We start from the raw sequence: 126,173 nt of genomic DNA on the forward strand, positions 1-126,173 counted from the left end.
AAAGCCTACTCACTGGCACGGATTTATAGCTCTCTTAACGACTGAAGACTTGGTGGGGCCGGCCCGGTGGTGCAGCGGTTAAGTGTGCACGTTCCGCTTCTTGGCGGCCTGGGGTTCACCGGTTCGGACCCGGGTGCAGACATGGCACCACTTGGCAAAAGCCATGCTGTGGTAGGCATCCCATGTATAAAGCAGAGGAAGATGGGCATGGACGTTAGCTCAGGGCCAGTCTTCCTCAGCAAAAAGAGGAGGATTGGCAGTAGTTAGCTCAGGGCTAATCTTCCTCAAAAAAAAAAAGACTGAAGACTTGGAATAACATCTAACGTTATTGAGCATTTATTATATGCCAGGCACTTTTCTAAGCGCTTTACATGTGTTAATTCATTTAATCCATAAAACAACTCTTTGTGGCAAGTACTATTATTGATTGATTCCACTTAAAATAAGAGGAAACCGTGGCACCAGCTAATTTGTCCAAAGTCCTTGGTCTGACCTAAGAAGCCTTCTGATTGAGCTTGCCTCCCTTGTAAAAGGCAGGACAGCCACATGAGAACACGTGTCGAGAATCTCAAAGGCTGATTGCACGTTAGAACCACCAAGTGATGACTGGCCCCTAACCCAGACGGACTCAGGCCGAATCTGGGCGGGGTGGGGGTGTTATTTTTAAAAATGCCCCAGGGGATTCTAACGTGCCACCAGGCTGGGAGCCTTCTACCTAGACTGCTGGTTCTCAAGAATCAAAGTGAAATCTTGAGAAACCGTTGTCACCATCACCATCATCACTTTCTCTTTCAATTGAAGCGAGCAACAAAGTGCGGCCCCGGCAATGGGCAGGGATGAGAGTCGGCATGGAGACCCAGGAGGCGATCGCCTAGAGCTGGAGCCAATGTCTTTAGGAACAAAAAAAGTCACGGCCTCTCCTTCGCCGTAATGTAATCAGGGTGTCTCCATATTTATAACGTTTAGAAGTTCCCCTCCTTAAAACGCACGTTAGCATTTTACTTTTGAATTGTGGGGTCACTTTAACCCATACAAACGACGGTGCTTCTTATCCACTTTTATTGTACCGCTCAAAAAACTTTCAGTGAATGCCTGCAATGACCAAGGCACCATAGGAGACAGAAAAATAGAGATGTGTTCCCCACCCTCAGCAATCTCAGTCTATTAGGAGAGAGAATACGTGAATATAATAATTACAATCAAGTTCCTAAATGTAAACACCAAAAGAGAGCTAGAAATAAAATGCTAAGAAAATTCAAAGCAGAAACAGATGACTTCTCACCAGGGGATCAAGAAAACTTTTAGGGAACAAGTGCCATTTGAACTGGACATGGTGGATAATGAGAGATTTCAAAGACAAAGAACAGAATTAAACTCAGAAAATCATGTGAGTCAATGCTTAGAGGGACCCCTGAGAACAGAGGTGCAGCTCGATTGGCGTTGGGCTAATGAGAGAAGTAGAAGGAAGGGAAGCAGATAAAGTGCCGGGCGTTCAAGACCTGGCCTCTTTGCTCTCAGAGCCATTTCTCACCACTCCTCTGTCTGTTCAGTGACACATGTGTTGCTCTGCATGCAGGCTGCAACTCCCAGCTCCCAAGCCAGCTGGACTCCAGCCGGGTTTGCCAGGAGGCACCGGCAGAAGGGCAGAGGCAGCAAGAAGAGAGAAGCCAGGTCTGTGTATATGCCTTTCTGCTTCAGGCCCAGCTCCAGCAGTAGCTGTTTCCTCCATGGCTCCAACTCCCACTGGACAGGCACGTGGTGCTGACAGCATCTGTTGGTGACCCTGGATTCTGTGCTCGAGTGACTCTGGCTCTATCTCTGTCCAGGCAGATAATGGGGGTGTCTTAGTCAGTCCAGGCTGCTGTAACAAAGTACCATAGACTGGGCAGCCTAGAAATAGCAGAAATCTGTTTTTCACAGTCTGGGAGCTGGAGGTCCAAGGTGAGAGGACGGCAGAGCTGGGTTCTGGTGAGAACCTCTTTCAGGTTGTGGATTGCCCTCTTCTTGCTGCATCTTTGAGACGCAGAAAGAGAGAAATCTGGTCTCATCACCCCCTTAAAGGGCATTTAATCTCAATCATGAGAGCTCCACCCTCACAGCTGAATTACCTCCCAAAGGCCCCACCTCCTAACCCTGCCACACTGGGGAGTGAGGCTTCAACAGACGGCTTTCAGGAGGACACAGACATTTGCAAAGAGAGATTTTTTGCCCTTGCCAATCACTGGGGTGCTTCACCCTTCTAGCCATCACCAGCATAATAAATTCCCTGTATTATATTCCCTGGTATTCTCTGGGTTTAAAACATTTTGAGTAGTTTCTGGTTGGACCAGAAAAACATTTGATTGAATCAAATGATTAGCAAGAAAAAAAATCCTACGAGGTCTTTAAGAACAGGTGGATTACAATCGGAGTTTGGCTTCAAGGCTAATCCTGGAAGCCAGCCTGGCGGCACAGCAGTTAAATTTGCTCATTGCATTTAAGTTTGCTCATTTGGCTTCGGGGGCCCGGGGTTTGCCAGTTTGGATCCTGGGTGCAGACCTACGCACCACTTGTCAAGCCATGCTGTGTCAGGCGTCCCACATATACAGCAGAGGAAGATGGGCACAGACGTTAGCTCAGGGCCAATCTTCCTCAGTAAAAAGAGGAGGATTAGCAGCAGATATTAACTCAGGGCTAATCTTCCTCAAATAAATAAATAAATACATAAATAAATAAATAAGGATAAGTCTATCAGTAGAGACAGTGCTGAACCCAAAACCTCTTCTGACCCTGCTGTCTGACTTTTATGTAGCATCTGATACTGCTGACCACAGCTTCCTACTCATTCTTTTCTTCTTTTCTACCATCCCGTTCTCCGCTTCCTCTGCTCATTCCTTAAAGGTCTGACTCTAGTCTGTCTCCCTGGGCAAATTAATGTGGGCCCATGGCTTTGATATCATTAAATTCAGCTAATATCAAACCTATGTTTCCTACTCTGATAGTTCTTCGGAGCTCCAGATTCAAATTTTCAGCGTCTACCGGACATCCTCAGCTGAGTACACATCTCAGACTCGACGTGTCCCAAATCAAACCTGTGCTTTCTTCCCACCCAACCTGTTCTCCCTCTTGTCCAACTAGCCTTGGTGTCAGTCCGAAAGTAGCAAACTGAGTATTTGTATGTTGGAAATGTCTTCATTTCACCTCCCCTCCTGAATGACAGCTTAACCACGTAGAGGTCAAGGTTGAACGTTATTTTCCCTTTAGTCCTGTGAACTTGTCCCGTTGTTTTTTGGCTTCTACTTTTGGTAGTTCAGATGTTTACTCTTAACCTAACTGTTATTCTTTTAGAGTTGACACGTCTGTTCCCTTTGGTAGCCTTTAGAAGTTTCTCTTGGAATTTGATGTTTTGCAGTTTCTCTAGTAGGAGAGTCTCGGTATGGATTTTTATTTTTGTTTATATATGAGGACTCATTATTTTCCTCCAATCTGGAAAATGTAAGACCTGATTTCTTCAAGTACTGCTTCTTCCCACGTCTCTCTATTCCCTCCTTTTGGAGCACTTTTAGTCATATGTCGGATCTTCTCATTCTTAATTCCACGTCTTCTGTCTGCCATCTCGGTTTTTCCATACCTCTTTGTTACATTTTTTATATCCTCAACTCTAGCTCTCAGCAAATCAAAACCCAACTAGGTTTTTTAAAAATTACAATGTCTATAAACGTTTTCTTTCTAAGATATATGTTGAAAGGGGGCTGTCATGACATTGACATGTAACATGGTCCTAGTCTGCCTCTCCCATGCCTTTTAAATTAATGTTCTCCTTTTCAAACTGCCCAGCAACAATTTCTCCCAATTCTTTTGGGGAACTTTTCTTTTCTCATTCCACCTGTGCAGTTACACGGGGGCTGTTCACCCTCCATGTCCCATCCCTCTGGCTACAGGATTGGCGCATAGCCCCGGCCAGTCCAATCGTAGTTCCTAATCCTGTGACCACAGTAATTGGTTCAGGGATAGGATCATGACCAACGCTTGGCCAATTCTTCACTTTTCTAAGTGGAATGAATGGTGAAAGTTCCTTTCATTCCTGGGCAGGTGTTGGCAAACTTTTTCTTCAAAGAACCAGTTAGCAAATATGTTAAGCTTCGCAGGACAAGAGGCAAAATTAAGGATATGATGTACTTATATAATAAGAGAGAAAACACCTTTCTACAAAAGTTTTATCGACAAAATTCAAAATGGAACAATAATTGAGTACATTTTTCATAATATAGATTTACTAATAAGAATAATAGAATTCTAATTTTGCTGATTCAGAGTTCATTGTTAGTGTTCTCATCATCAAAATCAGTTGCAGATGTTCATATGCTAATGCTGAGATGTTATGGATTTCGTCATTGAAAATGTCTTTCCACCTAGATCAGTACTGCTAAATGCTAATAAAAATCCGTGAGCCTATGATCTTACTGAGAATGTTCATTGCTTGGGAGGCATTTTTACCATGCTATGATTCTGTCGATATTTGCATTGAGCATGCCATCACATTTCAGATGAACCACTTCCAATGGAAGTTTGGGTGAAGGTCATCAACTGCGCCGTTACATGGATTTTGAAATATAGGAATTTCCTTTTCGCCTGCATCGAGGTTTGATAAACATTGCTGGAACAGTAGTTTGAGCTCAAAAAACACATCCACTGAAACTCTTGTGGGAATGGAAACATCCTTTCTTATTTTTAGCTTTGGAGAGCACAGGAAGTGTGTGAACAGCTCCACGTCCCCTGTGACTTAAACAGTAGTTCTTACTGGAATGGCTTCACCACAGTTTACGTTTCACAGGTAAGCGCTGTTTCACCTTCTAATCTTAGGGTGAATTCATTAAGAAACATTATGAGGTCTGCAGCAGAAGTCAATTTCCAAAGCTATTCAATGTTTGATAATTGGGGTTACATGCAGTCCTTTTTGTTCAGAAATATGATCTCAGCCCTGAGCTCAAAACATGGCAGCCAAACGTCACCACTGCCGAGTCATCAACCTGTTAGGGCAATTCAGGACACGCAGTTCCCATTTCTGACACAAATTTCTGAACTGACAAAGGTCAAGCCCAATACAGTGAGTGAAGTCCACCGTCGACACCGTTAGTTCAACAGCCATGATGTAATTCACTATTCCCACCAAGCATCTACTGATGGATCACACAGTGAGGGACCATGCGCTTTAGACGCCTTCCATTTTCACAAGCTTCCTAAACTTGTCCAAGTAAGCTGTTTTTCTACTCCACACATATTTATACCACCATCACATGTAACACATCTTAGCAGATTCCGCCTCAGGTTGTACTGAATTAATAAAATACTAGCTTGTAGAAGCTAATCCTTCACTTGCTTTGAACTTAACACCAGCTTCCCGAATAAACAACAGCTGAGCAGCGGCAGTAATAATCGTATAATTGTTGGCTCATCAAGAGGGAAGGAAAACCATTTGAAATCATTTGTTTTTGTTTTTGTTTTTAATTGACTATTGACGTTGTCCCAATGTCCCAACTTTGTGAGGAATGGTTTCTCACCAAAAGGCTAATGGTTCTAAATAACTTTATTTTCTCTGGACACATTTCTTTAGCTGCTGCAATAAAATATGATTTTACCGACTCAGCGTTGGTAAAGAGTTGTCCTTGCTTAGCTAACAAGCGAGCCATTAGGAAACTTCCTTTGCAGCCTTATTTTCATTTCTGTATAGAAACCCTGCTTGATGAGATGTTCTGTTTTAAATGTTCTCATTTTTCTCAGTGCTGCTGTCCTGTGCATTGGGTGTATTGCTGTGAATGCTTAGTCTGGTAATGTCAACCTTTGTAGTACTCATGTAGCACAGCTATAGTGTCATCGCATGATAAACACCATATTTTGCCATTTAATCCAATAAAATTATCCACATTCTACTGGGCCTGAAAGGCGGACTTCTGATGTCCACTTTTCTCTTCTTTTCTTATTTTGGCATAACGAGTACGCACTAGTAATAAAAAATAGAATGTCATGATCTATTGATATCTGGGGCAATCGAAATGCTGTGGAATTATGACTGTGTCATTATGATTCATAGTGTGTCGGGCAACAATGCCAAGCGCTAAGTCTTACATACGGTCTCTGCTGCCGCTCCTCCACTCTGCCTCTACAGTGCCAAAGCAGCTGAACGGATGAGCCTGTTTACGTCTCAGTAAAACATAAGAGACATGGAGGTGTGAATTGCATATAATTTTCACTCACAAAATATTATTCTGTTTAACATTTTTTTAAACTATTTAAAATGTAAAACCATTCTTGACTCGTAGGCCCTACAAAAGCATGAGGTCAGCAGGCTGTAGCTTGTTGACCCTGTGTGGTCATCCTAGAGCTCCTTGGGACCATGTTTCCCACCTTCGGGGGAGTTCTATCTAGCGCAAGAGAGGCAGTGTGAATGTGTGTGCATGTGTGTGTGTGTGTGTGTGTGTGTGTGAGAGAGAGAGAGAGTTTCTGAGCTCTCCATTCTAGTCCCTAAGCCCCCAGTTTCTATTGTCCTTCCTTTCATTTTGTGAATTATTCTAGTATCCTTCTTTTTGGGGGCAGACTAGGTTGATTTTTGTCATTTGCAACTGCAACTGCCCTAACAGTACAACTGAGTTTATCGTCAACCACCTTAGATTGGGTGAAAACGTGTATTTCTCAAATGCTGAGAGAGACATACCCTTAGTAACATACCCCTGAGGGCTCCATTATACCACCTGATGAAAACCTGACTAAAGGGTTTCGCACAGCCAGTGTGACATTTCTCTTGGTGACTAACTTTCTCATTGCACCTACTACTAAGTAAAAATGTGTATTTTTGCAGCATCTGCTGTTTCTGGCAGCCCTTATAAAGTGATGTAACACATTTTAAAATAGGTATTTCCTTTTTCTCTACTAGCCAAGGCAATTGTCTGCATGCCTTAACATAACATTTTCTGTATGACGTTCCTGTTTCTGAAAGCACAAAAAACAGGAAGAAAACTATTAGAAAAGCTCAGAGTTAACAAACCCAGATGTGAAGGATTTTATTGAAATCAACCAATAATGCTAATTGCTAGTTATAGATGCCCTCAATCTAGCATTAATCTCAAAGTCTTGAAAAAGCACACTTTTTGCAAGTGCACATTTTTTGTTGTAAGAGTCAGCTATCTGAGCAAAATTTCAATAAAGATAACACTGACAACAGTAATAATGACTAGTGTTATTGAGTGTCCCTTGTGTGACAGGCACTGTTTTACATATACTATTTTTTATACGTTTTATATATATTATGTTTTATATATGCTATCTCTAATTCTCACAGCAACCGTGAAAGGTAGGTATTGTTCAACCCATTTTACAGATAGAGGCTCAAGAAGGCCTAGTAATATGTGCAAAGCCATGTTAGCTGTGGGACCAGGACTAGGATCTGGAGTCATTTGACTTCAGATACTAAATCTTGCGCCCTCTCCTCCTCGGCCGCGGTATGGCGGCTGTAGATTCTGTTACAGTCTGCTATCCAGGGCCTTTGTCTCTTTACAGTTATGACATTGGTTTCAGTTCAGCAAATCACAAAGTAAATGACAACCTCCATTTGATAAAATAGTTCAGAAGAATTTCCTTTGGGATATTTTGACAGATAACTTTGAAAAGACTTTGGTGGACATTTTAGTGTTACTTTATTATTTTTTAATGTAAGGATACATTAAGGCAGCAGGAAAGAATACCAAACCAGAAGATTAACATTTCTGTTACATAATTACAAGTTCAAGGAGTTCAGCATTTTATCACTTTATAGTGAGGACAGAAAGTAGGAGTAAGCCTCTTTTTTTTTTTATTGTGGGAAAATATACATAACGTGAAATTTACATTTTAGCCACTTTTAAGTGTGCATTTCAGCGGCATTATGTACATTCATATTGTTGTACAACTATCACCATTATCCATCACCAGAACTTTTCCTCCTCCCTAACAGCCCTATATCCGTTAAATGATAACTCCATTCTCCTCTCCCTTGGCTTCTGGCAACTGCCATTCTACTTTCTATCTCTATGAATTTGTCTATTTTAGGCTCCTCATAGAAGTGAAATCATACAGAATTTGTCTTTTTGTTACTGGATTATTTCACTTAGCATAATGTCCTTAAGGTTCATATATGTTGTAGCCTATGTCAGAATTTCCTTCCCTTTTTAAGGCTGAATAATATTACATTGTATGCACGTACTTCATTTTGTCTACCCATTCATCCATGAATGGACATTTGGGTACTTTATTTTATTTTTATTTAGAAATTCACCAGGGATATCTCTTTTGAAGTTCTTTTCCAGTGAAAATCTCCTTTAAGCAAACCCAGCATTTGGGACAAGCTTCTCCTGGTACATGAAGGGAGAAAGGCCTTCGGCCTTCTTGAGCTGCTCTTTCATCAACGCTTCACCTTGAACATACGTATTAAACTAGGCTTACCTATCTTTAAAACCAATAAACCGACATCTACTTGCATGGAATATTCTGTCCTATTCTCCCTTCCCATTCCATGTTTTACTCTGCTAAAAAGCTTTAGTGTCGTCCCATTAACATTTAAAAATTCCCCCATCTCAGCCTTGAGTTCTGCACATTACCTTATGATGGAGATTTTCTACCATCACAAGATTTCTGCTTTTTCCTTACACTGGTAATTTGAAAGCAATCATAAGGTTGCATATGAAGTATGACAATAAAGTAACTGATTTTTTCACATATGTCTACATGTGGGTTGTCTTTCAAAATTATCACACGCACATGCACACACACACACATAGAATTTTCTCTCCTGAGTGCTCTTTGCACCTAAAAAATGTCATTTTAAGCCTAAAGTACCTTAAGGTCTGCAGAGCATAACTTGGCAGTAGCTGATACTAATCCACAATGAACTGATTACTTCACTCTTGCCTTTCTCACAGTGTCTGAGGAAAGACCCGAGTCGGTGTGAAGGAATTCATTATTGCTCTCCTCCAGCTCCTTGGTGGTTTTAGTCTGGAATACCAGACTGGCCTCAGACTGGACGAGAAAGGACGCTGCCAACATGAGATGATAATTTTGGCTTTTGCTCAACATTATCCCCACTAACGGTAATTTGTTGCACTTAAAATTCAGCATACAATTCCTGAACTGGAAGGGAACTTGCAGAGGAAAGCATGACAACCAAAAGAGTCACAGGACATCGGTCATCGTCGTCCCCCCCACCCCGAGCCCTGTCCCGCCCTCCCCACCATGCGGGCCTTACCAACACCCCAGCACGTTATCCTGCCACTTCTGGATGCAGGAGCCCTTCCCAACTCAGAGCTTCCGGCAGCCACCGCCCCGCATTTCTACAGGAGCAGCACGCATTCGACCCTCTCTGTCAACTTTGAATTCTAGTCCAGGAGTCTCATGAAAATGCGAACACCGGAGGGAAATACTTTGAGTCTTCTTTGCCTAACAGCTCAGGAAGACCTGTCACCCTGCATATGATATGAGTCCTATTTGATTAATCTTTCTCTCCTTGACCTCTACAACCAACTGGAACTTCTATTGTTCTGCTTCTGAAATAACCCTCAAATTTATTTCATGCCCTCTCAGCAGATGCCTTTCCTGTCCGCGGGGGCCGTGGCAGCAGCCTGCTCTGCCAGGTGTTTCTCCTGTGACCATCCCCACTCCAGTTACGGTCAGAAAGCCTGCCTGGGCAATGGGAGCCGCGGCCCAGGGATGCACTGTCACGCCCCACCGTCCATAGACTAACACCAGACTCTTATCCTGAGCAGGCCTCAGAAGACGTTTTAAGGGTGAACAGAGTGCTTCTTAAGGAGGCAACTGGACTCGCTTAGAAAGAGACTTTCATCAGCCAGTTTAGGTGAGGAAGGTGAAGCCAGCAGGGTGTGGACGCCAGGAAGGGAAACAAACTACGTTGCATAGAGATAAACAGGGATCTAGGACAGGGCGGGGGGGGGGGGGGGAACAAGGGAGAGAGAGAGGAAAGGCACGTGTATGGGGAGGAAGGGATGGAAGCCTGCACAGACGGCCATCCCCAGTGGCGAAGCAGACGAAGAACTCAGGTGACCCTGCTAGAATGTACACTGGAATCAGACAATGAAGGAGACAGATGGCGGACGGTGGGAGCCAAGTTTCCCACTGTGGGAGCGAGAGCTTGCAACTAAGCAAGGGAGGAGGCTAGAAGGATCTATGTGGCGATGGATTAGAGTGCAGACCTCAGGATGAATTCATGTTTAGCTTAATTTAGATACAGATCATTACCTGTAAAAATATTTATTGATATGTCTACACACACAGGTTAGTACACACACAGGTTAGTGCACACACACCTATTTTCTTTGCTCTGTCAGCTATGAAGGCCTAGAAATAACACCACCCTAGCAGTACTAGCACATCAAGCCCCCAGAGTTTGGTTTCTAGCACCACTCTCCAGTAAAAGGGACCAGGGCTCCTTGGAGAAACAGCTGACTCTGGGACCGGGGCAGGAAATATATAAGATGAGCCTGGAGCATCTTGTAGTGCCAGAAAGTAAGGACATGTTTAAAAAAGCAACTACAATGATGTGGGTATATCAAAAGGACACAGGAGTCAACTGGAAGAGCTCCCAGTGACTCAAGCTGGAAAGATTTTAGCAATAAAATAAGCAAAGTAGTATTGCGTTATAACTCAAAGTATAAAATAAATATCCATGAGTGCACTGTCAAGTCAGCTCCCACTCCTGGCGACCCTATGCATGAGGGAGGTCCGCAATGTCCTGTCCTCAGCAGCCCCACTCAGCTCCTGTGGACTCGGGCCTACGGCTTCCCGTGTGGGGTCAGCCCGTCTCCTATTCGGTCCTCCTCTTCTCCTGCTGCCTCTACTGTTCCCAGCGTTACTGTCTTTTCCAGAGAGTCCTGCCTTCTCATGATGTGCCCAACGTAGGACGGCCTCAGTTTTATCATCTTTGCCTCCAGCGACAGCTCAGGCCTAATTTGCTCTGGGACCCACGGGTCGCCTTTCTGGCAGTCCAGGCTGTCCGCAGAGCTCTCCTCCAACACCATATTTCCAATGAACCCATTTTTTCCTGCAGCCTTCTTCACTGTCCGGCTTTCGCATGCGTACACAGTAGTTGGGAGCAGAGGGTGTGGACAACCTTGGCCTTGGTGTCTGATGACACTTCCTCACACCCGGTGATCCTCCCTAATTCGTCCATTGCTGCCCTTCCACGTCTCAGCCTCCCCTTGGTTCCATGGCTGCAGCCTCCGTTTAAATCGATGACTGAACCAAGGCAGACAGATTCTTTAACGATTTCAGTGTCTCCACTGTCTACGTTAAAGTTGTGCACTTCTTCCGCAGTGGGATTTCTGTCTTCGTGACGTTCAAATGCAGTCAGTCCTGCTTTGGCACTTTCTTCTTTCACTTTCGTCAGAAGTTGTTTCAAGCCACTGCTGCTTTCTGCCAGTAAGACGGTGTCACCTGCGGACCTTAGACGGTTGGTGTTTCCTCCACCGGTTTTCACTCCTCCTCCGTCTGAGCCCAGCCCAGTTCTTCGTTTGCTTGGTTCTGCGTACAGATTAAACAGATAGGGAGATAAAGTGCACGCTGTCTGACCCCTTGGCCTAAAGGAAAGCATCCCGTCTCTCCATATTCTGTCCTGGCGTGGCTTCTTGCCCACAGCACAGCTCACACATCAGACAGTCAAGTGCCGAGCACGCCCATTTCTCTCAGAGCAGCCACAGCTTCCCATGATCCACGCAGGCAAAGGCTTTGCTGTCGTCTATAAACACAGACTAACCTTCTGGAATTCTCGGGAGCGCTCCGGTAGCCAGCGGATAATCACAGTTGGCTCTCGTGTGCCTCTCCCTTTTCGAAATCCAGCTTGGCCGTTGGGCGTTTCTTGGTCCACACAAGGTAAAGGCCTTCGCTGCAGCTCCATGAGCATCACTCACTTGCACAGGACATCAGAGCGATGGTCCTGTAGGCACTGCCCTCCTTGGTAGCGCCTTTCTTGGGGATTGGCCTGTACATCGAGCGTTTCCAGTCTGCAGGCCATGGTTTCGTTGGCGCATTCTTGTCAGGATTTTGACAGATTTAGTCTCTGTGGCTTGAAGTAACGCTATCAATATCCCGTCTAGGCCTGGTGACGTATTTCTTCCCAGCATTTCCAGGGCAGCTTTCCCTTCACTTTCTAGAATTACGAGTTCTCCCTCATAGGAGTCTTCTTCGGAGGCATCTGTCATCCTTTCGTCTCTTCTGTGTGGACTTTCACATACGGTTTCCACCTTCCCTCTATTTTCTCCTGATCAGAGGGTGTGCTTCCCTGTGGGTCGCTCAGCATTCCTAACCTGGGTTTAAATTTCCCTTTGGCTTCTTGAATCTTCCGGAAGAGACCTCTTGTTCCTTTTGGCTGTTCTCTTCTCTCTCTCTGCAGTGGCCATTAGGCTGGTTCTCTTTATCTCCACGTGACAGTTACTGAAAAACCACGTTCGGGATTCTCACCCTGCTTTTGCACCTTTAACTTTTGTGTCTCCTCCATCCTTAACAAGTTTCAGTGTTTCTTCTGTCAGCCATCTTGATTTAGCTTTCTTTTTGTTTCAAGCACTGTCTTTCTGCATCTTCCTTAGTAATATTTCTGGTTTGAGTCCAGAGTTCTTCTGGTTCTCGGTCAATTAAGTTTAACACCACAAATCTGGTTTTACCTGGACTTTGAATTCACCAAGCATGCTGTTTACGTTAGTTCTGGCTCCAGGATTCGTTCAGTGTTCAATTAAGTTTAACACCACAAATCTGGTTTTACATGGACTTTGAATTCACCAAGCATGCTGTTTACGTTAGTTCTGGCTCCAGGATTCGTTCAGTGTTCTTCTTCAGCTTTACTCTGAGGTTTGATGTTAACAGTCGTGGTCAGGACCGCAGTCTGCTCCTGGACTTGTTTTGGCAGAAGGAACACAGCTTCCCCGTGCAGACAGTTGTCTGTTGCATTGCTTGAAGCGTGTATACGCGATGGACAGAATGTTGGCTTCACGGAAATCCACGAGCCAGTCTCCTGCTTCCCTTCTGAGCCCTAGTCCAAATTTTCCAAAGAATTCTGCTTTATTTCCTCCTTTTGCATTCCCAGTCACCTACAATTACCAGCACGTCTTGATTTGCTGTGTGACCGGTTTCTTCTTGGACACGGCAGGAAAACTGTTTCACCGTCTTCAGCGTCTGCAGCTGGAGCACAGACCTGGGTGACGGCTACGCTAACAGATGCTCCCAGAAGTCTGACTGACCTTCCCCGGTGAGACCTTGTGTCGCGGCCCCTGACCGCCTGTGCTGCCTCTGGCCCCAGGACCAGAACTGCTCCGTCTCTTCCGAGCCTGTCATTTCCGGGGTGGAACGCTCTGCAGTCGTCTGACTGAAAGTGCCCCATTCTCGTCCGTTTTAGCTTGCTGACGCCAAGCGCTGCGATGTTCACACGTCCCATTTCTTGCTGTACAGTTCCCAGCTCACCTTGGTTCATGCTTCTCACGCTCCATGTCCCAGTTGCGTGTGCAGCACGGCCTCGGCTTTCCTTTCTCTTCAGCCGCTGCACGTCCTTCCGGCCTTAGTCTGCTTGTGTCACCAGCAACAGTGCTATCTGTACTTGTTCTCTGCTCCTCCCCGGTAATTGAGTGCCTTCTGGCCCGGGGGTCTCATCTGCCAGCACTAGCTCATATTTCATTTTGGATTGTCTCATCATAGGGTTTTCAAGGTAAAAACGTTTAAAAGAAAGAGGAAAAAAAGGAAAATATAGCAGTCATTTACCATTGCCTTCTGCTGCACAGGGTGTGGTCCAAACCACAAGCACCCAGGTCCACAGTGTCATAAACACCAAATGCCCCAGAGATCTAGGCCCCCCAAAGGGCCTATGAGTCCATGCTGATATAAATAAATGATTGAATAATAAGTAAATGGGGGAGAAGATATGCATACTCCGTAATGGACAATCCCTTGAGGGCCAATATTAGGCACTCGAGGAGGTGCGGCGTAACCCCACTCCTTACATGTGGGCTGTGCAGAGCGACTTTCCTCACAGGGGACAGAAGGGAAAAGGGAAGGAAAAGGAACTGTACAGTGGAGAAAGCAGACAACACGACCTCAGCCAGGTGACCAAGGTCAACACCAACGGTCACAAACCATGTTGACAATATGAAGCCACGATATGAAGTGATATAGATCCTATATGAATGCAAGTTGTTAATAACAGGAGGAAATGGGTGTGGGTATACGCCAAGTCTCTGTATTATCATCTCATTTTTGTGTGAATCTGAAATTGTTCTAAAAAATAGAGTCTATTTTTAAAAAGACTCCTAGGAATGGGAATGTTAGATACGCAACTTCAAGTAATTTATGTTGATGTGATATTAAACCCTCCCGTCTCCCCAAACCTGAGGTCTGGCCTAGTGCACTCGCTTATTCTGGTGTGATACTGGGGTGGGAAACAGAGCAGGAGGGCGGAGACCCCCATCCCTCTCTCTCCTGAGACCCACGGAAGGGCTAATATCCTCTAGGAAGGGGCACCCGTGCAGGCATTACTGCCAGCAGGAGACCAGCAGAGCCCCCAGCAGAGGTGGCTCGGCCCAGAGCAGCAGCTTCATGCAGGCAACTCAGGAGCAGACCTGAGCCCACCCTCTGTCCCAGACTCCTCAGAGGAGGGTGTGTCAGTCCAGGTCTACTCAGGAAAACCATCCTAAGTATTTCAACAGACGGAATTTAACATCAAAGTTTGATTGCAGAGCTGTTGGAAGGGTTAAGAAGAGCAAAAAGGAGAAGAGCGATCTTGGAGGAACAAGGGAGAAAGGAGAGATGCCCAGAGGTCAAAAGCAGCGAATGCCTGTGGGGGGTCAGCTTTGGGGCAGCCCAGAAGAGAGGTCTCGATTCTGGGGGATGGATCTCTGAAAAGATGCTGCCTCGCTCTGAGCTGCTGGGGTCTAGAATCACCCACCCTCGCTGTGGCTACGGCCAGAGCTGACAAATGTCAGTAACCCCTAGCAACAGCCATGCTGGATGAGCCAGAAGCAGAAGGTCTCCTCCACCAGGAGTTTCTATTGGCAGAACTTCCTGGGGAACCTGGAAGACGCAGTGTATACATTCCTTGCCCAGCGGAATAACACAGAGACCAGAAGTGCGGATGGAGGCAGAGACATCTGGTAAATAGCCAGCAGAGAAAGTGACCCTTTCCGAGGGTATGATTGACTCTTGGTTTGTACTACCTCTCGAGACCTTCAGAATCTTTCCTTTCCAACATTATTTATACCTTTTCTTCTTGTTCTGTGCTTCTCTAGCCTAACAAAGATCCCACTGTGCCCTATGGGATCCCTTCCCTCCCAGTGCTCTGCCTTGGCTGTTTCCTGAGGGACGTCCCACCCAATGTGTGTGAGTAAAACTCTCACACGTGCTTTCAAATTCAGCTCACCTTCTGCTCTGCAGAGCCCTCCTCTCGCTTTGCTCACCTGGAAGCAGAGGTGTGCTGGTTAAAAAAAAAAGCCCTGATTTGTAGCAATTGCTCATTTCCATGGTATAAATGCTCCCACGGGAGTTGCTAACACTCAGCTTTGGTGAGCCTGTACCAGCTGACCTGGCACCCCACACTCCTGGAAGCAATGTCTCTCTTGTGAATTTCCTCAGTCATCCATCTGAGCCTGTCCCACAGCACCCACCACTTTCTACCATGAATTATAGTTGTTTCTTCACAGGTCTTCACTCTCCAACAGAAAAGTGTCCTCATGCAGGGAAAAGGAGTGGTTTGAAAGCCCTACCCCACACTCACAGCTATGTGGACACGGACCAAATACTCCAGCTTCAGTTTATTGTCTGTTACAGACAGCAGCAACAGCAGCAAGCTATTTCACAGGGCTGTTACAAAATTAAATAACACATGAAAGCATCTGCCTAACAGTCTCTGGCATGTGGTAGAAATGTAATAAGTCTTAGTTTTCTACCCTTCTTAGGCTTTTAATACTTTAGGAGAGGAGCCATAGTATGATTCATTTTTTAATTACCCCAAGTGTCAAGGACACTAGCCTCTAACTAGGAAAATGCTTGGTAACTTATCCATTGAAAGGATGAAGCAGTCGACAGCAAGGGCAAGGCAGGGGTGTGGACGTGAGCCCAGAACCCTTTGGGAAAGTGGGGATGGGCTGGTTGGAAGAAGGGAAGAGAATAGGGAGGACTGGAGCACAGGGAAGGGACCTGAGGAGCCTGGAGGGCCTCTTTGGCACCTCCTTCCCCTCAGGCCTTCTCGCCTCCACTGGGTGCACGCTTACTATTGCTTACTCCCCAAGTTTCACTTTGGCTCAGCTGGACATCAGGGTCTTAGGTCACCAACAGCCTTCTGGGGTGGTAATAAGGACAGAACAGTGACTTTGCAGCTGCTGATGGCATTGCCTTATACTTAATCCAGTGGGGCAGGAGGAGTTGGCAATAGAGCATGGTGGCAGAAAAAGCACTCAACTAGGAATGCTGGGTTTTAAGGAGTTTTGTACAGAAACAGCATGTATTTCACAATTTCTGTCTGTCTGAGTTGACAGATACCTATCAGCCAAATCCCATCTACAACCTAATGTGCTTGCAATCTGCTTACAGCTTCCATCTGATTTTGCTGGCAGAACAAGCGTCAATAAAACGTTTTCTCACATTCCTGCTCCTCACCTTTCGTCTAAGAATCATGGAATTGTGGAATCGGAGGAGCTCAGAGCCCTACCTGCTTTGGACGCTTCTCTGCAAACATCATAGGTCTAACCCAAACTCAAAACGTTAATGATCAGGAAGCTAAGACAGACAGAAAGCCATTTGTTCCAAGCTGGTGTGCTCTGGATGCCTGGCTGCTGTGGGAACTCAGGCCTCCGGCTCCCACATCAGGTTCTCTCTGCCTCCAAAGGAAGTGTCACCTGGCAGCCCCCGGTGTCCTTCAGAGTCAGAGAGCCGGGCTTTTGAAAGAAGCCCCTCGGCCTGTGGGCAGAGGGGACAGACAGCAGACAGCTCTCCCCTCACTGGGTGGCGCTCAGCTTGCTTCCTCCCAGTGATTCTCCGCCTGTTAATGGGGAGACCTGGGATGGAGGACGGTTGCATTAGAATTACAGAACCACAGCATTTGTGCTGTGTAGTTTGACAGATGTAACATATTACTGTTTTGATTTATTGCTAGTTTACTTTTCTTGGAGGTTTCTAATAAGGCTAAAGGAAGGTATTTGATCTTGAAGTATAGCAAAAGGGCCTGGCCTTCAAGAGGTCAGAGACACTGCTGGCTGCTCTGATTTCCCTCTGTAGCTGAAGATTAGCGATTTTAGCCTGCAGCTCCCGGTCACTTTCTGGGGTCTCCCTTGACTTGGCATCACATAGATCTGTGTGTATCATCATTTCTCCTCTATAGGGACCAGCTTTCTGTGGTTCTGATGATGAGCTTCTGGTATCTGTGCATGCTTTGACATACCTCCTTGCTTGTAACAGGCATCAATAAATGCTTACCGAAGAAGTAAATTTAGGTACTATATATGCAGTGAGTACACTAACACAATTCATCTCCATAACTATGTTAAAATATGTACACTCGACAACAAGATTGGAATGAAACAAACATGACGACATGTTCAGGGTTTTTCTCCAGGCAGAGACAAAGCACGATTTCATCCTTTTCCTAGTTTGTCCTAATTTTATAGCACTGGCATTACTTTTTTGTAACAATAATAATAATAATAATAATAAACTCTTTATTTTTTAAAGAAAGACATCCCAGTCGATCACAGCAGAGAAAAAACTGCACCCGGTTTCTACTTCAGCAGCGTTTAGGGGATTAATCCTCTTCGCTGCCTACTGTAACTAAAGAAGCCAACAAAACAGCGCAGAGACCAGCCAACTTTGTGAGGGACGAGTTCAAAGAACTTCAAACACAGGGCCCAATTTAGCATAAACATTTCTTCCCACCGCAGCGCGCTGGCGCCCACCACGCCACCCGCCGGGCAGGGTCCGGAGATCGGCGCCCGCCGCCCCGCCCTCAGGCCGGCCACGCTCCTCCGCCTGCAGCCCCGACGGCTCCGGCAAAACACGCGGGGAGCGCATGCGCCGCGCCGCCGCCCTCCCAGCCACATTCTTCGAAAACCTAGCGAGCGAGCAGCGGCAATTGCGCCTGCGGGGAGAGGAGGCGGGGGGCGGGGCGTGGGGAGGCGAGGGAGGAGGCGGGGCAGGGGCGGGACCGCGCGTGCGCGGTAGTCCGGCCGGCAGGAAACCGGCGGCGGGGGCGGGGCGGGGCGTGCGGCGGGGGCGGGGCTCTCCGGGGCCGCCGCCGCCGCCGCGCTTTGTGCAGCAGGCGGGCCCCCGCGCGGCAGGGCCCTGGACCGGCGCGGCCCCCGGGGATGGTGAGCAAGGCGCTGCTGCGCCTCGTGTCTGCCGTCAGCCGCAGGAGGATGAAGCTGCTGCTGAGCGTCGCGCTGCTCGCCTACGTCGCCTGTGAGTGCGCGCCGCGGCCGGTGGGCGAGCCCCATTCATTCCGGGCGCCGCGCGGGCCGGGGGCGGCGGGCGGTGTGCGGCCCGGTCTCCCTCCCTCCCCGGCGGGACCTGCGCTGCCCGCTCCCACCCTCTTCCGGGTTGCGGACCCCTCTCCCGCTTCCACTCTCGCGGCAGAGCAGCCGGCCAACTTGGTGGCAGCCCCTCGCCCGCTTAGGCCCGTGCGCGGTGACCGCCGTCCTCGGCCGACCCCGCGCCACGGCCCCCGCCCGCTGCCCGGTCCCCCGCCCCGACGCCGGCACTGCTGTCCACGTCGCCCGGGAGCCGGAGAGGGTCCGGCCGGCGATTCGGAGCGTGCGGCGCGGGGACACCCTGGGGACAGCCGGGCCGCGCGCCGCGTTGGTTAAGTAGGATAAAAATACTGTTGTCCTTGGCAGAGCCCGGCTCCCACTGTGTGCTCCGCGGGAAAATTACTCAGCGTTTAACTCCTGGGGAGCCGAGTGCTGCCGGCCCGCCACCGCGCCCGGGCGTCCTGCGCGGGGTCCCCGGGGCGCGGCGGGTGGGCGCTCCCGGCCGGGCGGCCCGGCCCAGCCCCGAGGCGCAGCGCGGAGACCCGGGCGGCGCTGGCGCGTGCCGTTCTCGTTTCTGTCATTCCTCACCGCTGCTGCCCGAGACGGGGCAGGAGGGGCGATTTGCAGGCGGGTGGTGGTCCCTGGGTCTTCTTAGAGGCAGAAACCGTCCTTTTTCTTTTTAAGATCCATTCGATGGGAATGTATTTTAATTGCTGCTATTAATACCTTACCAAGTACCAAAGTGGACCAGAAATAGCTCCCAGTGTGAGTTCCGTTTGAATCCTAGCCACCAGACAGACACATACTGAACTGAGATGAAACCACCTGCTCACGAGTTGAGTTACCAAGATCTGCTTCCCGAGGTGAGCGTGGACTCAGGAAAGTGACTTCAGCGGAGTTTTAGGAAGACGTGTGGTTAAGAGCCAGCCTGTCTGGTCCAGCCCAGCTCTTCCAGGAGGTGGAACGAGGAAGCTCCAGCAGGGCTGCTGGTTGCTAGGCGAGCTTTCAGGCCAGAATGGGTGTTAGATGTGAGTCCTTTGCCTGGAGGAAGAGCTAGTCTGAAGTGTGTGTGGTCAGTCTGGAGCAAGAAAGCTGAGACCCGAGGAAAGACCACTTAAAATTGCATAATTATTGTTATGACAATGATAATAATTATACCTGAATTTGTTGAGAGCTTAACATATATGGGTAGGCATGAGCCTTTCTCATTTTATCATCTCAGCAATCCTAGGAAATAGGAAATATGATTATTCCCATTTTTTGAGGTGAGGAAATTAAGGCCAAGAGAAATTAGGAAAATGTACAGATGTTCACACAGATTATAAGCTATAGAGAGCCATGTTTTGAATCCAGAAAAGGCCAGGGTGCTGGGGGCTAGAAGCCAGGTCTGCTGCAGGTTCAGTGTTGATTATGGGGGCTTCTACAGGTAGACAGAGGGGCTTTGACTTAATAAGGTAGGGGATCTAGGGAGCCATGGAAAGTTTTTCACCATTCATTCAATCAGGAAATCCTATGGAGTCCTTACTGTTGTCTGTCGCTGTTTTTGGTGCCAGGGGACACCAGGGAGTGCAGACGCCTGTGCTGTGCCCCGTGGAGTCAGGCAGCGGTTCTGGAGCTGGAGTGTGCATCCGCCTCACCCGGAGGGTTTTCGGCACAGTGCTGCCTCCCACCTCAGGTTTCAGATCCGCAGGTCTGGGTGTGCCTGACAATTTGTATTTCTGGTAGCTTCACCTGGGAAGTGTGGCTGCGGTATGGGGACCCCACTGGCCCACAAGGGGAGGTGGCCATGAATTGGATTAATCACTCAAAGGCAGGTTACGTTACAGGCTGTTATGAAGGAAACGAATGTGTGAGAGCTTATGACAGGGACTCCTGGGTTAGAGCAATCAGGGACGTTTGTTTCCACGAGGAATTGAGGCTTAAGCTGAGAATTGGCGGATAGAAAGGAGTTAATAGGGAGACATAGGAGGGAATGTGTTGCAGAAGGAACAGCACGTGCAGAGGTCCTGTGGCAGCCCAGAGCACGGAGTATTCTAGGAATGCAAAGGAGGCTAGTGTTGGAGTGGGAAAACGAAGTACAGTGATGAGGCTGCTGGGGTACTTAGGGGCGAGCAGGCAGGCCTGGGAGTGGCCTTGGGCCATCTTCTGAAGTGGAGATTTCAGCTGGGGGGGGTCTAAGACTAGGGTGGAAGCAGTGTTCCTAATGAGCAGGGATGGTAAATCAGAGACACTTTGCAGGAAAAACGTTACAGGGCTCCTGACTGACGGTGTGCAAGGACTCTGAAAGTGTAAGTCAACAGTGATGCCTATGATTTCTTTTGCTCTTCTTTATTAATAGTCTTGTCCTCCCTATGAGTAAAATCTCACCTCTGTTTGCAGAAACTGTCCATGCTGCCAGATTACACACCCTCACTGTTAGCCAACCACCTTCTAGAAATGCTCTCCCTGTTCCTCTCAGGTTCCTCTAGTCTTTCTCATTCCACCTCCGTACACCTTTCTCAGTCTTTTTTGCCTCCCTGGCCGAGAGTCTCCCTTCTTGCTGTCACATAAGCCTTCTGTACCCCGCCTAGGGGAGTGAGCATATGCCGGCTTGCATTGCACTTGATTTCTTTTCCGTGCATATGTTTTCATCTCAATAAAATTCACAATCCTTGAAGACAGGGACTGTGTCTGTGGTGTTTCAGCGCTTGTAGCACTTGCTTAGATCAGTTCTATTAGTTCATTGGAAGAGCTCAGAGGTCTGATTGTTTGAAAATCATGCCAACCTACTAGGCGGTTCCCTAGGCAGAGATGCAGCTCCAATTACCTTTAGTGTTTTTTAATATGCACAAAGTTTAAAAAGTCAAATAGCCTCTGCAGGGTTTGTTAGGCAGAATAGAATCCCCTGCCTCTCTTTCCGCTGCCCAGAGGCAAGTGCTTAACTTCTCTTAGCTGATTATTTCAGTATTTGGGTATATTTGTTTTTGTGCCGTAGAATCGTATGCGTCTCGGTTGTTCATTTATGGATATTAGCTAGTGACCTTATTCTTTGAGAAAAGATTGTTTATTCTCTTTCCTCTCCTCTGAACCCATGCTCCCCACCCCCGTGTAGATGTGGTGTCATTTTGAGGAGCTCAACATTTAGTATTTATGTGTGTGAGTAAAGTGCTCTCCGTAGTGAGCCATGCTGGATGTTACTTTTTGTTTTCCCTGGAACTAATTGGCTTGTTTTCTTTTTTAATATACTTTGCTATGTACTGTTACTGATTCAACTCCAGACGCTTTGTCATTGTCTGTGTCTTCCTGCTGAGATTCTGGGAAGCATCAGGACCTTTGTTGGGACACAGAGGAAGAAGGGCCCCCAGAGCCTTTGGACCTTGTGCCTCCAGCCTCAGCACCGCCGCGCCCCCTCCCCCGCCATTGGCCTGGAGCTGCCCATCACAGATCTGTTCCCATGACTTCCTCGTAACTTCACTTGGATGTGCATGGGAGAATTGTGAGACTTTGTCCATAAGTGTCTTTCTGTCTTCACGCTTAATTGATAGATTGATAATGGAGAATTCTAGAAAAAGCTTCCTTCAGAATTTTCAGGCATTGTTCCATTCCCTTCTGGCATCTAGTGTTGATGGGAGTGGCTGGCCAGTCTCTTTCTGTGGGGCTGGGGTTCTCCTTCTGAAAGCTTGCAGATCTTTTTGCCCATGGTAATCATCGTTCCCCACACATTTCTAGCTCTCTGCCCCTGGCCTCGCCTCACTCTTGGTGGCCTTGTGTGATCACTGTGCCTGGGAGCTGCGTGGGGTGCCCGGCTCACTTCGGGTCCCAGGGTTTGGTTGTGAACACGTTTTTCCCCTCTGGTTTGATGACCAGCAGCATTCACGATGGTGGCGCTCAGTGCAGAGCCCCTGCCCCAGGCCGCAGAGTGGCATGAGCTTGAAGAGGCCTCTTTGGGTTAAGCCTCTGAGGGTCTCGGGTGGCTTGGGGCCGCAGCTTGACAAAGCCTGCCCTGACTGTCCCCAGTGTTCAGGAGCCCACCACTGCCGTGGCGCGTCTGTAGCCGCGTGCTGGCCACTTTTGAGCTGTGTGATCCAGAAACTCTTATTCTTTGGTTCTGGGAATATTCTTGAATTATTCTTTGGTTATTTCCTCCCCTCCATTTTCTCCTTCTGGAATTACTATTATGCTGAAATAGAATTGCCTTGTCCAGTCCTTTTATTTCCTATTCTGACATTTTAAGGTTTTGCTGTACCTTTTGAAAACTTAAAAACTTCTTCATCTTTGTATTCTGACTCTTCTAGTGATTTTTAAAAATTTTTAAATTTTTGCTATCATTTTTCATTTTTAAGAGTTCTCTTTTGCTCTTGGCGTTTTAAACTGAGAAAATGTGGTCCTGGTGCAGGCCTCTTCTCTTGGCGGTGCTGTCTGTCCGGTGTTCCTTTCCCCGGTCGCTGCGCCCCAGTGCTCTGTGCGGGTGGGTGAGGGTGGCCACTGGGGCCAGGCCTGCGCTGGGTGCATTGCTCGCCACAGTGGCCTGGACCCCCGCCCGCCCGCAGCACTATCAGTCCCCAGCTGGGGTGCTGCGGCTCTCCCAGGACCCTGCTGGCGGGGAGCCCCGCTGCCTGATGTCTGGGGCCCAGTGGGGACAGGGCTGCCGGGCTGAGCAGTACCTTGCGCGTCGTCCCACTTGGCTGGGGACTCCCCAGTCCCAGACCCCTGTCCTACCCTCTGCAGAGATGGAGCTGCCCGTCTTGTGCCCTGGCGGGGAGTGCAGCTGGCAGTCGTGCTGCTGTTTGGACAGATTGGAAAGGCAAACCTCCTCCCTTGTCCCTCGATTTCCAGGCGCTCCAGCATGCCCATTGTCCACCCTACCCGGCTTCAGCCCGGCCTTTCCCAGTGCTCTCCTCAGGTTCGCTTAGTTCCTCTGTCCTCGTCCATCTTCTTTTCACCTTCCAGCAGCGTTTGATTTCCCTTTTCCCTGTCCATGTAGGGTTATACCTTAAGAGCGAAAAAGAAATCTCTTTTCAGACATTCTAGTGGAGACCAGAGTTGTGACATCTAGTAATGTTTATTTAATTTTTGATGCATGATGGATTTTGTTTTAATGACATTTTATTTCTGGTACCTTTCTTTATTGATATGGTGGACAAGTAACCTGTTATTAGTTTCAGGTGTCCAACATAGTGATTCTATATTTGTATATATTGTGAATGATCACCACAATAAATGTCACCATATATAGTTACAAAAAATTTTTTGTGTGGTACCTTTCTTTCTTGTCCCCATTATTCCACTGAAAAGAGACTAAATTAAACCCTGAAAACCATATAAAAGCATGTTTTATAAGTGTTAGCTTTGCCTGTTTGATAACAGACTTCTCTGATTTGGGCCTTGGGTTGGGGTAGCATTATCCTGAATCTAATCAGCCCCACATGACTGATGATGGCCTCATAAATTCACTCATTAAACATTCGCTGGCCTGCGGCCGGGGAGGGGACACAGCGACTCAGATGCCCTCCCGATGCCAGCTGACTCCGGGGAGAAAAGATAGGGAAGATCCGATAGCATGGGTGGTGTTTCCAGATGAGCCTGAGCTGGGAATCAGAGGGCGCAGGGTGGGTGCAGGCCCCCAGGCCCCTGCCTGGGCGTCGGGCATAGGAGCCCGCCTCTTCCTCCCTCCCTCCCTGGAGTTGGGAGGCAACCTGGAAATTGTGCTGAACCCTCAAAAAAGTGTTAGGAATTTCACACCTATTTTCTGTTCTTCCTGTTGAAAGAATCACTCAGTGAACACCCAAATAACCCTCCACCTGCAGTCACCAGTTCTTTTTCTCCACATTTGCTCTTTCTCTGTGTTTTTAATATCTTGTTTATGTTGAAATATTTGAAAGTTGCAGACATAATATTTAAACTTTAAATGCTTTAATATGTGTCTCAAGAGTGAAGGCATTCTTCTAATAATCTCATCACCATTCTCATACTCTAAAAATGAACATAAATACCATTTATTGTGCAGTCCGCATTTGAATTTGCCCCAGTTGTACCATAAATGTGTTTTACAGCCTTTTGTGGGTTTTTTTTTTAATCTGGGATCCAGTCAGAGGTTACATGTTGCATTTGCCTGTTATGTCTCTAACTTGTTTTCGTTTCTCATGACATTTACCTTTTAACAAAGCCCAGGCCTCTTGTCCTGTCACATGTCCCACATTCTGGGTTTATCTGATTGTTTCCTTATGATTAAACTCGGTCAAGCATTTCTTACACTAATGCTTGTTGGTTTGCCTTGCACCGGGGGTGTCCCACTGTCGCCGGTGTTGGGTTGAAGCCTGGAGGCCTGCCGTGCATCCCTCCTCTCACAGATGCGTTTTCTGGTACAACACCTGGTCACGTTGCGTCCTTCTCTTCTGTCTGTCAGATCTCCCCTGTGTCCCTTGTAAGGACACTTATCACTGGTTTTAGGGTCCAAGTGGATAATCTCAGATGATCTTTTGCTCTCAAGGTCCTTAATTACATCTGCAAAGACCCTTTTTCCAAGTAAGGTCATATTTGCTTTCTAGGAATTAGGATGTGGACATATTTTTGGGGGACCACCAACCAACTCACACGCCCCACCCCTTTGTTTAAATCACTGTGGACTCACAGATTCTTTTAGTCTTCGAGCACTTTCTTGATCCCCAGGTGCTCCAGGTCATCTTGTTCTTTCCCTGCCCCAAACCTGCAATCGGCTGTTTCTCCCCGGAGCCCTGCTTCTTTTCGGTGGAGCACGTTTAGGAGTGAGGGTCTGAGCACTGGCCTGCCCGTTGCTGTTGAAGTGTCACTGCTTCTGCCTCTTTCACCAGACAGAACCTGGAAATGTACGTATTTTTTCCAGTCATGAGTTTATGCCGACCGATACCCCCAAGTTGAATCTTAACAGGTTTCTTGCATACCTTTCCCCATTCCATAGTCCTGATTCCTATTTCCCCACAATGAAAATCTTGTTTCTAACATCAGTAAAAACCCCATTTGCTCTGTACTGCTACCATACAAACAGTTTCAGAATTACTACGTCACTGCCACCACCAACAACAAACTTAAGAAGACTCAGAATTTCTTCGTAGCTCTTTTGGTCCTGAGACTATAGCCCACTAAGAATGTGCACTTCGAGTGTTGTGTTCAAAAGCCGCTTAAAGGAATTTTTTTCCTATGCCTCCTACAAGGTAGGTTCATGTTCTTCTTTTTGTGTTCAATTTTAGGATTTGCTTTTTTCTTTCTGATTGTTAGAGTATGTAAACCATTTACATGGTTGAAAGTCAAATTATATAAAAAGTTATATTCAGAGGCTGGAAACTGCAACAAGTTTCCAGCCTCTCTACCGTGTTCCCATTTTTATTAGCCTGTTTTATCCATCCTACATTTCTTTTTGCAGGTACAGGCATTAGTCTGTGTGTATACATGCACAGTTATTCATTTTTACCGAAAAGGTAACGTACGGTATAGACTCTTTGCCTCTTTTTTTCTTTCCTGCTCAGCATTTCCCAGAAAGCCCTCCGTGTCAGGGAGCAGATCACCTTCATTCTGTTTCTCAGCTGCGTGGTACTCCTGTGTGTGCGCTCTGCGGCTGATCTGATCCATCTCCTATGGGCGGCATTTAAGTGATTTCAGATATTTTGCTGTTACGAATACTCGGCAGGGCGTGGGCCTGTGCACATGCTCCCGTCAGCGATGGGGGAGCAGCTGTTTCCTCTCAGCCTCCCCAAGAGTGTGCTGACAAATGTTTGAATTTTTCACCAATCTGAAAAATGGTATCTCCTTGTTTTAATTTGCATTTCTCGAATTATGAGTGTCATTAAGCATCTTTTCCAGTGTTTAAGGCCTATTAACCTATCTTTTCCTGAGAACTGTTCAGGTTTTTGGCTATTTTTCTGTTGAGTTTTCAGTTGTCTTTTCCCCTCATTTTTAAGAACTCCTTATATATTGGGGATGTTACCTGGTCTTTATGAAGTAAACTGCAACTGTTTTCTCATGCCTGGTGTGGTATAGGAAAAAATATATCTGCTGTTTGTCCCTGTTCCTGGCACCGAGCTCTTCCTGAGTGATAGGAGTCTTTTATTTTTCCTAATGCTCCCCTTTTGAGCACACCTGAGTTTATGCCAATACCGTGACTCAGGGAGGGACCCGTAGGTAGCTCAGGATGGCACTCGTCACCAGAAAGACCAGCCATGTGCTTAGAGGGTTGGCACTTCAGCCCCTCCCACCAACCTCCAGGAGGAGGACTGAGTTCTCTAAAAACTCTTGAAAATGAGATGTGAGCTTCCCAGTTGGTGAACATGAGGGGGTGCTGGGAGAGTGGTGCACCCGAAGAGGTGTGGAAGCTCCAGTCCCTCCCCCGTGTGTTGCCCTGTGCATCTATTCCATTTCTCTCTTCCTGAATTGTATCCTTTATGACCAACTGGTAATTGTAAGTAAACTGTTTTCCTGAGTTCTGTGAGCCAGTCTAGCAGATTATTGAACCCAAGGAGGGGATCCTGGGAACCCCTAATTTAGAGCCAGTTTGTCACAAATCTGGGTGGCCTCTGGGACTTGACATCAGCGTCTGAGGTGGGGAGCAGTCTTGTGGGACCCTGCTCTTAACCTGTGGGGTCTGATGCTAACACCAGGTCGTTAGTGTCAGGATTGGATTATTGGACACCTAGTTGTGTCCAGAGAGTGGGAGAATTGGTTGTTTGTGTGGAAAAACCCCACGCATTTGGTGTCAGAATTGTTCTGAGGGTAGAAACAAGTTATAAGACCTGCGGATCTTTATTTTCAACAGTTTTCCTGTTTCCCCATGTAGTTCTTAAGGAACTGGTCAAGGTGTTCAGTGAGACATGAGACCAGGGGCTGTGAAGGAATGCGGACGCCCTCAGGGCCCGGGCAGTGGGGTTTAGAGGATGGCCAGTGGAATTGGAGGCAGGGGCCCGCCCTGACCTTAGGCATGGAGGGGACAGGGCTCAAGGAGCGGAAGTCCTTTGGGTCCATGAGGGCAGAACCTGACGTCTGACCCGACACGGACTTTGTTCAGTGAGATGAGTGAACATTTGATGAGAGTTCATGAGGTGGTAGGGATTCTGGTGAACATGCCCTAAACAGTCAAACCTTAGGGCAGGGCCAGATAGAATCAGTTTTGCGTTTTGGGGTGTCCTCTCTACACTGAATATTACACTCTGCTCTGTGCATCTCCCTACCTTTTGGAGATAATGCTGGTGGATTTTAGCCCTGGTGTGTGTGACCGCTGTGTAGGCCAAGAGATCAGGAGCGTGTCTGTTGTGAAGTTGAAGGACTTTGATGAATCTCATAGGCAAGGCCAGTTTCCAGCTTCCCCACGTGTGCTGAACCCACGTTAATGCCTGCTTCAAGTGCTTTTCTTGTAGCTGTTCAGAGTTTCTGAGGGATAGACGAGGGGCGGGTGATTCAGGGTTGCCTCTCTTCTGGAAGGGGTGGTTTCACTTGCCCTCCTTCCGCTCATCCCATAACTTGGGACAAGTTGTCTCACCTTGCTGTTTCATCTTTTTCCACTTAGAGAATGGATATGCCTTGTAGATAATCCCTTTTAAAGGATACTATGAGGAATTGAAACAGTTTCTTTAAAGGAATATAGCTATAGTTGAGGAGACACCTGGGAAAAAAATACTATTTCCAGGTGTGGGTGTCATAGTGTAACCTGATGGAGGGACGGTCCTCAGGTGGGAGGGGCAGTGACAGCGGGCAAGCGGGTGCTTCTCCCAGGGTGGGCCAAGGTTTTCCCTGTCTGCCTTTCATTTAGAAGGGCAAGGAGTGAATTTCAAGTTAACCCATCAGTTTCTTTTACTTTCTGGTTAAGCTTTTTATTGCTCTAACCAAAATAAGTGAAGTAAAGTGACACAGGGAACACCTGAACCCCTTCATAGTAGTCATTTTCAGGAGTCTGAGTGTTCTGGAAAATGAACACAATTTTGTTAGAGTGGTGAGATTTTGCAATTTATTCTTAGTATCTTTGAACTTTTTTATGGTATTTTCAGAAATTGAAAACAAAACACGCTGTTTCTAAGTTGGAATTCAGTTGGCATACATAACGTAGGTGACCTGGCTTTTGTTTATTTATTTGTTTTTAAAGATATGAGCAGACAGTGTGTTGTATCAGCAACAGAACACTGAAGGTGTGGGACAGCTCAGTCGTAATCAAGTGAGAGAATCCTATTAATCTGACACTCGTCATGGGGCCAGCGACAGTTCTTGTGGAAATGGTCATCAGCTGTGAGTGATATGGGGTCCTCATCAGCAGTGGTTTGCCGCAAAACTTGTGTGTAGCCAAATCAGGGTCTTAGTTCTGTTCCTCCTCTTAGTTTCTTTTGATGATGTAGTATCGAATTTAATTTTAAATGTCCTGCTCCTCTTAGTCCCAGTACATCTTAATTATTTAAAGAAAAAATTTCTATCCTGGGTGCTTAATATAATGAAAGCCTTCCCACCCCCCTACCTCCCACCGCCCAGGCTTTCTGGGTCCTCCTTAGGCTTCCACTTGCGCCCCGGCCCCCCTCCCCCACCAAGAGTGACCTACTTGGATCATCCTACTGTCTTGCAGCAAAGCGTGAGGGGGAGATGGTCTCTCCATTTTATAGATGGGGAAACTGAGGCACAGAGTGATTACACGACCTGCCCCAGCTCTTAGTGTGGCTACAGTGGTATTCGGTGGTGGTGTAGAGGAGCCTGGAGGAACCCCAAGGCTGCACCAACCCATTGTTTAGCTTGGGTGTAGGCTTTTCGTGAAACGTGTCCTGAAAGAAAGGGCACCCTTTGAGGCAGGCTTGATGGGGTGCTGCACGGTGGCGGGACCAGAGGTATCGGGGCATCGCCCTTGTCTTCTTGGTGGGTGGTCAGGCTGCCTTCGGTCCTCCCATTTGGCCCTGTAGTAGGGGCCCTCTCCCCTTTCCCTAGACTCCAGCATGGCTAATGAGGAGACAGTGGGCTGGGCCCGGGTGGCTGGTTGTCAGCTTGTCTGCACTGAAGCCCCCATAGCCCCAGGCCCCTCCACTTCCCCCCAGCACATACCCCCTCTGCACTGCCACCCTCACTCCCAGTCCCCCCCACGTCCCCTTTCCTTCCGCTGTCCTGGACTTTGCCATCACTGATAAACGCTGTGGGTAGAAGGCTGATGTTTTTGCAGTGTGTTAGGGTGACCTACAGACACAGCCATTCCCCATGGTTCCGTGTCTGTGGATGGCCACGCCACTGGTGGGACATCAGCGCAAAGCGCCCAGTGGCCCTTGTCACGTGGGGTGTCACACCTTCCTGCACATTGGCTGTGGCATGCCCGTGGACGGGGTCCTTCTGTCTCGGTGAGCGCACTGTCCCTGCCAGCTGGCCCTGTGGTTTGGAGGTGGCCCTCCTGGATTGTCTCCTCCTTTCCCTCTCCACCCCTTTAAAAGCAAGGTGAAAAGGCCAGCTTAAAACCATCATTATTAAAATTACAAAAGAATTTGGAAACAGGAAAATGTGCTCAATGTAGAAAAAGTAGAGAATGAAGTGCAAAGAAGATAAAATCAGAATCCTCATAATTTTAGCATATTAAAATGTCTTCTTGTACAAAAATAGTGATATGTCTTCATTTAGTGGGATCTTTTGTTTTGCCCCTCAGTAAGTTTTATAATTTCTCTGATGTAGGTTTCATACATTTTTTGTAAATTTTATTTCTATCAAGTTTCTCTTTAGCATTCTAAGTAAAGATCCAATAGCAAGTATATTATAACAAAACAACTTTACAACAGCAAGCCGCAAAATTAACCCCAAAGCTGTGCTCCATTTTTGAAAAATTTTCCCTTTGCCTTTTGCCCTAATCCTTATATGTACACATTTTTTCCCCATCTTGTTCTTAATCATAATGTTCTACGTTCTAAAAGAAGTTAGTATAACTTGACATGTGTCCTATCCTTGCATTCTGGGTTTGGTTACACGATAGCTCCTCCCTCCGCTGGAAGTTGTAGTGGGGAGTCTGAATTTGCTTTTTCTTCCTAGCTAGTTTTATTTAAGCCCTTTTTTTTTCCTGGCTTTCTTTGCTGTAAGCATTCTAAAAATAGATCCATCAACCGTTATCATCAGTGGTGTTCATTCGAAGCTGGTTGGAAAGGAAGTGTTTGCAGCAGAGCTGTCGCTGTCAGCAGTTTTCAGCAGATTCATCGTCGACTTGGCAGCAGATGTGTATCGAGTGGCCTGCTCCGTGCGTGGGGCTGGAGATGTGCCTCCTTCTCCTGACTTGTGCTTCCGCTGGGAAGTGGTTGGTCCAGGGCAGAGCACAGGGTCAGTTTCGGTGTGCATCCTGAGGAGGCAGGGCTGGGCGGCTCTCAGCCCTCTCTCCAGGCAGCCCTCCCGGCTGAGGCTGGGGTCTCTGGGAAAGGAGTCCCCCGTGTTGCTCTCCTTTTCTTTAATGAATCTGTACCGTCTTTCCATCAGAAAACTAAGGAGATGCATTTGTTTGGTAGCCTGGCGGAGGTCTATTTCATTTCCTGTTGTTTGAGAGAAAATATTGCCACTTTCCTTAGGTTGAGCCTCCATCTGTTTAAGTGGAAAAAAACAAAAGAAATAATGTGGCTACTTTTTCTCTGTATCACACCAACCATCTACTGTGTTTGTGAAGTTGGAGGGGAGCAAGGAGAGCCAGCTTCTTGTCGTTTGTGTTTGTGTCTAGTCATTCGAAGAGTAAAATGCACTTTTGCTTTCTGCAGATCAGGAGTGGTCGACAGCTTGCTTTCTCTCTTTCTACCTGCTTCTCCAAATTGATGCTGTTGTCTAGTATTTCAAGGGGTTTTTGAATGTTTACTTATTGAATAGTAATACTGTGCACCACATCCTTGAGAGTATGTTTGAGTGGAACATGTTTACAAATTTATTGGCGTCCTGCTGTGAAGAGGCGAGAGTGACTTTCTTAGGTCAAGGTTTGCTGACAGAATATATCTTAGTTTCCATTGTAAGAAGTAGTCACATCATTGTTACGGGTAAGGGAAGTTCTACAAATAGCTTTCTTTCGATACGTTGTTGCCTCTGAGTCCTGAGTTGAGTTGAAGAACCTGGAACCTAAGGTATTTGGTGGTTAAGAGTAGCTTACAGTTTGGACAGTAAGGTGCAAGGGGTATTGATATTTCCCTCTCTTTCTGAGGCTTGGTCTCAATTCCTAATTTTAACATCCAAACAACGTGGAAGGATTGGAAGACCCTCTCCCCGCTCTGCGCTTCCAGCTAACCCTCTATGGCTTCCCCTGGGTTACTGGTTGACACTTTAGTACTGTATGAATCATCTAGATAGTTTCCTTTGCATTCTGTGTTCATAAAATATATTTAGGTGCTTTTAAAACGTAAGCGGTTTTATACCGTTGATTTTTCTGTGATTCGCTTTTTTGCCTAATATATGGAGATAGTCTCTCAGTGCAGATGTCTACTGAGTTCATCTAAATGCCTGCTTAGCACTCGTGGCAGGTGGATATCCTAGGATGTCCTCACTTAAGTCAAAGGAAGGCTTTGCATGGCTGAGGGCTTCCAATGGGAGAATTCTGTTCCTTCAAACTGTTGTTCTTACAGCTTTCTTGACTGAGTGAAGCACCTTAAGGATGTAACTCAATATTTAGAATTTTTTCCAGTTTTATTGAGATATAATTGACATGCATCACTGTATAAGTTTGAGGTATACAGCATAATGGTTTGACTTAGATACATTGTGAAATGATTACTACAATAAGTTTAGTTACCATCCGTCATCTCATATAGATACAATAGAAAGAGAAAGCAAAAAAAGAAAAAGAAAGTTTTTTTCCTTGTGATGAGAATTCTTAGGATTTACTCTTAACAACCTTCATGTATGTCACAGAGCAGCGTTAGTACAGTCGCAGTGCTGTACACCACATCCTTAGGACTTATTTATCGTGTAACTGGATGTTTGTAACTTTCAACCACCTTCCGCCAATCCCCCCACCCCCTCTTGCCTTGGGTAACCACAGGCTGGATCTCTTTTTCTGGGATTTTTTTAGATTCCATATGTAAGAGAGATCATACAGTATTTGTCTTTCCTTTCTCTGACATTTCACTTAGCATAATGCTCTCAAGGTCCGTCCATGTTATCGCAAATGGCAAGATTTGCTCATTTTTTTATGGCTGAAGAGTATTCCATTGTGTATGTATATATACCACATGTTCTTTATCCATTTGTCCATCGATGGACATCAGCTTGTTCCCATATCTTGGCTATTTATCGTACATGATGCTGCAGTGACCATGGGGGTGCAGACATCTTTTGAGTTAGTGTTTTTGTTCGCTTTGGATATATACCAGAAGTGGAATTGCTGGATTGCATAATAGTTCTATTTTAATTTTCTGAGGATCCTCCATGCTGTCTTCCATAGTGGCTGCACCAATTTACATTCCCACCAACAGTGCACAAGGGTGGAATTTTAAAGCTTTACCTTAAAGACTGTCTTGGGTTCTCAAGGTCAGTTGTGTTAGTTTTATTTTCATCTTCATTCTGGTACAGTATTTATCTGGCACAGTAATGTCCAGGATAAATAGGACAGGGACCCTGACCTCAGTGTGGAGGCAGACACAGAAGCAGTGTAAGGCTCTGCAGGGGTACCAGGAAGGGGTCGGAGAGGGCATCTGAGAGATGGCAAGGCACACGCGGGGTTTGGAAAGATGACAGAACAGAGCCTGCCACTGGGGGAGGTGGAGGGGCAGGGCCTTTGTGAAAAGGGGAAGAGCAGGGCCAGGGGTTGAAGTCCGAGCAAGTGCAGTGGACTCGGACAGAGGGGTTTAGTGTTGCAGTGTGGGAGACTGTGAGTAGTGGGAGATGAGGCTGGGGGCTGTCGGCTGTGGTCCCTCAGGTGTCCTGCCCAGCAGCATGGCAGGGGGATTGGCCTGTGTTTGGAGAGAGCCTGGTGCACTCCTGCGCCTGGTGCCTGGGGGAGCCGAGGAGGGAGCGCTGGATACCCGTAGGAGGAGGGAGAGTCGGATGCCGTGGTTATGCCAGGGCTTTGCTGTGCAGAGCAAATGTCCTGCAGAGTTGCTGCTCCTAAGTGTGTCCGGTCAAGCTCATGGGGACCCAGTGCTGAACAAGTGTTATCTCAGCGCTACTGCGCTTTGCATGAGAGACGAGATCTCTGATCAGGCGCTGGTGATTCTATAATCGGGAGCCACACAGATGATATCAGAAACCCAAAGTCATTCCAGGAGTTAGCAAGGCTGGGGAGGGCTGGGTGTGCTCAGGACTATGCTGCCCGGCTTGCTGTGGCTGCTGGAGGAATGGAAACAGGTAGATTGGGGGTGGGCTGGGGGTGAGGGCCAGCAGAACACATCCTGTGGGACTGGCATTTAGGGTGGGGGAGGTGGGCCCATGGAACCCCCTACATGGAGCATTGTGGAAAGACATTCAAGGACTTCCATATGTATATTTATATATGCTTTTTTACCTCATCCTTTTAAATTTTCTGCTTCTGTGTTATAATGAACATAATGCAGTGCTACATATACATACATGTGGGGTATATGCTCAAGATTTTTTTTTTTTTTTTTTGCTGGGGAAGATTCTCCCTGAGCTAACGCTTTTGTCAGTCTTCCTCTGTTTTGTCTGTGGGTCGCCATCACAGTGTAGCTGCTGATGAGTGGTGTAGGTCTGTGCCCAGGAACCAACCAGGGCCGCCGAAGTGGAGAGTGCCGAACATAACCACTAGACCACAGGGTCAGTCCCTCAAGACTTTTTGATAATTACAGTGGGCCGTCAAAATAGTTTGGAGAGGTTGGAAATCTTAAGCAGGAAAATGACAGGAACAACAGCTTTCAGGATAAGTCACCTGGTGAGAAGGGAGAAGCGCCACGTGGAGATGGCAGAAACAGGAGGACAGTGACAGAGGTTGTCCAGTCAATGCAGTGGCAGAGCCTGACAGGGGGCTGGCCCAGGGATGGAGGGGACACTGAAGGAAGAATCGTAAGGGTCTGCCAGCTGCCTGGGAAGGAAGGGAGGGGGACATCTGGAATGGTGCCCGGAGTAGCGGGGGTGTCTGGAGAGGGCTCACCTCCACATCGTTTCACTGGTATCTTCACAAAACACGTGTCTTAGGGCTCTGAGCTTGGGAGGACAAAGGTGTGCTGTCTGCTGCAGAGGTCCCCGGGCTGTGGCTGGATCCACGTCACCGGGAGCACTTGTTAAAACCACGTGGCTGGGCCACACCCCAGAGTTTCTGACTGGGGAGCCTGGTCGGGCCTGAGGATCTGCATTTCCGGTCAGCTCCCGGGTGCCGGAGCCGCCCCTGCCCTGCGGAGACACTTCCTGTAGCTCTGGTCTGCACAGCCTCCAGAGGGTCCCTGTGGAAGGAGTCTCTCCCCTCCAGGCTTTGGAAGCAGAATGGCAGATATCCTTGAGGTCGTGGCTGAGTCGGTGGTTTGGATCCCAGGCTTTTCTGCCTCCCCAGCTAGGGGGATTTTAATAGGCCGCCCTAAACCGTGCAGCCGTGGCGCTGCCCTGCCTGCACTGGGCAGAACGCACCAGCGTCTCACAGACTGTGTCAAAATGAGGTATTTCCAGCCGGCTTCCTGTGAGTCGTAGAAATGAAAATAACACAAAATTATAGAAAGCTCTTACCTCGTGTCCCCAGCCTTGCTTCTGTGAATAAATATACGTGCGTGTAGTTTGCAATGTGTATAGTTTTAAAAAGCAAAAAATTGATTCTCCTACATGTTTTCAAAGTTGCCCTTCTTGCTTAGTAGTGACATTTTTACAGGTAGACTCTTTAAAGGACCAGATGTGGTCTGCAAAGCCCACAGTTTCTTGGATTTTTAACCATTCTTTATAAAAAGGAACGTCTTGGGGCAAAAATGTTTGCCAGGGAATGTGGTGCGGTTTTATGAGGTAAGCCTGTGGGGAGGTATGAGTCACTTGGCCCGTGCTTCATGGCTGAAGCTGGGGACGGCCACTGGGACACAGGGAGCTGAAAGCACGGCTGTCGCGCCTGCTTCTACTTCTCTCCTCGGGGAGGGCCCGGAGCAGGGCGGCGTGGCAGGGCAGGGCGTCTGCTGAGGCTGCTCGGGGCCCCAGGTAGCCCTTTGATCTGGGACGATTTTCATCCTGTTCAACCACTTAGGGTGGACGCAGGCCAGGAGGCTGGGCAGGATTTGGGGTTTGGGGTTCGCTCCTTCGGGTTAGGGGGTGCCAGGGGGCCCCTTTCAGGGCCCGCTGCTCTCTGGTGTGTTATTGCTGCCTGGCCCTTAGCAGCTCATTCTTTAGTGGGAACTGGAGGCTGGGGTGCTCCCTCACTTCTGTGCATCCCCTTTCTTATTTGAAGAATTAAAAATAGTAATATCTGCTAACTTGAACCTTCTGATCCATTTAAACAAATCTTTTGGTGCTTTTCTTGTCACAAGAATCATTCATATTCTTACCTGCTTTGAAAACATTTCAGTTATATACTCTCAGACTTTACCCAAGGTGAGTCAAATATTTGCTCTCTTCCAGGCCTAGAATTGTCGGGTCGTGGGTGGTGAGCATGGGGCACTTTTCCCAGGTGCGTTTCGTATTTTGTTCAGATGGAGGGAGGCAGCATGGGTGACCGGGGTGGTGGGATTTCCCCAGGACTTCAGCCTTGATCCCCACTTTCCCCCAGGTGACATTCTGTGCAAAGCTGTCCTTGACAGAGGAAGGGTGCTCTACACTTGCAGGGAACGTGCTGGGTGGGAAGGAGTTGCCTCTGGCCCCGTATCCTGGGCGATTCAGGCTGCCCTGGGAATATGGGGACATCGGGAGATAAAGGGGTGGGGCCATACCCGTCTGTATTCTCTGGTTCGGGTTCTGTTTTCTGCTTAACCAACTGCTTCAAAACTCTGGTATAGAGCAGCAACCGTTTATTATGCTTACGGGTTCTGTGGGTCGGCAGTTTGAATGGGGATGGCTGTTCTCTGTTTCGTGGCGTCTGGGACTTCAGTTGGATGAGTCACAGCTAAGGCTGGAGGATCCACTTCCAGATAGTTTCCTCATGGGCAAGTCTGTCCCCTGAGGAAGGCTCGGCCAGGACCGGCTGTCAGAGGCCCTGTGGTGGCCTGTTTAGGCTCGGGGTGGCCACACTTCTTCCACAGGCCCAGGGCTCCAGGAGTCAGCGTCCCAGCAAACGAGGTGGAAATGCACCCTGTTAATGACCAGCTCCATAGTCACAGTGTCACTTCTGCTCTTCCCTGTGTTCACAGCAGTCACAAGTCCGCTGGATTCAGATTCGAGGGAAGGACACAGACACCCCGCCTCCTGATGGGAGGCCAAAGAATTTTCTGACCAGGTTTAAAAGTGCTCCCAGGGAGGGTCCCCTTTCTGTAAAACGCACAATGACACTGTACAGCTTCTCAGCGAGCACTTGGCAGGAAAACCGAGTCATAGCTCAGTGGAGGCGTTTTGTTGCGATTAACGCTTAGAAAATCTCGAGAAGAACAGTAAACAGAGTCACAGCAGAACGCGTGCAGCTGCGTCATACTTTAGCATTCCTGGAACTTTCTCTGCAAATAATAGTCATTTTAGATGAGCTCAGGGTGCCTGTGTTTGTACAGGGTTTCTGTTTTGAATACCTCTCTAAATTAAAGTGTTCTTGACCTCAGAAGTGGAAGGCGGAATTGCCCTTCACTCCGAAATGTGGAGTGTCTTCAGCATTCTGAGGGCTTTGTCCGCCCCGCCCCCAAGGGTGTTCTGAGGTTAATGTTGCTCAGTTCTGGTCTGAGCTCATGTCACACACAGCCTCTGAGGGTAGGGGATTCCCTTAGAGGACAAGATTGGGAAAAACAAGATGCCTTTTTTGCATGGAGATGGGCATGACTCTGGAGCCCTGGGCAGGCCGCACACGCCTTGGAATGAGGCTCACACTTGGAAGTCTTGGCCCAGGTGTGGCTGTGTGACCTTGAGCAAGTCACATGCTACTCCTTTTGGCTCTGGTCTTGGGCTGTGAAGGGGAGGTAGTAACATGACCTTGTGGTTAGAACAGCAGAGCCTGGAAGGCCCGCGTGGGGTAAATGTTAGAGCACTGATGTTGCTGCACTCCCTATCCTGAGATCCCCCAGGGCTTGGCCTCCACCTGGCTGGATGCAGAGGTCAGCGCTGGTTTAATGAGCCTTCGCCCTGCTAGCCTCACGGGTCCCCACCTGCACCTCCAGCGTGCATAGCCAGGGTGCACAGAGGCTTCTGGCCTCCGTTTCTACTCTCCTGTTAGACGTCTTTTTCCTGGGTCACCGGAGGATGCCTCGAAGTGAGCGTGTGCATATCCCAGACCATTATCCCCTCTGCCAGCTGCCCTCCATCTCTGGTGTTCTTGTCTTGTGACTTCACCTGTGTCACAACCCCGCCTGGCCTCTCCCACCTCACCCTGATACACCACCTGGCCTGAGACCCTCCCGAGGCCTGCCTCTGCCTTCTTCTCTCTCCCCACCTTCTCCCTTGCCCATGTGCTGCTCACCTGCCTGCTTCCTGCGATGCTGAAACACAAGCTGCCCTTCATCACACTGAGTGGTGGCTGATTCCCTAGCAGCCAGAACCCGGCTGTCTTGGGATACTACAAAAGGTGAAACAGTGGCGTCTGTATTTGGCTCATTAACAGAATCCCCTGGGAGCTTGTTAAGAACACAGCGGTCCTGGCCCATCCCTCCCTTTCAGCCTCACTTGCGGTCCAGGGGCCTCTGCTGGCCTTGCCCCCTCCCCTACCCTCCAGGGGCCTCTCCCTCAGAGCCTGGCAGACATTCCCCGCCCATCCACGGGGCTCACTGTCCTGCCTCTTCCTCTCCGCGCCGAGGGCTGGGGCGGCTGCAGCCTTTGCTTCTCTGCTGTGTGTTATATGTGGGTGGCTGTTGGCTCTTTGGCACTTGAGGACAAGAACTCCCTGGGCTGCGATTGCGCCGCCTCATTCTGCTGTCTCTTAGAGCTGGGATGGCAAACTATGACCCAGAGGCCAAATCCAGCCCACTCTTGAGCTAAGGAAGTTTTAATTATTTTTAAATAGTTGAAAAAAGTAAAAAAAAGAATGGAATTTCATGACATGAAGTTCAGCTCTCAGCGTCCTTGAACAGAGTTGTGTGGGAGCACAGCTGTGCTCTTACAGGTCACCTATGACCATGTCAGCCTGCAGTGGCGGCGTCGAGTAGCTGCTCCAGAGGTTGAATGGCCTACAAGGCCTGAACTGTGTCCTCTGTGTCCCGTTGCAGAGAAGAGGTGCCGACTCCTGCCTGAGAGCGGCGACTCCCAGTCATTTGGGAGAGATTCCATTGTGCATTCTTTCAGCAGGTGTCTGTGAGCACATGTTACGTGCGTGTATCTCAATGCCATAAATGACAGCAGTGAACCAAACAGAAAATCTTTGTCCGCTTGGAGCTTACGTTTTCTTGGAGGGAATTAGACAGAAAACAGACTCGTAGATAAGTAGATATATTAGCTAGTGATAAATGCTGTTTTCAGACAAAGAAAGCAGGCTGAGTGTGGGGGGGAAGGAAGAGGACTGGGGGTGGGGGTGCTGTTCCAGAGAGATTGGTTAGAAGATCTCTTTGAAAGGTAGCTTTTGAGGTAGCTACCTGGTCTTTTGAGACCTGGATGAACAGAGAGAGGGAGGCAGATGAAGAGGTTGTTTGGAGGAAGTGCAAAGGCCCTGAGGCAGGAACAGACTTGGCAAATTGGAGAAATTACATGGGACAGGTATGTCTTGATCCTGGACTATAAGGACAGAGAGGTGGGCAATAGGTGAGATGTGGCTGTGACAGTCTTGAGGTCCCTTAGCGTGGAGGCTCTCCACCTTCCCCAGCGGCCAGGTTCACCTGGGGCACTTGACAAGTGTGATGCCCCATCCCTGCACAGAGGTTCGGCTTCAGGAGGTCTGAAGTGCAGACCGTTTGGGGCCTTGCAGGCCCTGGGAAGCTGGATTTTATCCGTGGAGACTGGAGAATGCAGATATCCCTCACACCCCACTCACCCCAACCCCATTTTCAGTCACTGTTAGGTCCTGCAGAGCCTTTAGTCTACAGGGCACCAGGCATAGGAGCCTTTGCTACCCTGCCTCACGTGTTGCTTGGCTGTGGCAGAGGCTCAGTAAATAGATGTCTGCATTTTAGAAAAGAGACCTGCCTTTACTCTGGTGACTGTGCTCTGCGGGCATGCCACTTCTCCCTCTGCCCTGTCCTGCGGGACTGAGTCTTTGTGATCTGGGTAAGTTCCCAGGGTCTTGCAGGTGCCTGGTGCTCCACTTTCTGCACGAGTTGGGTCAGGCTGTTTGCCCTCTGGTCCCAGGTGGACCCCTCCTGCTTCTTGTCAGCTGGGTCTTGCCTCCTTTGGGACTCCGTCTCTGGCCCTCTTCTCTTGGTCCTCCCTGTATGTCATGCACACATTGCCTACCAGAGGCATGAAGTTTTCTGCACAGTCTTACCTCTCCATGCATCTGTAGACACCAGCTTTGCTGGATGCATGGCTGGTGGATGAGTGAGGAAGGATTTTAGGAAACACGGAAAAAAGGATGCAAATCCTACCTGGCAGTTGACACTGTCTGATCTCGTTAAGCCACGTTGGTGAGCCCACGGCACACCGGCCTGTGGGCTGTCTTGTTGTCCATGCTTGCCTGCAGGCTTTCCTGTTATAGCATGTTACACAGGCGTGTGCCCACATGGAGGGCAGGGTTACTTCATGCTTCTTCCCAGGACTGAGGATGAAAGTCCATGTGCTTTCATGTTAAAATGCTCATCAGAATGTCTGATAAAAACCTGCTAAACTGTATTGCAGCCATTTAATAAAGTGTACAGGTGTGAGGTGGAAATGGTAGTTCTCTCTGATCCAGGATGATAACAGTGCATGGAATAGGGTAACAGGGCTCCTGGTGAAGGATCTGCACTTTCTCTGTGCCCAGCATTCCGGGACTGAATTTATCCCTATTCTAAAACAAATGCGCCTCTTACAACTCCACGCTTTTAAGGATTGTGAATGGTGGTTCTTCACCTGTTTGGGGTCTTGAATTCTTTGGAGGATTTTTGAAAGCTATGGACATACAATTTTATGTGGACTTTCAAGGATTTTTCCCCCTCTGGACTTCCTGAAACTTGTTCGTGACTCCATGGAGACCCACAGACTTCAGATTGAGAAATTGTGTTCTAAAAAGATTTCCCTCAAGTAATAGCTGATTAATATTTATGAAACCAAGTTAGCCTAGTAGAGACTATGACAGAGTGGTTAGCATTTTAATATTTTCTTCATTGGAAAAGGACAGTCATTTTAAATCATACTCTTTAAAATGACTCCATTTTTTGCCCTAAGTGAAAATTTCTCTGTGATTTTATGTGTGTGTGTGTGAGGAAGGTTCATCCTGGCTAACATCCATGCCAATCTTCCCCTGTTTTTTAGTATGTGGGCCACTGGCACAGCATGGCCGCTAACAGAGCAGTGTGGGTCTGTGCCCAGGAACCACACCCAGACCGCTGAAGTAGAGCATGGCAAGCTTAACTGCTAGGCCACAGGGCTGGCCCTTCTCTGTGATTTTCTTGAACTGGGTTTCCCTGCATAGCATGAAGTGTAGACACAGACATAATGAGAATTGTAAAATCGGTGTGCCTCAGTTTGCATACAAAGTATTTTTAAAATTTATGTTAAAAATTAGAATAAATTGTCTTGAGAGCTGTGTGAGGGAATTTGGTTTTACGCCCTTTGTCAGTAACAGTGATTGACTATGTTTTTTCTTTTATACTTGCTTTTCTTAATATTGATTCCTTGTATTATAGGTAATAGATTTAATTTAGTTTTGTTAGTTCCTTTATTTATAGAGTACATCTATTAATAATTCCTAGCTATCCTTTTGAGTAAGGTGGGTCAAATTAACAAGCAGGTTGCAAAATTCTAAAAGCAACGTTGATTTTAAATCCCGTTGGGCTTTTAAACACCATGCCCCGCAGCAGTCCGGGCTTCCCTCCACAGAGCACCAGGAGCAGGGCTCCGCGCCTGCTGGAAATCGCCGCGTTCTCCCCGGATGAGTCTGCGGTGTTGCCGGGCCTTCCTGCTGCCGGAGTGTCTGGTCTGTGCCAGGTGCTGAGTCCTTGTCACTCCCCAAAGTAAAGCAGGTGGAGCTTTTGAGAATTTAAAAGAAAGCCCAAAACACTTGACATAAAAACATTTTAAAGATTAACTGTTGTTAACACTTCTGAAGATAAAAACTACTAAGCACGGGATAAATGTAAGAAAGTGAAGCCGTTCCTTGACCTCCATTCAGCTAATGTTGGTCACTGGGCCCCCTGTGTTTGGTGCTGTAGGTGTGAACGAGAAAACCCCTGGTCTTGCAGGGCAGCCTGCCTGCGGCCGCCGAGAAACAGTAGTGTGTCGCGGGCGCCATGGCAGCACGGAGCCACAGTGTCCCCGGGGCAAGGGTGTTGAGGGGGCTCTCCTGGGGATGGGGTGCTCAGGGGCGGTGTGAGTGCGCTTCTGGCCAGGCGACCCTCTGCAGCAGGTGCTGAAGGATTGGGAGCGTGGAGAGTCCGTGGAGGGGCTGCTGTGGGGGGCTGATTGATGAGGAGGAGGGGCTCCTGAAGCTCTGGGGTGAACCGGAAAGAGCAGCCAGTTGGAGAGGAGGGTGCATTTCCAGCTGTGGAGGGCAGTCGAAGAGGTCTGAGCCACACAAGTAGGTTTGGGCATTATCCGCCTATAACCATTTTGTCCCTTTGTAAGGGCTGGTGAAGCTGTGACTCGGGGCTTCATTCCCCGGGGCAGGTCCCAGGGCCCTCACCCACTTCCCAAGGGAGAGATGCTTAAGCAGGGCCAGTGGGAGAGGAGCGATGACTCAGGAGACCGTGGTGTCTTTACTTCCAAGAAAGACACAGTGTCCAGGAGGGGAGGCGGCAGCCCTCCGTGCTCTGAAGTGGTCTAAGTGATGGTAGAAGGATCGAGGAATCTCTCCAAAATAGACACCCTAAACTGACTCAAGAAGTTAAAAAGGAAAAAGCTGAATAAAATGATAACCATGGAATGATTTGAAAAGGTTGTCAGAAGGCGCTAACCACCCAGAAAGCACCTGAAGGAGTGGATAGTTCTCTCCGTGCTGTTCCATAGTATAGAAAGAGAAGGACGCTTCCTGGTGCATTTTAACAGGCACAGCCTCCTAAAGCCAAAATGAGACAGTGTGTTCATTTGAGACCACAGTAAAGGAAAGTGCCCGTGGGGTCTGGGAGCTCCTGGTTCATCACCCATCTTTGGGGGGCTCTGTTTTAGTGGCTACAACGCCTGGTGTGTGAGCTAAGGACTGACCCAGATGTTCACATATTGTCTAGAAAGAGGCCGAGAGCAGGAGTTTAGCAAGGGTTTAAACATCTTTGTTCTCCTTTGTGAAAAGCAAGCTATGCACATAAATACAAGGACAAATAAACAATTACCTTGGTCGCCATTTAAACTCAATGTTTTGGCATTTTCACACAGTCTTGTCTTTTTTGTGTATTTTTAGCAGCAGGAGTCATACTGCATATACGCGTGTTCATCTGGAGCTGTGGTCACTGCATTATCATGATACAGCGTAGTTCCATAGTCGTATTTATGGCCTTCTGATTTCATTGAATGGCTGCATCGTAATTTATATAGCAGCTCCCAATTGTTGGAGATTTTGGTTTATTCCCGTCTTTTTTTCTTTAATTATAAATAAGACCCTGATTTGTGAAGGCAGCTTTCCTGTATATATGCTTATTTCCTGACGATAGTACTCAAAAGTAAGATCTCATGGTCCAAAGGTATAAACATTCTTTGTTTCTTTAATGAATAATGAGTATAGTAAGGCTTTATTTTAATTTCTCCCATTTCTTGCCACTTTTGTTTAGTCAGTTACTGCTATCTTTTCTATCATAGTTTCCTCCTCTATTTGAAGAGGGATAGGCTTTTATGGAATCAACAACGTCTCCCTTCTTAACGATGGGAATTTCTTGCTGGGGCGAGATTTTGGACACTGAGTCTTAGTCACTACACATTAATGAAACCCCTCCTGTGTACCTGAGGATCACAGTGACAAGGTGCCTGGGAGCAGATCTTAATGTCGGGACTTCCCAAGCTCACAAAATCGCCAGCCTGGGACAAGAGGGCGTTTGTGTTTGTTCCCTGTCTTTCCCCAGCACCTGGAAGCACCTAAGAGTGATATGAACCTCTTAATCTCAAGGTCACGTGTCTGGTGTGCAGTAAGCCCATCACTGAAACATGGTGCTTGCAGATGGAGAAAGGTTTGCTAGAATTGGCCAAAACGAGAAGGCAGGAGGATAGGTTCTCTCAAATTCACCTTAACAAGAGAAGAAAGCAGGGGCCTTTATAGAGCTAAGGGGCTTGGGAGGAGGAGTTTTGGAGAAACAAGGGGGAAATCCATGTTTCTTTCACTCCAGATAAGCCCTTGGGCAGTTGGACTTCTGGGCGTCATGGCAGCTGGGGGCTGGTTACTTGGTGGTCGTAACTTCCTTGAAGGCATTCTTTTTTTTCTGCAAAAGAAACTGATAAATCCTTGTGACCCTTAGTCGCTCCTTAGGTTAAACAAGAAAACAGCAAATTAACAAGATTAACTTCTTTTCGTCTGTGTCTGTGTTGGAACAAGGTTGAGGGGTAGTCAGGTTCTTGTTTAATATTTGCAGTCACCTGCAGGAGCACCTGGCCCTTAGGAGGTGTTTAGCATTTGGAGACTGAGTACCTCAGGGCCAAAGAGGAATGTGCACCAAACCAAACATGAGGACCCTTGCTCACAGCAAAGGCTTCTTTGTGAAGTAACCCTCCGTTCGGTCACTTTAAGTGGCTACTCATGCTCCAGTCTTAGGTTTTTAAAGTCATCCATGGTGCAGTTTCACTGTCGCAGCTGGGCTGATTTATTGAACACCAGCTGTATGCAGGATAACCCACCGTCCAGATGTCTGCGATCAAGGAGGCCGACAGCAGACAAGAAGTGCAAGACCAGGGCAATCTGACTGTACTGAGAAAGCGGGACTCCAGTTGAAGTTAAGCCACGATGTCAGGCCCTGACTGGACTTGTCTGGGTTTTGATTTCGTCAAGATTTAAAGGGAAAGGTTGAGCTGAACCCTAGGCTCTCTTTCAGGCACGAGTTCTTTGATTCTGTGACTGGCTCTTCCTCAAACAAAAGTTGGGGACATAGCTTTCTCAACACACACACAGTTGAACTCCAAACCTCCAAAGAGATCTTCCAAAGTTAGAGGGATATATAGGATCGTGTCTCCCTTACTTTTTGTAAGACTTAATACTTTAAAAGTGTGCCGTTTATTGTCTTCATGAGCTATAATTTAGTTTTCTTTTTTTTCCCTAAAGATTGGCACCTGAGCTAACAACTCTTGCCAATCTTCTTTTTTTTTTCCTGCTTTATCTTCTCAAACCCCGCCCCCTGTACACAGTTGTATATCCTAATTGCAGGTCTTTATAGTTGTGGGATGTGGGACACCACCTCAACATGGCCTGACAAGTGGTGCCATGTCTGCGCCCAGGATCCGAACCCTGGGCTGCCACAGCAGAGCGCGCAAACTTAACCACAGCCACGGAGCCAGACCCCCTATAATTTAGTTTTCCTAATGAACTTTAAAATGTTGGCTAAAAATTAAAATTGTGTTGGTTGGAACCCTTGAATGTCATGAGCTTACATAGTGACTTTTTTTGTTCTTTCCCTTACAGCCGTTTGGGGCAACTTCGTTAATATGAGGTAATTGTTTTTGATAACTTGAATATTGTGTTTGAATTTATCGATACATTTCAGTAGTTAGATGTGCACCATTGATTTTGTGGGTTAATAAGAATATTTTAAAAAGGAAACTGAGCTTTTTGCTATTCACACATCTGGGCTGTGTCTTTTCTCCTAGGAATATTCTTGAAGAATGAGCTGACTTTAACATTTACCCAAGTAAAGCCCAGGTGTAAAGATAAGTCTCGATGCAGCAGTGGCTGACTGCTCTGCGTTGCCCACCTCAGGGGCCCTTCCCTCCTTTTGTGGACAGTAGAGGGGTGACCCTAGCTTTCTCACCACTAAGATGTAAATGGCCTTCTGGGTGGCTTGAGCAGGCACAAAGTAGGGGGTTTCCAAAGCCTTGAGAAGGGCACTGTGTTAGGGAGGCCGTGGTGGCCGGCCCCGGGGAGCAGACCAGTGGATGCTCAGACCAGTGGTCTAACTCTGAGGGGGGCTCGAGGACCCGTCTGGCCTGAGTGTGCATTATTCATGCTGCTTGACAGGGCAGGAGAGACACTTGTAAAAGTAAAATCCTTGTGTTAATGTTCTAAGAAAAAACAATCAGAAAGTAACAAGCATTCCATTGAAGAAACAAATTTGGTTGAGTTAGTCCAGTTTTACCTTTAAAGAAAAGTTTGTTCCACTTTATATTTCTTGGTAGTGGGAATAAAATAAGAACGATCAGGACTGTGGTGCTTGGGTTGGGTGGGAAGTTCAATGCTACACGAGCCACAGGGGAGAGGGTGCTGGGCCCCAGCAGGCTCTTCCCTCGGGGTTGGTCTTGCAAGGCGGGTGGGGCGTGGGGATCTGATTCCTGCCGCCTCCTGACAAAGGCTTCTGTGTCTGGCTCCGTGCGGTGCTCACATCCCTTTTAAAGGAGCTCTGTTTTTTACTTGGAAAAACTGCATTTTGCATTAAATCCCCGGGAAAGCCCAGCAGACAGGCTTGAACTCCTATAGACACACTTCCTGCCTCTAATTTAAAACCCCGGGTTGGGTGTAACGTGAAAGTGAGATTGTTTTAGTTTACTAGAAGCAACCCTCAGGGGGCAGGGAACCTGTGAGGCGGGTTCCAGGAGCCCTCCTCTGCCCAGTTGTCTGGGGGGCCTCCGGAGCACCCCCTTCTGGAGGGAACTGGCACTTGGGAAGGAGAGGGCCTGGCCTGGAGCCTTCGGTTTGTGTGGGGATTTGTCAGAGCTGAATCTTGAAGTCCCAAAGCCTTTCGCCTGGTCTCAGTTTTGTAGCTTTCTTCTCAACAGGTCTATCCAGGAACATGATGAACTGAAAATTGAAAGCAAGATTGAAGAGGTGAGTCTCTTTTCCATATTCTGCTTCTGTTTCTTCTGTTTGTCAACGTCAGTTCCTTTGCTTCTGCTGGTGTCTTTATTGTGGCAGCTTTGTGCTGCTCTGTGATTTTGAAAGCGTGTCTTGAAAAATTATTCCCTTAATTAAAGGAGACTTTCCATTTGTTACACTGTTGATGCATCTCTGTGTCAGCATTTGTCCGTTTTGTAAAGATGTGAGGGGTCAAAACAAATTCTGACCTAAAAGCAAAACGAATTTAAACTTTTGTTTTGAGAGATCGACACCTGAGCTAACAACTGTTTACGATCTTCTTTTGTTTTTCTTCTTTCCAAAGCCCCCCAGTACATAGCTGTAGATTCTAGTTGTAGGTCCTTCTGGTTGTGCTATGTGGACGCCGCCTCAGCATGGCCTGACCAGCGGGGCCATGTCCGCGCCCAGGATCCGACCGGTGAATCCTTGGGCCACCAGAGCGGAGCGCACCAACCCAGCCATTGGGCCACGGGCCGGCCCCTGGATTTAAACTTTTATGTGACTTTTCTAATGAGCCTTTCCAGAATTTCTTAGAGAAAGGGAAGTGATTACCTTTACCAGGGATGGAGGCAAGTGCCAACATCCACTCACCTGAGTAGATGCTGAAAGTGAAGAGGGAAGAGGGCCTCACTCGGATGCTGGGACTGGAGGAGCCTAAAGAGAGTGTGTGCCCGGATGGGGAGCCACACACCTCACCGAAAGCCAGCTCCTCTGAGTGGTGCTACTCCTCCTATTTTAAAACAATTGCTTAGGTTTTCGTTAAATAAATATAGCTGTAGATAGACTGTTGTCACATGGGCTGTGGAGGGGGATGGGGAGGTACGCATTTCGATTTGAAGGCACATGCTAGAGTCATGGGGAGGCCCTTGGATTGCTCTTGTCCTTCTGTCCAAGCTCAGGGGGTCAACACAGCTGGGTGTGTGCAGTCATGTGCTGGAGCTGACAACAGGGAGAAACCTGGGGATCAACTTTGTGGACAGCGTTTAGGAGATTCTTTAGTTCCTGGAAAAAAACCAGTGCTGTTCCTCTGCCTGTTTTTATGAGCCTGAACCACCTTTAACCTTGCTCATAGTAAGATGGGAAAGTAAAAAGGTTAATTTTCTCAAGGATCTAGGCACCTGTGGAGTAAGAGTTATAACATGCTGTTTATCATTCTCTGTTCTAGAATTGTGATTGAAGTGTTATAACGTAATTTCAAATTGGAAGTGAACTGTAGAAGTAATTAAAATGTGTGTTGCATTATTTCATGCCTATTTGGAATATCAGAGCGGGGTGAAAGTGGCAGGAGACTGTGTTTTGCTTTAAAACTGATTTTGGTTATTTTTTTTAGATGGTTGAACCACTAAGAGAGAAAATCAGAGATTTAGAAAAAAGGTATGTATACTTTTTGTTTTGAGTTTAGGAAGATACTTATATAAGATATTGACCTTCTAAGGTCAGTGACTAGGATATAAGTTCATCACAATTGAGTAATTAATTCCATAATGTGAAATATATAGGGTGTGCTTGAGATAAGAACTTTTCCTTGAGAAGGTAAATTTTTACACTAAAATTTGGATGCAGTGTTTTTAAACCTTACTTTGGTTGGTCTTTTTTTTAAAGATTTTATTTTTTTCCTTTTTCTCCCCAAAGCTCCCCAGTACATAGTTGTATATTCTTCGTTGTGGGTCCTTCATAGTTGTGGCATGTGGGACGCTGCCTCAGCGTGGTTTGACGAGCAGTGTCATGTCCGCGCCCAGGATTCGAACCAACGAAACACTGGGCCGCCTGCAGCGGAGCGCGCGAACTTAACCACTCGGCCACGGGGCCAGCCCCACTTTGGTTGGTCTTTTGCCATTAAGAACTACTTTTGATGAAGGCTACAGATTTGCTCCAGAAAAAAATATTTATTTTAATCAATTTATTTTTTCAAGGGCCTTCCTGAAGCCCAGCCACAGATCCTATGTTAAAAGTCCTTCCTCTTACATCCTCTGCCAGTTTGATTTCTACAGACTACAAGGATCTAAATAAATGTCCGCATAAATGTTTTTGTTTTCCCCCATTTGAGTTTAATAGCCCCCTGGTGAGAACATTGCAAGAAGATCTAGGTCTGTTGGAGTCTTCCTTCTCTCCACCCCGTGAGTTTCTCAGTTCCGAGAATTCATTGCATACACCTGGAGGCCGAGCCCTCCTCCCTCTCACATCTGCACGCGCAGCCAGGTGGTTTCCAGCATCTGTTGATTAGTTTAGGAGAATTGTTTCCAAAATGAGAAAGCAGTTTGGAGGGCCTAAAACCTAGACTTTATTTTAGTCAAAAAAAAAAAAAAAAAATCTGTCCACTGGCAATTGTTTTCTTTAGAGAATAATAATATTCATTTATTTGTGAAAAGAAAAGTGAATCATTAGATAACTTCCCTATAAGGCAATGGCTCACACACAGGATCTCTTGAAATATGAGAATTATGTGATTCTCTTTGATACTTTTGAGATGTTCTTTGTGCTTTTTAAATGAGACAGAGAAGCACAAATATGAATATAATGTTAAAGAATTTAGCGGTAGCTCGTTCTTGTCAAATGTATGTAAGTACCATAAGAAGTTAAGGACATGGAGCCTGTGAGACGCCATGTTTGGTCATTTATTTGCCTTTGCACCAAACTGCATCAGGAAGTTTTCAGAATTGAGTCCAGGTAAAGTGGCTGCAAGGGAAGAATTGTATAATATGGTGGAAACTTGCATTTGAATCAGAAGAAGATTCCTCCTCAGCCTCTGTCTTGGTGGCCCCACCCCCACCCGCCCCGGCTGTGGCTCTGTTGGCTCTGTTCCACACGTTCTCTCTCGAAATTGAGTGTTAGGCACTGGAATGTTTCCTTGAGTGTATTTGGAAAGCGTTGTGTCTAGAGTAAAAATTAGGTCTTTAGAAGTTTGAAAAAGAAAAATGAAAACATTCATTAAAGTTTTTTTTTTTCAGATTGGCACCTGAGCTAACAACTGTTGCCAATCTTCTTTTTTTTTTTTCTGCTTTTTTTTTTTCTCCTCAAATGCCCCCAGTACATACTTGTATATTTTCAGTTGTGGGTCCTTCTAGTTGTGGCATGTGGGACGCCGCCTCAACATGGCCTAACGAGCAGTGCCATGTCCTCGCCCAGGATCCGAACCCTGGGCCACCGAAGCAGAGTGCTCGAACTCAACCACTCCGCCGCGGGGCCGGCCCTCCTTAACGTTTATGTAATGTTTTTATTGGGATGAGTTTGAGTGATGTACATTAGTGTTGTATGAGTTTTTTATCAAGTCCAGAGTAAAAGGGAAGAAATGAAGAGCAGTTTTCTTTTTTGATTTTAGTGTTTTCATTAAATGATCAAAGAGAAATAAGGATGGAGAAAATTGATCAAAATGTGTTCATTCACTTTCTTCCTGTCCTCAATAGTTTATATGTAGTCAGGCAAACTATTAATTTTAACTCTTACTAGAGTAGAAGTTGTTAGTACTTTTAATAGATTCAGTTAGTAACATAAGGTTGTTATTTGTGCTTTAAATTATTCTTCCCATGATTTGGCACTGAAATTATACTGCTTGTAACATTTCATTGGATGGCAGCCAGAAATTCTGCCTTCAATATGACTGGCATAATTTGAGAGGTTTTAACTGAGTCTTAAAAAAAATGCCTATGATAGGAAATAACTCACCACAGAGTTTATAAAAAAAAAAAGTCTGTCCACTGGCGATCACTTTCTTTAGAAAATACTAAGATTCATTTAGTTGTGAAAAGTGAATCAATTAGATAATTCCCTGTAGGGCAGTGGCTCACACACAAGATCTATCGAAATATGAGAATTATCTGATTCTCTTTGATACTTGTGTGATGTTCTTTGTGCTTCTTAGATGAGAAGGAGAAGCACAGGTATGAATATAATGTTAGAATTTAGCGGTAGCTCGGTCTTGTCAAACTGAGAGTTGCCTTTGAAACGGGTGGAGGTTAAGCATTTGCCTCCTAGGGCGGCTTTGCTAGTTAGTCATTCTAAAATGGTTCTGTTCTTCAGGTTGGGGAGCAAATCGGGGGACAGAGGAGCTCGAGTTACTGTTTTAGTTAGAAAGTCAAGTGTAGACGTGACTTTGTAGTGGAAATCGATGGAGCTCTGTCTGGTTTTACTTGTCCTGACTGACTGTGTGATGAGAATGATCAAGCAGCCATCTTGACACTGGCAAGATAAGCACATAACTGGAAATGTGCTGTCTTCATGTGCTTGTCACTTGGGGGCAAAGAGATGCCCAAAAGAAGTATTGGTATTTTGCAAAGGTAAAGATAGTATTTATAGAGGGAAAGAAATGGGCACGGTGCCATTCCAGAAGCCTGAGTAAGTGGACTATGTGGGCCTTTTCTCTTCCTTATCACATCCCCATTTCTTAATAGTTTGATTACATGCCATTTGTTTAATTTCATCTTCATATCTTTAAATGTTCTTTGAATAGATAGCAAGTTATAGTGGTCATTTAAATTCTAAGTAAAAGTACTTCTTTCTGGCTATTTTGTTAAACACTAAGGTTAGAGTCTGGGATGGCATAAGGTAATTACTAAAGGATTAATTTGGGGGGTAAGAAAAGACCCATTGTTCGGTTCATACTCATTCTGCCTCCCAGGCTTGCTTCTCTCTCGCGCTCAGAAATGCCGAATGCAGGCTTGCTACGGGCGGGGTCGGCAGGCTTGCTACGGGCGGGGACCTCCCTCTGCCCTGTGTGCTGCTGTGTCCTCAGGGCAGGGCATCGAATAGCTGCTCAGTCATGTTGCTGAATAAATGAATACGTGGATGAGCCTATGTGCCGGGTAGGATTTTAATCCCCTTCAGGCCTTAAAAGAAGCCTGTGCCTCTCCCTTGCCCACTTTGCCCAGTGCTGTGTCAGCCCAGGAGGGCTTGGGAGGGTTGAGCAGCCTGCTGAAGGTGTGGCCCAGCCAGCACCACCTCACACGGTCACCTCACAGTGCCCGAGCTGTCATCCAGGATGGCAAACAGGGAGAAGTGCCTGCTGAGGAGGACCCTGAAGGAACTTTACCTCTGCTCACACTTACAGCTTTGTGTGCCTGAGGTCTCAAAGGAAGGAATGAGGGTTATAACATCATTTTTTTGTTTTTTTTTTGGTAAGGACGATTGGCCCTGAGCTAACATCTGTGCCAGTCTTCCTCTTTTTGGTATGTGGGATGCCCCCACAGCATGGCTGCTGATGAGTGGTGTAGGTCTGTGCCTGGGATCTGAACCCAGGCCGCCGACGCAGAGCACCCTAAAGTTAACCACTAGGCCACGGGCCCAGCCGCCTATCGGATCATTTTTTTAACATCTAATAACTTGATCATACATATGAAATCTGAAACTCGGTTGCTGCATATTGAAGAGAAACAGAGCAAGAAGTCCAGCCAGTGTTTTGTTCTTACATTACTCGTTTTGGTGCTCAGTGTCGGAAGTGGCTTTTTTAGTCCATCCTACACATGTAACTGTGTGTTGGGCAATTATGTTTTTCCTTCAGTTTTATTTCTTTGTAACTATATTTATTGTAAGCAAACCGTTTGCTGTGTTCCTCGTGGTGTAAACAGCATATCAGATTTCATTAACCTTTCAGACAGGTGCTGTTCTAAGCTAATGACGTGGACTAGAGTTTGTCTCGGTGGCTGCATTGCGCTCCCTCGGGATGCACACGCCTTGGTCCTGTGCCGCTGCTCCTTGCTGCTCCCTCTCCCTCCACTTCTTTCCCAGTGCTCAGCTGTGATCCCGTCTCCCTATGACACTCTGTCAGAAACCTCACGGACGGGAGAGGGTGAACCTCCACCGTGAGTGAAGGAAGGGGACGAGTCAGGGTTGGCGGCGACGTTTTCTGCTACAGCCTGGAAGAGAAGGGGGCTCGTGGGCGCCACTGGGAGGGTAGAGAGGGTCGGGCTGCAAGGGAGAGACGTTTCAGTTGTGCCCTGGGGCTGGATGCGGCTCGGGATTGGGGCTGGATGCGGACTCGGGATTGAGGCTGGAGGGTGGAGGTGGGCGCTCGGGGGCGGAGGAAATAGGGCATCTGTGTAGGGTGTGTGCGGCCAGAGCTCAGATTTACTTTGCCGTCCTCCAGCTGAGTAATCGAGGAAGTACTCAGAGTGACACAAAGTGTCACCTTGCAAACAGGGCATCTGCCAGGCTCCCTCGAGGCCTCCAGTCTTGCTCTGACTGAAGACGGAACCTCCCCTGCTTCACAGCCACATAAGCACTTACCATGGTGGCCTGTGCTAAAGACAGTCCCTGCCAGGGCAGCCCCTGGGGGAGGTAGCCCCTGGGGGAGGTGCTGTTGGTACCCCTAACAGAGCAGGAGGCTCTGAGGTGCACAGAGCTCTTGGGGGTCTTACTCCGGGATCACAGAACTAACATGGGGGAAGGCCAGGATGCTCAGCCATCCACTCAGCCTCTCCCACCTGCCTGCCTCTGTTTTGTAGTCTGTGAGGGGGTCTTGGCCTTTTGAGAATCTGGAAGCTCTCAGGAGAGGAATTGGTGTGCGTTGTGAAAGCAGGCCTTCCTGCTCAAGCTCCAGTTTAAGTGTGCTTCCGCTCTTTCACGAGAGGAGAAACACCTGCTTCAGGGCTTCTGTCTGATGACCTGTCATACTCTGTTCAGTTCGGCAACCATTAAGGAAGTGCTTTCTGTATCCCAGCCAGGGACATGGAGGGGATGGAGACAGTGTCCCTGGACCAGCGTCTCTCCAATTAAAATAAAACCTGTAAAGCTGATTTCTCCAAATTTATTTAAAGCACTTTGTTCCTAAGTGAATCACTTTAAGAATGGATCTTTTAAATCTGCCTTTATCAACTCTCATTTGATGTTCCATATGCCGTTTATGCTGCCCTGCTCCTGAAACGTCAGTGTGGGTTGGGGGCGCATGGCACCTTCAGCGGGGGCAAGAGGCCTTGAAAGATGAAGTGAGACTTAAGATCGGTTCAGAGCAGACCCGGAGAGGCAGAGTGCTGATGCCCAGTCATTTTGCCCGGGGGCGCCGGTTGGGAAGGGGATGTGGGAATTGTGAAATTGCCCTGAACAGGGGAATGGGCTTAGTTCATATCTTCTTTTCTTGTTTTTGCAAGGCACTGTCTCTACGTTGGGCCAGTGACTTCAAGCAGTTGCTTTCTTGCTTCCAGGCCCCAATGTAGCATCTTGAGGATGCTCCCCCTCCCTTATTTGCGTTTGGCTTTGCCTGCTGGTCACCTATACATCTTTCAGTTTTTCCTTCTCAGGGATGGAGTCTTAAGTGATGTCCCTAGCTTGATTCTGAACCAGGAGCGGTAGGGTGTTTCTTGAATTCTCGTCAGCCAGTGCTGGCCTGGCTCCTGCAGCTCTCCTGTGGAATGGAGAGAAGAAGCAAGCGAGAGCAGTTCGAAGTCTGGCCTTTGTCTTGGTGGTGGGTGAAGGAAATGCTCACATGAGATGTTTGACTTTTTCTTTCCTAATCTCTTCCTGTTATACAGCCTCACCCAGAAATACCCGCCAGTAAAATTTTTATCAGAAAAGGACCGTAAAAGAATTTTGGTAAGTTTGCACATCTGATTAATATTTGTAGTATCAAGAAACTTGCTTTTTAAATAGGGTATAATTCATCTACCATTAATATCACCCTTATAGAATATACACTTCACTGGTTTATGGTATGTTTACAAAGTTATGCAACAGCGCTACATTCTAATTCCAGAATGTTTTCATCACCCCCGGAAAAGCTCCACACCCCTTAGCAGTCATTGCCCATTCCCCCTCCGCCGGGTCCTGGCAATCACTAAAACCACTTTCCGTCTCTGGATTTGCCTGTTTTGAACATTTCATATGAATGAGATGACACAATATGTAGACTATAGTATTTTGATTTCTTAGACATAGAGTAATGTTTCCAAGGTTCATCCATGCCGTAGCATGAATCAGTACTTCATTCTTTCATGAATAGTACTCCGTTGTATGGATGTACCACATTTTGTTTATCCGTTTCTCAGTTGACGGACAATGGGGTTGTTTCTTCTTTGAGGCTATTGTTGTTAACGCTGCTGTGAACATACGTGTACAAGTTTTTGTGTGGACTCAGGTTTTCGGTTCCTTTGGGTATATACCTAGGAGAGGAATTACTGGGCCGTGTGGTAGTGTGTATAACTTTTTGAGGAAGTGTGCAACTTTCCCAGAGCAGTGATTTTTAAAACCTCTTCTGGTTCACGGACCACTTTGATGAAGACACTGGGGGCTTCTTTGGCTAATGTTCTCCTTGTTAAACATAAGCACGTGTTCACCAGTGAAAGAATCCCATTCAACCATTGCACAGCAAAGCGTGTCCAAAGAGATTGGCACTGTTGCATTTAAAAGTAACAACTTTATTGAGATATAATTTACGTACCATACAATTCACCCTTTAAAGTGTACAATTCAGTAGTGTTTAGTACATTCACAAAGTTGCACAACCATCACCAATTTTTGAACATTTTCATCACCCCACAAAGAAACCCCATACCTATTAGAGGTCACTCTCCATTTTCCCCCAAGCCCTTCCACATCCCAAGCCCTAGGCTGCCACTAACCTGCTTTCTGTCTGTAGAGAGTTGACAGTTCTGGATGTTTCATATAGGTGGAATAATGCCATATTTGCCCTTTTGTGACTGGCTTCTTTCCCTTAGCGTGTTTGCAAGGTTCATTCACCTTGTGGCATGTGTCTGTACTTCTTACTTTTTATTGCCAAGTGATAGTCTGTTGTGTGGATAGACCACATTTTATTTATCTGTTTATCATGTGGGTCATATGGCAGCTCTCTGTTTAACCTTTTGAGGAAACGCCAGACTGTTTGTCATAGCAACCGTCCCCATTGGTGGTGTGTGAGGGTTCTAGTTTCTCCACATCCTCACCAACACTTGTTGTCATCTGTCTTTTTGTTTGTAGCTCCCCTGGTAGGTGTGAAATGGTATCTCAGTGTGGTTTTGATTCGAGTTTCCGTGATGGCTAATGATGTTGAGCATCTTTTCATGTGCTTATTTCCCATTTCTTTATCTTCTGTGGAGAAATGTATATTCAGACGCTAAGCCCATTTTTAATTGGGTTATCTTTCTTTTCATTATTGTGTTATATGAGCTCTTTGCCTATTCTAGATACAAGTTTCCTGTCAGATATATGATTTGCAAATGTTTTCTCCCATTCTGTGGTTTGTCTTTTCACTTTCTTGGTGGTGTTTGAAACATGAAAGTTTTTAACGTTGGTCTATTTTTTTTCTTTAATTCCTTATACTTTGCTATCTTATTTAAGAAATCATTGATTAATCCAAGGTCACAAAGATTTACCATGTTTTTTCCTGAGAGTTTTATAGTTTTAGTTCTTATATTTAGGTCTCTGGTTCATTTTGAGTTAATTTTTGTATGTGGTGTTAGATAAGGGGCTTTCATTTTATACATGTGGCTATCCAGTTGTCCAGCACCATTGGTTGAAAAGACTAATCATGCCCCGTTCAGTTGTCTTGGGACCCTTGTTGAAAATCGACTGACCATAAATGTAAGTATTTATGATTTATTTCTAGACTTGCATTTCTGTTCTATATGTTTATCCATGTGCCAGTACCACACTGTCTTGATTACTGTAGCTTTGTAGGAAGTTTTGGAATTGGGAAGTGTGAGTACTCAAACTTTGTTCTTCTTTTTCCAGATAGCTTAGACTATTCTGGATCCCTTACAGTTCCTTGTGAATTTTAGGATCAGCTTGTCAGTTTCTCCAAAGAAGCCAGCTGAGCTTTTGGTAGAGATGGCATTGAATCTGTAGATTGGTTTGGACAGTATTGCCATCTCAACAATGTTATTTTCCAATCCTTGAACACTGGGTGTCTTTCCATTTATTTAGGTCTTTATTAGTTTCTTTTTGTACTTTTCAGAATATAAGTTTTGCACTTCTTTTGTTAAGTTTATTCTAAAGTGTTTTATCCTTTTTGATGCTCGCATAAATGGAAATGTTTTGTTAGTTTCATTTTAATATTGTGTATTGCAAGTAAGTAGAAATACAAGTGATTTTTGTATTTTCTTATGTCCTGCAAACTTGCTGAACTCATTGGTTAGTTCTGATCGTTTTACGTGGATTCCTAGGATTTTTTATATACTATGATCATGTTATCTGCAATTATAGGTGATTTAACTTCTGCCTTTTCAATATGGATACCTTGTATTTCACTCCCTTGCATAATTGTCCTGGCTGGAACTCTACTACAGTGTTGAATGGAAGTGGGAAGAGCGGACATCCTGGTCCTGTCCCTGGCCTTAGGAGAAACTTTTCAGTCTTTCACTGTTACGTGTACTGGTTGCTGTGGGTTTTCATTGCTGCCTTTTGTCAGGTTGAGAAAGTTCTCTTCTAACCCTGGTGTGCTCAGTTTGCAACCAACCTTGCTTACCTGGGATAAATCCCAGTTGGTTACTGTGCAGAATTCTTTTTTATTTATTGCTGGATTTGATTTTCTAGTATTTTGTTGAGGATTTTCATGTCTATATTCATGAGAGATATTGGTCTGTAACTTTCCTTTCTTATGATGTCTTTTTCTGGTTTTGGTATCAGGGTAATACTGGCCTCATAGGATAAGTGGGGAAGTGTTCCCTCCTATTCTATTTTTGGGGAAGAATTTGTGAAGATTTGGTATTAATTCTTTAAATGTTTGGTGAAATTCACCACAGAAGCCATCTGGGCTTAGGCTTTTCTTCATTAAAATTTTTTTTAATTACTCACTCAATCTTTGTTTTCTTAGTTGATTTTGGTAGTTTGTATCCTCCTAGGAATGGCACTGCTTTGGCTGCACACCCTAAATTTTGGTATGCTATTTCTTCATTGTCATTCTTGTCAAAGTGTTTTCTAATTTCTCTTGTAATTTATTATTTTATTCATTAGTTATTTGGGAGTGTGTTGTTTAATTTCTACATACTTGTGAATTTCTCAGATTTCTTTGTTATTAATGCCTAATTTCATCCCATTGTAGTCAGAGAACATACTTTGTATGCTTCAGATCCTGAGTCTGTTGAGGCTCGTTTTAGGGCCTAGGTTATAGTCTGTCCTGGAGAAGGTTTCACGTGCTCTCGAAAGGAATGCGTAGCATGCTGTTGCTGAGTGGCGTGTTCTGTGTTAGTTGTAGCTGGTTTACAGAATTTTTCAAGTCTTCTGTTTCCTTGTTAACCTTCTGCAGAGTTCTATCCATTATTGAGAGTGGAGTATTGGTATGTCCAATTAGTGTTGCTGAATTCTCTTTTTCTCCCTTCAATTCTTTTAACTTTTGCTTTGTGTATTATGGATCTCTGTTGTTAGGTGCATAAATATTTATAATTGTTATCCGCTTGATGGATTGACCCTTTTATCGTTACAAAATGCCCCTCTTTATCTATTAACATTTTTTGTGTTAAAGTTTATTTTGTCTGATATCATTATAGCCACTCCAGCTTTCTTACTGTTGGTTCTGTGCTGTATTTTATATCTTTTTACATTGAACACGTAGTATCTCTGAGTCTACAGCGTGTCCCTTTTAGACATTGTACAGTTGGATTTTGTTTTGCTTTTTTTCCAGTTTCACAGTCTGCCTTTTGAGAGATTGTTTAATCCATTCACATTTGATGTTGTTACCCAACACAGTTGGCTTTATATGTGTCATTTTACTTTGTGTTGTCTGTATGCCTCGTATCTTCTTCATTCCCTTATTCCTCCATTACCCTTTTCTTTTGCAGTAAGTACATCTTTCCTTGTCTAGCATTAGAATTTCTTTAACAATTTTTTCTGTATTTGAAAAGTTTATTTTGTTTCTGATTGCTCTAGTGCTTACCATGACATCTTGACTTGTGATGTCCTACTTCAGATTTATACTGTGTTCTGGTGAGATGTGGCAGTGGCACTCCTGTATGGTTCTGTTACCTTTCCCTCTTCTTGTGATATTATTTCTGTCCATTTTATGTATCACTTCATATATATTACAAACTCAACAATCCATTGTTACAATTATTACTTTCTATAATTTTATGTCTTTTAAAGATGTTATTTTTTCCTTTTTCTCCCCAAAGCCCCCTAGCACATAGCTGTATATTCTTCGTTGTGGGTCCTTCTAGTTGTGGCATGTGGGACGCTGCCTCAGCGTGGTTTGACGAGCAGTGCCATGTCCGCGCCCAGGATTCGAACCAACAAAACACTGGGCCGCCTGTAGCGGAGCGCGCAAACTTAACCACTCAGCCACGGGGCCAGCCCCTAATTTTATGTCTTTTAAATAAGCTAAGCAAATAAAGGAGAACAAGGATCTATTTATAGAATTTGTACATTAATCTTTTTATTGCAATGTCTGGTTTCCTCCATTTGTTCCTGTGGGTTTCAGTTAACTTTTGGTGTAATTTTCTTACTGCAAAAGAACTTTGCCCCTGCCTACCTTCTTTGTACTATTATTGTCAAATATATTATATTTGTGTATTTTACAGGACCAATAATACAATTATATATGTATTATTTTATACAGTTGACTTTTTTGCTGTATGGTAAAATATGCATAAAAAATTTATTTTGACCATTTTTAAGTGCATAGTTCTGTGGCTTTAAGTATGTTCACATTGTGCTGTACAATTTGGTCTTTAAATCACTTAATAGTAGAAAGGAGAAAATGTGATTATATTGGCTTTTATAATTACCTAATTACTTTATTTATTCCCCCCCTTTTTTCATCTCTGGATTAAGTTACTGTCCAGGATCATTTGCTGTCAGTGTGAGGTTTTTCCTTTAGTATTTCTTGTATGGCTGGTCTGCCAGCAATGAATTCTCTCATTTTTTGTCTATTTTTGCTTTTTATTTTGAAAAGTTATTTTTGCTTGTATATAAGATTCTTTGCTGACGGTTTCTTTCTGCACTTTGAATGTGTTCTCCCACTGCTTTCTTCATTATTTGTGACAAGAAGTTAGCTGTTAATCACATTGGGGTTCTCTTGGACCTGAGAAGTCATTTTATTCTTTTCCTGTTTAGTTTCCTAGAGCTGCAGTAACAATTATCACCAACTCAGTGGCTTAAGACAATAGAAATTGAATGTCTCCCAGTTTGGGGAGCTAGGAGTCTGAAATCAAGGTGTCCACAGGGCCGTGCTGTCTCTGAAGGCTCCAAGGGCAAATCTGTTCCCTGTGTTTCTGGTGTTGCCAGTAATCCTCGAGTTGCTTGCCTTGTAGCCACGTCACTCCAGTCTTTCCCTCCATCATCACGTGGTGTTCTCCACGTGTGTCTGTCCCACTGGACTCAGGGTCCAGCCTACCGCAGTATGGCCTGATCTTAACTAATTACATCTGCAATGGCCCTGTTTCCAAATAAGCTCATGTTCTGAGGTTCCAAGGAGGACGGAAGTTTTGCAGGACAGTTTTCGACCCAGTGCAGCTGCTTTCAGAGCTTTCCCTTCGTCTCTGATGTTCAGCGTGTTTAGCATGATGCATCTGTGTGCAGCTATTCTTGTTGACGTTTGTCCTGCTTGGAGTTTGTTGAGCTTCTTGAATGTGCAGATTAATGTGTTTCATCGGTTTTGGGGAGTTTTTCATTATTTCTTTGACTATTTTTTCTCTTTTCTGGTTCTCCCGTTACATGTACGCTGGTGTGTTTATTAGTGTCTCCTATTTGTCTGAGGCTCTGTTCCTGTATTTTTCTCTCTGGTCTTCAGATTGTCCAAGCCCTCTCAATCTGTCCTCAAGTTTTCTGACTCTTTCTTCTGTCAGATCCAATGAGTTGTGAATCTCTAGTGAAGTTTTCTTTTTGGTTACTATACTTGTCAACCCCAGAATTTTATAATTTTTCTCTTTCTATTCTCTGTTTACTTCTTTAAGCATGGTTTCCTCCAGTTCTTTGAACATATTTGTGATGGCTGCTTTGAAGACTGTTAGATCTGACATCTGGGCCCTCACACAGGCAGAGTTTGTTGCTTGGTTATTCTGTATACGGACACATTCCTGCTTCTTTGCATATCTCAAAATTTTTTGTAGAAAATTGGACATTTTAGGTAGTATATTGTAGCTACTCTGGTTACTGTTCTCCCTTCCCCCAAGACTTGTTTATTTTTGTTTGCTTATTATTTGTTTAGTGACATGTTTCCCCTGGAGTGTGGAGCTCGAGTGGTTGCTTCTCAGAGGCTGCTGCCTTGGGCATGGGCACAGTCACCTGGGATGACGGCTTCTGGGAGGGCCTCTTGTTGACCGTCTCTTTCCCTGATTTCTCTGTTACGCTGTCTGCCTTATCTGGTATCACACCAACTGGTAGGCCCCAGTAATTGCCAGTTGAGTGAACTATTCCTTCGTCAGTGCTTTGTGCTCTAAGTTGCTTCTCAGTCTGATCCAGTTAAATTCTGGCCCTTTTGCAGAGGTCGATTTTGAGGCCAGTCTTTGCAGTTTGTTTAGACCCCAGCCTCCTTTTTATTTCCTACCACCTAAATCTCCATTGTTTTCGAGGTAACCCTTATTCTTGAACTTGCCCACTTGCTTTTTCAAATAAAATCACTTCCTTCGGGGAGAGCTTTGGAGCTCTGTGTTTTTGACTGTCTCTGTTCCCAGGGAAAATCTTTGCACCATGGCCCTGGAGCTGGAGCAGGGAATGACATTCCTGCTTACACGCAGCGAGCTGGGCAGGAACAGGAGCCCCTGATCTGCTTGCCTGGTCTCTCTCAGCTGCGAGCCTCCACCCTCTGAGCGAGCTAGGGTAATGGTGACCAGGGTCCCGTTATCCACAGCCTGCCAGGCTGGGGTAGAGCTTCTGCCCTCTGAGTGGGAACTGGGTGGAGGAAAGAGCTCACGTGTCAGCGATTTAGCCTCTCAAACTCGCAGCTGGAGGGAATGAGAAACGCAGGGCCTGCCCTCCTGGGGCGATACCATATCTTTTGACTGGGAGTCCACGCTTACCAGTCTCACCCACTCTGAGCTGTGAGAGTGGAGGGCGGAAGGAGGGAGTGGGCCGTGGCTCAGATGTCACAGACTCTCACTGTTCTTACTGAATTTTAGTGGATTTTCTTGAATAAATGTTTCTTCATTTGCTGTATATGCTTAGGACAATTTCCAGAGACTTTACATGGTTGGGTTTTTTAAAATTAATTCTTAGCAGTTATGGTGGTTTTGCTGGGGAACAGGTCTGTGGAGCACTTCACACTGCCATTCTATAAGAAATTTTTTATCTGTGACCTTGATATATAAATGGTTAGTACACAAGGTGGTTTTTAATTTTACTTATCATCCAGGTTGTAGGACCATGCATCCAAATATTCTTGGATCAGTATTAAACTTACCCCCACATAATCCCCTTTTCTTCTAGAAGCTATGAAGATCTCTTGCCTTTCTTCATACTTTACATAACTCTCACCCTGAGCAGACTCTAAAGTCTGTTATACTTGTACACCCGTCTTTTTGGGTTACTTCTATTACATCAAAAATGTGTAAGCAGGGGCTGGCCTGGTGGCATAGCGGTTAAGTTCGCACGTTCCGCTTCTCTGTGGCCTGGGGTTCGCCAGTTCGGATCCCGGGTGCGGACATGGTACCGCTTGGCAAGCCATGCTGTAGTAGGCGTCCCACGTATAAAGTAGAGGAAGATGGGCACGGATGTTAGCTCAGGGCCAGTCTTCCTCAGCAAAAAGAGGAGGATTGGCAGTAGTTAGCTCAGGGCTAATCTTCCTCAAAAAAAAAAATGTGTAAGCATTTAAGCATGAATTGAGAAATATATCAGTGTCCTCAGCAGCAGAGAAAAGCTAATTTTTCTAATCTTTCTGCTGCCACATGTCAGAGTGATCAGAAAATCTGATGTTCTACATGAATATATGAGTCCCACACAGTCTGTAAGCGTTATGACTGTTTCCATATGGGATGATCTTCCTGTCGATGCTGAGTGTTACAGAATTTCTATCATTTTACACATAACCACAACAAATGGACTTACTGTTTTTCACCCATCTGCCGTCTCATAGATTAAGCCACGTTTCCAAATCACTTGGTGCTCAAGTCTGGCATATTGTTGCTAAAATTTAAAGCATTTTCAGTAATTGTCAAAGCCTTAGCACAAAGAAGAGGTTTGTTTGAAAAGACCTTCTTTTTGCTGATTTGCTGAGCAGCATGAGCTTGAAGGCTGACCTTGAACTAGACCACTTTGGCTGCCTGGTAGCTCCTACAAGAGCAAGAAGTACGAATACGCTGAGATGAGCTCATAAACTGCAGAGCTGTGTAAGGTCTAGTCCATTTCAGCGTGAGGGGTCTTACGTCTTTTCTTCCCACTATCCTTTGGGTGTTAGCTCCTTGTTGTTCTAGGGGTCTGCTTGGGTTTGGTGATTAGTTTTTCTGAGGAAGCTTCATAAGTGGTAAGCTTCTGCCAGTTTTGTTTTTCTTTGAAATAGTTGCTTAATGGACTGAAATTGGTCAGGAGCAACATTTTATAACCACCTAGCTATGTTACATAAATCCATAAGTATTTATATAGAAAGGAATTATTCAAGAAAAACAATTCAAATCCATTTTAAACAAGGCTCAGGTGCTTCCAACAATTTTATGTCACTAAAACTAGTGAAATGTTGGAGGCAATCATGTGTCATTCACACTGCATTTCTGCGAGCTCTGAGCTGTCACTCAGTTATTTTAGGTGCAGACATAAAGGTAGCATGCCACAGAACATCTTATTTTAAGAAACATTTGCATATAGATATAGAGTTACATTAAAAGGGGTTAAATTTCTTTTAAAAACGTAATTTTTTCTGATTTAAAAACTATGGAAAACTTGGGAAAATGCAATAAAAAGAAGATAAAATCAAATGAAGTCTCACCCCACGAGTTAAGCACTAGTGGTGAGCCAGATTTGAAGTTCAGTTATTTTCCCAGAAAATTCTTTTTTCAAATCATTGTTCAGGTCTGCAGGTAGAATGTAGGAGTGCTAAAGATAAAACACAAGCCAGACAAATCGACAGGTAGTGCAGAGAATATGCGATTAGGAAGACTGCGGGCTTGTTCTGCCGCTACTTGTGATCTGGGGATCTTGGTCAAAAACTCAGTTCCTCTCGGTGTCAGTTTCTTATCTCTAAAGCGAAGGGATTTAGAAGATGGTGCTCTCAATGAAGAGGGAACGTGACTGAAGGTTGCTGAGTATGAGTCTTTGAGCCATTCACATTTTAAACCAGTGTGTGTTTCGTCAGAGCGTGTGTGCGTACGCAGTTGGTGGTTGATGGGGCTGGCCTTGACCCTCCTGCTGCCCCACGTCTGCCCTCCTCACCTGGGGCTGCCTGGCTCTCACTCTGATAAACCCTGGAATTATGTCTTGGGTTTTATTTGAACAGAGGACTTCATGGTAAAGTGTTTTAAAACCATACACCTAGGGGTTTATGTGCTTTTCATTGTAGGTAAAAAGAATTGGTGTTTTTCTCCTGTTGCTTCTTTCAGTTTGGAACAGGAGGGCAAGGGGAGTGAGAATTTGGTGGAGGAGAAGGCAGAGTGGAGAACAGAACAGAGTAGGACCGAGAATATAGTTTCACATCACATGTCTGTTTTCTGAGTTTGTTGTTTTCACTCCTACCTCCCCAAAATGAAATACACTTTAACTAGCCCCCTCCATGTACACCATTTAATTTGAATAAAGTCTTCTTATTAGTTAAAAAAATTTTTTCAGTCATAATTGTCGTTTCACCTTTGTTGTGATTCAAGTCTTGGAAGCTCGCTATTGCTGAGCTGCTGGCCCTCAGAGGCTCCTCGTGGCCCTATCCTTCTGCAGTTTGGCTGGGTCGGCCACACTGCATGGTCTGCACACTCCTGCTCAGGGGTAAACTGGCAGTGGGGCTTCATCACTTGGGGCGTTGATCTGCAGACAGTATCTATTGCTTATTAATTTGTTCTTATAAACGATTTGAAAGATACAAATTTTTCATGAGGTTTTTGAGACCAATTTCAATATCATGTAATTCTTTTGGTAGTTCACAAAATCTCTGCATGTTGCTAATCACTTTTTTTAAAAAGGTAATTCTAAAACTTTGCAGGAGTGGTATTAGAACTGTATAAGTGATGTTCAATATCCCATGCATTCTAAAACAAGAACCTTTTAATAATATGAAATTCTCTATCAAAGAAGACATTTGAAACTTGTAACTGCTATTTCCCTGTATTATTTACTGGGTGGTAGTTTAAATTTTTAGGCTGCTTACAAGTGAACAAATAGTGTGACTTCTTGCTTAGGAGTAAGAGTAAAGATGCTGCTTTAAGCTTTAAAACCTTTACTGTCTTCCTGCCCTGCCCTATTCCTAAGTTCTAAGTTGTGGCTGCACCAAACACACAGCTCCCTGAAGTCGGTCATCACTGTTCTCTTGTGTTTCCTCTGGGGCTGTTTTACGCACTGTCCTGATGCAGATAACTGGAGGAGCGGGGTTCGTAGGTTCCCATCTCACTGACAAGCTCATGATGGATGGCCATGAGGTGACCGTGGTGGACAACTTCTTCACGGGCAGGAAGAGAAATGTGGAGCACTGGATCGGCCATGAGAACTTCGAGCTCATCAACCATGACGTGGTGGAGCCCCTATACATTGAAGGTGAGTGAGACCGCGCCTTGTTACCGTTAGAGCTGCTGGCCCGGCTCTCTGAGCAGCCGGCCCCCAGGGCCAGCCCCCTCGCTTGGCCACACGGAATTTGTGATGTCTTGTTTCTGAAATGGTCTTGCCTTGCTTGCAAAAGCCACTGTCCTAGTTTCTGTGATGGAGAATGGCTATGAAGTGGTGAGTGTTTGGCTTCCTATTACGTGGCACCTGGTCTTGAACTTTGGGTCCTGTTGAAGCAGGGCCTGTGTGGGACACACCATCCCTCTTCCTAACAGCTCTGCCGCCCGCCCCGCTGTGTGAGGTGACTTCCCGCCTCCTGTAGGACGTTAGCTGATGCAGAATGCTGATTGAGTAATGAACTTCCGCAGATGGGAGGTTAAAGCCCGCCAGTAACTTTGCCACTTGAAAGCAATTAGGGTTTGGGTGCTCCCCCAAAAAGATCTGTCCACATCTTAACCCCTGGGACCTGCGAATGTGACCTTCTGTGGAAAGAGTGTCTTTGCAGATGTAATTAAGTTAAGGATCTCCAGATGAGATCCCTCTGGATGAGCTGGGTGGGTCGTAATTCCAATGGCAAGTGTCTTTCTAAGAGAGACTGGAGAAAACGAGACGCGTGGGGAGAGAGGAGAAGGCCGTGTGAAGACCGAGTCAGAGACTGGAGTGATGCAGCCCCACGCCCAGGAATGCCTAATAGAGGCAAAGAAGTATTCTCCTCTAGAGCCTTTGGGGACAGTGTGGCCTGGCCAACACCTTGTTTTCTGACTTTTGGTTTCTAGAACTGTGGGAGGATAAATTTCTGTTGTCTAGTCTACTTAGTTTGTGGTACTGTAGTTACAGCAGCCAGAGGAAACTTAGGTAGACTTTCCCCAGATTGTCCAGGGTGTGCTGACAGCTGCCCCCAGGTGCTGGATTAGTGGGCAGGTTAGCATCCCACAGGCCTCACGTTCGTTCTCATTTAAATCCGATCGTACCTGAGAGGTAAGTGGTATCATCCCCATGTGTAAGTATGGCACACTAGAATCAGGTTGTGGCCTGCCTACAGTTATGTTGGGCTGTTAAGTGGCTGAGCCAGAATTTAGCCTCAAGTAGTTGACTCAAAGCTTGTTTGATCATCCACCCCTCTGCCTGCGGGAGTATTAGTATCTGCTTTTCCCTTATTATCAAATCATGAACATTTTCCCATGTCAGTGAAAAGTGTCTGGAAGCCAGGATAGTTGCTTAGCATATTATAATGTAGATATACTATGGCTTTTTAAATGTTATCCTTATTTAAAGATCTCCAGTGGTTTTTTTGTTTTTGTTTTTGTTTTTTTTGAGGAAGATTGGCCCTGAGCTAACATCTGCTGCCAACCCTCCTCTTTTTTCTGAGGAAGACTGGCCCTGAGCTAACATCCGTGCCCATCTTCCTCTACTGTATATGTGGGACGCCTGCCACAGCATGGCTTGCCCAGCGGTGCCATGTCCACACCTGGGATCTGAACCAGTGAACCCTGGGCCACCACAGCAGAATGTGAGCACTTAACCGCTGTGCCACCAGGCTGGCCCCAGTGTTTTATTGCAAATATCTTTTTCTGAATTTTATTTCCTCAGTAGAGAGTCCAGATATGAATTGTGCCAAATAGTAATATGTCTCCTTCATTGTTTGGTGGTGTCTATTTCACTAATACATTAGTAACATTGAGCGTTATCTTAACGAACAAAAATATTTTGCTAATTTGATAGAAAACCCATGGTGCAATGTACATTTCTTTGGTTACTAAAAAGGTTAGACTTTCTAACATGTTAGTTCACAAAAGAAATCTAAATAGTTTCTTTTACTTTTTTTAAAAATTTGCTTTTAGTATGAGTTCTTCATAATAGGGATGGTAGTCATCTGGCATGTATTTAGCATTCCCCCCTCAATCTGGCTTTTGCTTTTTAATTTCGTTGAAATTTTACAATATCCTTTATCTGTTCACTTTGCCGTTGCTATTGTTTCTTTTATGCTATAACCATCACAGGAGTAGATGAATATTCAGCCATGGTGTTTTTATTTTTTGCTTCACTTTTAAGCATTTAATTATTTAATCTGTCTGGGATTTATTTTGGGGTTAGGCCGTAGTTTTCGTAAGGTGAAACACATGCTCTGGAGAGTAGATAAATTGGTTACCTTTCCGCTCGTGCTTCATCACGGGTTGCTGTGAGGTTATTGAGGTGATGCGTGTGGTGGGGCTCTCGTAGGCAGAGCCACAAGGTGTGCGAATCCAGGTCCTGCTGTGAAAGGGCTCTGCGGCTGGAATCAAGGTTATGAATCAGCTGGCTGTAAGACAGGGAGGTTACCTTGTATTATGTGGGGGGCCCACCTCACCGCTTGAGCCCTTAAAAGCAGCAGCAGAAAGTAGAAGAGCCAGTCAGATTTGGTAGAAAAGATGCTTCGAGGAGACAGGCAGCAGGGAAGTCAGATTCGAAGCGTGAGAAGGACTTGCTCCCCGACTGCTGCCTTTGAAGGGGGCTGTGAGCCAGAGCATGCCTGCGGCCGCTAAAAGCTCCCAGCCAGCAGCCAACAAAGAGACAGGGACCTTAGTGCTACCGCGTCGTGGAACTGAATTCTACCAACAACCGGAACCATCCTCTGAGGGCAGGAAGGCAGCCCTGCTGAGACCTTGATTTCAGCCTGTGAGAGAGAGCAGAGAACCAACTGAGCCACGACGTGCCCGGCCCTCTGGCCTGCAGACCTGTGAGATTATAAGTGGATATTTTTTAAGTCTCTGAATTTGTTAGAGCATCAGTAGAAAACTTCTACAGAGGCTTACCACAGTGGCTGGCCCACAGTAAGTGCTCCCCAATAATAGCTATTACTATTATTACTCTTTCCTCTTTTTTGCACATGGCAATAAGCAACTGAATGAAACCATTGCTTACATAATTTCAGTACTGCTGAGAAACCAAAGCTTGGTGAAAACAGGGTCGGTAAGAAAATTATCTGCTTTGGCTCTGAGCTTTGACGCCAAAGCTATTCTGGGCCATTTCCCTTGCTTCTGGCGGTAGACTCTGCAGAAGACACACACACTGAATGGGGTCACACAATACAGGATTGATGCTTTAGACTTGTCTTTTGCCCAGAGTCGTTAGTTCCCTCAAGTGGTGCTTGTGCTGGGAGAGCATGAAGCGTTTCTCCACCTCGATAGTTTGAAGTCTGTTTTTCACGTCGTCTTCTGGGCCGTTCTTAGCAGTAGCACCGGGTCTTCCACGTACTTGTTAATGCCCCGCCTGCTTCCTGTCCCGCATCTCTGCACTCTTTCTGCCCCTACAATGCCCGCCTGACTCGGCGCTCCTGGTGTGAAGAAGCGTCCTTTGATCCCCTGTGTGGGTACAGCTGTTCTTCTCAGAGGTAGTCATCTCTCTTTCCCCCTTAAATCAGACACAGCGTGAATTTAACCAGATGCACTTATTCTGGTGTGCCCCTCTCCTTTCCTCGGTGTTGCATTGTCACCCAAAGAGGGACATGATTTAGGGCCCCCTGAGGGATGCATCCTTGCCTTGCACTTGCAGGGCCTGTCACATTTCACTTACACTTCATTTTGGTCTTTCCTCTGATTGAAGGCTCCAGCCCGTGCCTGCCCTCAGTGGGTTCCCATGTGGTGTGGTGTGTGGTCTGCAGCAATGAGCAAGTTTGTATGTCCTGTTGATGTGGTAACTTATTTTCCTCCTTTGTCTGGTAAGAGGATACCCAACGTTTGATCCGTAACTACTTTTTAGTACCTTTTTCCTAATAAAAGAAACTTTAGTTGATCTGATATTTACACCCATAGCAGGAATGTTCTTCAGTTTTGAAAAGCATTTTGTGGGGTTTATTTTGGTTTGTTTGTTTTTCTGGGGCTGACACGTTGTATGGATTTTCGTGAGGTAACAATTGCGTCACTTAAAATGGCAGTGTCACAGCAGAGCTTCATTCATTTTTCCTCAGCACAAATTTCCTCCTCTTATTATTTTCAAAGTAGAGCCATTTGGTTTGAGAAGCAAAGACATTGGCTATTTATTCTAATTTCACATTTCCAGTGGGAAATTATTGTCTGGAATAAGAATGTGGTGGAAATGGAAAAGGAGAAAGTGATGGCACTGTCCTCAGGATGAGGACTGAGATCTGGAGAATTCAGGGACTGCCACGTGTTAGTGAGTTATACAAATGATTAAGACAAGAGGAGCTTTGTCATAGGGGTTACGAGAGAGGCCTCTGCATTGTCTGGGTTAGACTGTAGAGAAAGAGTATCATTGCTTTGGAAGGAGTTGTAAGTACTCATTGGAATAACTTAATCTAATTTTATATTGCTTTAAAAGAAGTCTGCATTTTACCAACCAAGACATTTAAGTTTCAGATGTTGAATCTACCCTGCAAAATATTTAGCTCTGGAAGGAGTAAAGTTAATTATCCTTCCAAGTCATCTATTCAGGACACTAGAAAGTTCTGAGAAGCCAGGGTTCAGGGTTAGCAGAGTGCGTTTGGGTTTGTAAGGGACATGCCGGGTCATCACAATGGTGAAGATGGAGCTGTAGTGGGAGTAGCTCCGTGTCCAGCCTGGAGGGCGAGTGCTCGGCCCTGGGACTGCTCTGCCGGAAGCAATGATGTCTAAAGAGAGCCCAAGTGCTCTTGGAGGTGAGGATTGGGGAAGCACAGGACACCAGTGACTGTGGAGGGCTTGTCAGAAGTGATGAGGTGCTGCTGAAGGGAGATGGGAGTACTCCTTCAGTGGGAGGTCCACACACAGGACAAGCACAAGAGGAAGGAGTGACCTCACAGTGGGAGTGTGGACTTAAGCTTTCTGGTTTGTCATGTAAGGAACTTGGAAAGCATCATTCCCGTCCTCACAAGAAGGAAAAAGCTGAACAAACTGAAAATCAACAATTCTTCTTAGCTCCATCAGAGAATTGAGGGCACAGAGCAAATTGCCACCCTGAAAACTAGAGATACAGATGTGCACAGACAGTAACAACTTAAGGGGCAGAAGCAACTGCTGGAGCCTGGTAGGAACTCGTAGCAGGTGATTGACTCACTGCTGGAGGCAGTGTGGACATGCTTGAGAGTTAAAAGCTCCAGGGTTCCAGCTTTGGGGGGTTTGGGGCATGCTTTTGTGAGTTTCACTTCCAGAAGCCCCACTAGGTTCTCACAGTGAAGTTCAGAGAAAAGTCTCTTCGTGTTTCCAGCAGGGGGAGGGTGAAGAAACCATTCTGAAATATGCCCAGAGCATTCTGTTCTCCCTACAAAGGCCTGTCCTTGAGGGAAACTGTTTTCCCAGAGCCTAAGTGACAGGAGGGAGGGAAATACCTGATTCAGGCTCACTAAAAGACTGAGACCTAATCATGGGACTACAGAATGCTTCCTCTCCCCCCGCTGTACCGCACCCGTAGAGATCCTGTGCGGTAGCAGTTACAGCTGGAAGACCTGCAGGGCTCAGGCTCCACCTACGAAGGAGCCTCTAGGGAAGCCTGCAGACTACAGGGGAGGCAGACAAAAGCAAAGACACTAGAGGAAATGTTAGCCCCTGACACCTGCAGCTACAGCAGACGATAAACACAGCCTAACTCCTAGCCGGGTAAGCATATAAGCGTAAACGTCACACTAAAGGCCTGTTTACCGCGATTACTTTACCTGATACATCATGTCTGCCTTTCAACAAAAAATCACCAGGCATGCTGAAGACAGAGAACACAGTCTAAAGAGACAAAGCAAACATCAGAACCAGACCAGATATGGCAGAGTTGTTGGAATTACCAGACTGGCAATGTAAAATGGCTATAATTAATATGCTAAGGACTCTACTGGAAAAAGTGGACTCTATGCAAGAATAGATGGGCAAGGAAAGCAGAGATGGACACTCTAAGAAAGGTTCAAAAGGGAATGCCCAAAATAAAAAACATTATGAGAAATGAAGGATGCCTTTGATGGGCTGGCTCATCAGTGCAGTGGACAAAGCTTAGGAAGGGATCAGTATGCTTGGAGGTACCATCAGTGAAAACTTCATAAACAGGAAAAGAATAAAACAGAATATCCAAGAACTGTGGGACAGTGACAAAAGATGTAACATATGCATAATGAGAATACCAGAAGGAGAAGAAAGAGAGAGAGGGACTGAAGAAATATATAAAGTAATTACAACTGAGAACTTTGGGAAATTAATGACAGGCACCAAACCACAGATCAAGGAAGCTCAGAACACTGAGCAGGATCAGTACCCCCAAAATCTACACGCAGGCTTATCGTACTGTTGTATTCAAATTGCAGAAAACTAAAGATAAACAGATAAAGATAAAAGATAAATTTAAACCTTGAAAGAAGCTGAGAGGGGGAAAAACACACTTTATCAATAGAGGAACAAGGATAAGGATTCCATTGACTTCTCCTCAGAAACCATGCAAACAAGAAGAGAGTAGAGTGAAATGTTTAAAGTGAAAGAAAAAACACACCAACCTAGAATTCTCTATCTGGTAAAATTATCCTTCAAAAGTGAAGGAGAAAGAAAGACTTTCTCAGACAAACAAAAGTCAAGGAATTTGCCCCTGTAAGACGTGCCTTGCAAGAAGTGTTAAAAATTCTTTAGAGAGTAGGAAAATGTCGTCGGTCAGAAACTCAGATCTACGTAAAGAAAAGAAGAATGTTAGAGAAGGAATGTGACAGTAAAATAAAAACATGTTTTTCTTATTCTTAGTCTAACAGATAACAGTTCAAAATAATAATAGCAACAATATTGGGTATTACTTCTTATGAATGAGTGAAATGAATGACAGTGTTAGACAAGAGGAAGAATTGAGAATGCTCTGATATAAGGTACCTCACTACCTGTGAAGTGGCGTAGTGTTATTTGAAAGTGGATGTAGATTTGTTATAAATGAGTATTACAAATTCTAAGACAACCACTAAGGATTTTTAGAAACAGTTCGTATGCTAAAAGAGACGAGAAAATGGGTTCATATACAATGCCCAATTAAAATGAGAGAAGGCAGAAAAAGAGTGGAGACAAATAGAACAAGAGAAATGAATAGAAAATAGTTACGAATATGGTAGTTATTAATCCAAGTATCTTGATAATCACTTTAAATATGAATGGTCTAAATACACTAATTAAAAAACAGACTGTCCTAGTAGTTAAAAAAGACAAGACCCAACTATTTATTTTCTACAAGAAACTCATACTTTATATATAAAAATACAGATTGATTAAAAGTAAAGGGGTGGAGGAAGATATACCATGTTAATAGTAATCAAGAGAAAGCTGGAGTAGATGTATTAATTTCAGACGATCTAGACTTCAGAGCAAGGAAAGTTGTCAGGGACAAAGAGTGACATTGCAAACTGGTGAAGGGTCCGTTCTCCAAGAGCACATAACAGCCCTTAATGTGTATGCTTCTAAGAACAGTGTCAAAAATACATGAGGCAAAAACTGACAGAACTGAAAGGAGGAATAGATACATCCACTATTATAGTTGGGGACTTCAACACCCCTCTGTCAGAAATGGACAGATCCAGCAGGCAGAAAATCAGTGAGGACGTAGTTGAACTCAACAATACCACTGATCAATGGGATATGATTGACATCTGTGGACTCCTTCATCCAAGAATAGCAGGACACATTCTTCTCAAGCTCACATAGAACATTCACCAAGATAGACCATATTCTGGGCCATAAAATACGCCTTAGCAAACTTTGAAGTTTGTTACTAGAACATAAAAAAAGTTGAATGGAAATTACATAGAGTATACTTCCAGACCGCAGTGGAATTAAAACTAGAAATCAGTAACAAAGATAGCTGGGAAACCAGAGAATATTTGGAGAGTAAACAGTGTACTTCTAATTACCACATGGGTCAAAGAAGAAATCTCAAGAGAAATTAAAAAATATTTTGAACCAAATGAAAGAATTAGGTTTCTTGTTTATGTATTTGATCAAGAATGAGATGGAAGAGAATCTTGATTTTCTCTCTTTTCAAAAGACTTGTTTCCTGATGATAAAACAAATATATACATTTTAAAGAAAATTTGGAAAAGTATAAAAAAAAATTATCCTTAATCCTGTCATCCAAAAATAGTCTGTTCATGTTAACATCCAATCATTTCTCTAAATGTGATTTTTAACTTAAAAACATGCTTAATAGGCAATATAGTTATATGGTTCAAACTTTTTAAAAAAGAATTTAAAAGACTGTAAAAAGTCTTCCTCTTGCCTCTGTCTCCTATCTTCTCAGTTCCTAACTCTCCTCAGGAAACTGCTGTTAACAATTTCTTTGTGTTCATCTGTAGTTTCTTTATTATAAATGCACATATATTTAATATAAATAGATATTCATAATTTTCCCTTATTGCAGAGAAAGCAGCATATTCTACATTGCTCTTCATCTTATTTTTTCTGCTTTTTGATGATCTTTGGTGGTCTTTCTATATTATGCATAGAGAGCTATTTTATTATTAATATTTTTGGCAGCTGCTTAGTATTCTTTTACGTGGCTATACCCGATCTCTTTCCAAAGACACATTTTTTCCCTCAACATTATTTGATTAGCATTTCCGTATCGTATGATTATAATATAGTTTCGTTATTCCTGTGTTAGGTATTCAGGGCATTTGCAGCATGGGGCCTTCGTAAACCTTGCTTGAGAAGGCCGCCCTGTGTACACATCTAAGTCATGTTGTCATTATCATGCACACATGTCCAGGCTCTTGGTGCATACAGCCTGTGCTTCCCCAAAAAGCTGTCCCAGTTTACTTGTCCACCATCTGCATAAAAAGGAATCTTGAGACCAGCCTTTCTGTAGAGGACAGAAAAAAGCAGACGTGCGCATTGTGTCATGGGAGCCGCTCCTGGAACCTGTCGTACCTGTGTAGAAGAGTCCAGGAAAGCGAAAGCAGAACGTGGCAGTAGCTAACCCCTGCTGTGTTCTAGGCCCTGTTCTCGTGACTGTGTGTGATTAACAAATTCCGTTCTTTCAGCACTCATGTGAAGTAGGCAGTTATTATCTTTGTTTTATGGGTGAGGAAACCAGTGCACGGAGCCCTCCCTGTTACCGGCCTTTTACCAGGTGCAGAAATCCTGTGCGAGGCCAGGAGGGTGACGCCAGGAGAGGAGAATAGGAGAGGCTGGGCCGTTAGCACCCAGACACTCTGGAGTCGACAGTAAAAGGTGGGATGGAAACGGTGTTTGCCAAGCGCATTGGGTTCATGTTTATGTAGACATTTGAGGAGTGCCACCCTGATTAGAATATTCTTGTTGAATTATAATTTAGGAATTTCTCACCTTCAGTTTATGTTACAAATGTAAGCATAACATGCAGAGGCTGCCTATCTCAGTCTGTTTACCTTGGAGCTGTGGGGAATTCCTCCAGCAAAGCTCAGGCACTGTCGGTGCTCTGGCCGTGGTGTTGTCGTGGTGCTCTCCCGCTGTGGTGGGGTAGACTCTGGAGGGGAGGGGGCTGCCAGCCCGCAGGAAATTGACAAGCAGCCGCACTGAGTGGAGCTTTTGATCCTGGGCTGAGCCAGACCTCTGGCACGTGCACTCTTCCCTTTGCAGTAAGTCAATATTATTTGAGAGGAAATCCAGGCAAAATCCCACTCTTTTTAGTTCCTTGTGCCAAGAGAAATTTGGTCTTTACTCTGGGAAAAGTTCTGTGCCTTGTTCAGTCCTGTTTTCCATCCTGGTACTGGTGTTGGGGATGGAGGTGGGGGTGGGCTGTGTGCTCCATGCCGCAGTCACGTCTTATGCAATCCTTATGCCAGGCCCCTGTCTTGAACTGTAGCAAAAGGGAAACGTGTAGCAAGCGTCTTCGTGATGGGCTTTTACCGTTTACTAAATAGTCACACACGTTCACAGCAAGAACCAGCCCTTTGTTTTATTGTTTTAGTTTTTCCAAAGTTTCAGGGTGCAAGTCTTTAACTGGTGGTCCCATCAGTCTGGTAAGGCTGTCCCTGGCTCCTAGAGGACGTCTGTCACAGCCTATGCTAGGACCTTTGGGAAAAAATCAGGGGGAGATGTAAACACTCATTTGGTTTTTATGTGGATTTCCCCTTTGGTAGGAGGTAAGACGTGATTTCTTTGATGGAGTCTCAGCAGTAATTTGGATTATCCCAAGAGTTCAATTTCGACAGTCTTTTTCTTCTACATTTATGTATCATTTTTGTGGATTTCAGGCACGGTGAAATTCCTGACAGACTGTAGGAAGTTCATTTGTGGTTGGGCCAGTTGGGTTCAGGATTCGCAGCAGGGCCGAGCTCGCCTCAGCTGCCCACCCCTTACCAATGTTCTTCCCAACGTGAAAGTGATGTGTCTGCGTTCTGCTGAATGCTGCTTTGAACCTATTTTAGGAAATTATATGGAAAAAGGAAAACACCTAGTTTGCTTTACTGTTTAATCTTTTACTGTTTCGCCCTTGATCATTAATTTGAGCTCTTTTAGGCTCATTTCTCAAGGGTCCTATTTTTCCAGCTGTGATTATGGCACATGGCCCTCGTAGAGGTGACAGGGTCACTGGGGTCCCTTGGTGGCAACGTCCAGAGGTGTGTATCCAGCAAAAGAACGGAAGTGCCTTCCTTCCTTCTTTCCTCTTCCTCTCTCCACCCCCGACTCAGATTTTTGCGTATCATGCTCACTTTTGGTGAACTTTGAACCCTGGTTGACGGGTTGAGGGGCCCTGTTCCTGGGCTGTGGGGCTCACTTTGCTGCTCTGTTATTAGTATTACTTAGTATTTGCGTGGCAGCTCTCATTGCTGATGAGCTTTGCTTGTTCTGAAGTTCCGCCCTGCTCTCCTCCTCTTAATTCCATGCCAGATTAGTTAGTCCACAGACTCTGGTGCTTATGTCCTTTTTAGGACAGGAAATGGAGTCGTGGTTAATGTTAGAGACAACACGTTCTCATAGGAAAGAGGGCCCATTGAAAACACTGATTTTCATAGCGTTGTTCTTAAAAAGGACGCAGCAGTGTTGCTCCTTAAATAAACATCCTGAAATGATAGCTTTACAGGGCACAGCTCAGCCTCTCCAGGTTGGATGAATGGAGAGCAGCAGTTGGGCTGAACTGTCAAATGATGAAAAAGCAACAACTGATGGAATGGCCTTTTGGATAAGGAGGCCCCGGTCTGTGGCTCACCTCTTCACTCAGCTGACTTTGGGTGAGCACCGTTCGCACACCAGCCCAGGGATATTGGTTTTCCGTCATGGGTTTCCTGGCCTGCCTGGACAGCGTGACAGAGACGGCATGTGTGGCGAAGAGGGCGGGGGCTGCCCTCCCTGCAGAGAGCAGAGCTGTGTGGATGGAGATCTTAAGGAAGGAAAGGATCCTTCTTGTGCTCAGTGAGCTTGTCATCCAGTGAAGAGGACAAGGAGGACGTGCAGGCAGGTGGCGTGAAGTAGCCGTGCAGCCGCGGTCCCCGCAGCCGAGTGAGATGAGTCCTCGGCCCGGGCAGCGGGAAGGCTCCCCACGAACCGGCGTCTGGCCCGAGCCTGGCAGAGGGGGCCTGGCGGGGGCCGGGCGGAGGAGGCAGGGGTACAGGATGTAAGTGTCCACCTCTCCGGCTTTGGTGTCGGGGAATCACGCACTCTCAAGATGCTTGATTTCCTTAGTCTTCAGTGCAGCTGTTGCTTTCTTTCCCTGCATATGCTGTCACCTCGGGAGTAAAAATCGTGCTGAATGATTTGTTCTGTAGGACCACGGCCCGTACACCGTGGTTTCCGCTGTCTTTGGGGAGCATGTGGCGGCCCCATCTGTGTGAGCAGAGATGCCAGAGAGTCAGGAGGAAGCTGGCTGGGGTGCCAGGCCTGCCTGAGTGTGCCCCCCAGGCGGCGCGCAGCCCTGCAGGGCTGTCCAGAGTTCTGCTGCGTTGATTGGCGCATCCTTAGGAGAGCTGCAGGTGTGTGCAAGGCGCTGTAAAACGAGGGCACGCGGTACCGTGAATGGAGCCCATGGTCTGCTGCTTACACCTGCCTCTTGAGCCTTTAAGTAGATGTGCGGGGTGAGCCACGCTCTTCCTGGTCACATCTGTAAGCTGGAAAAGATGGAGCAGACTAAGACTGACAGGATTTTGTGAGAACTATCTTATGACTTACAATTAGCACAATTGAATTTTTCATTGCTGTTTATTTTTACCTATTTATCAGTTCAGCAAAACATGGTTGTCTGAAAGCAGTCACAGGATTTTCCGTTTATGTAGATAGATCCCTTCAATGAATTCGCATATTGACGACTGTAAACAATTTTAAAAGGTTTTGTGTTTTCTTAGTTTTCTTGAAGAAAGATTATTCTTTCAATAGCTTCGGTTCCACTTTTAAATTGACCCAATAGTTTTCCAATGTGGCTTTTAAAAACATATGCATACATACATATGTATATATACAGAGGTCCAGAGTCTCAGGATGCCAGGGGCCCAGGCATCTTTGATTCATAGCTTTACTGGGTAACTCTGATGTAGAGCAAGGATTGATTGAGAATCTTGAATGGTCTTCAGTGGCTCAGGAGCCTAATTTTTAGCCCTTATATTCCCAGGGTTGAGAAGAGGAGGAGAAAAAATATAGAAACCAACACCATTCATTCTGACTTCAGCTTTGATAAAGGGTTTGAACTCTCTTTCACTAATACTCTTTTTCATCTGCTTTCTCCTCTCATCAGCACCTTTCTTTTGTTTTTTTACCATCGTAACCATTTTCAAGTAGTATGGTTCAGTGGTGTCAAGTGTAATCACATTGTTGTAAAATAGATCTCCAGAACTTTTTCATCCTGCAAAACTGAAACTCTGTACTCATTGAACACTAACGCCCCGTTCCTCAGTCCCTGGCGCCCACCATTCTACCTTCTGTCTTTATGAATTTGACTACTCTAGGGACCTCGTGTAAGTGGAATCATACAGTATTTCTCTTTTTGTGTCTGACTTATTTTACTTAGAATAATGTCCTCAGAGTTCATCCATGTTGTAGCATGTGACAGGATTTTCTTCCTTTTTAAGGGTGAGTAATATTCCATTGTGTGTGTATACCATATTTTGTTAATCTGTTCCTCTGTTGATGGGCACTTGGGTTGTTTTCCCCTTTTGGCTGTCAGGTATAGTGCTGTCATGGGAATGGGTGTGCAAATACCTCTTCCAGACCCTGCTGTCACTTCTTTTGGGTACATACCCAGAAGTGGGATTCTTAGACTATATGGTAATAATATTTTTAATATTTTGAGAAACTGTCATATTGTTTTCCATAGTGGCTGCACCATTTTGCATTCCTACCAATAGTACACAAGGGTTCCAGTTTCTCCATGTCCTCCCCAACACTCGTTGTTTTCTAGTTTTTTCTTTTTAGTTTCTTTTTCATAGTAGCTGTCCTAATGTGTATGAGGTGATATCTCATTGAGGTTTTGATTTGCATTTCTCTAATGATTAGTGATGTTGAGCATCTTTTCATATTCCTGTTGGCCATTTGTAAATTGTCTTTGGAGAAATGTCCAGTCAAGTGCTTTGCCATTTTTAATTGGGTTATTTGATTTTTTTGTTGATGTGTGGGAGTTCTTTATATATTGTGGATATTAACCCCTCATCACGTGTATGGTTTGCAGAATTTTCTCCTGTTTCGTATGTTGCCTTTTTGCTCTGTTGCTTGTGTCCTTTGAGACTAGCACGAGTTTCCACATTCTGTGTGGCTCCATTTGTCTGTTTTGCTGTTCTTGCCTGTGTTTTGGTTTTATGTCCAAGAAATCTTTGCCAAATCCAGTGTCATGCAGCCTTTCCCCTACGTTTTCTTCTAGGAGCTTTTTAGTTTTGGGTCCTACATTTAGGTGTTTAATCCATTTTGAGTTAATTTTGAATATGGTGTGAGATAAGGGTCCAGCATCATTCTTTTTTGCATGTGGATATCCAGTTTTCCTGGTAACCGCTTGTTAAAGAGAGTGTTCTTTCTGGATTAAGTTGTTTCACACCCTGGTCGAAGATCACGTGACCATGGATCTGAAGCCTTATTTCTGTGCTTTCTGTTCTATTCCGTTGATCTATATGTCTGTCTTTATGCCAGTACCACACTATTTTGACTACTGTAGCTTTGTAATATGTTTTGAACTCAGGATATGTGAGTTTTCCAACTTTGTTCCTCTTTTTCAAAATTTTTTTGCTATTCAAGGTCCCTTGAGATTCTATATGAATTCTAGAATGAATTTTTTCTATTTTTGCAAAACATAGGGCTGGTATTGCATAAGTATCATTTTTGAAACAGGAAGGCTTTTTGTAGTCACATCAGGAGTTTTCTGGAATGGTCTTGGTGAAGAGGCCTCACAAATATCCCAACGATGAGACCCTCTGTCTGTCACATGTCGTTCTTGCCTCCCTTGGCGTGTGGTCCCATTGTGGGGAAAATAAAGTTACCAGGCTATTCTGTGAGCCTGGGCAATACCTAGAACCCTTCCCAAAGATTCAGTCTCTGTAGAACCATCCGCTTCCTGTTTTCCTGGTCTTGGGGGCTCCTCTGACTCCCGTCTCCCAGATGCTTCTGGGCTTGAAGCGCTGTGGTGGTTAGCATGAATGAAGTGGAGCCCCAGCTCACAGCCTGGACTCCAGTGCTCTTGTGTGCAGCTGCCACTTCTGTCCTTGTGTGAGGATGTGGAGCTGTCACCCAGCCTTGCCCTGGGTCGGAGAGCATGTCAGGAAACAGCCCTGCTCCCAGAAGGCACTGTGTGCTTCCCTCGCTCTCCTGGAGGTGACAGGAGATTTTCAGGGGGTGGGTGGGGAGGTCGGGCACTTTTTGGCAGAGGTGTTTGTTACGAGGACTATTGTTGCGAGTTTGCCTGTTTTGCCCGTCATCTGTGAAACCACGTCCTGTTGTGCTGTTACCTGATGTGCCAGTTTGGGATAGGGTGGGAGGCTGGGGGAGCCTGCAGGTGCTCTGGCATGAGGGCCAAAGCCCTGTGCAAGGAAGATTCGTTTCAGAGCCCCCGTTCCACGGCTCTGCTGTGGCGGTTGTGTTTCCTTCCCCTGTAGCTCGAGTGGGATGGCGTGGCACAGACGCTGTCCGTCTGCGGGGATGGGTTCCTCCTGCGTGCTCACCCATCATGGCCGTTTCACAGGGAGACCCTGGTTCCCAAGGGCCTTTGCCATGTGACAGGTGTGACCTGACCCTGACAGCGAGGGCTGTGGGTGGGCATGTTGACGTGAGGGCCTGCGCACCAGGGGAGGTGTGGAGTCTAAATCATTTTGCCATTCTGGCTTTAAAAACCGCCCTGCCTGACCGTCATCTCCGCGAGATCTGGTTTGGCGTCTACAGGATGTGTACGAACACAGCAAAATGCTATTTTATCTTCTCCCGTACGTTTGTGCCTTTGATTTATGTCAGATTTGTTCTACAAATTAAAAATCTTGTTTACTTTAGATATTCATGTTTAATTCTGTGTCTGAAAAATCGGTCTTCCTTCTGATTTGAATGCTTTATCTGGGACGGATCTTCTTGGAAAACAATCAACTCAGTAATCGGATTGACTCCAATTAGAGGAGAACAGGCCCAAATCACCGGCCCAGCACAGGTTTTTGTTCCAGATAATTAGATTTCTATTTTTGTTTAAAGTTCTTCTAATTGCGAATGTCAATTAGTTTCTATGAAGAATAATGCAACAACTAGAATTTCAGTGAAAGATACACGAACACCTTTATTACACAGTCTGGTTCCTGGGAGTTCAGAATGATTTCACTTTTTCTTGGAAATAACGTATGTCCGTTTGTCTCCTTTAGTTGACCAGATATACCACCTGGCCTCTCCAGCCTCCCCTCCAAACTACATGTACAACCCCATCAAGACGCTGAAGACCAACACGATCGGGACGTTGAACATGCTGGGTGAGCCGCCCCTTGCGGATTTGCAGCTGCTGGTGGGAGCAGGAGTATTTTAGACGACTCCAGCGTGGGTGGTTGACTGTCCTCTTAGAGTGTGATCTTGGTCGTTACACCCCGCCCCTGCCCGCAGCCTGTGCTATTTCAGTGTGACTTTATTTGCCACGAATTTGCTTTGGCGGAGACAGTCTTTGTAGTAACCAGTCTGTGTCGCCTCAGTTAAATCCCCCGCGAGTGAGCACCTGTGCTTTCCAGCCACGGCCCAGCCTTCCTCCACTCTCCCCACTGAGACACGGTGCGCTGCCTCTGGGCTGGGAGGAGGCGCTGGCGACTCTTGTGTGAGCAGGGGTTGCGGTGGACCGCACGTACACACACTCACGCGGCCTTTCGGTAGCGCTCCTAGAAGGAACGGGAGGAGAGCTGTCCTTATGGGGCTGTCGGAACTTCAGAGCTCACCTCAGATGTGAGATGAAAGAGTGAGCACGCGTGTATACTCCAGACAGCAGGCCTGAGATTTAGAGCTGTGGACAATAAGCTTGAGTTAATGCTTGAAATTAGAGGCGTGCTTAACTTCAGCACAGGCTTAAAAGCTAGGAGCTTTGATTAATTGCAAAGTGGAAGAAAGGGGCCACTGTTTGAAATGTGAAGTAAAAAATGAATTTAATTACAGGAACATTTGAAACAGGTTCTCTAAGTGGATTTGGGAAATACAGCACTGCGTTTTAATTTGAGGGAAGCGTGGAGACAAGGGATGGGAAGGGTAGCAGAGATCAGTTTTCAGGTTTCGAAGACCAGACGTTTTGGAGGATCAAGCTCTGCATGGAGTTAAGTCCATTCTAAACCAGAACGGGCATTTGTCCTCCTCTTTGTTCCAGACAGAACCAGTCCCCCGCCTCTGCTTAGAGGGTTGGCATGGTTGAGGCCGCTCCCCAACCTTGCCACTGCAGGCTCTGCCCCTCCATGCACCATCTCTGCCTCCCCAGCCCCTCCTCCTGTCCAGCACTGGGTCCCATAGGGGAAGGGCCACCAACCACGTGATGTTTAAGGGGGTATCATTCCTTCTGCCTGTTTAGGCGATGCAGTCACTGAGCCCAAGGCACCATCCTGTCCACTGTGGAGGGCATTCAGACAAGGCTGGACTCAGGCCTTCTGCCAGGGAACTTGTGTCTCATAGGAGAGCGGAAAGAAGGGCACAGGCATCAGCGACACCGCGTAGGCAGGGAGAGTTTCCAGAAGGGAGGTGCCAGTGCCGTGCTGTTAGAGTTCAGGACGGAAGTGACTTCTGAGCAAGGCCTGAGGCACAAGTGACATTGGACCTGGAGGTCCTGAAGGAGTCGTCAGGGTCTTCCAGCAGTGACCCTGGACAAAAGCTAAAGGGAGACAGTTGGTAGGCCAGAAGGAGACCCAGATAGGACTTTGTGTTCCGAACTGAAAGGAGCTGTCGTGATTTTGCACTTGAGGCAAGATGCGCTGGACTTCACCTGGCTTCTTCCCGGTAGGGCCCTCCCCTCTCTGTGCCTCCCCACCTCCCCAGTTCTGTGCTTGGCTTCCTCATGATAGAACCTCTTTGTCCAGCTCAGCATAAGCCCCTGGGCGCTACAGTGGCACAGGTGCACTCGCCTGGCCTCACGCAGGAGGGATCCTTGTGGTGATGGGATGTTCCGTGTCTTGACGGCATCTGTTGTCACTATCCTGGTTGTGATATTGTACTGTAGTTTTGTAAGTTGTTACTGTATTAGGGGAAACTGGGTAAACGGTTCATGGGATTTCTCTGTATGACTTCTTACAACTGCATTTGAATCTACAATCATCTCAAATTACAAGTTTAGTTAAAAAAAAGACTCTGGGATTCTTCATTACTTCCATTGTCCGTATGCCATAATATGTATGCTGACCCACCTTGCAGACTTCTGCGGGTGAAACTGGAGTAAGGGAGACAGGCCTGAGATGTTGGTAGCCTGTAAATTCCATGTCATACTACATCCCTTTTAGCATCTTCTTCCTCAAGCAGTGGTGGCATGGCGTTTGCACAGGTTATCTCCACATCCTTGCCTTTTAGCAACCCCATTCTCTTCTTGAAGAGTGTCTTCATGCCTCTCCTGGGTGTTCCTATGCACTCCTGCCCTTCCATCTCGCCCACCTCCCCTGGCAGTGCCCGCCTTACCTCTCCCTCCTAGCAGCACCCCACAGGCACCGTGCTGGACCTCTGCCCCGTGTGCCGTGCTGGGCGCTGAGGGCTGTGTTGTGGCACAGCTGGCCCTTCACCCGATGCTGCCTGTGCACGAAGCTCCGTGGCGGAGCTGTTTGGGGAGGAAGCACTGGGCTAAGTGACGGGTAGTTGGTGGCTTCCGTGCAGGGCTTCTCAGAGCCTGTACACTGGGGCTCTGCAGGAGACAGATTGGAGACTTTCCATGCTTACGTGACCACCATAGGTAATGGTGTTCTGGCCCATTCCACGTGCGAGGGGTCAGTGCAGGAGAGGGTTCAGAGCAGGACGGAGGAATGTGGCAACTTGCTTTGGAGAAGGTGCTGTTGAACCTGGAGGGAAGCAGGGGGTGGGGCAGAGATGTCCAGCCCTGGGGTCTGGCTCGGGCACAGCAGAAGATGGCAGGGTGCACGTTGAGGAAGTGGCAGGCGGACCATTTGGGGTAATAGTGGAAGTTAAGGTGCGAAGGGCCCTGCCTTCTGCCTCCCAGAGCGAAGCCCCTGATAAATACTGGGTGATACGCTGGGGCGAAGGAGTCTTTATGAAACTCCTCAAACCGCACCTTCTCGAATCGACAGATTCTGTGTTGGCCCTGCTTACACTGTAAGTATCCAACGAAATACTGTGCTTCTGAGGGTTCATTTATGTTTTTCTTACTGTTTTTGTTTTCATTTCCTTCCAAAGTAGATGCAATAAGAGTGGATAATTGAAGATGCATGGATTATCAGATATCATTAATACAAAAATTCCTTAAATTGGCTACAAAAATGTGCGTGTGCATCTGTGTTTTCCGGTTTCCCTGAAGTTGACAGTTTTTCTTATCACATCTTTGCTTTTCACAGGCCTGGCCAAGCGAGTCGGCGCGCGTCTGCTCCTGGCCTCCACCTCGGAGGTGTATGGAGGTGAGTGGGTGGGGCTCCCACGGGGGACGCTTGCTCAGGCCCCATGAACTGTTTGCATCCTGTCTGACGTGAAGAAGGAATAAACAATGAGTCCCAGGTTCCGTTTCTGAGAAGGCCAGCCTGTCCCGTTCCAGGCATGACAGCAAAGAGGCTGCCTGTCGCAGCTGTTGTGGTCTCCAGGCTCCCTCCTCTGCGTGGGACAAACCCATTTTTCTCCTGCTAGAGCGCCCCAAGACTGTCATGTCACCTTCCCAAGAAGGTCGCACCGTTTACAAGTCCATAGACATGCCTTGGCCATTCTGTTCAGAAAGTACCCTAGAGGTCCTTCGTTAGGGAATCTTTGCGGGTTGAGCTGGCACATGTTGTTCTGCAGTGTGGGCAGCACATGCCATCTGCCCGACCCGCCAGGACTCCGGGGTTGGCCGTGAGAGCTTGCTTGGTGCAGACTTGCACTGATTGCCTCAGCTGCTGCGTAACGATTTCTGGAAGAATCTTAAGTAGGCAGTGCCGGCAAACTCGGGAGCCTGTTTTGCCAACAAGGAGCTCTTCACATCCCTCCCCAGGCCCGTCCGGGAGGGAACGGCAGGAGTGGGCTGAGGGCTTCATTTTCAGTTCAGGTGGCTTTCCCTTTGGTCCCAGATGAGCTGTGTAAGGCTTCAGAGAACTGCTCACTTATGCAGCAGAAGCCAGACTCTGACATCATAGAATTTTCTGTCTCACCTTCTTGTTATAGACAGAAGAAATGAGGAAGTGAGAGAGCAAGATGGGAACCAAAGGGAAAAAAATCACAGAAACAGGAATTCTCCCAAATGCAGTTATGTTCTTTGTAATCCCCGTGGTAAGGCGGGGCACCATCTGCGTCTTTGAATCCTAGGTGGCTGAAAGGGCAGGAGTGGCCACTTCACCATTCGCCCCGCTCCTTTGGAATAGGCTGCTGAGCAGACTTTTGTGTCCCCTCCCTGTCTTTCCATGTCAAGATGCTACAACGGGCCAGCAAGCCCCTCTGTAGACATCAGATGCTTGCTGGGGCTGCCTGGAGGGGCTGCACCTCACACAGAAGGAGCGGTGTTGGTGTAGTCCAACGGGCGGAACCCTCAAGTGTCTAAGGTGAAGGGGCTCGTGCTGTCTGGCCAGGATCGCACCGTGCACTTCTCCACGCCCACCCTCCCTCCTTCTACCTCGGTTCCTATCTGCTGTGTTTGACAATAGCTCGTTCTTCAGAGTTCTGAGATAACATCAGGGCGTCCCTCACCGAGCTCACCAGCTGCTCTGCCCTGACGTCTGCTAACTGCTGTCCAGTGACATTGTGGAGTGCGTGTGGGGTCCGTCAGCCTCACAGAATGCTGAGGGGGGGACAAGTTTGAAGTCAGTTTTCACTCTCGACCTTCACTTTTGTCATAACAGTGATTTTTTTTCACTTGTTTTTTCAAAGTGATTTTGTGAGGTAACTGTTCAAAGCTGTGTCATGGCCCTTGGGTGTCCTGGGCATCTCAGCCTGGACGGGGCCAGTCGAGGGGGTGGTGGGTGTGCCCACCCTTCTCTGGCACGTCCGGCTTGCCCAGCCCTTATCAGAAACCCCCAGAGAGGCCTGATGTCAGTCATCTCTTACATCAGTGTGAATTTAAGGCATTGGTTCTCTTCTCTCGGAGTATTTGCCTTCGACCTTTTTTCTTGTCGTGCAGTAAAAATGTGCACCTTCTCATAGGAATTTTAAACCACAGGAGCAGATAGGTCTGAATCTGTGCATGCCCTGGCTTCGCCCCGGAGGGGTGTCAGCCTCCTGAAGGGGGATGGCAGGCTCAGGCATGTGTGTTCGTGGCCCTGTCCCTACGCAGGTCCCATTGTACCCATGAGCTGAAGTCAGACTTGGGCTGCAAAATAAGCAAGAAATGAATTTGTAACATAGAGTTCCTGTACCTTGTCCAGATTTCTTGCAAAGACTCATACATTTCATACTGTGGTTGTATAAAATTCCTGGTGTACCAGATTAATTAGGTGTTAATTCACATTCCAACAATATACTGTGTTAAAAAAGAATTCGTTCCTAGGTTTCTTTAAATAGTCTGTCTCCCTGGTACAGTCTTAAAGTGTGATTTACTTACAGACCAGAAACACACGAATTGGGAAATAGGAATGCCTGTTCACAGCACCAGTGGCCACTTGCTGTTGGACGTGCTGTTGTCCTTCCACCTCCGCTCGACCAGGCTCCGGGCATGTCGTCGAGGGTCTCAGGTTCACTCTGGGGCAGCACATGTGAAAGTCATCATGTTCCACAGAGATGCTCTTACAGTGTTTTCAGGAAATACATGCTTTACTATAATTACATGTTTCATGAGTATAAAACTGAACTGCATATCTCTTCACGTAGATTATATTTAATTACAGTTTGTATGATGATCTGAAAGTTGAGAACAATTTATAGGAAAGAGGGGAGACTTAAAGTTGAGAGACTTCGGTCTTCAAATGTGTGTATTTTGCCTGTGAAGTACTCTCACTACGTAATGTGAGAGGGGAGAACACCCACCCTGCTGGAGCCCACAGAATGGCCTCTGGAACCCTGAGTCCCTCTCTTGACACGTGTCTCTCTGTTTGTAAGTGTTCTTGTTGGGCTTTCCAAGCTCCCCTTGTGTCGTCAGTATTCGTTGTTCGTAATGCACAAGATCTTGAAAAAAGGAAGGATGACAACATGGTCTCATTTCCCCCTGTAGATCCCGAAGTCCACCCTCAGAGTGAGAGTTACTGGGGCCACGTGAATCCGGTGGGACCCCGCGCCTGCTACGATGAAGGCAAGCGTGTTGCAGAGACCATGTGCTATGCCTACATGAAGCAGGTACTGAACCAAGCTCTGGGCTTGCGGTGTAGGCGCACCAGCACCCACTCCCTCAACCGTAAGGACTGAAATGCGTGAATAACTGCCTGGGGCTGGGCGTCGGGCAAGCCCAGGTGCCCACTGTTGTAAACGAATGGTGCTGTCAGCGGCTTTCCCTGTGTTTCTCCTTTTTTAAAGAAAGATTTCTGGGGGATGCACTCCTCGGTTTGGACTAGTGTTGGTGGCTTTGAGAGGAGGCTTCTCAGTTGCCTCATTGCCCACGGCAGTTGTTTGATGAGCGGCTCGGATTTCCTGAAGCCTGCAAATCAGTGGACTGTTTGTCCTGCTTTTCAGTTATCTGACGGGCATAAAAGTGCATTCAGTGCTTTAATCTGAGCCTCTCTGGGATTATTATTTGTGTTTACTGCTGCTGGTTCCTGCTGTCCGCACCATTCACTGCAGTGCTGAGGGCTCTTCCTGCAGTGGTTTCGTGTTACAGGTTTGCCCTCCTGTAGCAGGAGCCCACAGCCTGGGGAGCGAGGCTCTCATTCCCAGAGACCTCAGAGACGTAATCTCTTGGTCACAGCGCACTGTCCTGACCCCTGAAGGCTGTGCAGGAGCCCATGAGATGTCCACACAGGCCCCAAGGGGCCAGGCCAGGGCCCAGCGGGTCCTTCATTTCTCGGTGACTGTCCTGTTGTGCTTGGACCAGCTCTCGGAGATCCTCAGGGATGTGCCTCTAGGAGAGGGACGCGTGGGTAAACCGGTGTGGACAGGAGTGTTGTCCCAGGACAGGCTGCTGACGGGTGGTGGTGCGGGCCGTACTCTCAGCACCTGGGACGTGGACGGCTCTCCTTGGGAGCAGGTTCTCAGGCGGAGGCCCCGCCTGCAGGCAAGCCCAGGCCTGACAGCTGTGGCTTCACGTGAGGCTGGAGGCCTGGGGGCACGCATGGAGGTGCTAGGGGCTGGGCCAGGCTGTCCCTGAGCGTTTTTGGTTTTTTTGGAGGAGAGTCGTCATGTTTTTAATGAAATACCAACATTAAAGACCCACAAAACAACCTTGTGCTGATGTAGGTGTTTACCCCTTTCTGCCTCATTTCTCGGCCAGAAGCAGAACTAACTGCTTTCTGAGCTGCCTTGGGCAGTTGGCTTATATCATCCATTTATTTTACGAACATGAAACAGTTTTAGAGACATACGTTTATCATTTTTGAGCCCAGAATATCTTGACCCCAAAATTTCAGATGGTCCCCGGATACACAGCAGCACCGGCATGTGGTTGGTACCTAAGAAAACTAACCTGCAGGCATGAGGGGCGTGTAAGTGCATTTCGTTGCTCAGTAAGTCTGAGGGGCCTGGTGAGTCTCAGCTGTTTCCTTTTGCTTTCAGTCTGTGGTAGAATTTCTTATGAAGTTTTTATGTAGGTAAAGCTGGTGGCCAAATAGGACATTTTGTGAAACTTTTTAGTTTTTGTTAAATGAGTATAAGTATACGTATTACCTTGAGGTATGAGCTCACAATAATTACAGTGTTTAGTAATAATGTAGCCAGCATTGATTAAACACTGACTGTATGCCAGGAACTGTAGTCCGCACCTGGACACTAGCCAGCGTACGCGTTCACACACACGCTGTCACGGGACCCGGGCGTGTCATCCGGCTGAGCCCAGGCGTGTGGCCCCTGGGTGACTCTGGACCTGTCAGCATGACGTTTCTGCTCGCATGGGTCTCAATTTAACGGCACAGGTGGCATTGCCCCAAGACCTGCAATGTTAGAATCTCCTCTTGTGTGTGCAGCTGGTCTGTGCTGAGCGTCCCCTACGAGCCCCGTCAGGATGTGTCTGTGCCCAGCGGGGCCATCCTTGTGAAGGACTGGCACTTGCTCCAACGAGGCCTGCACCGTGGAATGTCTGGTGTGTGCTGCACACATGGGAGGCCCCACCGACGGGTGCCATGCAGATGGAGCAGTGATGTCCGTGGTCACGTCGACAGTGTGCTGCTTGCTGGGGCACCGTGGCTTCTCCTCGAGGGAACGGTGCATGGGTTACCTTCCATCGTGATGTCGGGTTTTAGAATTGCCTTGTGGAAGATGGGCTCAGCGCTTTGTGCGAAGCTTGGGGTCTTAGCCGGCCGACAGCATGGAGTAGTCTGTAGATTCGTCAAAGCTCGTCACATTGCTTAGCCTACCTGCGTAAGGACTCGTGTCTGCCCCGGGGACCATTGCCGTCACGTGTTGTCTGCAAATAGCCCAGAGGAAGGCCTGTTCCTCGTGGCACGTCGGGACTTGTGAGCAGTATGACCTAGCTGCCTTTCCCCAGAGCCCCTCGTCTGCTCCCACTGGGTGGCCTTTAGCTCAGGGAGTGGCGGTGCCTCTGGCCCTACAGGTGGCAGAGTCCCGTCTGGTTCTGGTGGCTCTGCAGCTGTGGGAGTCATGGCCTCCTGATGCAGGGTCAGTGTGGCCGAGAGCAGTGGGCCTGGTCGGAGGGCCTGTAGCCTTGCGCAAGTTCTAAGAGGCCTGTGAAGCAGTCACGCATGAGCTTTGTACCTTCCATCCCCCGTTATTCGTGTTATAAGTACTGTGCTCCCTTGTGGGGAGAGCCATGGGTCCAAGCCTGTGACCCTGCTGGGCTCTAAAACTTGTCCCCGAGCCCTCTGTCCCTGGTGTGTTGGGATCAGTGCTGAAGAGGAGGAAACGGGGGCGCCTTTCCTGTCAGCTCATGGGAACAGCTGAAGGAGATTTGTGTTCCTGTGACGGCAGGATGCTTGGCCACAAATAGAAAGTAAGAAAACAGAGAAAAGCGAGAAGGAAAAAGAAGTGTTACCCCAGTCCAATCCAGAGATAAACATAGGGGAAAACAAAATAAAAACCACCCTGTAAAGATTGTGAAGGGTGTAAATGTTTAAGACGTTAGGACGATTCTTTTACTCAGGAATTTATATTAGCTGCCAGCAAGGGTGGGTCGGCACTGCCTGCCTTCCTTGGGTTGGCCTCGGGGGCTGCCTGATCTGGGGGGATCAGGGTAGGCCTCTCAAGGTGTGGCCTGGTCTGGGGGTTCAGCGTTGGCCCTGTGAGGTGTGGCCTGGTCTGGGGGTTCAGGGTTGGCCCTGTGAGCTGTGGCCTGGTCTGGGGGATTGAGGGTTGGCCCCTCGGGATGTGGCCTAGTCTGGGACAAGTCAGAACCTCTTTGGGGCTCAGACTCCAACGTGACATTTTCGAGACTCCAGCTCTGCCGCTTCTCACTCCTCATCCGTCTGTGGAGGTAGCCTTTCCAGACCCTGAGTGCTCAGCGCGGTGCCCTCCGGGCGCCATATAAATGTTCCAGGCCCAGATGTGCTGCTCTCTCCTGCAGTGGGTGTTGCAGGAGCTGCGTGCTGGCGGCCTGCAGTGGCCTCGCCTCTGTTGGGGCTCAGCCTGTGTGAGGGCTCGGTCTGTTCCATCTCACCTCATTCCTGCAGCCCCTTTAAGGTGGGGGGGGGGCTGGTGTGCAGCCCATCGTACAGATGGGAGAACTTGCTCTCAGCTCCTGGCCAGTAAGTGGAGCTTGAACCCACAGCTGGCTGCCTGCAGTGTGTGCTGCTCCCCTCTCCCTGCCGTCCTGGCAGGCCACGGCTGGTGGAAAGCCTGGCTGAGTGAGAGAAGCTGTGGCTCCAGGTGCAAGGGCATCTGGGCTCGGACAGGTGCAGTCAGGTGACAATGCCTGGGACGGGGAGCGCACGCAGCAGGGCTCCAGAACTACCCGCTGTTCTTCAGAGCAGCATGTCACCAACAAGCAGCTGCATCGTGATGTTGTAGGTTTATAGTTCTAAGTGTGCGGCCTTTCAAGATGGCAACTTTCAGGAGAAGATTCAGAACTTTAGGTGTTAACAATTTATGCTATTTGGAGACAAATGAAAAAAATAATGACCAGAAGGAAGGATGAACAAGGTGGAACAGTATGCCTCTCGTGTATTTTTAATTAATTATTTTAATAACCTAAATTCTTATTTTTTAAAATACATAGTGACAGTCTTCAGTATAAACCGTCATTTTTATTGTCAAGACCTCATATGGTATGTGGATGTATCTTGTTCTGAATAATCCTACTACATAAGGATTGAAAATATAAACAAGATAAATAGAATTAGTAATAATCTTTTTACAGATTTTCCCTTTTCCAGAGGATCTTCTTCTGAGTTTCTTAATTTTAATGAATGAAATATCCTAATGTATTCACAGTAGAACTTGATTTTCCCATAAAAAACCTGCCACACAGGCACATTTCAGAACACATCCCTTACGTAAAGAGCAGCTCCCTTGAGCTTTCTTCTGGGCGATGAAAGGAGATGGAAGTTGGGATCAAAGGGCCTCGCGTCTTTCATGGATACTTTGGACTTGTCAGAGAGGAATTAAGTTGCATCTCCACGTGCACTTGGACATGGTGGTTGTTTCAGTGTGGACACCTGTCCAGTGTGCTGTAGTCAGTGCTTAGTCAGTGTGCATTTGAGCTCACGGCCCCGCGTAAGTCGGACCCTCCACGGTCTGTGGCCCCCCCACTGGGCTGGGTCTGCCACAAGTCATAAAACCATAGACTGGCAGGCAGAAAGGAAATTCAGAAATCCTCTGGTCCAGAGGCCTCAAGGGTATGGTTTTATTTTATTTTCTGGCATCACAATACTTTTAAATAGTTAAATAGTTGGTATGTACAGTATACTTCAGTTCGCAAACATTCAGCAAGCAACTAAAATAAGTCACATGTTGGACGGGTAGGATTCACACCCTAGGGGTCAAGACCCTGTGGCCTGGGCCCTCCCGCAGGCCTTGTGTCCTGGCTCTGCCGCCCCCTCGCTGGCCTGCTCTCCATCCCCATTTGCCCCACCTAGAAACCGTCAGGGTAACACTTGCTCCTCCTGGCCTGGTGGTGAGCGCTGGCGTAGCCTGCTGCAGAGAGGCCTTAGGACCAGTTGTCAAGACTACAGCAGGGCTGCTGAGGGAGATTGCAGGCAGACATGTACGCCCGTCCCCTGAGCTTGCATGGCCTTGTCGCTCTGCCAGCCCTGAGTGTGAACTGCAGCATTCTAGCTCCTTCGAGAATCTTGCTCAGCAAGTGAGCTCTCTGTTCTGTAGCGGCCTCGGTCTGATTCTCAGGTAAGAGCAGGCCCCATCAGGATGTAGTTAGGAGAGGCTGCTGCTGGGGGTTACCTGGTTCACCTCCAGGGCCTCTGACCTATTGCTTTAGGGCCGTGCATGTCCTTGTCTCAGGGGCATGAGGAACACTAAGGAGGCCTCACAGAGTCGGGCTACCATAGCTGGAGCGCTTCCTGTTATTTCTCTGTACTGTTCCCTACAGATAAATGAGCTCTGGGAGCCTCCTTCAGGACTGGCTGTCCGTGCAGTGGAGAGGTGATGGTCAGCTCCTGGTCAGCATCCGCTCCCTCTGCATCGCCTGTCTGTTCCACCCTCCGGCACCTTCCATCAGTAAAGACAGTGATCATAATTGGTGTTCAGTGGCTTGAGACAGTGCTCTCCACTGAAGGATGCAGTTGAAAAGAGAACTTTAGAGGAAGGGCCCATTTAATTCCTGCTGGTGACTTTCTGGGAGATGCTTGGGGAGGGGACATCCCTGTTCCTTCATTGTGCTGCCTGACTCACCACTCACCAATCATCCAAGCCTGCCTCCCCAGCTCCTCCTGCCTCTTGGCTACCAGAAGTGGGGGAAGAGCCTTCCAATGGCAGCCTTCCCATCTGGGGTGGTGCTTCTTGCAGGCTGGTCACTGTTTCCAGAGCCCTGGTACTACCGCAGTCTGTGTGCTGCTTGCTTTTGTGTGCTCGCATGCGCTCGCCTGCATGGCACCCTGAGCATCGTCCTCCCTTAAGTTTCTGCTGGTTTGATGCTGATATGACGCAGACTTGCAGGAGTTGTCCTGATCCTTGATAAAAACTTCTTGGAATCTTGGAGTCATAAGTGAATGAGTCATGGTTCCCACACTGGACAAAGCCGTGGACACAAAGTGAAACCCCACCATGCTTAAGAATGATGTGGTTCCTTTTTGAATCACTGCTGTGTGTGTGCATGCAGGCCCTGTACCTCGCCATGGTGGACGCTCAGGTGTGCCCGTGTGGGAGTCAGCAGGCTGCTGTCCTTGGCAGCCAGAGCATTGAATGTGAGACAGGAGTTTGTGCGAGTGTTTGCTCATTGGTCCTCTCGAGGAACGTCTCCCTTCCAAGAGCCGTCTCGTCCTGGCGAGGCGTCCTGGGTTTTCACCCTAGGAAGCGGTCTTTGGGCAGACACTGGCCCTTTCCTCATGTCTGAGCTGGGAAGTAAGGACTCTTCCTCCAAGCTGTGTGCATGGGTGCCCATCCGCTCTCCTGCCCGGGGCCCCCACAGGGCCGCAGGGGATGGGTGTCAGGTGGTGAGGGACTGTGCATGCTGAACGGGGCGGCCTCTGTGTCCTGACACTGCCCAGAGAGACGAGGCGGCATGGGGACTCCAGAAGCGCCGTGTGCTGGAGAAGAGCGGTCCTCAGCGAGTGCGCCTGCATGTGTGTCTCCTCCATGCGCCGAGCCTGGGCGGGCCTTGCTGGTGTAGGACAGGCTGGGGGGCTGCAGTTCTTGGACCAGCGCCATGGCTGTCCGGCATCTGCACCTGAGGAGGCTCGTGCCGTGTCGCCTAGGGTTGCTCTCCAGATGGGCAAGCAGAACAAGAAGGCCTGTGCATGTGCTGGCCAGTGATGTTTGCAGAAGCCGGCCTTTCCTGAGGTCGTGTTCTAGAACGTTGTTCCTGAGGAACGGGGAGTTCAGGAGGATAAAAGTGTCAATTCCCTGCAGCCTTCGCACAGCCCACTGAGCTGCCCTGCTGGACACGTGGTTTGACTGCTGTGAATTTGCTGAGGTCTTTGCAGTCACTTCCTAGAATAAAGCCATGTTTATCCATGTGTGAGTCTTTCCTCATCTTAACAATTAAATGCAAGTGGATATTTTTGAGTTGTTTTCTATTAGGAACAACATCTCTGCTCCTCCCCTTTTTAGAAACTATTCTGCCATTAGTTTGGTAGAGAAAAAGGTTGATTCCCGGGCCTAGAATAGTAGCTCATATCTTAGTCCTGAGAATAGCTCGTGTGGAAGCATCATAATGTAATGCTGGAGGGGTTAGCAGAAGTATAGCGCCCTGGTTTCTGGACATTGACTGTGTGCTGGTTCCCTGCTTCCCAACCATTTCCTATCTCAGCACAGTTAGAGACCGCCCGTGCTTGCCTGGCACGCTGGGCCCGGAGGTGAGGCCGCTGTGGGCAGAGGGGGCCGCAGGGTGGCTCCAGCCCCGCTGGGAGGCATGCCCTTGGGCATGCAGCTCATCGCCTTTCGCTCACTCGGCTGGTGGGGAAATTCTGTGCTGAATAAGCCCCGTTAGCCGAGGGCCCATTAGGTTCCCAGCCTGTGCCAGATCTGAGTGGTAGAACTAGAGAGGAGCTGTTTGGACTGGTCTTGGCAACAATAGCCTCTAATGCTCCTGGCTGCTGGGCCTGTGCTGAGGGCTGCACGGGGTTGGCTTAATTCGTACAAAAGCCCCATAAGGGAGGCACTGTTCTCTCCCAGGTTCCTGTGGCTGAGAGCTCAGCGGCAGGCCTGCTTAGTGAGCCCCAGGTCTTTGCTCCACCGTCCTGCCTGCCCTCGGACGCCCAGAACACACACGTCTGTAGTCTAGTGGACCAAACAAACAAGAAACATACCCTGCGAAAGTCCACTAATTCAGAGTGTGATACAATGTTTAACTTCTTTATCCACAAAGAAGCAGTCTGAAATTAATAATTAAACCACGTAGTTTGGAGAAGGCTTTTGGGGTTTAAGAAATATACTTTCCTGATTATGTATTTGAAAATATGCTTTTTCTGGATTTTAAAAGTAATACATGTTTATTGTAATAAAAATAGAAACATTAAAAAAATACATAGAAGTAAATGAACATGTGTAATCCCCCCATAAAGATAGCTGTTTCACATGACGTTCGTACGCATCATCCAGGCCACGTAGCCCACGCTGGGTGCTGGCTTGTCTTCAGCTTTCACTGGAGCAGATTGGGGTGAAGGGACACTGTGCTCTCTAAGAATGCTTGTCTGTCCTTCCTTCCCAAGATAAAGTGCTCTCTTGTTTTTCTTCAAATCCAATATTAAACATTCATTGACATTTAAATCTCTATTGAGTGATAAATTTGCACAAAACATTATGTGGGAAAGATTATAAGAGAATATGCATAGCATGGTCCTAGTTGGGAAAATAGCTATTTATGTACTGGGAAAAAATTTTATATAAATGCATTTTTTCCTCTTGTGCTATTTAACTGTCTCATAGGTTTCCTACCAGGATGTTAGTGCTGGTGCTTCATGGGGGTGAGATCTGGGGCACATCTGAGTTTGGTCTAATTCTGTGTAGTCTCCAGATTTGTTTACAGTTAACACATTATATAATCCGAACAAAAAAGCCACTTCCATCTTGGAAGGAAAAGCAGACGTTTTCTGACCCGCTTGCTGTGCAGGGCCCTGAAGTGGGTAAGTGGAAATGCAGGCTTCAGGGTGAAGCACATTTTCTTCCCTTTTCTCTGTTCCAGGAAGGCGTTGAAGTTCGGGTGGCGAGGATCTTCAATACCTTTGGGCCGCGCATGCACATGAACGACGGGCGAGTTGTCAGCAACTTCATCCTGCAGGCACTGCAGGGCGAGCCGCTCACGGTATGTGCGGCCTCAGCAGGCACGAAGCAGTGGGGGCTCGGCCAACAGGTGACGAAGGCGGAGCGCGTCGGGACTCAGGGAGTAACATTCCTGAGGTGCCACTTGGTGTTAAGTAGGAGCTGCTGCCCGCCTCGAAGGGGAGGGGTGCTGGGCGTGAGTCCAGGAGGAATGAGTGTGACGGGAGGCAGGACCCCACGCTCCCCGAGTGCACAGCGTCCTGCAGGCCTCGTCTACGCTGCCCTCTCCTCGGCCTGCCTCTCTGCCCGGCCTGCCTGCAGAGACTTTCCCAGACGTTGTCTTGGCCGCTGGCTGTGCCCAGTCGTGTGTCTGCGCCCAGCGCCACTCGGGTTGCTGATGAAGTTCCGTTGGTTCTCTTCGGTTCTGCGGAGTCCCCAGCACTCTCCCCCTCCCTCCTCGTCCTGCTTCTCTGGCTCTCCCGTGGTCTTCCTGCCTGTCCGCCTCTGCCTCTCTGCCCCTTCACAGCTCAGCATTTGGTGGATGTCCAGAGTGGAGGAGTGTCCTGTTACTCTGAAAATCCTGCAGGACGGTTTGCTTATCAGCTGAGTGTATTCCCAGGGAAAAAATTATGTGCACGCATGTCTGTCTAACCGTCTGTCCGTCTCTCCCTAGCTATCTGTCCGTGGAGTGAGTTTACTGCTTCTGTTCTCTGATCTTTATGTCTCTTCACTCATTTAATGCTCACAGCACAACTGTGGGGTGCAGGTTATATTATTACCCCGAAAGTCCGATGGGGGACTGAAGCACAGATCTTAGATAAATTGCCCAAGTTTATGTGGCCCAACCATGGCAGCCACTGTTTGCACCCGAGCCTCCGCTCTTAATCGCTGGTCTCCGTGGTGTTCATCTCTTGGGTGTGTTAGCTACACCACTCCCAATTTAGAACAAAAGTTTAGCCGGTTGCAAAATGACGTGGCTCCCCCAGGGCAAGACATATTTTATAGGTGAGTTTTGCTTGACACATGACAGGGGAGTGGTGACTCCAAACGCCAGCCCGAGGTACCGGACGCCACCAGCCTGCTCTCCCGCCTCCAGGCTCACCAAGTGCTGGCTCCCTGCCTCGGTGCCTGCGGATGGGTGCAGGGGTCACACTCGGTCCTCTTCCCCGCACACCATATGTCAGATCCACCAGCGTATCTGGTGGCCTCGCCCGAGTAGATCCAGACTCCAGCCCCTTCTCACTCCCTCTCCTGCTGCTCCCGTCCTTGCTGCCGCCCACTCCCTGTCGCTCCTAACCACTCTCATTCTCCCTGTTGGGCGCTCTCCACCCAGCAGCCAGAGGCAGCCTTTCAAGAGAAGTCAGAAGCTCCAAGGGCTTTTCATCTCTTGAGAGCATAACACGCGGTCCTCTCCTGCCTGCACACGTGGGCCTCACCCCTGCCTCCACAGGCTGAGTCCTGTGTTCCTGTCTGCCCTAGGGGCATTTTTCTTCCGGGCATCTCCCTGTTCAGTCATCAGCTCACTAGGGGAGCCTTCTGGACTGTTCCATGTATGATGGCACCCACCTGTTACTCTCTCCTTCCTAACGTTTTTTGTCTCTGTTGCGCTCCTTACCAGCTGAAATGTTAATTTTCCAGCCCCAGTCCCACCTAGAGTGTAAGCTCTTAGAAGTTGGAACTTTGCTTTATTCAGGCGGTGTCCCCGGCTCCTGGTGACATGTGACAAATGCTGGTGGAATTAATGATTGGGTTTATGGTGGCTGCTTCCCTCTGTGATGAGCACAGGTGGCCCAGTGCCCTGTCCTGGAAGCTGGCAGTTTTATGTCACTGGGAGGCGGAGCTGACTCTCTGTCCCTGGTCCCCTCTGCCTGCTGTTTGGTTCTGAGCCTCTTGTGCCTGGGCCTCCCCTGGCTGCTCTGTGGAGAGCTCCTCGCCTTCAGGGACACTCGGGCCTTTTAGCCACCACTCTTGGTCCCTCTGCTCACACCGCAAGATCAGAGCTGCTTTGTTTGCAGAGTAAATGGCAAGAGCCTTCCGAGAAGCAACTTCTGGATTTATTGCCTCCTGGGCAGCAGCCAGGCCCCAAGTGTCCCCAGCCCAAGAGCAAGTCCCTAGCCCTCCCCAGAATGCACCTATTATGGACAGACGGTCATAACTCATGTGTTGTCTTCATGCCGCACAAGCTTCTGTGCCAGCGACAGAAGGAGAAAGAAGGCTGGTGCCGTCCAGGACTGTAGTTGGTCCAGGCCCTCGGGTTTAGTCTTCTCCAGACGCCGCTGGGGGCAGGAGGCAGTGTCCTCGGGGAGGCCTTTCCGAATGCGTCTGTTTCCTCCTGTCACGCAGAGTTGTCCTTCCGTTCAGTGATTTGATGAAGTTGATAACTTTTCATCCCTTTCTGTCCAGTTGAGATAGCATGTCTTGCTTTTGTCGCATGGTTCTCTGGAGAATTCTTGGGGGAGGGGTCACACATCCTGATTCTCTCACTCCAGCCAGTCTTTGGGAACACTGGGTTTATTCGGGAAGGAGAATAAGGAGGTGTGTCCATCTTTTTCCCTTTCTGCTATATTTCCAAGTCATTTCTGAGACTAAAGACCTCCGTAGTGGTGGTTGGGAACAGCTCAGTATCTTGTCCTCCGTTTTCCAAGCTGGGTTCATGAAATCACTTAGCTTCTGGCTGCTCTTCTCTGAAACCTTCTGTTATCTTATCCCTCGGCAATTTCATTCTTGGGGCACGTCTTAGCGTTCTGAGTCACTGCCCCATCCGATGCCTGTTAGGGTGGCTCAGGGACTGCCCTGCTCGGCTCTGTGAGTCATGCGCAGGAGCTGTATTCGAAGCTGAATCACATAGAAACTCAGGAAATACTGTTCCAGGTTAGAAAGTTGAGAAGGTAGATGAGTATGGTTCAGCTGGAGCTGGCGTAGTAAGTTTATTTTGAAGAGACTTTAGCTCACAATTCACTTACAGCACACGTGCACACACACGCATGCATACACGTGTTTGCAGCAGGGTCAAAATCCGTTTTGCCACCTTACTGTGATTATCTCAGTTTGCAGATGAGAAAACTTTATTGAGATGAATTTTTCCAGGACAGCCAGGATGCGGTAGAACTGGGTTTGAATCTGGGTCTATATCACTGTAAAAGTTTTGCTGTTTTTCCAAAGGGCAATTTTGGAGAAACCATCCTTCTAAGACCAGGCCACAGTCAGTTTACTCACCCTCCGTACCCACACGAAGTGTGATAGGCAGTTCCTCACTTTGAGCCTGTGTTCGTGCATCTCAGGCGCGTGAGGCACAGCCTTGGACGTGATGTGGTGCTCCCCCATGGTGCTCCCTTCACTTTGCCCCTCAGTCATACTCCCTCTGCTCCCAGCTGCCTGTCCGCCCGCTGGCCTGCCTCTCCCTTCTGGTACTTCCTGAATCCCATGCGGCTTTGACCTGCACACCGCCCTGTGTTACGTAGACCTGAAGAGGGCCTGGAGCCCCCTTGTGTCTCTCCCATTCTGTGAAGTGAAACCAGAGCTGCTAGAAGTGCCCCTGTCTTCTCTCAGAGGAAAACAAGGTCTCTGGGGGGCCGTGCAGAGCACTTGCTGTCAGCACGGTCCCTGCGTTATTCATGTTCTGGCTTCTGTTACACACCTGCTTTGGGCCACCTGTGTAGACGGGGTATTGTCTCTGCCCTGTGTGCCCTGTCATGGGAGAGGGCTGTGCACGGGGGTTCCAGGTGCATTCCAGAGGTCAGGGAGGGGTACTGGGAGCAGGGCATAGCATTTTCTCACACACACACACAGCCCCCTTTTTACTTTTTCACATTGAGCCACACAGAGTAAATATGACACACGTGAATTATAAGTCTTCATATTGCAAAATACTGTGTTGATGATATAGCGCGGCTGATTTAAACCAAAATATGGATGGGACAGTATGATATACTATAGAAACTTACATCCATCAGGACTTTAGAAGGATGCCGGGGGGAGGGGTCCAGGATGCCGCCCATGTTGCATCTTAGCTCACGCGCACACTGGAGCACATCTTCAAGGCTGCATCATCGACAGGAGCCAGGAGAGTTGTACCCTGGGGGTCCCCAGGATCCAAGCATTCCTGCCGCAGCCAGGCACAATGGCCCTTCCAGTGCCTCCTCCCGTATTGAGGACTTGCCCCTGAGGCCCGGTTGCCACACTGATATCAAGTGAGGCCTCAGTGGAAGGGGTGCTGCTGAGGGACTTTTGCCACTGGACCTTGGGGAGCAGGCTGAGCTCCCCCTGACGACTGTGGTGCCTACAGTTGACCCCAGGCCACCAGAGCCCTATGGCGATGGAGTCAGGGAAGAAGTGTGCCTGAAGACACCCTGGCCTCCTGGTCATGCCTGCCCCTCCCAGAGGGCACTTTCTCAAGGCGGCTGTGGGAAGGCACAGCAGACGCATTTTATTTCAGTCTTCGGGAGCTGTTGTGGACTTCCCAGTCTGTCGCTCTGAACCTTCCTCTGGGATTAGATGATGTTCCAGCTGCTAAGCGTCTCCATCGCAGTTCCCTTGTTCCTGTTACTGAAAAAGGGTTTTGCACGATTCTTTAGGCTCCTCACCCTGGCGGCCCCTTCCAACCTGTGCCGTCCCTGGCTCAGGCAGCCTGGGGGCCCTCAGGCGCATGCCCGCCCACATGCCTGGGTGAGACGAGAAGCTGCCCCGCGTGTTCCTTTGTGCGTGGTGCTGCATCAGCTCCGAGGGCTGATCGGACTGAAGACTGAGCCTTCTTCTGGGCTTGTTGCTGCTCTGCTCATGCAGTGGGCTCTTCACGAATGTGCCGGAACCCAACAGCAGACCCACCATCACAGTAACCCTGAGTGAGTGCGCTGGGGCGATGCACAGAGAGCAGACAGAGGTGTGTCTGTGCCCTCCGCTGTGACCGGGCAAACCCGAGAAGGATGGGTGGGTGCAGACGCACAAGGGTGTAGCTGCCCACGCAGACCTGCCCCTTAAGGGGCGCTGTGGCTTGGATTGACGAGTCTGGCCTAAATCTGGGCCTCACATGGCAGTGAGATTGGAGAATGGCCTGGGGCCAGCCTGCGAGTCATAGTGTACAGCTGAGACTGCAGGCAGCTCCGAAGCTGTCGATGCAGCGGGGGAGGAGAAAGAATCCTGGACTTGCAGGCAGGGCAGGGTCTACTCTGCTGGATGCAGGTCACTGTAGCGCTCGGAGCTTCCATGACCCCGTCTTCAAAATAAAGTTGTGGAAAAATATGTGTGTAGATATATATAAGTGTTACACCGACAGGACTAGGCTGGAGGGTGGATTTCCAGCATGACAGGCCGGCCATGCAGTAATGGGTGGACCCTCTCTCCTACTTAACCAGGCCCATTGCTTCCTTTCTGACTCGCCCAGATATATCCTGGGGGTCAGCGAGGCCAGAGAATTGGGGTCAGACAGAACTGCCAGCGAAGCACAAGTCAGAGGCCCACCCCATCTTTCCTCAGTTTTCGTTCACTGACACGTGCTGCTGCCATTGTTACGTCTGCAGACAGAAATCTGCATGAATCGGTATTGGCCCAGCCTTTCCTCACGTGAGGCCTTCCAGCTAGGACAGACCCACAGGTAGATGTGGTGCACCCATGACACTGGCGCATGTAAACACTTACCAAGACAACACTGCCCTTTCACCCTGCTTAACAAAAGCAGAGAAGGCACTGGGGATGGATGGGGCTGCCCCTTCCCCTCTCTCCTTCTCAGAGCCAGTGGACTGAGCCCTGGGAGGCTGATGGGGGAGTGGGGCCAGTGGGGCTGCTGTCTGCAGAGCGCTCGGCCTCCCGACTCCTCTTTGTGTGGCGGTGCCAGCATGGTTATAATCCGGCTTGGAAATCAGGCTGTTCCAGAAGGCAGTCCCTCCTCCCAGCTGCCTTCTTTCCGCCACAAGCCAACAAGCAAGCAGACAGTCCGTGGCTCTCTGTTCTCTGTGACTGTGGGGTTAGGGAGTCTTTTCATTCCAGTTAAGTGGCATAAACTGCAGAAGTCACAGGTTGTTGCTGAGCACATGTTCATCCAGTACTGGCTGCAGGAGGCAAAGATGAGTCAGACTCCTGTCCCAGGGGGCGCCCACGGGGGGAAGCTGGTAGGAGCAGCGGAGTCTAGAAGATTAGGGGAGGACCAGCGAGCACAAAGGGCAGAGCAGTCCATTCTGTTCTTGGAATGAGCCAGAGGAAGCATCACAAGGAGGCAGCATCAGAGCTGGTCCCTGAGAGACGAGCAGTAGTAATCGCCAGGTGGGAAGTAGACGAGAGGCTTGGTAGCGGGTGAAGGTGTGCCAGCATGGACGGTGAGATGTGGAAACGGACAGGGGACATGTGTGCAGGGGACTCACGTGCAAGTGCAGGCCCCGCCTGCTAACTCTGTCTCCTGTCCCGAGTCTCCCGGTGCTTCTCAGCCTCGGTCGCACGTTAGCATCTCCCCAGGAACTGGCTGTCAAAATACCGAGCTGTCCGCCGGCCTCCTCCGCACAGAGTCTGTGGACTGGCCTGGCGGAGAGCCAGGGTGAGGGACCCCGTTAGATGTGCTGATTACTGTTTGCGTGTGGGTCTATCACCTTGCTGGACTCGGAGATGTCCGTCCCCAGAACCTGACACATCATAAGACTCTCATAGAAGCGGAGTCCTTCCGATACTGTCTTGAGGACAGACTTAGACACATCCGAGTGCACGCGTCAAGTGTTCCGCGCCCTCCCACGGTCGGGACTCTACTTTGAAGTATGAAGCGTGGGTGGGAGCGTGCCTGCCTGCAGCATCAGTTTGGGGTCGGTCTGTGCCCCTGGCGTTTTCGGGAACCCCGCTGTCTGGGGTGTGGTTTTCCCAGGAGGCCTAACTGTCGGTTTCCTCCCAGGTGTATGGATCCGGGTCGCAGACAAGGGCCTTCCAGTATGTCAGGTAAGACGCCGGCCCTGCACGAGCGGCGGCCCAGCAGGCGCCGTGCAGACCCAACAGTCGCGTCTGTCTTACACGTTAACTGTTTTCACAACTCTAACAGCGTGTCTTGGTTAAAAGTTCATTTTAAGGAGCTGGCCTGGTGGCGCAGCCCTTAAGTGTGCACGTTCCTCTTCAGCGGTCCAGGGTTCGCCGGTTCAGATCCTGCGTGCAGACATGGCACCGCTTGGCCAGCCATGCTGTGGTAGGCGTCCCACATATAAAGTAGAATAGGATGGGCACGGATGTTAGCTCAGGGCCAGTCTTCCTCAGCAAAAAAGAGGAGGATTAGTGGCAGATGTTAGCTCAGGCCTAATCTTCCCAAAAAAGTTCATTTTAATTTTCAGATGGGAAAGCTCCTGCCATTCTCTTTTTAAAAGTTGGAATGTCATGTGGCCATCCATGACTCAGGACTCAAGTGCTGCTCCTTTACTGCCACCTAGTGGTGCACAGGTGCACTGCCCGGCGCTGAGGGCCGTCGCCTCAGTTCAGGCCGGGTAAGGTTTGGCCTTAGTCGCCCAGCAAACCTACGGATTCCAAAGTCTGACCCATTTTTGAGTGGATGAGGTTGTCCTCAGAGAAAAATGAGAGTGTCCCAATATTCAATTTTGTGCTGAAACTAAAGGCAGATAAGAATGTGTTTAAGAACTTTGTTGAGTAGTCTCACATGGTAATTTTTATTGTTTTCTTGGTAATCTTCGTAAATCTAATTTTTTTTGGTCAGTTCAGTTGATGACAAATTTTAAAATGGAGTTTGTGTTCTGAGAGAAGAGTTACCATATAGGCAGTTACATATACCAGAATATTTTCTCACAGCACACTGTTACTGTGAATTCTGTGTAAGTTTCTGGTATCCTACATCACTGTAGAATCCAGCCTGTATTTTGGCACGATATATTTTCATTTTTCCATACAAATACCCTGTAATGCCAGGCAGTTGGAAAATGCTATTCCTGGTGTCTTGAGCTTGTCCCGGGGGTACTGTAGGGGCCACGTAGTGGCAATGGGGTGAGGGTCTGGGCAGCCCCCACCTCAGCTGGAGCAGTCACAGAGACCGTCTGATTATGTGAGGGTCCCAGGTGGACATTGCTTTGAGAAATGGAACTGCTAGTAAAAAGAAAGCAAAACAACCGCTGTAGATTTTTCCTGGAAGTGTTTGTGAATTTCCACATTTAGTCCAAAAGAAAGCCGTGAATAAACATTTATAGTGGTCAGTGTTTTTTTCTCTCCACCCATTAGCATCTTGCCAAGCAGGGCAGAAAGCCTGGGAGTATAAAATGACTGGCCCACTTTGTTCCCCAAACACCCTAAGAAGGGACTTAACCAGGAAGTGGCAGCTACCCCCTTCAGGATCGTTTTCATGTCAGAGCACTTGACCCAGGCACCACGTGCTCCGAGGAAACTGCGGTGGCACGTTTCTCTATCAGGCTGTGTTGATTGCCATCTTTTCAGAATACTGTGTCCCCCCCCACCCTCCCCCTTCCCTGACGCCGTGCCCCTTCTGGAGGGAGTCTTGCGGTCTTCAGTTACACTCAGTTTCCTTCAGCCGCATCAGTGGTCCCTGAACTTCTCCAGCTGTAACACCACAGGAAAGAGTAGTGAGCCAGTGAAGGGAAATCAGAGCCCATTCTGCTTACTGTTCCCGTTATTTCAAAGGTAGCAGATACAAAGTTCATTTTAAAATAGCCTCAGATACTTCTTTTTGCTAGTGATTAAAATATTTTAAGAATTCAGTGGTGCATGTGCCACATTCCATCCCAGTTCAGGACAAACACACCCCTCGAGTGCGGCCTGCCCAGGTGTGGCTCACACGCACGGTCATCGTCCCAGATGCCAGCAACACCTGGGAAAGAGCACTCATGTCGTGTCACCAGGAACACTGGGACATTTCAGAAGCGTTGGGACATCCCTTTCAGAAAGCCTTTCTTTGTCACAGTCATCATTGCCTCCCCAGCTCTAGCCATGTTCTCTCGGGTCATGGGGCCTGAGATGGTGAGGCTCCGTGACTTTACAGACTCAGGCACGGGGTTCCCCTCATGCACTTTGACGTGTTCAAGACTCAGCTCTGGTAGTTAACTACCAAAGCTTCCTGTTTTTAATAAGCTATTTTTTAGAAACTGATAATCTTTTACTTCATGGTTAAAAATGCGTGGTGTCTAGGAACGGCCCTGTGGCATAGTGGTTAAGTTTGATGTGCTCCACCTCAGTGGCCCTGGTTTGTAGGTTCGGCTCCCAGGTGTGGACCTACTCCACTCATCAAGCCATGCTGTGGCAGCATCCCACATACAAAGTAGAGGGAGATTGGCACAGATGTTAGCTCAGGGACAGTCTTCCTTGAGCAAAAAACAAAAAAAGAGGAGGATTAGTAACAGATATTAGCTCAGGGTAAATCTTCCTCACCAAAAAAAAAAAAAAAAAAAAAACAGCACAATGTCTGACTCCATAGTTACTCTTCCAAATTAACTGTTACAAAATCCATGATTGCCTTGAGGCAGCATTTCCTGGTTTCTGAGGTCTAGGTGATCATGCGCATCGACATCTTGGCATGACCGTGTTTGGTATTTTCATGGTCAGGGTACGTCCTCATCCACATAACAAAGGCATGCTATATTATTTTAAAAAGTCACTTTGTCAAAATGACACTTTTAAAGAGCTACAGGTTAAATGAGTGTGATCTATGCCATTTTGACCTTAAAAGTTGCCGATTTATTACATAAAAGGTACACAGCCCACCCCCGTCGCGTCTCCCAATGAGGATGATTGCATAAGAGTCAGTTGTCCTCGAGCTTGATATGGACCCCTCCCCATTTCAATATTACAAATGGCTGTGGATGCCCCTGAGTGGCAGCTTTTAATGTCTTCCCCTGACTATGCAGAGACGTGTGCCATGAGAGAACATGTTACGATGTAGTAATTACTGCCATAGTGATGAAGTGACTTTTTGCCAGTTTCCGGAAAAGGTAAATCATCCGATGTCCTCAGATATTTGCGTCTGTGCTTGATCTGTGAAACTAGAACGACTTTAGGCACGTTCATATAAAATACCCATTTGTCGTAAACAAAAACCCAGAAAACAGTTGGTTTACTAAATATCCCACCAAACAAAACCTTTATTTCAACCAAAAGGAAAGCAAAAGCTGAGGTTTTCTTTAGGAAGTTCACCCTAGTGCCCTGCTCCTTGCTGGTAATGCTGGAGGAGGAGGGAGAGGCTTCAAAATGGACTTCACTGGATCGCCAGAGCAGGGTTTCAAGTCTTCTCAGAAATACAGCTGGTGAAAATAGACTGAGAGGGGCTTGTGGAGAGCAGTGAGGTGTCATTTTTACGAAGTAACTTTTTTTTAACAGAGCCACACTTTAAAGCTTCTGAAAATAAGAACCAAACCTTGGTAAGCGAAAATTTGCTTACTTATCTTCACCTTCATGGCCCTGCCAATCACGATCCATTTGCCGCATCCAGACACCCCTGACGTTTCATACGAGCTGTTTTCTTGGGGGGGGCGGTGAACTGAAGGGCAAGGGAGTAGGGAGCGGCGTTCCAGTTTATTTCCGCACTTGGTATTGTTTGGCTGTATCTGTGATTTGCCAGTATGGGAGTTACATACTGGAGTCCTTTCATTTCAGTGGATCTTACTTTTTAAAAAATCATCTGCTTTTGTACGGGCCAACTACGTGGGTTCACGTTAACCATGGACTTTCATCAGAAAGTTGTGTAAACGCCATCTTTTTTGGGTGTGTGCCTATTTTAACTTATTTTTGTTTTTTAATTGTTAAAGGATTTCAGAAATATACAAAGTTGAGAACTCAAGCCCATTGCTCAGTTTCTATCCTGTTTAACCATTCTACCCCACCCACTGAAAGCAAATCCCAGATGTCATATCATTTCATCCATTAATACTTGAGCATTCTCAGCTCCCTCTTCTGTGCAGGATTTTATTTTGACGTTCAGTTTTCCATTGGGTTTGGCTTTCCTCTGGGAGGGGGCGTGTCCGACACTCGGCACCAGTGTGCCTCAGCAGGTGGCGCCTGACCTGGCCTTCCCTTCTTTTCTAGTGACCTCGTGAATGGCCTTGTGGCTCTCATGAACAGCAACGTCAGCAGCCCGGTCAACCTGGTGAGTCCAGCCTCCCCTTCCGTGTCTCCAGGACAGCCCAGTTTCATTCTTCCGTGAACCCGTGAGAAGCACCAGGCTTGGCTTTACTTGCCATCAGCACACTGAGGACTTGCTTGAGTGTTGCCTGTTGAATGTGGACGCTAGGGGAAAACACAAAGCACAGTAAAGTAAGAGTTATAAAGAAGTACAGCATCCGCACGACGGGGATGCGGGCTGTAAGCAGCACTAGCAGCACTAAACTAGCTTCGTCCACCTGAAGGGCCCGCGTAGAAATCTGTACATCCTCTTGGTGGTATACAGGGGCATTTTGTGTGCCTTCCTTTCTCCATCATTCGGTGTGCAGATAGTCTGTCTAAGACTTAGTAGAATGAGTTTTCAGAAGATGGAGGTTGTCCAGAAAGTCTTCCGGGCACTCTGTGGTTCAGCCGTGCAGACCACCTTTGTTGCTTCCTCCCCCACCGCTTCCAGAGTCTCTCTGTTGCCGGGACTATAAGGCTGGTTTGCCCGGTCTCCCTCCCAGCCTTAAACACTGGCAGTGCTGGTGAACTTGCTTCCGCCCAAAGCAGTTCATTCTGTCTTTGGCCAGTTCTGGCTGACGGGAAGTTTTTCCTTAGGTCAAGGACTAGAATCTCATTCTCTGTGTGCCTGCCCACTGGCCTTACTTCTCCGCCTGGGGGACCATGTACAGCTAGTCAGATGCCTCTGCATTGTGACCGCTTTCCAGGGATTTAAGGGCACGGTCATACCCCGGAGTCTTCTCCTCTCCAGCTCTTTCAGCCAGAGCCATGGCATGCTGGAGTCCTCTTCCCTTTCCGTCACTGTCTTCTGAATGGCTTCACTCCATCTTGTTTAAATGGGAAGTGTCCAGTGTAGACTGTTCAGCATTCAAGATGTTCTGCTTCTGTTGATGGCAACTGACACGAGAGCCCCTTAGCTCATTAGGGAGCCACCTAACACTGCCTCACCTGGACAGTGCCGTGGGCTCTATTTCAGGGGCTTCTCCCAGACCCCCTCTCCTACTTCCTATAATGTTTGGGACTCTCAAACAGGTGTGGCCATGTCTGCTTATTTCTTGGAAACCATATCACTCAAAAACCTGTCTTGTACTTTTTTCTGTAACCAGCAATCTCGAGCATGTTCCATCGCGTTCCTTGTCCACTGAGTTGGGAGGGAGCCCTTCCCAAACAGGCAAGAGTGGCCCCTGGAGCGGCCGATCCCTGTGGGGCCGTTGGTTGGCTCAGGGATACAAGTGGCTGCAAGCACCCAGCCGGTGCTACCTTCGTGAGCTGCTGAAGGAACATGCGGTTAAAAGCAGAATAGATGTGTCTTGTGAGCATTTGCTGACCTGACGCTGTAAAGGCCCTGCCAGCTGCTCCCTGTGTTTTCCCTACGTGCCCTTTAAAATGAGCACGTTGTCCAGGATCTCCTTGAGTATCCACGCTCGCTCTTTAGATACCATGTTGCTTCCTTCCTCCTGCTGGGGGCCTTTGCACTGGGACATTTGGAGATTCCCATCTCTTGTAGAAACCTGTCTTTTCTAAAGTCTGAAGAGTGTGTCTGCCAGTAGCCCTGATAAAAACTGGGCCACCTTCTCCCAGATTCCCACCACTCCACATTGCTAGCTGTACCTTTTTTTGTGCCCATATTGAGGGCCAGGGTCCCTGCCTGCCTCGCTTACCTTCTAGCTTCAGAGCAGACTAGGAAATTGGGGATGAAGTGTCTTTAAGATATGAAATTGCCAAACTTGCTGGTGGTCTCTTAGGATCGGGAGTAGGGTGGCAAGTAGGAGTAGCAGGATTGGGAAGGGACGGGGCAGTAGCTGCTGCGGTGTGTGGTGGGAGGGAAAAAAGGAGAAAATGGTTTCTCTTAAAGCCCCCCAAAAGCTGAGTATACTTTGTCAGCCACATTGAGTCTTTCCCTCCGTGAGTCATTTCATTCCTGTTAGGGCTTTCGTGTGTGAGTTTGCAAGTCCCTAATTACTTAAGTTGTTGACATAGTACACCGAGAAGGAACTACGTTGTCTTAGGAGAGCTAATTTTGCACAACAAACTTATACAAAGTGACACTGCACTTGCAGTGACGTTAGATACAACAGTTGTCTGTCCTGGTGACTTGGCCAGCGCATGTGCCCACGTTAGATACTCTCAGCTGGGCTAGAGGGTGTCCTTGTGAACCGTGAGTCCAGAGGACAGAGGTGAAGACAGGTAAGTGTAGCGCTTGGCCAAGTTGAGGAGTCGGCATCTTGAGACATGAGACAAGAGGCAGGAGCCTGGAGATTCCTGAGGTGCCCAGAACGTCCTTGAAGACTGCGTGTGGTTTGGGGGGAGGGGCCGCTGCCTCAATTACACTCATAACCAGAAACCGTTTCTTCCTCAGGGGAACCCAGAAGAGCACACCATCCTAGAATTTGCTCAGTTAATTAAAACCCTTGTTGGTAAGTAGGACAAACACCTTCCTGAAGGAAAACCGGCTGCACTTACCCTATCAGTTAATCACACCTTGACTAGGAAATGGGTAATGAATGCAGGGTAATTGAATCAGGTAGATAAAAAGCAGAACTTTATCAGGAACACTTAATTGTTTTCTGATTCTTAATTAAGTAGTGGAAAGATACAGACGAAGGGGATAGGGAAGGAGGCCGGTGTTGTTCACAGTTGGAATTGCGGGTCTGTGGAGTGGGAAGAAGATTGTTCCCAGTGCTCGGGACGGGCTTGCGTTGGGTCCTTCTGCACACTGGCCGTTGTTTGGTTTCCAGACCTGGCAGTGAGGAGCATGGAGTTGCAGGGAGCAGGGAGAGTGACACCAGCTTGTGCATTTCTGATGGAACCTGTTGGCGAGTTTTATGTTCTGTTTACAGTTCTGGCCAACCTGGCCGTGAAACGTTGTGGGCAGTGTAGACACGGGGAGTAGCCCCTGTCAAGGGTCTGCTCTTAAGCCACAAGAAGTTTGTGTACTTCCAGCCAGCCCTTGGGTTGCAGACGTATTGGGTGAGCCCTCTGTCACATCATCAGGCTTATGGAGCTCTGGGGAGTCTGGCGCTTGGGGGTGTCTGTTTTATGGGATTGATTGAGAAATTTGAGTGAAGACACAACCTGGATGGAGTGTGGTTGGCTGGACTAAGGGTGAACGTCATATAGGATGTTCTGGACTGGCTCTCCAGACCCTACTCTTGGCTGGATTGATTCTTCAGGCTTGTCCTTCCTGGCGTTGAGCTGTCGTCCACCAGCATTGTTCTCATCAAGTCTGGACAGTTGGACAGGAGAGGGGATGCTCTTCTGGAGACGGGAACAGAAGCATCTCGTGGCTCCAGCAGCCTCCATTCAGATCCATTCCCCAGCTTTTCTGTTCTGAATCTGTCTGTCCCTACCCAAGTAAGGAAGGAGCATGCTCAGATAACAGCTAATGTGGCACCTGGGCCATCGAAAACCTCGCTGCCCAGAGTGGGGCCCAGAGGACAGCATCCTCAGCATCATCCAGGCACTCGTTAGAAATGCAAAATCGCACAGCCTGCTCACGTCTCCTGGACCAGAGTCTGCATTTTGACAAGATCCTAGGTGATTGTGTGTGCACTTTGATGTTTGAGAAGCATTAGTCTAAAACCTGAGTGGGCCGCGGTATAACCACGTGTTTCTGTGAGTGGCTGTGCAGACACCACCCCCACACCACAGTGACTGGAAGCAACCACCGTTTCATCTGCTCGAGATTTTTCCATCAGGGCTGGCCTCCCCTTGGAGTTTCTTCTGCACGTCTGGCTGATGGTCACGGGCATGGCTTCATTCTACTGGTCAGCAGGCTCTGGACGCAGCTAGGATGCTGGACAAGTCAGGCTTCTCTGTCCTTCTGCACATGGTCTCTCCAGGATGACTGGCCATTTTAGGTGTTGGCTCAGGACTCGATGCTGCAGGCGCATATAAGTGGCCAGGTTTCTGTAAGGCGTCGGCCCCTTACTGGCCTGTGGTCATTCCCCCTACTCTACTAGTTAAACAAGTTGAAGCTTGCTGATTACTCCAAGGCGTGAACACCCCAGGTGTGGCTCACTGGGGACATCAGTGTCACAGACCACCACACACCACATTTGCTGTATTTACTTACTTTGGAGTCGTCTTGGTGGGCATGCCTGCTGTGTCAGCTGGTGGCGGGTGGTCTGCCTTGGAGCCGGCAGTGTGAGGCACACCCTCCTGTTTCGTTTGGGGTAGCTCAGGCTGTAGAGGCAGAGGAGCTGCTCCTCCCCGAGCTCTGGAGAGGCCAGAAGGACAGTCCCTCCCACGGCAAGGCGACTCTGTGATGGGGTGTTGTGCAGCCTGCGCCCTTGTCTGCCCAGATGGGATTTTATTGTGACATGTACAGTAGAAGTCAGAGGTCTACTGGTTTGTGATTCTGTCTTACCTTTTCCTTTTTTTAACAACTCAGGTAGTGGAAGTGAAATTCAGTTTCTCTCCGAAGCTCAGGATGATCCACAGAAAAGAAAACCAGACATCAAAAAAGCGAAGCTGATGCTGGGCTGGGAACCTGTGGTAAGTGTCGGGGAGTGACGTGGCCTCACGGAAAAAGGTCTCCACAGGCCACGTCCGTGTCCTCGTGGGCACCAGCTATTGCTGGGTAGCCCCCAGTGGAGCGAGGTGGGCTCAGGCATCTGGGCAGACTGGAGGGGAGGGTTTTTTCCAGGTCATCACGTAGCTTCTTGTGTCATGTGTCTCATTCTCTGTTATGGGGCAAGTGGCTTGGCCTGCTGGGGGCTCTGCCTTCATAAACTCACGTGGAAGCAGCATTGAGGGGGATGGCCCTATGTGCTCTGGGCCTGTGTGGACCTGCCTGTCTCTGCTCAGTCAAGCCCGTCTTGGCACGTGCAGGGTTGGGCGAGGCTGCCGTGTGAACTGGGGTGAGCTAGTCCACCGGCTCTGGTGCAGGCAGGACACCAGGTTGGAGAGACAGAGGCTGCAGGCGAGGAAACAAGGGGATCTCCATGCATTTCCTTTGCTCGCAGACTGTCAGGCCCTTGCTGTGACTGCAAGAATGTTCTCCTCCCCTGGCCTGGAGTGCTTGTCTCTCAGGTCCTGTGTCCTCCAAGCTGCCCAGGTTCCAGGGCCGCCTGTGGCTGGGGCTGTTCGTGGCTGCTGCCTTCTGTCCTTCAGGCCTCAGTTCAGAGGCCATCTGTTTAGAGAGGCCTTCCTAGGCAGCCATACCTGTGGGCACAAGTTCACCCCATTTACCTTCTGTAGCGCCTCCGCCTTCCCTCTTTGCTCCTCCGCTCCCCCGGGGCCCTGCCAGAATGTGCCCTCCCTGAGGGCAGCGGCATGTTGGGCTTGTGTGCAGTGCCCCTGCGGCTGCCGCAGAGCCTGGCGCACTGTCGGTGCTCGATAGACGTAGGGCCGTCCCAGGTGTGCCTTCGTGGGCTGTGGCTGCCTCCCTGTCGGGTCACAGGCACAGAGAGGCAGGGCGCAGCCACAAGCTGTTCACCTTTTAAAAATGTGTGTAGTACTGAGTGTGGGGAGGAAAAGTAATGTTCCCTCTACCCTTCTGAGTTCTTAGCTGAGACCCCTGTGTGACAAAAAACAGATCAAGAGAAGAGTGAACAGAAGGTTATTAACATGTACCTCTTGTATACATGGGAATTTCCCAAGGGAAAATAAGTACCTCAAAGCGGTGGCTTAGAACTCAGGCTCAAATACCATCTGCACAGGGAAAGGGGGCACGTGAGCCTCTGAGAGAGGAGGAGGTGATATTGGGAAAGGTGAATGGGCCCTTAGAAGAAAAGACGGAGCTGTGATGGTTTGTGACAGGCTTTATGTGGCGTCAACTAGTCTCCTCTGTGGTGACAGTCGTGCCCCTGGTTGATGGCACTTCTGGGAGGGGAGAGATGATGGCTGATTCCTTTTGGAGGATCTGTCTTTGGGTGGATGAGGACAGTTTAGGGTGAGCCTCTCCCTGTGTTGGCTGTTTGTCAAGTGCCTGCAACTCAGGATAATCAGTAAACAAAAGCGGCCTATGGTGGTTGCGTGCCCGACTGCTCCCTTCCGAGAGCTGAGTCAGTGGAAACCAAGAATGGCGATGCTTAGAGGATGAGGGTTCCAGTCTAAAGATAAAAGGCTTCTTCTATCCTGTGATCTGCAGGTCGAAGCTAGCTGCTGAGGGCCACAGAAAGTTGTTGAATGAAATAGAAACACGATCATTAGGTGACGAAATCTACTTTTGTCATCATCCCAGCTGCGCAGAACAGGTTGCAGCAAGCAGAGGCCTTCATGTTTAGAAGGCACGTGCCATGGTCTCTTTGTAAATAGAACCTATGGTTTAAGTGAAGCGTTTTGAACAAAGTTAAATACGTGTTCACCACATAATAACTCCTGCTTCTACATTAGGTGAGGTGTGTCTACAGTGGGCATTAATATTTGTCTGCAGTTTAAATGTATAATATTCAGGGCCAGCCCCATGGCTGAGTGGTTGGGTTCACACACTCCACTTCCGTGGCCTGGGGTTTGCCAGTTCGGATCCTGGGTGTGGACCTACTACCGCTCATCAAGCTGTGTTGTGGTGGTGTCCCACATAGAGGAACTCAGAATGACTTACAACCAGGATATACAACTATGTGCTGGGGCTTTGAGGAGGGAGAACAAAGAGAAAGATTGGCAACAGATGTTTATCCCAGGGCCAATCTTCCTCACCAGAAAGCAAAAAAGGAAAAAAAAACAAAAAAACAAAGGTGAGCATTTGGCACAGGTGTGTGCCTAATCATGGTTTTAAAAAGAAAAGTGGAATATTCTAACATTTTTAGAATATGAGGCATCTACCACTAGTTTATCTTTCTGCTAGTAGTTTTAATTCCTAAGAAGTTTTTGAGGGATTTTGTCCAAAGAAGCTTTTATTTACATCTTCATTTTCCTGCGTGTGTGTTTTTAACAGCTTTGTTGAGGTACAGTTGGCATCCAGCAAACTGCCTCTGGGTAAAATGTACCATTTGATAAGCTTTGATCTATTTTTACACCTGTGAAGTAGTGGCCACAGTCAAGACACTAGGCACAGCCGTCTCTCCTGGGGTCTCAGGGGTCTCAGGGCCCTTGGCCGTTCCTCCTCTACCCTCCTCCTCTTCTCACGGGCAGCTGGTTTGATCTGTTTCCTGTTTGCCGCAGGGCAGCTCCAAATTGAGATTGCTTCTGTGGTGTATGGATCCCTCTCAGACTCAGCCTCTTGGGTCACTGTGGGTGAGAGTGCAAAGGGCAGATGTCTCACGGGTGAGTGAAGCTTCTAGATCAGACACGGGTGCCTCCCAAATCACCTTCCCCCGACGGTGGACTTCTTCTGAGAGGAAGGTGCATGTGTGCGTTGTTTCTAAAGTGGTCTTAGCAACTGATTCAGACTGGAGCAGACACCAAACCAGCCAGAGGTGGTTTGGGGTCTTGGGGAGTTAGAGCTCATTTTATGTCAGTTAGGGGTGAAATTTGTCAAATTGCACAGTGCGTTTTGAAGGCAGCTTTGGAAGGACCTCTGGCTCCAGGTTGGCAGAGTTGCCATAGTGACCCGCATGTGAGGCTGTGAGGCCCTCCAGAGAGCCCTGACCACAGGTCCGCACTTCCTTCCCACGCAGCCTGGGACAGTCTGCTGTTTCTCAGCAGTGGCCCCGTCTCTCATTCTCACTCTCTTACAACAGGTCCCGCTGGAAGAAGGTCTAAACAAAGCAATTCACTACTTCCGGAAAGAACTCGAGTACCAGGCGAACAATCAGTACATCCCCAAACCAAAGCCCGCGAGAATAAAGAAAGGACGGACGCGCCATAACTGAGACCTCACCTCCTGTTCACACTTGATGGGATGTATTTTTTTTTCTTTCTTCTTTTTTTTTAAAGAAAGACTTAAACAGGTGTCATGAAGAACAAACTGGAATTTCATTCTGAAGCTTGCTTTAAAGAAATGGATGTGCCTAAAAACTCCCCTCAAAAAACTGCAGATTTTGCCTTGCACTTTTTAAATCTGTCTTTTTATGTAAAATAGCATAGATGCATCTCTGCATATTTTCGAGTTTTTTATCTTGCTGTGAGAGCATACGTCGTGACTGTCGTTGACAGTTTTATTTACTGGTTTCTTTGTGAAGCTGAAAAGGAACATTAAATGGGGTGAAAAATGCCGATTTTATTTATAAAAGTGGGTACGTATAAAGGAGACGTTATACTATGCATAAAGGAAAACAGCAAAACAGAACCCAGCAGGATTGTCAGGTGGGTGGGGTGCCGGCATTTATCCTTTGGGCGGATAAAAGAATTCTGTTTGAGAGCTTTATGTTTCTTTTAATTCAGAATTTTTCCAAGGTCTAGTTTTTAGTTGCAAACTTGACTTTGAAGTATTTCTGTTGGTTATCATGATCAAGGATATTTGAAATCACTACTGTGTTGTGCTGCGTATTCTGGGTTGGGAGGGAGACAAAGTTAACGTATTCTTGGTTAACAGTGGTTAAATATGCTATTTTAATAAAATATTGAAACTCACTTTCAGTGTTAAATGTTGGCTTTCTGCTTTGCATGGTTCGTTGTTCGATTACTAAGAAAAATGTTGGAGAACTTAATTTAAAAGAAAATTCTGAAAACATCCAGGTCATTATAATACGTAATTTGGTGAGTGGATGTTGAAAACATTTATCTGCTACTTGAGCTGAATCAGTGCACATAGTATTAACTGCCATGTGGAGAGATTTTCAGATCTTGCCCAGGGTTGGAGTCATTGTGTCTCCTCTGGCAGCACAGACCAAATGGAGAAAAAGAAGCGCCATTTGTCATAATGATCTATCAACTAGACTCATTGAGTGAAAGCTTTAAGAGCTTTCTCTTTTGTTAAGAATTCTTTCCAGGTTTAGTGGTAGGAGTTTTTTACTGCTTTTATAGCAAATGGAAGAACAATGCAGTAAAATCAAGCCACACATTTTCCAAGTCAGTTGGCTCTGCCTGATAGCGACAAACCTGAACCAGCACCAAGGGGGTAAACCATCAGGCAGTTGGGCAAAATGCTTGCTTCCACGGCTAACCAGGGTAAAGTAGACTTGCCTGTCCTTCAAAGTCACCTTGGGATTTTTTTAACTGGACGTGGTGTTCCAATCAGAGTCTCTGGGCCAGGCCCAGGAAGCTGTGGTCTTGTTTCATGTATCCTGCTAAATTCTCCAAGAGATTCTGGAACCAAGGGTCGTGTTAGATTGGATGCGATGCGAGCGAGAGAGAAGACTCCAGGATGGTTTCTTATTTTTAGTTGTTGTTATTTTGGCCAAAACTAACTCATGCACCATTTACTGAGCAGGAATGAACAGAGCTGAGAAGCTCATTTGGGAACTACTAATGGTGACTGCAGACGTGAAGAAAGAGCATAGACATGGGGGTTTTGTGGAGCTAGCTGTACATTGCAGTTTGGGATCCCCAAAGCCCCAGGGTCCAGAACTCTTACTTTGTGACTTGCAGATATCTGGAATTCTTCTGTGGGATTCATTCTTTTGACTTTCTTCCCCGTGATTTTCATAAAATATTTTCAGGAAACAAGGAAGAAGGGGAAGAGGGATTATGTCTAATTCACCCTAAGGAAACATACAACACGTCCAGGAAAATAACATGAGCCTTGTGTTAGGCATATGCATGTCCCAGAGAGAGGATGGCAGTGCTGAGGGAACTTGGGGGTGGGTGGATGGGTGGCTAGGTGATAGCACCCCTGCATTGGGCATTGGCTCCTGACCCAGGCATCACTGCTCCTGCTGGCAGGGATAAGATAGGTACGACTTCTCTTCCTTCAGTGACAGTGAGCTCCAGCAAGGTGCAAGTTACAGAATCAGGATGGGCTGGATTGCAGCCATGCCCTCTTGGATGCTGAGCCCAGTCCACTGGCCCCAGGTAGAAGCTCAGAGTATCGTGGCCACTCCACGAGCCTGGGTGGAGTCTTTGATCACAGCCCTGGTGCTGGACAGGCTACCACTCTGTTAACGGTTCTCAGTTATGTGTGAACTTGACTTGATTCTCAACCTTGACGTTGTGTTGCCTGAAATGCTGGTCTGTTCATGACAGTGAGTTGTAGTTTGGTCTCATAAGAGAGACTGGGAAATCCGGCAAGTCCTCAGGGATTTCCTGGGGCAGAGAAGCTGTGAGTTTTAATGTTTCAATTTGCATATTAAAATGATTTGTGTGCCCTACCTAAGACTTTTCTGTGGTTGATTGTTACCTTTGATAGGGAATTGAAAAATTGCACAGCCCTGAGAACTGTTGCCTTGGTGCCCTGGGTAGGGACACACAGCGCTTCCAAGGCCTTAGCTGGCCTCTGTGGTTCTGATGACCCAGGCGAACCTCTGGTTTCCCCGTATTAGAAATTCTTTGTTGTGTCCCTTACCTTCAGCTTAGCCACACTGAGGAACAAGAGTCGTTCCTATTGACAGCTGTGCTATGAGAGGGAAAAAAGGGGGCATCTTATTATCAAGAATCTTAATTTCTTTTATCTCCCTCTAGGTGGGGCAGTGTCTAGGGGGGCTGGCATTGTTCCCTTCCCAGGTTGGTTAGGCGCTGATGTAACCCAGCAGGTTAGACTGGTTAACTAGTTTCTCCAGAGGACAGGCCTTGTGAGGAGCAACAGAATGTTCTGACACATTTCCGAACGGTTCCTTTTCCCCTCCTGATGCCAGAAGCACAAGATTTTTCTCTGCTCTTCACTATGAGAACCAGGTTGAGCTCCTGGAGATAAAACTCACAAAATTGTGGGCTGACCCCATGGCCTAGTGATTAAGTTCAGTGCACTCTGCTTCTGTGGCCTGGGTGTGGTTCTGGGCATGGACCTACATCACTTGTCAGTGGCCACACTGTGGTGGTGACCCACATACAAAATAGAAGAAGATTGGCACAGATGTTAGTTTGGGTTGAATCTTCCCCAGCAAAAAAAAAAAACCTCGCAAAATTGTGGGCCCCCTTCCCCATGACTGGCTCCTCCTGGATTTGTTAACTCAAATTTGTCCACACTGAGCCTCCAGCAATTCATCATTTATACTTCAGATTTTCCCACCTTTCCCACCTGCCCACTTGTTCTCCAGGAGCTTGCTGCCCTGGTAAGTTGTGATTCTCTGTACTCGCCTATCAACCTCTCCCATTGGGGGACAGCAGTTTGCCCTGTGACCTCACTTGTCTGATGGATCTAGGAAGAGTTGTTGATTTTTCGGTTTCTTCTGCTTTTTAGTTGGGGCAGAGTGGTGACATCCAAGGTCCTTGCATGTCAGTTAAAGGGTTTGTTCAAGAATCTTAATGTTTTTCAAAAGTCTTAGTATTTTAGTGCATTTTGAATTTTGTGTTTCTGTATTTTTTTTATACATTTTATTTGAAATAAAGTTAATGTGATGTAGTATAAATACCCAGGATGCAGGAGTCAAAATAGCTGGCTTTACCATTTGCCAACCATGAGAGGTTAGTTTTTGCAAAAAATGCCAAGAAGAGACTTTCATTTCCAAGAAGATGAAGCAAAGATGCTTTCCTGTTCTTCCTGCTAAGTACAATTTACAGTTCTAGACATTATGTAAAATAAACAGAAGACTCCAAAAGTGGATAAAGGCAGACCAACTAGGGACCTCAGGGCCTGAAGATATAGGCTGAACTCTGTCCCCCGAAAATTTACATGTTGGAACTTGTAACCCCCAGCACTCAGAATGTAACCATATTGGGAGATGAAGTCTTTAAAAGAGGTTATTAAGTTAAAAATGAGGTGGTTAGGGTGGGCCCTATCCAATCTGATTGGTGTTTTTATAAGGAGGAAATTTAGACAACATAGATGTGCATGTGCAGAGAAAAGCCCACGTGAGGACGCGGCAAATAGGTGGTCTTCTGCAAGCCAAGGAGAAGGGGCCTCAGGAGAAACCAAACCTGCCGCACATTGACCTTGGACTTCCCGTCTCCAGAACGTCTCTTATGAGAAATAAGTTTCTGTTGAAACCTCCCAGTCTCTAGTATTTCGTTATGGCAGCCCTAGCAAACTGATACAAGCTGTGAGTTCCCTGGGTTTTCTTTTTGTCTTAGACACGTGGAGCTGGAGAAGCCAGCAATCCAGAAATGCCAATGGCAGTCATAAGAAGCCCCAACAAAAACCTGTTCACTGTAGCCAACATACCAGGAAAGAGACGGCCTAGTAAAACACAACTTTTACAGTAATGGCTCTACTCCCGCCAAATACCACATGAAAAAGCTGCAGCCTCACCCTCATTGCCACCAGCAAAGATCACGTGGGGCCTGGAGTTCCATCCTTGCCTGGCTGTAACGAAACACCTTGACCTCTTTCCCAGCCCTCTCCTGTGGTATCAGAGAAGGCCTAGTGGCAGCTAGGGACTAGAAGGCCTGAGCTGGGACTTGCATCTCCAGTGGGTAGTAGTGACCCACTCTTCCTGGTATCAAGAGACCATGTGGAGAGCCTAGACTTCCACCTGCACCTGCAGTAAAGAGGTGGTGCCCCTCCTTTCACTCACTGGAGTGGTGTCAGGGGAGGCCTGCTAAAGCACAAGATTTAAATAAGACCCGGAGTTCTGTGGTAGAACACTCCAAACAACCAGGTTGCAATCACAAGTCACTCATCACACCTAGAACCACGAAGATCTCAAACTGAAAGAGAAAAGACAACAGCTGCCAACACTGAGATGACAGATGTTAGAATTATCTGACAAATATTTTAAGGCAGGCATCCTAAAAATACTTCAGTGAGCAATTATAATCATTGTTGAAACATGAAAAAGTAGAAGATCTCTGCAAAGAAGAAGAGATATAGAGAACTGAATGGAACTTTTAGAACTGGAAAGTAAAGTAACCGAAATAAAAGGCTCAGAATGAATTCAACAATAAAGCGGGGAGGACAAAGGAAAGAACCCATGCACTTGAAGATAAAATCATAGAAATCACCCAGTCTGAACAACAGAGGAAAAATAGACTGAAAAATAAAATGAACAGAGCTTTGGAGATATGTGGAAGTATAAGAAAAACTCTGTCATGTCGTTGAAGTTCCAAGAAAGGAGAAAGAGGTTGAGGCTGAAGAATTATTCCAAGAAAAAAGGGTTGACAGTTTTCTAGATTTGGCAAGACAACCTAAACCAACAGATTCAAAATGCTGAGTGAACACCAAATAGAATAAACCCAAAGAAATCCAAGCCTAAGACACGTCACAGTTGGACTGAAGACTAGAGCCAAAGGAAAAAGTCTCCAAAGCAGCCAGGGGACATGACACATTGTCTCCAGGGACAAAGCAGCCAGGGGATGTGACACATTGCCTCCAGGGACAAAATGATTAGAATGGCAGCAGGTTTCTCATCAGACACCATGGAGGTCAGAAATAGGTGGAACATCGTTTGAGTGCTGAAAGAAAAGAACTGTCAATGCAGAATTCTGTATCCAGTGAAAATGTTCAGAAATGGAGGGGAAATCAAGACATTCTCGTATAAAGGGAAACAATGAGAAGTTTTCACCAGCAGACCTACCCTAAAAGAACGACTAAATTAAATTTCTCTAAACAAAAAGGAAACAATAAAAGATGGAAACTTGGGACATTAGGAAGGAAGGACAAACATGAAACAAGCAAAAATATGGGTAAATGTAATAGGTTTTCTTTCTCCTCTTAAGTTTTCTAAATTATATTTAATAGTTGAGGCAAAAATTAGAACACTTGTCGTTTTCAATGTTTGTAAAGGAAATGAATAAGGCAACCATATTATAAATGTTGGAGGGTAGAGGAGGTAAGGTTTCCACTGTTCACTCAAACTGGTACAAGTTGACACTAGTAGATTTTTATATGTTATGTGTATATATAATGTAATACCTAGAGCAACCACTAAAAAAAGGTATGTAAAGAGATATACTCAAATGCATAAATAGAATTCTAAAAAAGAATTTAACCCATAGGAAAGCATGGGGGAAAAAAACAAGCAGAAAACAAAAAGTAAAATGGTAGATGTAAGCCTTAACATAATAATTACATTAAATGTAAATGGTCTAATGATACCAATTAAGAGACAGAGATTGACAGGGTAGCCTTTTTTTTAATGGCCCAACTATATGCTGTCTACAAGACTTTGAAAATATCAATAAAATTCACAAGCTTCTAGCAAGACTGACAAAACAGAGAAGGCAAATAACATTAGGAATGACCCAAGAATATCACTTACAGACATGAAAAGGATTATAAGGGAATGTTATGTACAACTCTGTACATAAATTTGACAATTTAGATGAAACAGACCAATTCCTGGAAAAGTAGAAACTACCACAATTTACCCAATATGAAATCTATAATTTGAATAGCTGTATAAGAAATTGAGTTTAACATGCCACAACTAGAAGGACCCACAACTAAAATATACAACTATATACTGGGGGGATTTGGGGAGAAAAAAAAATTGAATTTATAGTTTAAAACCTGTAGAAAAAGAAATCTCCAGGTCCAGAAGGATTCACTGGAGAATTCTACCAAACACTTAAAGAAGAATTCACGTGAGTTCTACACAATCTCTTCCAGAAACTGAAAGAGGAAGGAACACTTTCTAATTCATTTTATGAAGCCAACATTACTGTGACATCAAAACCGCACAAAAACAGTATAAAAAAGAACTACATACCAATATCCCTCATGAATATATGTGCAAATTTTTTAAATAAAATTTTTAGCAAATTGAAATCAACACTATAAGAACTATATACCATGATAAAGTGGAGTTTATTCCAGGGGTTACAAGGCTGGTTCAGAATTTGAAAATCTTAGTCAATATAATCCACCATTTTAACAACCTAAAGAAAAAACCCCTCAAGCCAGCCCTGATGGCCTAGTGGTTAAAGTTTGGCACTCACTGCTTCGGTGGCCTGAGTTCAGTTCCCGGGTGCCAAACCACACCGCTCGTCTGTCAGTAGCCATGCTGTGGCAGCAGCTCACGTAGAAGAACTAGAAGGACTTACAACTAGAATATACAACTATGTACTGGGGTTTGGGGGATGAAAAAGAAGGAAGATTGGCAACAGATGTTAGCTCAGAGTGAATCTTTTCCAGCAAGAAAAAAGGAAATCTGTTTTTAAAAAACCCTCATGATTATATCAAATGATGCTGAAAAATCAAATCATGTTAAATATTCTAGCTTTGTCATGGTGTGTGCTTAATGCCCTATGCTATCTTTTTGACAAAACCTGAATTTGAAAGATATTTTTAAATAGAGTGAGGAAAATTTACTAGGCTTTGAAAAGGATTAAATAGGAATCTATAATATCACTAAAGATGGAGTTTCATTAATTAAATATTAATGAAATAAAAACATTGAAAATACGAAAAAAAGAGATATGAGTAAAGGTGCTGACATCTGTTTTTCCTACTTTGAAAGGTGAGAGTGAGGTTGCAGTGATGTGATTCACAGATGTGAGGAGGAAACTATGAGGATGGTGTTTCTTTATCACTTCCCAGAACAGAACCATGTCTGACTCAGCTGGCCAACTGGAAGGCCATGCATGGATGGACGATTAATCAGAGTCTTCATTCCTAGCTTCACCGATCAAACAGCTGGAGGTAGAGTTCATCTGTCATCAGTGCGGTCAGGACCTGCGCAGCAGTGTTCCTATCGGCACTCGGGCTTCTTCAAAAACGAACGCTTACCAAGTTCCATTTCACATTTCCTGGTTTATCTTCACGAAATTTCTCAGCAAAACATTTTGGAAATCAGAAAAGAATAGGAGAGAGCTCAATTAACAACCCCACCAAAAAAACAGCCCTGAATTACCTCAGATGTACGCCACGCCATTTGTGATGGAGTCTATTCCACACTTTTCTCCTAGCTACTACATCTGGCTCTTACACAGCCTGCTTCTCAGTTTCGTTTTAACCCGGGTAGTGTCAGCAGTGGCATCATGTGATGTTTTTCTCTGCCCTCTCCCCAGGCTGTCTTACGTTTGGTGTGTTAGGCATCTGTTTTCAAGAGAGTAAATGTACTTCCAGTGGAAAGACACAGCTCTGTATAAATCCCAATTCCCTGGGTGTGCTTACCTGTTTTTCCCTGATGGCTACAGTGTGACTTGAGAAGCAGAGTAAAACACTAAACTACAGGAAAGTATTGGCCTGGTCGTAACCAAGCCTTCCTTGACTTCAGCTTATTGGTTGTATTGTAAGGAGGTGAATCCCTTTTGGCTCTAACATTTCTTCCAGAATCTAGCCTCACCTGCCCTCCTTCTATAAATACACTATGAGTTTTATCAGAGAGAAAAGTTTAGCCAAACTTTCGGCGGAATCCTGTGCTAGATCCCTTCACAAAGGCTCCACGGCGGTGGAGAAGGGAGTCGCTGTTGTACCTGAAAATCACCACTGGGTATTCGTGACCTCAAAATTTAAGAAACTTTAATGTTCAAATGCAGAAATTTCTATAAACAATCTTGACAAATGTTCACTCACACTGCTGGAAGCACTTATCTTTGTGAAGCAGCCCATTCCATTTCTAGAATTTTGAGCAAATTCAGCTTCACTGAGCAGCCACTCACGGGTTCTGCTTGTGCCCTTGGGGCTCTCCAAGAGCGAGACAAAGACTTCTTTCTCTTGACAGCCCTTCTGATGTTTGAAGCTGAGCAATCAGGTCACTCCAGGCGTGACATCCCCAGCCTGGGCTCCCCTGGATGACCTACTTACCCTCCCCCAGATGCCCTCGACTCAGTCTTATCTTTAAAAAGATTGAGGGGCAGGAGGGGGGCGCAATGTCTGGGCTCTCCCATTTGCAATCTTTAGCTCTTGGTCAGGATCTCTTTACAGTGGGATTTTTTGTCCTTTGTTGAAGAATCACCTATGAAAATGGTTGGCTTGTAAAATCCTAGAGAGTAATTCTGATCCACAGAGGATCTTAATTTTAAAAAGGGACGCTCAGAGAATCAGGTGATATCATTTGGAAAGCTCTTGGCCAAGGGCCTCTGACCAAGCTTGACCAAGCTTCCCACCTGACGTGGCCTCGAATCCTCACCCTTGGTCATGGTGAGCTGCTCAGAGGCAGCTAGCTGCCAGTACAGTGGTCACATGGGAGAAAATGTTAGTTTGCTGTTTCCAGGCTGAGCACGGGCTCAGGAAACTATAGGCCCATGAGGCATACTTTGGAGGGAGAAGGTGGACTCTGCTATTGTGGTGTGGCAGGTGCAGATAAGCTCACATAGGGTGGTTCTTGTCCTGGGAAGGGGGGAGACAAATAAGTGGTGCAGGAAGGACCCCCAAATCTGAGTTATAATTCCTGTTTTGTTCTTACTCACTTTCTAGCCCAGGAGAAGTCTGTCGTTGAACCTGTCTGGCTGTTCCTCCCATGTGAACGTAGACTGGGTCAATGATCCCTTCCTGTATGCGGTCAGGCTCCGTGCAGCATGTGTTAAAGAGCACTTACTCTGCCAGGCCCTGTGCCAGGCTCTGAGGATTTAATAGTGAGCAAAGACAGTTGGGATCCCTGTTGGGGGGTTTACAGCCTAGTCGAGAGAAAGATGTTTGTCAGATAATCACCCATGTCATAATTTTTCTCAAGGAAGGTGCTATATCGCAGTGCTATGTCAGAGCCTATGAGAGGAAGCTGACCTAGAAGTGGGGAGGGGGAGTGAGGACACTGGGCGCTGAAGGAAGTCTGGGAGTTAACTAGGCAAAAGGGAGAGAGAATCTTCCAGAAGGAGGGAGTAGAATGGCGTGCTGAAGGGATTGAAAGGCTGCAGTGGCTGAAGCACAAAGCAACGGGGAGTGAGGACAAGTGGAGGCTGAAGAGCAGGCAGGGCCAGACCTCCTAGACTCTTCCCGTCTCTTCACCTTTATCCCGAGAATAATGGAAACTTTCACTCCGGATGTGTTCAGGAATTGAACTGGAAAGCCCTTTAAATAAGGAGTTCCAGACCTTGAATGGGGAAAAAATATTATGTTATTTGCTTTTACTAACCCTTAAATCAAATTGAGCCTTTTCAATTATAAGTATGGACAACAAACTGCAATAGTATGAGGTCTCATCTGGGACTTTGTCATGCGTACAAACCCAGTATGTCATCACATTACAGTTGTTGTCAATCAAAATACTAACTCTCACTACTTGGGAATTACAGTGATTGTAGGCCTGTCACCAGATCTTGGTTTTCATAGCTTGAAGGGCACATTGATTAGTATATCATAGATTTGTCTTTTAAAATGTTGGTAACTTGTTCAATATAATTGGTTTCATTTGTAATCCTACGTATTTTATTTTATGTGTTTAAAAGCATTATTCTTAGATTCCTAGATGCACAAAAAAGGTGAATAACATCTGATTTGAAATAAATGATCAAATAATAGTATGGCAGATTAGATAACCTGAGTAAATCTCCCAATGAGAGCAAATGAAATGCTGCATATGATATTAAAATATCTTTTTAGATGCATCTCTTAGGTGATACAAAAGTAAAGAATCTGCACAAACCCAAAATGAAGGGAAAGCCGACTGTTGCCGGAAGGCATCTGTAGAATCCATCCAGCTTGAGCTTCTCTGAAGGCTGCCCAGGGCTTTGGACAGGAGATAAAGCCCAGGGCAGACTGCCCTGCACCACACGGAGGGGCCAGTGACAAGCAAACCCATCACACTGAAGTGGGCAGAAAGGACGCTTTCTTTCAAAGAGTTGGGTAGTAGCAGATGGGTGGCTGGGGAGATGGCACCCATGAGAGTAGGAACCACAAGGTGTCCCTGTGTGATCTGTAAGTCCCCCAGTGGAGAATTTAACCTCCAGTGGTTCCAGCTTGGTAACTCTCCCTCCCGCTCCTCCATCCGAGACCAGCAGCAAAAGGAAATGCAAATGCCACCTGGAAGAATTCAACTTAACTCAATCTTCAATAGATCTTAACAACGCAAAGTTCCAAAGAAAATGCGCAGGTAACAGTCAGAAATTACATGAAATCAAGGAGACAAGACACCATGAGTGAGAAACAATGGATGGCAGCCAGAAATAGATCTGCAAAGACATCCTCACACACTGGAAATAACAAATATAAAAGAAGTTTAGTACATTTAAAGAAACAAAGGAAAAACGAAAATCTGAGCAGATAACATGAGACTTAACTAAGCATATTTGAAAAAGAGAAAATATGAATGAAATTTCTACTTTTGAATAAAGTTCCAGAAGGAAATAATAGAATGGAGAATAAGCAACATTCAAAGAAGTAATGGTGAGAATTCTCCAAATTAGTGAAAAACACTGACCCTCAAATTGAGAAGCCCAACCAACCCCCAGCAGTATAAATATATATTGATGTGGATGTGGGTAGGGATAACAAAGATGAGTAGTTTATAAGAGACAGTTGCAGAGGACAATATCATCCACAGAGGAATGACCGAAGAATGATGAAATTCTTAACATCGACGGTGGAATCCATAAGACCAGATGACAGTATCTTCAAAGTGCTGATTAAATAACTCAACCGAAAATTCTGTACCAAGTAAAACAAGGGAAAGTGCCAAACTTGAGAGTTTACCACCAAGTGACCCTCACTAAGTGTATTCTGAAGGAGGAGATTCAAACCAAAGGAAAATGACCTCTGACGCATGGTCTGACTTGCAGGAGAAATAGTGAGCCGGGATAAATATGTGACAATCTAAGCAAACCAATGACTGTATATGCAACGAAGATCATCTGTGGGGAAAACAGAGCATGCTAGATTTAAGATGCCAAGTTACGATAGCTTATAAATTGGGAGAAGAGATTAGAGAATGAAGTACTGCG

The 126,173-nt window shown here is 47.0% G+C and overlaps 1 protein-coding gene across 6 annotated transcripts; it reads left to right on the plus strand.

Moving 5' to 3' along the window:
• Positions 1-18,211: 18,211 nt before the first annotated feature.
• On the plus strand, positions 18,212-114,953 carry UXS1 (UDP-glucuronate decarboxylase 1). 6 transcript variants are annotated; one of them, XM_070573344.1, is made up of 15 exons: positions 18,212-18,444; positions 45,133-45,160; positions 46,440-46,488; positions 47,846-47,889; positions 53,976-54,036; positions 64,854-65,034; positions 80,750-80,854; positions 83,897-83,956; positions 86,665-86,786; positions 95,344-95,463; positions 102,289-102,332; positions 106,419-106,479; positions 108,856-108,913; positions 110,890-110,993; positions 114,122-114,953. In XM_070573344.1, exons 1-15 carry the CDS (start codon positions 18,351-18,353, stop codon positions 114,251-114,253), a joined length of 1,263 nt encoding a protein of 420 aa, XP_070429445.1. In that variant the 5' UTR covers positions 18,212-18,350; the 3' UTR covers positions 114,254-114,953. The 6 variants fall into 6 exon arrangements, with proteins under 6 accessions (XP_070429445.1, XP_070429449.1, XP_070429444.1 ...); XM_070573343.1 differs by having other exon boundaries at positions 18,252-18,444; positions 46,425-46,488; XM_070573346.1 differs by lacking the exon at positions 18,212-18,444 and adding an exon at positions 19,197-19,375.
• Positions 114,954-126,173: the final 11,220 nt, after the last annotated feature.

The sequence above is a fragment of the Equus przewalskii genome, chromosome 14 (assembly GCF_037783145.1).
Source record: "Equus przewalskii isolate Varuska chromosome 14, EquPr2, whole genome shotgun sequence".
Classification (NCBI taxonomy): Eukaryota; Metazoa; Chordata; class Mammalia; order Perissodactyla; family Equidae; genus Equus; species Equus przewalskii.

Bases quoted from the DNA above. Each gene is read 5' to 3' on its own strand.
- UXS1 (XM_070573343.1), top strand. From the start codon at position 18,351: ATGGTGAGCAAGGCGCTGCTGCGCCTCGTGTCTGCCGTCAGCCGCAGG. The intron at 18,445-45,132 runs GTGAGTGCGCGC...TTTCCCTTACAG, and splicing joins GCTGCTCGCCTACGTCGCCT to CCGTTTGGGGCAACTTCGTT. The intron at 110,994-114,121 runs GTAAGTGTCGGG...CTCTTACAACAG, and splicing joins TGCTGGGCTGGGAACCTGTG to GTCCCGCTGGAAGAAGGTCT.